The sequence below is a fragment of the Macrobrachium rosenbergii genome, chromosome 25 (assembly GCF_040412425.1).
Source record: "Macrobrachium rosenbergii isolate ZJJX-2024 chromosome 25, ASM4041242v1, whole genome shotgun sequence".
Taxonomy (NCBI): domain Eukaryota; kingdom Metazoa; phylum Arthropoda; class Malacostraca; order Decapoda; family Palaemonidae; genus Macrobrachium; species Macrobrachium rosenbergii.
Genome location: NC_089765.1, coordinates 9018351 through 9162529, shown reverse-complemented (window position 1 = coordinate 9162529; position 144179 = coordinate 9018351). Strand labels below are relative to the sequence as shown.

General features: G+C 39.1%; 2 protein-coding genes across 4 annotated transcripts in view; one reads left to right on the top strand and one right to left on the bottom strand.

Moving 5' to 3' along the window:
- The window catches only part of LOC136852294 (uncharacterized), a 120492-nt gene extending 110413 nt beyond the window's left edge, over positions 1-10079 (bottom strand). Inside the window, exon 1 of one of the 3 annotated variants that reach the window (XM_067126792.1) lies at positions 9900-10079. The gene's annotated coding sequence lies outside the window, so the exon portion shown is untranslated. The remainder of the gene's footprint in view (positions 1-9899) is intronic. The other 2 variants (XM_067126793.1, XM_067126795.1) reach the window with 2 other exon arrangements.
- Positions 10080-35674: 25595 nt separating this feature from the next.
- Positions 35675-95037, top strand: MED16 (mediator complex subunit 16). The gene is made up of 17 exons (XM_067126791.1): positions 35675-36087; positions 41120-41269; positions 45856-46051; positions 47317-47449; positions 48996-49109; positions 49820-49993; positions 53459-53574; positions 57315-57440; positions 57658-57816; positions 60376-60556; positions 65243-65447; positions 69193-69335; positions 70892-71079; positions 73963-74164; positions 82915-83024; positions 85228-85373; positions 92663-95037. Exons 1-17 carry the CDS (start codon positions 36026-36028, stop codon positions 92787-92789), a joined length of 2532 nt encoding a protein of 843 aa, XP_066982892.1. The 5' UTR covers positions 35675-36025; the 3' UTR covers positions 92790-95037.
- Positions 95038-144179: the final 49142 nt, after the last annotated feature.

Sequence of the window (144179 nt, the reverse complement as noted above, 5' to 3'; positions counted from 1 at the left end):
AATGTTTTAAGGAACCGTCAGAACAAGGACCATAACATATCGAAGTAAGGTACTAGTTGAAATCCTAAATATGGGAAATTATATTGGACGCTGTCTAGATTTTTCTGTGAATTCTTGTGATAAATTTTACTCTCTCTCTCTCTCTCTCTCTCTCTCTCTCTCTCTCTCTCTCTCTCTCTCTCTCTCTCTCACTTTAGCTGCCGTAAAATCTATAGGATGAACAGACACAGAAAAGCTAAAATTATATTACCTGTCGGTAATATAATTTTAGCCTTTCAGAATGAGATCAAACAAATCACCAAATTCATTTATCTCACTGATTTTACGGAAACACATCGTATATTGTGTTATATATATATATATATATATATATATATATATATATATATATATATATATATATATATATATATATATATATATATATACACACATATACATATATATATAATTACGTATAACTATATGAATTTTCGTCACCTGAACGCGCTTGAATTTTTCATATTCACAAAATGAAGCCCCAAATATCATGTGATATCCAGTTCGTTATACTTCTGGAGTAACTTACTTGGGACCCAAGGGAGGATTGTAATTCGTACCGGTAGGATTCGAACCGTGGCCTGGTTTAGAAAAAACGACGGACAGTGACTCTGACCACTCAGCCATCTAAACCAAACAGTGGTTTGAATCCCACTGATGACGAAGCACTCATCACTCATAATTTCCCCTGGGGTGTAAGCTACAGTAGCCTCAAGGCATAGTGAACTGGATTTGAAACGATATTTGTGGCTTAATTTTTGAGATATATATATATATATATGTGTGTGTGTGTATGTGTGTGTATGTGTATGTGTATGTCTGTGTGTGTTTTGTACGTGTCTTTGTGAAAAATAATCCCTTCTTACACAGACACAAACCTCTAAACTGAACATTTGCAGTTTGTCACCTCTACTATTGCAATACACTATTGTTAACATAATTCTCTCGCTGCCCAAACCCCCGCCTTCTTCCCCTATTCCTTAGATATCACCACGAGAGAGAGAGAGAGAGAGAGAGAGAGAGAGAGAGAGAGAGAGAGAGAGAGAGAGAGAGCCGTATCTGAGAAAATGACCGGATATCGAGCCAGTCGTGAGGACAAAAATAGCCGAGCCGTGTCTTTCGAAATGAAGTCCTCCAAAGGTCACTTTCTTTTACTTTCCCTCCCTTTCACATTGGCTGAATAAATAATAGATGCGCAGTAAATGGTCAGATTAAATGTTATTAAAGATGGTGTTGTCCAGTTGTGAACGTTATGGGATGTTATGATCGCGAATCTGTTTGGTTTTGAATTTTCTGTTCACTCACTAAATTCATAAAATCTCAATAGACGCAAACTCATTACACTTTCATTTTTTCCCCTCTAGAAGTCATCAAAAATAACACTACGTGGTTATAACATACGCGAATTACTGATAACATTAAATGACGATAATTTTGTAAGTCCCGGTAGCGTTTTCCCGAGATGTAACCGAGTACCGGGACCTTTCCCTGTAGAAAGCGGGATGCCTTATCTTAAAAACTAACTATAGAATTTTCTTGAAATTAATCTCATTATGTTCCCCACACCCAAATTACTTCGAAGGTTATGTATAACTTAACCTAACCCAACCTAACCTAACCTAGGGGCATGGCATAAAAACCGGGGCTGGGGCAATACTAGCATACATCTCAGGAACTAATCTAACCCAACTCAACCTAACCTAACCTAACCTAACCTAACCTAGGGGCATACATCTCGGGAATTTGCGCCCCAGACACGTTTAGAATCGAAGTCGTCTTCTCTAAATAGTAAATAGAAAAACAGGATGTCAGTTACCGATAGGTTATCTGTCTCCGGATGTACAATCTCGTTTCCACGCTGCCGAGCAGAACATACATCGGTTTCCAACGCAGTTAAAGTATTCAGATTTTGGGGCATTGTAATGAGTTTAATTTCTCCTCTTGAAAAATCTTGAAAGAAGAATACGAGGTATTACGTAAATTCAGTGTTTCTATTGTCTCTATCTCCTGTTAAGTGTGCTTCGTCGAGTGGAATGTCTGAGAGAATTTATCATCGTCTGAGAAATTAGGAAAATCATGGCATCTTTATTTAAAAATTATTTTTAGCGATGCCAGCACAGTTGTTTCAACGGACAACGCATGAAACTACGCGGGTAGAATAATTTCTCGTGGTTGCTGTCTGTAGTTTTGAATGGAGCAATAACAAAAAAAAAAATGAATGGAACAATAAAAAAAAAAAACAATAAAAAAAATGGTCTTAAAGTTGCAAGGAGGAAAAGGTGCGGAAGTTAAATATTCCCGTCTTTTAGTCATGTATTTCTTAAAAAGATTCTTCTGCGCTTTCATTTCTGTGTTTATTTGGTAAGCATCTGTTTATATAGTTATATGTAATACCTTATTATTTGCTTGGTTCTTTGCAGCGTTATCTTTTTTTTTTTCACACACCTAAAAGCATTCTACAATGGTAATTTGCTGGCCAGGCTACGGCCACTTTTCGTGTCTATGAAAGCATAGATTCTCTGTTGAAATAAATGATTAGGGTTTACCATAACTGACCTAATCAGCCATAACCTGAGATTTTTACTGACTTGCCATCACAATCTCATCGATGTCTTTTGCTTCGCTCTCTCATTTTGCCACCTTGAGTTGGATTCCATTATTCATGAGGCCAAACAACACAAAATCAGTCTCATTCCAAACAAGCAACTGGATGTTGCCATTAGCTCACACGAGGTCACCTCTCGACCGCTGACGGCGAACAGCGACGTTGTCGGGCTTCCTTCGGCTGTACATTATAACTTTTCCGACTAAAGAAGACCTCATAGGGAGCCGAAAGATATTATCGGCTTGTTTACCGGATCGCTGACCGACCGTTCGAGCCGACGACGTGCATACTATTGCTTTCGCGGAAAGCATCAGTCTTGTCGGAAGCGAGTGATGTCTCTTATCCGGGCCGAGTGGAGATATCAGTATACTCTTGCCCGGATTAATAAGTCTATGTTGTTGAATCATTTTGCAGTCAGATATCTGTCAGTGTTGCTCATCTTTCTGTACACACATGAACGCGGATACATACGCACATGCAAACACATTAATGTCCATGCTTTAATATTGAGCTGGTATGGGTAAAAAATTACAAAACAGAGGTCACCGCCATATTCGTAGGGTGGGTAGTGCCGTCATTGCACCTCACGCTGTGCGCTGTAGGCATTACTCAAGGTTCTTTGCAGCGTCGCTTCGGCCCCTAGCTGCAACCCCTTTCATTCATCTTACTGTACCTCCGTTCATAGTCTTTCTTCCATCTTACTTTCCACCCTCTTTTAACAATTGTTTCATGGTGCAACTGCGAGGTTTTCCTCCTGTTACACCCTTCAAGCCTTTTACTCTCAATTTTCCTTTCAGCGCTAAATGACCTCATATGTCCCAGCGCTTGGACTTTGGCCTAAATTGTGTATTCTCTTCAATTGTATGAACTCTCCGTGAAGAAAACCTCCACAACACTAGCCAGTCAACGCCTACACAATATACTCATCAGGGTCGCATCAAACCCCGCTACACAAACTGCGCCATTCGCCTCTGTGTCTGTCACGCAATCTCACGCCTCCTGCACATGAACGCCGCTCCTTCTAGTGCTGCTTTCACGTCATCCAACCAGGGCTTTCGAGGTCTTCCTCTCTTGCACCCTCAGAAGACTTCTCTTTCATTCACAGAAGACTTCTGAATTCAGTCTTCACAAACCTAACGCCAACCACTCTATTTAAATTACCAAAACATCTCTTAAACACCCTGGTTCATCCATCTGCTCTCTCTCTCTCTCTCTCTCTCTCTCTCTCTCTCTCTCTCTCTCTCTCTCTCTCTCTAGCAGCTTAAGTTTTGTGACTGTAAAAATTGTCAGGTGTTTGCGACAGATTATGTATCTAATAATAATTATGTATACATATATGTGTGCATGTGTGTGTGTGTGTGTGTTCGTGTAGGTGGGTGCATGTGTTAGTTTTACTTTCGAATTATCTGACGCCACGTGAGAGGCAAACGCTTTGGCGTTTCCAGATTTCGTAGAAATGGTGCGAACCATTTATTTTTTTGACTGACATTTTAGTAAAGGTTTTATTCTTTCCTTTGCCACCGAGCGATTGCATTGTTTTAACCTCTGACTCGCAATTTTTTTTCAGTGCAAATATTTTAAACCTCGACTGCCTTTTCCCCATTTATTCCAGTCAGTCAATTCGTTGATCGTTTCTGGTAGCTAGACATCCATTTTGTATGCCCTTGTTCCATCATCTACACTACGATTCCCTCCTCTCTCTCTCTCTCTCTCTCTCTCTCTCTCTCTCTCTCTCTCTCTCATTTAGGAAGTGCACCGGAGTCGTGATTACAGTCATTTGGTAAAGAATCTGTAGCCCCCTTTTTTACGACCTGTCTGCTTCCTGTAGGAATCTGTCTTGGTTGAAGCTTCAAAGAGCCTTTTCCCACCTCCCCCCGAGTTGAGTAGAATTCAGTTACATTCTCCATACAGTTGTGAGATTCTAAGATCATTGATTATGTTCTTAATTGTGTTTTTTTTTTCCTATTTAATAGTGCGGTCTGCTTCAAGATCAATTATCCAGAAAGAAAATCTGTTTTTATCTTGGTATTTGCTAATTATAACAAGTGAAATGTGCGCCGAAGTTTTACGGCACAATCGAGTTTTCTGTACATCGTATAATCAAGGCCACCGAAAATAGATCTATCTTTCGGTGGTCTCGGTATAATGCTGTATGAGCCGCGGCCCATGAAACTTTAACCACGGCCCGGTGGTGGCCTCGTCCTATATCGTTGCCAGATGCACGATTATGGCTAACTTTAACCTTAAATAAAATAAAAACTATTGAGGCTAGAGGGCTGGAATTTGGTATGTTTGATGATTGGAGGGAGGATGATCAACATACCAATTTGCAGCCCTCTAGCCTCAGTAGTTTTCAAGATCTGAGGGCGGACGGACAGACAAAGCCAGCACTGAAAACTAAAAAGTAAAGGTTTGGCAGTCTATTTTATTTCAATGTGTTTATTGCCATTTCTCGTCAGGAAACGCAGAGAAATAAAAACAAGGCATTTCCCAGCAATATTGTCCGAGTTTAGGGAGTTACTGAGAATCAAAGTATGACAAAGATTCATCGATTGAAAAAATTTATCTTATCGCAAGAAATTATAAAATTATACCCTAGAGCTCTAAATACAAAAGTCAACTAAAGTTAGTTGATTTACGAGGACCATATCTCGTTCAGATATAGTTACAGAGGTTTTGAAACTGTTTTGAAATCTGGAGTCTATAAACTCGAAACAGTGGTAAAATATTTGAATGACTGCGGCCTCCAAACCCACAATCCTCACCCCACCCCTACACGTCTAAAAAAAAAAAAAAAAAAAAAAAAAGCAGCTGGTCGGATTTTTAAAGTAAAAGCAGCAGTAGCGTATTGAATTCATGCCTGAGTCCAACTTTCAATTTTGACGTTTTGACGCAATGTGTGCATCCACAGTACATATCTTCCTCTGTCTACTTGCTTCCATAAACGATACCCGGCTCTGTCTGCTTCTTACTTCCATAAACGATACTCGGCTTTATCTGCTTCTTACTTCTATAAATGATACCCGGCTCTATCTGCTTCTTACTTCCATAAACGATACCCGGCTCTATCTGCTTCTTACTTCCATAAATGATACCCGGCTCTATCTGCTTCTTACTTCCATAAACGATACCCGGCTCTATCTGCTTCTTACTTCCATAAACGATACTCGGCTTTATCTGCTTCTTACTTCTATAAATGATACCCGGCTCTATCTGCTTCTTACTTCCATAAACGATACCTATCTGGCTCTTATCTGCTTCTTACTTCCATAAACGATACCGGGCTCTATCTGCTTCTACCTTCCATAAACGATACCCGGATCTATCTGCTTTTACTTCCATAAAAGATGCCGGCTCTATCTGCTTTTACTTCCATAAACGATACCCATCTTTATCTACTTCTTCCATAAACGATACCCGGCTCTATCTATGCTTCTTCTTACTTCCATAAACGATACCGGCTTTATCTGCTTCTTACTCTATAAATGACACCGCCTCTATCTGCTTCTTACTTCCATAAAAGATACCCGGCTCTATCTGCTTCTTACTTCCATAAACGATACCCGGCTTTATCTGCTTCTTACTTCCATAAACGATACCCTTACTTCCATAAATTATCTATCTACTTACTTCATAAACGATACCCGGCTCTATCTATTCTATCTTCCCATAAACGATACCCGGCTCTATCTTGCATCTTACTCATAAATGATCTTTATCTTACCATAAACGATACCTGGCTCTATCTTCTTACTTCCATAAACGATACCTGGCTCTATCTGCTTCTTACTTTATAAACGATACTCGGCTTTATCTGTTTTTACTTCCATAACGATACCCGCTCTCCCATTGATACATCGGCTCTTCCATAAACGATACCCATCTCTGCTTTTTTACTTCCATAAATGATACCCGGCTCTATCTGCTTCTTACTTCCATAAACGATACCCGGCTTTATCTGCTTACTTTACTTTTGACTCTCCATAAATGATACCCGGCTCTATCTATTCTTACTTCCATAAACGATAAACGATAAACCCGGCTTTATCTACTTCTTACTTCCATAAACGATGCCTTCTCTCTACTTCTTCCTTTTATCTGCTCTATCTCTCGCTTACTTCCATAAACGATACCCGGCTCTATAAACGATACCCATCTCTATCTACTTCTTACTTCCATAAACGATACCCGGCTCTATCTACTTCTTACTTCCATAAACGATACCCGGCTCTATCTACTTCTTACTTCCATAAACGATACCCGGCTCTATCTACTTCTTACTTCCATAAACAATACCCATCTTTATTTACATCTTGCTTCCATAAACGATACCCATCTCTTTCTACTTCTTCCTTCCATAAACGATACCTCATCTCTTATCTACTCTTTACTTCCATAAACGATACCCGGCTTCTTACTTCCATAAACGATACCCGGCTCTATCTACTTCTTACTTCCATAAACGATACCATCTCTGTTTACATCTTGCTTCCATAAACGATACCCATCTCTTTCTACTTCTTACTTCCATAAACGATACCCATCTCTATCTACATCTTACTCCATAAACGATACCCATCTCTATCTACATCTTACTCCATAAACGATACCCATCTCTATCTACATCTTACTCCATAAACGATACCCATCTCTATCTACATCTTACTCCATAAACGATACCCTGTTCTGTCTACTTCTTCCTTCCATAAACGATACCCATCTCTATCTACTTCTTACTTCCATAAACGATACCCATCTCTATCTACTTCTTACTTCCATAAACGATATCCATCTCTATCTACGTCTTTCTTCCTTAAAAACGATACTCGGCTCCTCCTAATAAACACAAAGAATGTTATGCTCAACATTTTAACGTTAACTGGGATGGCGAATGTTGCACAACTAAATGCGCGCACGCGCACACGCACACACACACACACACACACACACACATATATATATATATATATATATATATATATATATATATATATATATATATATATATATATATACGTACGTATAAGTATGCAGTATAAATGTATGTGCAGCATACATGTATTTATGCAGTCTTATACATTAATGCATACGAAAAAAAATATACAGGTCACTTACATTGTGAGTGTTTCATAGTACTTGTACCCTTGAGTTCTTACATAATCATTCACCTAAAACAGTTCTGTCTCACAGAAGAATCTTTGATGACAGTCTCTGGTCCTCCAGTGCACCAATATGTTCTCCTGCGTCTCAAAGAACGCCACGTATTCAAAGTGAATGTTACTGTAATGAGAAGCTAAAGAAGAACAATAGGAACATTAATATTTTAACTCTGAAGGAGTCAATTTTGGGTGATTTTCTTATTGTTGTTTTTATTTTTGTTCATAGAATTCTTAAGTTTATGATCATTATTCCGGTTAAAGGCTCAGCTCTCATTCTGGAGATGAAAAGGAAGTTGGTGAGAGAGAGAGAGAGAGAATTGGACACCTCTATAAGGGAAACGTTTCTTGTGATATTACTATGACAACACTTTTGCTATAGTCGTCTTTATCCTGTGTCTTTAGTGAATTAAGTAAAATGTTACCTTTCTGTAACTGGGAATCAATGAAAAAGTGCGAAGACAACAACATCTTCATTCTAGGAAAGACGAGACGTGGAGAACTCCCAAAGAAAACCCGACATCAGTCCTTCCATTCGGCAGAGAAGTCAGACGGAGAGAGAAAGAGAAGTTAAGAGGCCATTGTGGTTGTTACAATTACATACGGGTACAGAGATGTCTTTAGGGCGAAGGTCATTCCTTACCGTGACCCATTTATTCCTAACGTCACACGCAAGGTGAAAGACGAGAGAAGAAAAGAAGGAGGAGGAGATGAGGTCCGAAGATTCTCTCACGGAACAAAGTAACCAGCCGATAACGTATTCCATCTATTTCTATGAACTCTTAAAGAAAGGCTGTGTAAAGAGACCAAGAAATATATTCCGTTGTTTATTCTACAGCTGAAAGCCCGATCCATCATCGTTTAATCCTCTGAAGTCCCTCTATCTCTCTCTCTCTCTCTCTCTCTTCTACCTTACAGATACCGCCAACCTCTCTCCCTCCCTCGTGCTCCTCCTCCTCCTCCTCCTCCTCCTCCTCCCAGCCAGCACCCGAGCAATCGCATTATCACCCCGCCCCTTTTCGCCCACGGGGTCGGTTAATTCCAAGAAACAGAGAGGTGTTTAGTAGGTGGCCGACCCAGGGCGAGAGAGGAGAGAGGGAGAGAAGAGAGTATTGCTGGTGGGCAGAGCCGTAGGGGAGCCGTCCCGGGGGTGGGGGGGGGGCGGTGTTAGTGTGGTCGGGAAGGGGGATAGATAACCCAAGGAGAGTGGGGGTGGTGGAGGGGGGGAGTGTCATATCACGATGTGCTTCACCCAGTCCATCAACTTAATTAGAGGCCAGGTGGAATAAGCACTAACGGAAACATTTCATTCAGTGAGAATTATTATCGTCTCTCTCTTTCTCTCTCTCATTATATCTCTCTCCTCCGTCTCTCTTTGTCTCCCCTTCTTCACTGCATTTTTAAATTCAAAACCATATTGCTTTTAACTAACAATTATTCTTTCTTTTAGTCCCCCACTCGATGTAGTTGATATTCGTCTCAGAGAAAAGACAGATTTTCAATTCCTAGGCCTAAATGCTTTACACGAGTTATTTGTATACAGTATGGAGCGCTGGAACGTCACTACTTCGAATATATTTAAATTCATGTACAGCAAATAGCTACATTAGTTTGATTCATAAACGTAAAATAAATGTCTGATTTTCATTCATATTAAAACTCTAATTACGCTAAATAATTTCCAGTTAATAGTATTTTTATTTATTTCAAAAATAACTTCGCAATCAATCTAACATTACATCCATGAAAGAATTTGTTACAACTTCCACAATCAGCCTTTCAAAAAATAAAAAAAATTCATGTTGATCATCAATACAGCAATATTTTTTCTTTAATCGTACGTATCTGTATATTCATATATAAGAAAACCTATATAGTACATGATCAAAATATTTTCCTAAGTACTACTGTTTTCAAACAGTGAATAGGTTTTAATCATGAAAGTCACGTGAACAAACAGAAACCCGTCCTTTCCATGGCGTAATTTGACATAAATTCAGGTAAAGCAGTACCCCGTTTATACTTTCTGTGTAGGAGGTGAATCTGGTCGTCAAACCATTAAGTGGCAATCGTTTACAGAATTAAAAACGAGCACTTACTTTGTCGTAGCAATGTCGAGTTAGGGGAATCTACAGCTGAGATCTGCGGGGAAGGTCGCTAAGCACGTACAACACTACACCACTGTTTTAAGGCACCTCGCTGTCTGCTAGATTACAGGCGAATGTCGAGCGACAAGGAAATACGCTTGCGAGTGTTTCTGCGCAAGTCCCCCCTCAGTTGCCTGATGTACAACTTCATTTTCTATGGCTGGCGTTTTCTGTGCGTCGGACGTCGATGCTGCTGCTGCTGCTGCTGCTGCTGCTGCTGCTGCTGGGTTTGGAGACAGATAAGCTCTTCACGATATCGATGAGCGGGTTCAAGTTACTTTCCCGGAACCAGAAAATTGAGAGAAATATGCTCGTTTTGATTGAAGATACCATTCTCTCTCTCTCTCTCTCTCTCCCTCTCCCCCCCCCCACCTCTCTCTCTCTCTCTCGCACAACATTCAGAGTTCAGAAGAATATTCCTGAAAACATGTAGAATGCAGATCGGTGTTTAATTTTTGCTGTACATGCGTTTGTTTCCGGCGAGTCAAGATTCTTACAGGATGCAATCACTGAATGCTGGTGTTGTTTCCGCACTGATGACCATACGGTCGAAGGTTTTCTGAAAGAAAGAAACTCTGATGAAATGGTCTTATTTCTGGAGTGAGAGATTCCAGGAAAGCTCCAGGAATAAGATGATTTTATCAAAAGTCGTAAAGCGTCGACCGCAAGAGGTAATTCTTGCATAAAAAGTTTCATCATCCAATGATAATAACAGAGCGAGTGCGTCTGCATATTGGAGCTATCAGCCCATCCTTGCACACTTGTAAATATAACGATTGAAGATCGTTATCATCATACAGTGACCTTATCTAGCAAGATTTATGGATGCAATAAAACACAGAGGGTAAAGGGGGTGTGGTAGGGGGTTGGGGTTTGGGGCTTGTTTCCAAAGCAGGAGACAGAAAATATATAAAATGATAGAAATTACCGATAATAGAAGAAACTGTGTGCATTTACTGACTAAATTTTGTTTCTTCATTCATCCAGTTGAGTATGAATATGGTACTAGAGACGAACCAAGTCTCCAGCTTAGTTCAGTCAGCCTAATGCTTTGGGTAAATCTGATTTCTCAGTTGATGACAAGCTCTTAGTTTAGACCGATAGCTGAGAGCCGGGACCTTACAGTGAAGCATTCCAAATGACTACGATAAGAAAATTACATGATTTGCAGAGCTGCTGCTAAGACGTTTACTTTCCCCTTTGACAAAGAGAATAGAGAAAGAAACAGATCCTAAAATGGCCTATGGAAGTATTTAAAAAAGGAGGAGTCTAGGTTCCAGACACAACGTATCACAAAGAAAAATAATCAAGATAGGAACTACAGAATTCAACAGGAACCAAGGACAGATCATAATTAATATATATATATATATATATATATATATATATATATATATATATATATATATATATATATATATATATATATATATATATATATATATATATATATATATATATAGTGTGTGTGTGTGTGTAAAGTAAAACACTCCAAGGCTTAGGTCAAACGCGCAATACCTGTGGAATGTGAGTGCGTGTCATTAACGCTCTTGTGAATCGGAGGTGCTTTGAAAAGCGACCTGAAGGCAATTTTACTTCTTTAAGCCGTGTTTGACATGTTGGCAGTTCCTCGACGATGTGTCTTAACCCAGAGCCTTGCTGTTTACCTCCTCGCCAGTCATGCAACCTTACGAGGCCAACAACCAATCCGTTCTGAACGGCGTTGCAAGTCCTTAAAACTCGTCATTGCGAAAGCAGACGAGATGTTCAACGCTGTGTCCTCGTCCACGCAAGGTGTGAAGGATGAGAGAGCCAAAAGGTAAAAGAAAATATGTCTGCAAGCGCTATGGTCGTAAATGGCGATAAAAACTATACGGGTAGGTTGTCATTCAAGGAAGGGAAATCAGGATTACATAACACTCAAAAGGATAGGTTCTCATTCAAGGAAGTGAGATCAGGATTTACATAACACTCTCAAGGGTCGGTTCTCATTCAAGGAAGAGAAACCAGGATTACATAACACACTCAAGGGTAGGTTCTCATTCAAGGAAGTGAGATCAGGATTACATAGCGCTCTGAAGGGTAGGTTCTCATTTAAGGAAGGGAAATCAGGATTACATAACAATCAAGGGTAGGTTCTCATTCAAGGAAGTGAGATCAGGATTACATAACAATCAAGGGTAGGTTCTCATTCAAGGAAGTGAGATCAGGATTTACATAACACTCTCAAGGGAAGGTTATCATTCAAGGAAGTGAAATCAGGATTAGTCAAACCCTTATTTCGTATCGTCATCATGACCCTGAAATCATAATGGTCAATTCAAGGTCTTGACCTGGGGTCAAATTACTAGTTACACAAAATAGGATCAAACGCTACCTCTCTCTCTCTCTCTCTCTCTCTCTCTCTCTCTCTCTCTCTCTCTCCTCCCCTATTCCTTTGTAGAAAGTGACATTATTTGTAAGTGTATTCACTTCCGAAGTCAGAGCTAAGATTATGCTTAGAATGACTGATTTTGAATGCTGTTGAGTCCGCACAGATGAGAATCATGAGTTAATGGTCCGTCCCCAGAGGGTTAGATCTGGTCTACAGGTCAATTGCTTCATTTATGCATATATTTATTTACCTATACACATTTCTATGCATTCAGATCTGTTTTAATGTGTACGTGTAAAATGATGTGGTCGTAGCTTCAAAGAATGAATGTGTATATGTAAAATGATGTGGCCATAGCTTTGCAGAATGAATGATGTGGCTATAGCTTTGCAGATTGAATGTGTATATGTAAAATTATGTTGCCGTAGCTCTGTAGAATGATTATGCATATGTAAAGTGATGTGGCCATAGCCTGCAGAAGAATCAACCATTGCTCAAACGGTAGCTTTGCAGAATCAACATGGAAATGGAAATGTGCTGCAACTTTGCTGCTCTATAATGATAATCTTTTATAATGATCAGCTATGATAAAAACATTTGTTACCTTAAAAATGTTTAACGGGAAACTTATGACACAATAGAACAGATTAGGTGCTGGGAACAACTCCATCAGTATACTTAAGTATAGTACAGACTCTTGAAAGTTATAAATCCGCGGAATGGTTTGTGCAGAAAGACCAGTTAAGAAGAAGAGAAATTAAGCAATAAGCTAAATCATAATATAAATGAAACCAGTTCGATATTCAACAGCCAGATGAAGAGATTATTTTGTATCCTTGCGTAAAGTGACGAATCCCAAGTCCAGCAACAAAGTCAAAATGACTGACATAATTAAATGGTGTTGGTTGACAGTGGAATTGGAATATATAGAATATAAGCCAGAGGCCAAGCGCTGAGACCTATGAGGTCATTCAGTGCTGAAACGGAAACTGGCAGTAAAATGTTTCGAACGGTGTAGGAAAACCTCTCAGTTGCAATATAAAGCAATTGTGAGAGAGGGTGGAAAGACAGATGAGAGAAAGAGGATATGAACGGAGGTACAGTAAAAGGAATGAAAGGGGTTGCAGCTAGGGGCCGAAGGGACGCTGCAAAGAACCTTAAGTATAGCGTCTACAGCGCACCCTATACGGAGTTGGTTGCCAACGAAGCCTTTGATTTTAGGCGAGGGAAATCGGCGAACAAAAAATCGGAAGGACACTGAAGATTCGTCAAGAGAGAGATGGCAAAAAACGCCAGAGACAAAAACAGCCCTAAAATAGCTTCGGACAGCTCCAGAATATGAATTTACCGAAAACCTAATTCGGACGCCAAATTCACATGGCTTCCCGAAATCAAGGAGATTGCTTTGGCGGTTTATAATCAGCAGTCGTGAGATTTATAGAAGAAGACCCGGGAGTCCTCTTACCCTTCTGACGTCATTGGGTGAGAGACGGAAAAGGGAACTTGATGATTCCCGAGGAATGTCAGGTAATTTACATTTTAAGCCAAAGAAAACAGCCGTCTCGCTGAAGGAGTGCATGGACGAATAACGACAAAGCAGTAAGTGGATATCGCGGTAAATGATATATATATATATATATATATATATATATATATATATATATATATATATATATATATATATATATATATTAAACAGTGGTTTGTATCCGATATGTGGCATAGATAACACGTCTCCTGAACTTAGCTATATTCCTTGAGGTCATGACACTTGAAGTGCCAAAAAATATCAGTTTAGCCTGTTAACTCTCTCATCCCATTTCTCTCTCTGTTAAATCATCCTATTTAACGAAATGACGTTAACTCATCGCTTGTGCTTCGGTGAAACATTCCCCCGAAGAGACTAGGGAAAAATAAAGCTTAATTCTTCCCGCTTTCATTGTCGACAAAAATAGCAGCTGCCATTAAATAGTCTACTCTTCGGATAATTGGGCGCAGTTCAGGCATCTCGTCTATTGCAGCAGATGGTTATAAGTTTTTTTTGCACCTTTTTTTTCATAAAAGTCAAAGAAAACGTTACAATGGCTTTTGTTTTAAGATCTGCCATAATTATTTACTGTTGAAAACGGCGGTAGATTATTTTTACGAATATATATCAATCTTGGCCTTACAGATGCCAGTGTATTTCCTTACTAGAACACAGAAACACACAAAGTATACTTTATTTATATATATATATATAAATATATATATATATATATATATATATATATATATATATATATATATATATATATATATATATATATATATATATATATATATATATATATTGCGGTAAAGTGTGTGTGTGTGTGTGTGTTTTAGTAAAGACGTACACTGCCATCTGCAATAAACAAGGTTATGTATATATTCGTAAAAATGTGAATGTGTGTGCGCGCGCGCGTACGTGTGTACGATCTTTCATGTTCAGCGATTTCCAGACAGTGCCGAGTCTTTATTTTCAAACGTCCGGGACTAGTAACGAGGCCAACGTTTCTCAAGCCATGAAAGTGTGGATAAAGTTATAAGATGTACAATGAGGCTATTTATCCAAAATATTTATTAGAAACACGAAACTGTAATGGTAGAATGACTGCATATCTGATGTGGCTAACGAACTGAGAGTTAATACATTAAATGTTTAATACTGTAAGTCGTGGAAAGAGTTACCAAAGGCGACTGGACGAACTGAAAGTCCCCAAATAAAGCAGGCCTCCGAAGGACTTGCTTTGAAACAACTCTAATATTATTCTGAGAGGCTTCAAAGTCACTCGAAGCGCTGAAGGATTGAAGCACGAACTCAGCTTATAATAATATACGAATGAAGTGTTTAAAAAGAGACTCAAAGATTATCAACCAGCCTCCATGTCTATGACATACCGGTTTCTAAGGAGCGGAGTTCCCGTCGGCATAATATGACAGGCGAAAAAATTATTAATATTTAGACCGATTATCGATCAGCCGTATTGGATGAACGATCATTCTGATGAGGTTATCTTAGTAGTATTTCGTTGTACTAAGTCAGTCTTCCAAAGGACAAATGACGAAGGTTTTTCATTTATTCTCGGAGACCTCTTCTCCTGCGAACAAGCACTCTTGAGAGGACAAAATGGCCCTCTCCAATTAACACAGTGACCAGGACCCCTAACGTGAATGAACATCCCGAATTCTCAGAGGAGGGAGTTTTGTGAACAGCCTTTGGGAGAGAGTGAAAACAGAATTTTCTGAATATATATATATAATATATATAATTTATGTATGTATATTTATATATATATATGTATATTTGTATATTTATATGTAAATGAGATGATGTATGAATAAGAAAACGCACCTCCTTGTTTGCGCTAAAATGCGCTTAAGATTCCAACTGAGTTCTACAAACTCACTGACCGTCCATCCTCAGATCTTAAAAACTACTGAGGCGCGACCTATGATCTTTAACCACGGCCCGGTGGTGGCTTGTCCTATATCGTTGCCAGACGCACGATTATGGCTAACTTTAACCTTAAATAAAATAAAAACTATTGAGGCTAGAGGGCTGCAATTTGATACGTTTGATGACTGGAGGGTGGATGATCAAAATACCAATTTGCAGCCCTCTAGCCTCAGTAGGTTTTGTTTTATTTAAGGTTAAAGTTAGCCATAATCGTGCGTCTGGCAACGATATAGGACAAGCCGCCACCGGGCCGTGGTTAAAGATCATAGGTCGCGGCTCATACAGCATTATAACGAGACCACCGAAAGATGGTGCATTGTAGGCATTACTTAAGTTTTTCGCAGCGTGCCTTCGGCCCCTAGCTACAACCCCTTTCGTTCCTTTTACTGTGCCTCCTTTCATATTCTCTTTCTTCCATCTTACTTTCCACCCTCTCCTAACAATTGATTCATAGTGGATTTGCGAGATTTTCCTCCTGTTACACCTGTCAGATCTTTCTATTGTCAGTTTCCGTTTCACCGCTGAATGACCTCATAGGTCTCAGCGCGTGGCCTTTGGCCTAAATTCTATAATCGATTCAGTTCAGTTGAATTATCTATCACGCTCTTGTTTCTCGTCGACCGGAAAGTTCATAGTTGAAATTTCGCTGCGCCCTGAGTGATAATTATGTCGAATACAGATACGAATTTCCGGTTTCAACAACAGTAGTCCTTATTACTGGGCCAGATTTCATGTGAAAAGTGAAAAAAGGGATATTGGCCAAGATGATGATGAAAATTGAATTATATTGATATTTACACACTCCAAGTTTGAACCTGGGAGGAATATTTTATCGGCTTCAAAATCCGAATCACTCATAGGTCCCACTGCTTGTCGTTTGGTCTAAACTCCATATATCCTTAAATGTTAGGAACTCCCTTTCTGATAATGTGTCGACCTATATAAGAAAGGTTATATATGAAATATCTTGTCATTACAGTTAGGCTTGATATCAAGATGAATAGAATGACCTTATTTAGGTCATTTATCGAGAAGTGCAATATTCATAACAATGACGACTCATAAGATATTGAAAAGCTCCTTGACGTGTAAGTCTAAAATGGCCGATTTACATATTTTTACAGTGAGAGACGATAAAGCAAGGATGATTGAACAGTGAGGGAACTCATCGCCCTCTCTCTCTCTCTCTCTCTCTCTCTCTCTCTCTCTCTCTCTCTCTCTCTCCTTCTTCTTCTCCTTCTTCTTCTTCTTCTTCTTCTTCTTCTTCTTCTTCTCTTGAAGAAAACGATTAGACCTTTAGGGAAGGAAAGATATAGTACCTCGGCCCTGACATTTACGAGCGAAATTTTGGCGTTGGAGTGAAATGATTGTGACTTTAAGTGGGGACTGTTCTAATGAGAGAGAGAGAGAGAGAGAGAGAGAGAGAGAGAGAGAGAGAGAGAGAGAGGTGCCTAATAGGGAAGGGAGGGTTGGAGTGATACGCCTGAGAGCCGAACTCGATCAATTCAAGATTAAATCGTCGAAGTTCCCCGTAAGGGGGTAAGTGCCGTCAGTGCACCTCACATGGTGCACTGCAGGCATTACCAAAGGATCTTTGCAGCGTCCCTCCGGCCCCTAGCTGCAACTTGCATCTCATTTTTCACTGCGCCTCCATTCCTATTACTTTCTTCCATCTTTTTCTCCATCCTACAATTATTTCAAAGTGCAACTGCTTTGAGGTTTTCCCCTGTTACACTTTTCAAACCTTCCTACTCTCAATATTCCCTTCCAGCGTCCCTTCATAGGTCCCATAGCCTTGGCTAAACTCCATATTCCATTCAATTCCAAATCGTCGAAGTTTGCAGACGAAATGTTTGCTGCTGGAAATCTGTGTTGTGTTTTTGTGAGCGCTCTCACGGTGCCTGCACGATGAACGCAATATGAAGATCGTTGACCTGTGTTATTCAGGAGAGAATTTCACTAGTTATGATACATCTTTGATAGAAGGAATCCCTCTATAATAATTGATCTCTTTCTGTATTTTCCATCCATTTACTTCCTGTTCCAAATTCTTTGGAAGCTTGAATTTCTGGTCAGTGGCCCCTGAGGGCTTGTTCCATATGAATAGGGTTCGTCTTCTGAATAATAATAATAATAATAATAATAATAATAATAATAATAATAATAATAATAATAATCTACCCAAACAAAAATGTTTGTTATTGCATAGGCCAAGTGGACAAATAGCCTGATACCCTTATCCAGACAAGGTCTGATGAACGCTAGGAGATAGATCTTGCCCCGAAAGAAGCATTACGCCTTTACCTCCTCTTCCCAAGAGGTGGAAAATAGCAAGAAACTTCACTCAGGCAGAGAAATGGAAATCAGAACGACAATTGTAAACCAAACGCTTAGCGTAGGGTGTCAGAGAGTTCTTGCCTGAACCTTTTCACGCTTCGGCTCGAATCCTGCCACGGAAGGTGGAAGTCTCTCTGCTTATTTCCCCGCGCAGATAAGAGCTTGTAGTGATAAGCGTACCTGGAAAAGTACGAGGGAGTCGAGAAGTTCCAGTGTTGTGCAATGAAAGCTGTGGCGGAAACGCGATGAAAAATAGCCTCACACGAACTTGGAATGGAGGAAGAAGTGAAGCAGATATCAAAGAAATATTAGCTTCATTATTTGTAACAGAAGATTCAAAGAATACGAACAATTATTGATCATGGGAGGAACTTTAATGAAGATCAGTTTTGAGGTATATTATTATTAATGTCATCAGCAACCCTGTACGTAACGTGTATATAATATATATGTATATGTATATATATACATATATATTTCCATTTATACAGCGTGGGTGGCCTATTGTACATCAGGTAATTAGAGTAAGAGAATATAAGAGTTTAGAGTAAATCATGTGTCTTTATACTCCGTGGGTAGGTAGGGCCGTCAGTCCGCCTCACGTGGTGCACCGAAGGCAGTATTTGAGGGGTCTTTGAGGCGTCCCTTCCTTAGGCCCTTAGCTGCAACCTCTTTCATTCATTTTACTGTACCTCCGTTCATATTATTTCTTCCATCTTACTTTCCACCCTCTCTAGTAACAATTGTTTCATAGTGCAGCTGCGAGGCTTTTCTCCTGTTACACCTTTCAAACCTTCTTACTGTCAATTTCCCTTTCAGCGCTGAATGACCTCATAGGTCCCAACGCTTCACCTTTGGCCTAAATTCTGTTTCTATGAATCTTTATATTATACAAATGAGGAAAATTTTGATTTGATTAACTGAAGTTTAGTTTCCCTGACAGAATGTTTTTAGTAGACATTAAAGAAACAAGTGAAAACTGCGCCGAAGTTTCTTCGGCGCAATCGAGTTTTCTGTACAGCGTATAATCAAGGCCACCAAAAATGGATCTATCTTTCGATGGCCTCGGTATAATGCTGTATGAGCCGCGGCCTATGAAACTTTAACCACTGCCTGGTGGTGGCCTATCCTATATGTTGCCAGAAGCACTATTATGGCTAACTTTAACCTTGAATAAAATAAAAACCACTGAGGCTAGAGGGCTGCAATTTGGTATGCTTGATGATTGGAAGGTGGATGATCAACATACCAATTTGCAGCCCTCTAGCCTTAGTAGTTTCTAAGATATGAGGGCGGACAGAAAAAGTGCGGACGAACAGACAAATAGCCGTCTCAATATTTTCCTTTTACAGAAAACTGAAAAAAACTGGACGAGAATAATGTACAGGGAATGCGAGATGCACACTCACTCCGTGTTGTATCCCGAGTGACTGAGAAGCATCAGATCACAACAGTTTTATGATGGAAAACAGTAGCTCTGTAAGTTAAAAAAAAAATTCAGATGGACTAAAGGTGGTTCTAAACGATTAAGATCTTTGCGCGTAATTTTTGGCATTCCGCCAAAAGAAGTTCTCGTTTCAGAACTTCAAAGTCAGAACTTCGCAGTCAGAACTTCGCCCGCGTGGACGCAGCCTTACTTAGCGTTGATGCGAATATTGACTGATGATCGTTTGCGTCAAAAAAGTTGATCGTCTGTGCCATTTATTGCCAATTTTCAGAGGTGAATAAGTCGAACACCACTTAATGGCCAGCCACTTATAAGAGCTGATAGTCTGGTCAGTGGTCTGGTTAAACCATTTTAACCCTTTCGTTTATGACTTGTGACAATTACGTTTGTAGGCAGCGGCACTGACTCGAGCGGTAAGCCTAAAAATGTTTGTACCTTTGTTTGTTCAAAGACGCATATCTCCGACAGTTTTCAAGGAAGACTGCTAAGTTTTGTTTCATTTTGCAGCTGATCACATATTCTATAGGTAATCTCTCTTTTTATGACGTTTGGATACGTCATCAGTAAGCGGAGGCTTAAAATTTGGATGACGTTCATATACGTCATCGGCAAGCGAAAGGTTAATAACAGTAAGCTTCAGTCAGGACCCCCATGCAACAAAAAATGAAACATTTGTAGAGGTGCAGCTCGCTTCTCGCCGAACGAATATTCATAGTCATTTTCGAACACTATGATTACACTGTCAGAATACCAACCACGCCTGGGTAGACTCAGAGAATCGAATGTTTTATTTCCATGACGTCACTCTTGTACAAAAACAACAAGGTATTTAAACACACCTTTCCCCTGTCAAGCCCTATCATTCAATCTCCTGGTTTTTTCCCTCCCGATTTAATTCGTGCCTTGAAGTTCTCTGGACGTAGACACTCCCTGATTTCGAAATGCCACGAGACTTCATTCTTATTTACGTAACGGAGCGATTGGGTATATTGGAACGTGCCCCGTAGGGGAGGGGGGCGGGGATAGCGCCGTCAGTGCACCTGATGCTGTGCGCTGTAATGCATTACTTAAGGTTCTTGGCAGCGTACCTTCGGCCCCTAGCTGCAACCCCTTTCATTCCGTTTATAATTTTCTTCCATCTTACTTCCCACCCTCTGCTAACAATTGAGGTTTTCCTCCTGTTACACCTTTCAAACCTTTCTAGTGTCAATTTCCGTTTCAGTGCTGAATGATCTCATAGCTCCCAGCACTAGGCCTAAACCCTATTTTCTTTTCTGTACTGGAACGTCGGTTAGGAATGCGATTCTCCGTTCCTGTTGGAACTTGAATTTGCATTTTGCGGTGAAGTAACTGAACCCAGGTCGTGCATAATAATTATTCACTGCATAATAATCATTCACTGAAAGTCATGAAAACGTAAATTTTAAGCTTACAGGTGAAGAGCAAGCGCACATAGCTAAGAAAACAAAAGAAGCTCCAACCGCGTGGAACGCAGGACGTTGTGCAATTAAAACGTCGAAAGTTCAAGGCTTCAAGCGAAGGATTTGTATTTTATTCATTTATTTATATTTTTATCTATTTATTACTTTATAAATTTATCTTTTTTCTTTTCTAATTACCGATCTCTTCTTTCTGAATTTCCCGTTATCTTCTGTAACTACTTTCAAACGAACGCCGTTTTCTTTGGAAGCTTGAATAGAATTCTAGTCAGTAGCTCCTGTAGGCTTGTTGCGCATGAATAAGGGGCTATCTTCATAATAATAATAATAATAATAATAATAATAATAATAATAATAATAATAATAATAATAATAATAGTAATAATAATAATAATCCATAAAAATCTCATAATAGCATGAGTCACTAAAGTAGTGAAGAAATCCACAATGGTGCAAATGTAAATGTATATTAGAAATATATATGTAGCCTACAAACGAGAGCTTTCGAGGGGAATAGAGAAAGTTCTCGAAAGGTCTTGTTTGTGTATATATCTCTAATATATATTTACATTTACGCCACTGTGGATTTCTTCACCAGTAATAATGATGATAATAATAATAATAAGTATAATTTTCATCAAATGGTGTTTTGGTGGTTTGGGCTTGAATGGCGGCAAATTTACCGCCAAAATTTCCCGCCAGAATTCAAAGGCCTGAAGTTTTCGAGGAATCCAGTGACATCGGCAGCATAAATTAAGGTGCCCGCACTTGTAGCAACGACCAAAAATATTCAGTTAGTAAGTCTTAACGGTGGATGGTCCAATGATAAGTGATGACAAAATGTGTTGTCTTCGATGGTCAAGTTGCAAAACGCGCGAAGCTGAATGGTCACGTAAGAATGACCAGCCGAAGAAGTCATTGTTTCTATTACCAGATTGAGAGGGAATTGTCGTCGTCTCATTGTAAATGAAGGCATACTGTATTCTACATTTTAATTTTTTCTCTGGTTATACAAGTTTAACTGAACAAAACAAGAACCCAAATCCTTGTGCTCTACAAGAATCATATTAACGTGACTATTCCAATAATCGCCAGCAAATTGAGAGAGAGAGAGAAAGAGATCTGATACTCGGAATAACAGCCAAGGACAATAGACTGAAGAAAAAACACGGAGAAATTGATTCGAGATCTGACGATTACGGAGAGGAGGAACGGAGGGGACCGTAAGAAGAAGAAGAAGAAGAATATGCATTTGACCGATGAAAGGAGCCTCACACAGATGCTCGCGATAAGTGGGTGTTTGAGCTTCGACGAATTCCACGGCGTCCGCTGAGGCGACTTCAGCGAAAAATCTAATGTCCCTTCCGAGAATTGCTATGACTTGCTGCAGTTCGTCGGCAAATTGCAAGTTTTTATGCTGTTATGAATGCGCATGTGCATTGCGTATACTTGCACCCATAAACGCTGTTTGAACGCTCACGGGCACACACACACACTTACATAGATGCATACACACACAAATATGTGTGTAATATAAATAATTAAATAAATAATTCAATAATTAGATAATTAATAAATAAAACAAATAAATCAACAAATAAAAACTAACTGGTGGTCGCTATTAATCACCTGTGCTAATAACACCCGTTGGATGAAAGGAGACATTAGATGATTAGAGGCGGCAGTGTGCTCTGTGGCAGAGATATCAAATGAGTCCTTCATTTTGGCTGGTTTGAACCGCAATCAGCTTGTAATTTGATCTTCATTTGTTGCTCTCGTATTGTTGAAGAGGGTGCTAAACCCCCACGCGTCTCACGATGTACTCATGAACTTTCCCAGAAACATAACAGACTTGAGTATTCTCCTGTGCTTGACACAGACTCAGACATTCGGACTCATGGCAAGGGATCAAACAGATTCAGACGCAGCTCCGTGCTTCTCCATTCAGGTAGTGCTCGCATGTTACAACATAAACAGCCCAACCCAAGCTAGGTTCAATCCTAGACTGTTATTCGTAGCCCAACTCATGCGGAACACAACCTGGCTTGTGCTCAACAGTAGTCTGTGTTGTGGCCACAGAGCGTCAATCACTGGAGTGGCGATTTCCCTGCCGAGTGTGTGACCTTGAGTGGCCGTATTGAAAGGTCTCGGTCCAGCTCATTCTGGTATACTTTATTATTATTATTATTATTATTATTATTATTATTATTATTATTATTATTATTATCTTTTTTACTAATATTATTGTCTTATTATTATTACTATTAAATGATATTCTTACTACTACTACTACTACTACTACTGCTACTATATTATTATTATTATTATTATTATTATTATTATTATTATTATTATTATTATTATTATTATTATTATTATTACTTGACCCAATTCCACAGAGAAAAATTACCTTACAGAAAACGTTTGGCCGAAGCACTCCAACCATTGTGGTCTAGGCCTAAGCATCTGCTCTTGGGTCTAAGCAGTGTTTAGCATAAATGGTTCCCGTAAATTACAGGACTTTCTTTGCATACAGTCGGTAAACACTAACTAAACAGTAATGTACAATCGCTAAACACTAACATTCACAATACACTTACATTCACTAAGTACTCAAACTTACTATATACTCACACACAAAAACACTAAACACTCACTGAATACTCATCACTCACTATACACTAAACGCTCAGTTAACACTCATAAAACACTAAACACTCACTAAATACTCATTGTACCCCAAACACTCAGTAAACATTCACTAAGCACCCTCTGTACACTAAACATTCACTAAGTACTCACTGTACACTAAACACTCACTATACATTCACTAAGCACTCACTATACACTAAACACTCATTAAATCCCTAAACACTCATTAAACACTAAACAGTCAATGAACATTCACTAATGACTCATTAAACATTCACTAAATGCTTAAACACTAAACATTCAATAAACACTAATTTTCACAAGACATTCACTAAACGCTCACTAAACATTCACTGAATACTTACTAAACATTCTCTAAATACTAACATTCACAAAACATTCACTAAACCCTAAACACTCACTAAGCATTCACTGAATACTTACACACTAAACCTTCACTAAACACTAACATTTACAAGACATTCACTAAACATTCACTGAATACTTACACACTAAACATTCACTGAATACTTACGCACTAAACATTAACATTCACAAACCCCAAGCACTCACTAAACACAAATTGAACATTCACTATACCCTAAACACTCACTAAACATTTACTGAATGCTTGCGCACTAAACATTCACTAAACACTAACATTCACAAAACACTCACTAAACATTCACTGAATACTTACACAGTAAACATTCACTAACATTCACAAAACATTCACTAAACCCTAAACTAAATATTCACTAAACACTTATAAATATTCACTAAACACTTACTCATTAAACCCTAAACATTTGCTAAAAGCTTACTCATTAAACATTAACGATAAAAAAATTCACAATCGCACTAAGCCCCTGTTCAATTTGCTGGTCGCCAGACCTTTAAAGATGGCCACAAGGTGTTGCAGCGCCACCCTGGTGGAAGACCACCAAACTCCTTATTACTGGTATAGCGATGGGAACTCCAGGAATATAACCAACTGTGTCCCAAGTGGATCATGTCTGCATTATTCTTGTCATCCCCGGGGTGACAGTAGGGAATCTGGGAATTCTGAAGGTTTCTGGGAATTCCGGAAGCTCCTGGGGCTTCCGAAGGCTTCAAGACAATCTCCAGGCACTGAAGCCTTTGGAAATCCCCATTGGATTCTCCAGGAATGCTTCAGTATTCAAAGGATCCTGGAGTCGTGAAGGCATCTTCAAGAATACCCAGAAGTCTTCTCTTGTCGTCGGGAGATATCTATATACATCAGTAAAAGGGATTCCCATAAGATTATAGATGACTACTCATTACAGTAAAGAAACTACTTATGTGTCAGAAAAAGAACTCTAAGTAATGGTTAACGCGATGTTAAAATGATCTAAAACCTTCAGGATTATCCTTGAAGACATTTTGGAATCCTTCAGTCTCCAGCTCCTGGAAGAACGAGACAAACCATTCGTGCATTCACTGAACTCCAGAGTCTCCAGGAACAATCACCAAGATGCTTCAAATCGTCTGGAAGCCTTCAGAGAGAGCAAGTGGCATATCTGAAAACCTGGGTAAGAGAAAGCAAAGAGTATGGTGAGGGGAAGGGTCCGACCCAGAGGCTGCTTCCTCGGAGGAAGGGCAGGTATCCTGCCAGGCTGGGGAGCGTGGCCTGAGAGGGCCCAAGTCCCTCAAGGATGGCCCCAAAGCCCCAAGACTCGGCCAGTCTTTGAGGGCAGCCTTGAAGGAAAGGGCCTGACCCAGAGGCTGTTCCTCGGAAGGCAGGCATCCTGCCAGGCTGGGGAAGTGGGCCTGGAGAGAGCCCAAGAACTTCAAGGATAAGGCCCGAAAGCCCCCAAGACTCGCCAGTCTTTTGAGGGCACCCTTGAAGGGAAGGGTCTGACCCAGAGGCTGCTTCCTCCGAGGAATGCAGGTATCCTGCCAGGCTGTAGAAGTAGACTGAGAGGTCCCAAGAACTTTCAAGGATGAGGCCAAAAGCCTCAAGACTCGCCAGTCTTTTGAGGGCAGCCTTGAAGGGAAGGATCCGAACCAGAGGCTTGCTTCCTTGGAGGAAGGCAGACATCCTGCCAGGCTGGGGAAGCGTGCCTGGAGAGGACCCAAGAACTTCAAGGATGGGTCCCAAAAGCCCCCAAGGGTTGCAAGTCTCTTAAGGGCAGCCTTGAAGGGAAGGGTCCGACCCAGAGGCTGCTTCCTCGGAGGGAGGCAGGTATCCTGCCAGGCTGGGGAAGTGGGCCTGGAGAGGTCCCAAGAACTTCAAGGATGAGGCCCAAAAGCCCCCAAGACTCGCCAGTCTTTTGAGGGCAGCCTTGAAGGGAAGGATCCGAACCAGAGGCTTGCTTCCTTGGAGGAATGCAGGTATCCTGCCAGGCTGGGGAAGCGTGCCTGGAGAGGACCCAAGAACTTCAAGGATGGGTCCCAAAAGCCCCCAAGGGTTGCAAGTCTCTTAAGGGCAGCCTTGAAGGGAAGGGTCCGACCCAGAGGCTGCTTCCTCGGAGGGAGGCAGGTATCCTGCCAGGCTGAGGAAGTGGGCCTGGAGAGGGCCCAAGAACTTCAAGGATAAGGCCCAAAAGCCCCCAAGGCTAGCCAGTCTCTTGAGGGCAGCCTTGAAGAGAAGGGTCCGATCTAGAGTCACAGTTACTGACTGGGTGGACTAGTGGGCTGAATTTTTACTGGCCGTGTGTTGATGCTGTTGCGTCGTGTTCGGGGACGTTGCGGTCTTCTGGGCCCATTCGAAGGAGCTGGCTAGAGAATGGGTGTCCGGGGGACTTTCGTGGGCAACACCCATCCTCCAGCAGATCCCATCACAAGGACCTACAAGATGGCAGCGCCTCCGTAGCGACACGCAGCAGAGTCATTGGGAGGCCAGTCAGAATCCTCCAAGTCCTGCTTAACTTTGGTGGGGTTGTTCCTCGTGCCTTGTTTCTTCTTCGTCTGGAGTTCCTCCTCTTTTTCCTTCCACTTCCCAATTCGTCAGAGCAGTTCTTCATCTCTTGGGCCTCTTCTTGAACTAACCCAATTTTCCCCTTTTTCGTCATTGAGTTTTTCCTTCGACGAGAAAATTTGCGGTCCCTTCTCAGCCAAGTTCCGTTGGAGCGATTGAGTTCGATCGTCTGGCTTCTGGACCTTCGACTGGACGCCTAAATTATCCCTCTGGGCCCCTTTTCCAAGACTGTTGTCAAGAGCGCCATTTCTTGCTCGAGGAACATTTTAGTTCTTGGCGTGAGGCTCGCGGGCGTCCTTCCAGCTCTTTCCTCATCTTCTTTCTCTCCGTTTCGTGGGCCTTCACCTTTTCCTCGAAGCTCTTCAACGCAGGACCACTCTTTCCTTAAACCTTCTCTAAATCCTCATTCTTTTGGATATGAAATTCTTCCTTCCGGGTGGTGTCATCAATTTCAATCTGGCTGTTGCAGTTCCTGAGAGCAGACTTAATCGTATTGGCTTTTCCATGTAGATGGCTAGTTAGTCCTCCAAAAACATTTTTAACAAGATCTTGTCCAAAGTTTTGACCTCCCTTTATAAACAATAACACTGATCCAAAAAGATTCACAGGCAACAATTTGCACAAACTTTTCAAAGTACATTTATATATATATATATATATATATATATATATATATATATATATATATATATATATATATATATATTATATATATTATATGTATGTATATACATACACACACACACACACACACACACACATATATAGGTATATATATATATATATATATATATATATATATGTATATATATATGTATGTATATATTGCTATCAAAGTGCACCAGGAAGTCAGCATACATGTCATATCACACTTTATTATTTAGCACATCACATTAGCATCATCAAGGCTAAACTGAGCTAAAAAGACTGTTCTCTTTAGCTCAGGTTAGCCTTGATGATGCAGTGTGATATTGCTAAATAATAAAGTGTGATGTGATATACGTATACCTTTTCCTGGGTGCACCTTTGATAGCAATATATATATACATATACATACTGTATATATATTGGTATAGCTCGCATTGTGCTTACCCTAATGTTAAAGCCTAGTACATACTATACCTTACTATTATTATTATTATTATTATTATTATTATTATTATTATTATTATTATTATTATTATTATTATTATTATTATTACTTGACCCAATTTCAGAGAGAAAAATTACCTTACAAAAACAGGTTGGCCTAAACACTCCAGCCATTGTGGTCAAGGCCTAAGCATTTGCTCTTGGATGTGTCAGTGTTTAGCATCAATGGTTCCTGTAAATTACAGGACTTTCTTTGAATACTGTTTCTAAACACTAACTAAACAGTAATGTACAATCACTAAACAATAACATTCACAATACACTCACACTCATGGAACACTCTCACTTACTATACACTCACACTCACTAAACACACAAACTTACTATGCACTCACACTCATTAAACACTCACGCTTACTGTACACTCACACTTAGTAACACTAAACACTTACTGAATACTCAGCACTCATATACACTAAACGCTCACTAAACACTCATAAAACACTAAACACTCATTAAACACTCAGGGTACCCTAACACTCAGTAAACATTCATTAAACACTCACTTAATCCTAAACATTCATTAAACACTAAACACTCACTAAGTATTCACTAAGCAATCACTTATACACTAAACATTCACTAAGTACTCACTATACACTAAACACTCACTAAACCCTAAACCCCTAAACGCTCAACACTCATTAAACACTGAATACTCACTAAACCCTAAATGCTCATAAAGTCCCTAAACACTCATTAAACTAAACATTCAATGAACATTCATTAATCACTCATTAAACACTCACTAAACACTTACACACTAAACACTTACACACTAAACATTCACTAAACACTAATTTTTACAAGAGATTCACTGAACAGTCACTAAACATTCACTGAATACTTACACACTAAGCATTCACTAAACCCTAAACACTCACCAAACATTCACTGAACACTTACACACTAAACATTCACTGAACACTTACACACTAAACATTCACTGAACACTTAACAGTCACAAAACATTCACTAAACCCTAAACACTCAATAAACATTCACTGAATACTTACACTCTAAACATTCACTGAATACTTACACACTAAGCATTCACTAAACACTAACATTCACTAAACCATATGCACTCACTAAACACTCACTGAATGCTTACACACTAAACATTCACTAAACACTAACATTCACAAAACATTCACTAACCCCTTAACACTCACTAAACATTCACTGAATACTTACACACTAAACATTCATTGAATACTTACACACTAAACATTAATTAAACCCTAAACACTCACTAAGCATTCAATAAACACTAATTTTCACAAGACATCCATGAAACACACACTAAACATTCACTAAACCCTAAAAACACTAACCATTCACTGAGTGCTTACACACTAAACATTCATTGAACACTACCATTCTCAAAACATTCACTAACACTCACTAAATATTCACTGAATACTTACACTGGAAACATTCACTAAACACTTGCATGCACTAAACCTTCACCACATCCTAAACACTCACTAAACACTTGCACACTGAACATTCACTAAACCCTAAATACTCACTAAACTTTCACTGAATACCTACACACTGATCATTCACTAAACAATAACATTCACAAGACATTCACTAAACATTCACTGAATACTTACACACTAACATTCACTAAACCCTGTATTAAACATTCACTAAACCCCAATCTAAACATTCACTAAACCCTATATTAAACATTCACTAAACCCTAATCTAAACATTCACTAAACACTCAATCAATAAACCCTAAACATTCGCTGAGCACTTACTCATTAAACATTATCAATAAAGAAATTCACAATCGCACTAAGACAGTAGGGAATCTGGGAATTCCGAAGGTTTCTGGGAATTCCGGAGGATTCTGGGACTTCCGAAGGCTTCAAGACAATCTCCAGGCTCTGCAGCCTTTTGATTTCTTGCACAATACTAAAGAACAGAGTTTTATGGAGAAGAAATCAGAGATGAAATGCTTCGAAGATTTCTTTGGAGGAAGCCCACGTTTTTGGAGATGGATAAGCCTATGTTCTTGGAAATAAATTCCGAAGGCTTCTGGGGCTTCCGAAGGGTTCAAGACAATTTCCAGGCACTGAAGCCTTTGGAAACGTCCATTGATTCTCAGGAATGCTTCAGGAGCTGAAGACTGCTTCAAAAGGATCCTGAAGTCGTGAAGACGTCTTCAATAATACCCAGGAAGTCCTCTCTCGTCGCCGGGAGATATCTGTATATATCAGTAAGAGGGAATGCTATAAGATTATAGATGACGACTCGTTAAAGTAAAGAAACTACATATGTGTTAGAAAAAGAACTCTAAGTAGTGGTTAACGTGATGGTAAAATGATCTAAAACCTTCAGGATTTTCATCCTTCCAAAATGAACATTTGGAAATCCTTCAGTCTCGTAAACAGCTGCAGAACGAGAAACTGGAAGAATATCGAGGTTTTTCGGAGAAATGCCTTTTTGATTCACGCATATCTGCAAAGTTTGAACTCCAAAGATTCTCCAGGTGTGGTAAAAATAAATAAATATTAACAATCTAATACAGATACAGTATATTATAATAATTCAAACCGTCTGGAAACCTTCAGAGAGGAGCAATCATCTGAAAGTCCTGTTTGAAAAGTTACAGGAGTTGGTGATTGCACAGAAAGCGGAGAACAAGAGATGGTTCCTGCATTAGTTGAGGGGAAGGTCCGAGCTTTGGTCCCCAGAGGCTGAACTGCCCTCGGATGAAGGTACAGGTATCACTGCCAGGCTGGGGTAAGTTCTGTGGGCCTTGAAAGAATTGAAGAGTCAGCAGGAAATCTATTTTCCTCGTCATCATTAAGTTGCTTGTAATCAGAAGGATGGGGCCCCAAAAAGCCCACAATAGCTTTATCACCAGTTTTTTGGCCTTTTGAGAATAAACGTCAAACAGCTTTGTAAAAACAAGGAGCCGGGTCCAGCCAGTCTGGTGTGACCACGGCATAGATGGGCAGGGGATGCGCAGGTATCCGCTGCCGCAGCAGGCTGGGGGCATACGGCCGGCCAGAGCCCGAGCGGGCCTGGAGTAAATGAGGCCTTGAAGCAAGAATCCTTCAGTCTCCAGCCCTGGAAGATGAGGCATGCCCAAAAGTCCCCAAGGCTTCAAACCGTCTGGAAGCCTTGAGAGCAAGGCATATTTGAAAAGTTTGAAGGGAAGGGTCAAACCCAGAGGCTGCTTCCTCAGAGGAAGGCAGGTATCCTGCCAGGCTGGGAAAGCGGGCCTGAGAGCCAAGCCCCCTCAAATATGGCCCCAAAGCCTCCAAGGCTAGCCAGTCTTTTGAGGGCAACTTTGAAAGGAGGGGTCCAACCCAGAGGCTGCTTCCTCGGAGGAAGGCAGGTATCCTGCCAGGTTGGGAAGCGGGCCTGGGAGAGGCCCAAGAACTTCTTGATGGGAGCCCAAAAGTCCCAGAGTGAAAGGCTCAGGCGGGGGTCGGGCCTTTGGAGGGCAGCCTTGGAAGGAAGGGTCAACCCAGAGGCTCCGGGAGGAAGGCTTCCTGCCAGGCTGGGGAGGGGAAGGGCCCAAGCAGGTGAGGCCCAAATCCTGCCAGGCTGCCTCTTGAAGGGAAGCGGGTCAAACCGGGCCTGAGGAACTGGGCAACCCCCTGCCAGGCTGGGAAGTGGGCCTGGGGCCCTCAAAAGCCCCAAGCCTCCTAGCCAGTCTTTGAGGCAACTTTGAAGGGAGGGGTCCAACCCAGAGGCTGCTTCACATCGGAGAAGGCAGGTATCCTGGCCAGGTTGGGGAAGCGGGCCTGGAGAGGGCCCAAGAACTTCAAGGATAAGGCCCAAAAAGCCCCAAGGCTAGCCAGTCTCTTGAGGGCATCCTTGAAGGGAAGGGTCCGACCCAGAGGCTGCTTCCTCGGTGAAGGCAGGTATCCTGCCAGGTTGGGGAAGTGGGCTGAGAGGGCCCAAGAAACTCAAGGATAAGGCCCAAAGGCCCTGGGGCGGCTAGCCAGTCTCTTGAGGGCAGCCTTGAAGGGAAGGGGGTCCGGACCCAGAGTCACAGTTACTGACTGGGTGACTAGTGGCTGGAATTTTACTGGCCGTTTGTTGATGCTGTTGAGTCGTGTTCTGGGGCGTTGCGGTCGTCTGGGCCCATTTGAAGGGGCTGGCTAGAGAATGGGTGTTGGGGGGGGGGACTTCCGTGGGCAACACCCATCCTCCAGCAGATCCCATCGAAAGGACCTAGAAGATGGTAGCGCCTCCGGAGCGACACACAGCAGATTCAAAGGGAGGCCAGTCAGAATCCTCCAAGTCCTGCTTAACTTTGGTGGGGTTGTTCCTCGTGCCTTGTTTCTTCTTCGTCTGGAGTTCCTCCTCTTTTTCCTTCCACTTCCCAATTCGGCAGAGCTGTTCTTTATTTCTTGGGCCTCGTCTCGAACGAACCCAATTTTCCCTATTTCGTCGTTGAGGTTTTTCTTCGACGAGACAATTTGCGGTCCCTTTCCAGCCAGGTCCCGTTGGAGCGATTGAGTTCGATCGTCCGGCTTCTGGACCTTCGATTAGACACCTAAATTATCCCTCTGGTCCTCTTTTCCAAGACTGTTGTCAAGACTGCCATTTCTTGCTCGAAGAATATGAACTTCTTGGCGTGAGGCTCGCGGGCGTCCTTCCAGCTCTTTCCTCAACTTCTTTCTCTTCGCTTCGTGGGCCTTCACCTTTTCCTCGAAGCTCTTCAACGCAGGACCACTCTTTCCTTAACTCCTCTAAATCTCATTCTTTTGGATATGAAATTCTTCCTTTCTGAATGGTGTCATCAATTTCAATCTGGCTGATGCAGTTCCTGAGAGCAGACTTAGTCGTCTTGGCCTTTCCATGTAGATGGCTAGTGAGTCCTCCAAAAATATTTTTAACAGTTTCCTGTCCAAAGTTTTGAACTCCCGTTATAAACAATAACACTGATCCAAAAAGATTCATAACCAACAATTGTGCACAAACATTTTTCAATACTGGAAACATGGTACATTTCCTTCTACTTCAAATCATAAAATTTTGTTTACAGGTGATTCTAACGGAAACTGGAATAAAAAAAAAAAGAGAAAAAGGCAAGTTTCCAAAATATGTTTTTAGAAAAGTGTTGAAGTCTTCAGTTCAGGTGAAATGAGATCCCAGAGGAGAAGAATTTGTCTCTTGTACATGCTTCTAGAAATGGACTCGGAATCTAGACTAAAAATATTGATCAGACCTAAAATTACTTAATTAATGGTGTCTCTTATTAAATCTACTTTATAAACCATTGAATAAAATCGTAGAATGATTACTCAGGTTTCTTGAGCAAGGAAAGGACCTGGTTTTGACACATATTTAGTTCACAGGGTTTAGAATAGCAATGCCCATTTATGCTTAACTACTCTACAGAGGATATATGTAGGCCTATGGCTCTTGTCGTCTGGTCCTACAGCACAGTGGTTTGTAACTTTTTTTTTTTTTTACTTCATGGCCCCTTTTGGAATCTAGTTTCTCTGGGGCCCCTCAACCCTAAACATTATTAGTGGAGAAAACACTACAATTTTTTAATAACCTTCAGGGAAATACCAGTGTCTATTGAATGCAGATTTATTTTCTAATAAAAAAAATGTAATTGAACAACAGAGATAAACAAAATTATTAAACTGAAAACCAGGAGGCAAAAGGGTAGAATTTTTGTGACCCTCAAGTCCCAAAATTTTTCTGTGGCCCGTCCCCCCCCCTTTTGAAATTTTTCTGTGTCCCCAGGTCGGGAACCAATGATATAGCGGTGCCCAGCCACTGTTGTTGCTTTCCCAGGTCCGTCAGAATGAGTACACAACTGCCTCTAGTTGATAGGTGGGCTTAGATTGGAGAAGTGACACATGGGAAAATTTGATCCTTTCCTTCCATTTGTGTTCTCTCTGACTGCATACCTCTGAACATCCCCTCTTTGACAAGTGAGAGAGTGAAAGTGAGTGTTGAATATTATTGTTCACCATGGGATATTGATACTGGTTCCTTTGACCTGAATTTCTTGTTCGTCTGCGCAAATAGACTTATGTTACCTGAGTTTTGTCTAGAGCATGGTTTGGCTAAGTGAACCCCACACTGGTACAGAGCCGTATTAGCTTCTCACATCAGATAACACACTGTATAAGAGATTATTATTATTATTATTATTATTATTATTATTATTATTATTATTATTATTATTATTATTATTCAAAAGATAAACCCTGGTTCATATGGAACAGGCCTACAGGGGCCACAGACCTGAAATTCAAGCTTTCAAAGAATATGGTGTTCACTTGAAAGAAGTTATAGCAGATAACCGAAAATACAGAAATATGAGATCGCATCTTTGCTTGGACGTTTGAGGCTCCAATTGCGCAACAACCTCAGGAAGACGGTTCCACAGTCTAACAGTGCGAGGAATTTAAGACCGCAGGAACTAGAAAGTTCGAAAGCGTGGCAGGAAGGCAACTTTCCCAGCTCGAAGTACTTGGCTGGGAATGGGAAGCTGGTATTTCTGAGAGATGACAGATCATCTTATCAGTCTCTTGCCTTGACAAAGACTGTTTGGGATGTGACAGAGATTTTTAATCATAGATTCCAATCCTCTTCGAACAATTCCAGTCTTGCGACGAATCTTCCACCTTAGGAGTAAGTCTCCACATCAAATATGTTAAACTATAGATCAAATTCATTAATTTAAAAATCAGTCCTTGTAAAAATCATGCATTTTAACTAACTACAGATATAAAATCATTTAAACTAATTCTGGTGAGTCTGAAAGACAGGAAAATCAATACGGATTCTTACATTATTGATGTTGTGCTATTAATGTGCTGTCTTGGCAAAAAAAAAAAAAAACTGATGGGCATTCTTTTGCTCTGCAATTCAAGATCTTAAAGTCGTTCAGCTTTATAGACAAAAAAAAAAAAAAAGAAAGACTGAACCAAAAATGAACAGAAAAGTGAATGCATATTATCAAAGTCAAAAAGAAAATATAAAAAGCTTTACTTTAAGCAGTAAAGAGAAAGGTAACTTTAGGAGTGGTAACTGATGAACACCTGAATTTGGCAGACCATATATTAAATGTAGTCACATTAACAGAACACTTGCGCCTAGGAAATGTATCCTTCTTAAAGAAATACTTAAATATGTCTACATTGAAAATATTTGTACATAATCACGTAATCCCAAAACTAGACTACTATAAAAGTCTGAAGTGTTCTACCAAATTAATTATTAAAGAATTTACTGGGTTCAGTGAACTTAGCAGCTAATAGTGCAGTGAATGAATCCCGACGGAACAGAGACGCATCCAGCCTTAATAAGCTACATTGGTTACCTATTAAAGACAAGAATTAAATATGAAATTTGTTTTTCGACTTCTGTTCTAGTAAATAAAAAAACCCAGATATGTAAAGGAATCATACAGAAATACATCACCGAAAGCATAAATATATACACTTGTATATATCACATATGGGTTGTAGTTCTGTATCAACTGACTGAGTCAGCCTAGTACCATAGATTAATAGAAAAAATCAAATTGAACGATGTCTTTTGAAAAATCCTGTTTTGAAAAGAGCACCGTCGTCGACAGGAGGAGTACAATAACTCCTGCAATCGATTATATAATGCTGTAATAATGGAATACCTCTATGGTGCAAAATTTTACTAGTACGTCCTTTCGTTGCTAGTCTCCGAAGAACTTCCTCTTCTTGCCTTTTTCTTCTTGTCTTATATCTACTGTAGTTTAGCTCTCTAGCGTTTTTATGTTACTTTAATGTATTTCCACAATAATACTGCATATTCTTCTTACTCTCCTAAACCCCCTCCCACACACTTATACCTCTAATTTCTTATTTTTGTAACCAGAACGTCCTTAGAGGCAAAGCGTGAACTCTTCAGCGCCGTTGCAAAGAAAAGCTTCAGCAGCGAAAAGTGACAGAACTGTAAACAAACATCTGGTCGTCTTCTTTTATGTTTCGTAAATACAAGAAGGAAAGATACCTTTATTCCGTAGAAACATCGCTTACACACTCACATATGATTACTGTAACGTAATGCTGATGCCGTGTAATTGATTACGAGACGATTCATCACGGAAAACCTTCGAATTTAGGACATAACAACAGTCAAATTCGATGTCGATGGAAGACGCCGCACGGCGGTAGGTTGAACGACTGAGTGGACGGGCTCGACGACGACCAGTGCGATTCGCTGCGAACTTTTTCCACGGATGTTTCGCGCAGCACTTCGGCCCTGTGATTAATATGGATCACATCTATACGGTTGGCGAAAAGCGGAGCTTAGATGAGGGGCAGTCACTGTCGTCGTAAGTAGCAAAGCGTGTGATCTGGGCGTAGGTAGTGTCCTGTCCTGTCTTGGGCTGCGTCAGGATACGCCACCTAAGGCCAGCTCTGACGTCAAGGCGAAGCTGAAAATATGCATATATATATATAATATATATTTTATTTTTGTATGTAATTTCGATAAGATAGGGTATTGGGTTGGGCGCGGGGTAGGGTGGAACTAAGGGGGTTGCCCCGCATCGGGTATAACCTCGGAAATTGACTCTTCTTATAGTAGGCAATTTTGGCTGTTCTTTTTCGTCAGTCGACTGTAATTAACCCGTAATTAACCTCAGAACTGATGTTTTTGGTAAAACTTTTGGTAATTACGCGCCTGGTTTTACCTTTTCAACTGGTTTTTTCGACGCTTTTAGGGGTTCTGACACTGGCGGTGCATTTGTTTGTTATCGGCCAAATGGAATGTCCCTTTGCCGTGTTTAGTACTCGCCCGGGGGCCGGGGGCCGGTACCCATACATTAACAAGTTATTGAACTTGCCGGACGGGATATGAACCGTTCCAAACAGACGTAGCCGTGCTCTGTCTTGTGAAGGTCGCGTATGGAAACCCATTGTTGGATGGACTTCAGGGGTTAATTACAGGTTAATTACAGCCGACCCCTCAAAAAATAACGTTAAATTGTAAATAAGCAACAAAATACTATAAGAAACTGCCATTTCCCACTAAATACCCGCGGTGTATCTATTACTTAGATCTACCATTATTTTTTGTCACTCGACTGTAATTAACCTCAGAACTGATGTTTTTTGGTAAAACTTTTAGTTGCGCAGCTTGATTCCCGCCAGTTGTCGACTGGGACAGGTTATCTCCTTTTTGGGGGGGTCCAGTGGGGGCAAAGCCCCCCAGGCCAGGTTAGAGCTTATTGCCCAAAGTTAGGTTAGGTAGGTAAGGTGTGGTTAGGCAGGACCTGGCATTATAGGAAAAAGTTATGTCTATTTATGTATGAGGAACCTGTCCCGGTCGACGACTGGCGGGAATCAGTCGCGCAACTAAAGTACAGTTTTGCCGTTTCCTTCACCTGGGAGGTCCTGGGAGGCTCCGCCCCCTGGCTAAGTAACACGGCCTACTAGGTTAGGTTAGGGTACGTTATTTTAGTATAGTTCCTTTTATAATAGGGTTCCTTAGCCAATCCCTTCTTGAACAATGGCTCCCTAATGACTTGCAGATGCGTGGAACCATTCCATAACAACAACATGGCAGTCCAGTTTCCCCCCCCCAAAACCCCGCATTCCCAAAGGGTCCCCAACTATGTTGAGTAGATTTGTGGTTAATAATAATTGACTGACAATAAACAACACCACCTCCTTCATCAGAAACGCGAAAAGTATAGGAAAAATCAGTTTCCAAGGTCATAGTCTGTAGGAATTACCCTGTAGTTTTACCGGGCGTAGCCTAACCTGGAGCGGATGCAGAATAGGGAGACAGGGTCAGCCGTGAGAAATTTGGCGTGAAAATGGGTCAAGCCCGACCTTTCTTTGAATGCTGTAAACTGCCCTAACCTGACCTTACCTTCCTCAACTTCCTAACCTGACTTAGGGCACTTTACCCTGACCTGTTCGGGTGGGGGGGCGAAGAATCCCTAAATAACCTAACCTTTGATAGAGCATTGTGCCCTAACCTAACCAGAAATTACTTTCCTAACCCAACTGTGGACACTATACCCTGACCTGGTGGGGGAAAGGGTGGGCTTCACCACCCCAAAGTAACACTGAATATCAGACACAGATCGGCAAGACTAAATTTAGGAGGCGAAATTACTGACACCTAACCCTATCCCCTATTCTACATAGCCTACTACCCCCTGACCTGACTGGAGTTAATTTTAGGCCAAAATTTAGACAGCTGCCTCTATTGAAAGTTATCTAAGGTCAAGCTAGCTTAGTCTAGGTATTGTTAAACCTAGTTTGTTAGCCTAAGCCTAGAATAGGCTAGCCTACACACAGCTTAAGTTTAGGCTATGTTTTGGGGGCAAGTTTAGAACGACTGGAACATGTTCCATAGGCGAAAACAAATCAAACCTTTCCTAGAATGCCATGTCCCGACATGGCCGGGGGAGCTCTAGACCCCCACAAATAACGCTAAACATCGGAAAGGCCCGATCCCATCATTCTGCAAACTACCCATGGTTTGTTTGTAGGCTACATAAAACCCTGGAGAACCTTGCAGCTGGCAGCTTCTAGTCTGAGATAGTGAAATAGCTTACCATTAAGTTACAAGACATCTTATTTAGCCTCAGGTAGGCTAATCTGAGCTATGTTGATAATGCTGTGCTCTTTCGATTCCTGAGCCCAATAGCGTACACAAACCATATATGTTTCTCATTAGCTATCTTGTGTTTTTAAGCATCTCTCATTATTTTTGTATATGCAGACCACCAACTTTGTTTTCCTGTCGCCTGTAGCCTGTATCCAACAGTTATGAGGGACCCCAGAGGGAAACTGGGATTTTCGGATGGAGAAAAATCAGAAGCCAGCATGTGTGTCAACAGTAACAATTGCCAAAAAATTTGTAAAGCATATAAATATAACATGGATAGTTACTGGAATGCATCCTACCCTAACATAGGGGTGCTGGGCAGTCCTAGGTCACAAATTGAAGTGAAATATACAGAAATTCATCTCGACAGAACCTTGCACCATAGACTGTAAATAGGAAAGGGGTGTAACCACTTGTCTCCCTCTCAGCATTTCACACAGCATATTCCTTACCATGGGGATTGGAGGTACACATCTAAAAGTCAGATTTCCTTGTATCCCATTCCAAATCTTGGTAAATTGACTCTCAGTCAGTGTTTACTTCTTGGAGGAGTGCCATTTATGAGTAGAAGGGGTTACTTTATTTCCTGACGGTGGTAAAGATGCCATCAAAACCCATCAGTACATGACTGACTCTGATACTAGCTCCCTTCAGACTTATGCTAACCCGTCTAGGGCAGTATTTGGTTTTCCAAAGTGCTAAGTCTCTTATATAAATAATGGTGTGTATTCTTATAAGAAACCCTTATTTTGAAAATAAACCATATTTTTTCAAGATAAACAAACTTTAAATCTTTCATCATTATGCTGTCTGTAACCACCCACACATTTAGTCAAAGTGAAAGTGATACTGAGTAGCTACGTGAGTGGGGTGGTACCTGTGTGGGAAATATGTATAATCTATGTCTGTAGACTAGGAGATCCTTGGTAAAAGTACGCTAAGAAACTTGTTTTAGTAAATTTGCATTTGGTTGACTAACCCACCTGGCCAACTTTATTTGGTAAAATAATTTATATTAATTTTGTTTATGTACGGGTCTTATGTTAGTGGTATTTTTTTTGCAAGTGTGTAAGGGTAATGTTTCCTTGCAAAGTGTAAGGGTAATGTTTCTTTTCAGAGTGCAAGTGTAATGTTGCCTGTCAAATTGTAAGTGTAATGTTTTCTTTTTGGCAACTTGCCCAGCACTGTGGCTTTTGTGCTGTAGTAGCCCCAGGACAGGCTGTAAATAGCTAGAGGTGCCTGAATTTGGAAATATTTTGCCATTTAGGACATATATACCACTAGCAGATTATATCTTAACACACCATGCTGTCAAGGATATTTTTTTTTTGGCATAGTGTAACTGAGTGGAGACTTGGGGTGGATTTGTGAACATTTGCAGTGCTATATAGTTTCAGAACCGAAGGTTCTGGCCCTGGGTGTTAGTGTATTTTTTTCCTTGTGGGAATGATGTATATAATTTGTTTGTGGTTAAGGCTAATCATAATTTTACATGAGACTTTTAAGTAATAAGTGTACAATGATTGTATCTATCCTTCTTCCAACTTATGTGTCTAACTACGTTAATTGAGCATTGGTGACATTACCCCTTGGTCATGTAAATGCTTGTACGCTTGTAACTATGTACCATATTGATAAGCTTCAATAACTGAACCAGTGTTCTCTGAATTGTAATCCTCTAGAATTGACTTCCAGTTTGTATATCTAGTCAAAATTTTATTTTTATTAAAAAGCTGCAATATCTGAAAGTTTTCAAAAAGAGAGTGACTATAGATTATTATTGTAAACTTCTTGGGGAAGATTAAAAATTTTAGATGATGAATCACCTTGGGTGAATTTTATTTTGTTAAGAATTAGTACAGATAAACTTTAAAGAGTTACACTAGAATTATCATGGGTTGTCGTGTGGACAATGTTGGTGTTTCTGTGACCTATTTGCATAGTTGTCATTTTTTAGTGTGGGAAGCTTACATAGCTTTTTCATTATTATTTTCTCAAGAGATTCTGTGATTCCTTCCACTGAATTAGGAAAGGAACTACAGTACTGCATTTGGTGAAGCTTAAAAATTTTATATCTGAGCTGCTGTTTCCAGCATTACTGTATTTGAATAAATAACTTATGAGGAAGTTTATACTTGTTCATATGTTTCTAAAAGGAGAGTCCACTTACTCCACTGAATACTGTAACAGGTTACTCATGTGAAGCTGTCAGTTAGTTGATTTGTGGTTTGTTTTCATTCTTCCCCTTTAATCTCGGCTTACAGAGCTGTCCAGCTCCTTTAACGTTGCTTCCGTGTAACCTTTACCTCTCATCTAGGAATATATGTTCTGGGCAAGCCATATGAGAGCCTGGGAATGTGATTCAGAGGTCTCATTGTACTACCATTTCTACTCTACTAATAATAATGTGAAGTGGCTTTCACCCAGCGCCTATTCAGATAGCAAGTGTCTTGCTGACAGGATGGAGTGATGCAGTGGCTGCCATTCCTGCACTTACTGACTCTGGCAAAGCTGACAGGATATTGGTGGGTGTTATCTGTCCACTGATGTTGGGAACATTTACTTCTGATGTCTGCATTAGCATTTGTGGAATGTTGGTTTGTATTTTACACATAGGCTAACAAGTTTTCTTTAAACATTAAATTTTTGTTTACTAGTGTGCTACCATGCTGCTAGCTAGTGAACTTTCTTTGAAAATGAATCATCATATTGTTATTTAATGCACTGATTGATTTTTACAGATTGTATGATGATGGAGGAATTTGCACTATATCACCGAAGAGTGTGGTGGCTTTCACACGGATGACATCAAAACAAGACATGTACAGACATAGGGTTGCTGTATGCACTGTATGCGTAGTCGACTTGAATTGTCCATACGAACCTCATGCGTAAGTTCATATTCTTACTTTTAGTTTTATATTTGTTCTTGCATTAAAAACCCGTCACTTTACAACTGCCTTGTGGTGCATCGATTTACTTTCCAGACACTCATAAAGAAAGGTGAAGAAGCTGGCTTACACAACATGGATTCAGGCTCCTGAGCTCCCCTCTATCGGCAGAAAATTATTACTGTATATCAAGCGAGTCCTTTGGTCTGAACAGACCTGTTAACGATGCACCTCAAAACTTGACTAGCTCTTGCTTTAAAAGAATGATCAGCATAGATGTCCAGGGTGTGAATTGGTTTGTGCTTGGTTCATGTCCTCTGTATCTGTTGACCCTCATTCTTACTGTTCCTGCAGAGGTCAGGAGTGGACACCATCTCTAAAACTGCCTGAAGGAAGAAGAATGTATCAAAGAAGAAGAAGAAGTCAAAGAAAGTAATGATGGTGTCTTCTGTTCCTTGTTCTATGCTCGCTCTAGTCCCAGCTGCTCTTGCTGGGATAGTGTTCATCTGTTTTCCCTTGCTTGGGGTGACGAGGTACATGCAAACTGGATGATGATTGACAGACACTCTTCTTGGCTGGTACTGTTGCTGGTGTGATGTCAGTTCCTGCTACCCCTCCAGCTTCCTCTTCTGTCTTTGCTTCGGTGTCTGCTGTATCGACTCCAAGATCTCATGAGACGAAGGAGCTACTGAAGGCATTGTGGCCTTTTCTTGGCACTCCAGGGGAGCCTTTCCTTGTGCTCTTTTGTTGGAAGTGACAATGATTCCAGCACCTTTTTTGAAGGGGCAGGTGATCATGGGCAGTGTAAGTTTATCATTGCATGAGTTCGCTTGTGACTCATTTCTGTTGCATGGGTCTGCTCATGCTCAGTCTCCAGTGTACAACCTAGGTCTCTCCCAGCCACTTGCATGTTCTTCTGTGGAGAGGAGGACCAACTCCGACTCTTATCGTGTAGGTGTTTCTTCGGGAAATACGTAGGGAAGAGTTTGCATTTTCCCTGACTGTAGGCAGTCACAGTTCTCTGGGACCATCTTGGTTCAGGATGTGCTTGCAATCAGTTGTTCAGGCTCTTTCAAGAAATAAAAAAATGCTGCACAAGTGAGCATGAAGCAGAGGAAGGTCAATGATTTCTTTGTAGCCATATGCATCCTGAGCATGCTCTAGGGTCACATCAAGTTCAGAGAACTACCGAGAATCAATTTTGACAGTGGAGAGAAATAGACAATTTCCCTCTTCTATTGCTGCTGTGGTGAGTACAAGGAAAGAGTCTTTCCTAAAGGTGTGTCTTATAAGGAGCAAGCTGTTGCAGGAGCAAAGAGGGGTATAGAAAGTCCAACCATAAAGGGGGAATAAGGCATGAAGTTCTGACAAAAGGTCTGACGTAAGGTAAATCCGGAACTAAAGAATCTCTATCAACATTCGACAGTAATTTGTCAGTCTTCAGAACTTCTAGTAATTAGTGAAGGGTTTCAGTTGATGCTAGCTTATGTCATATTTTCGAACCAAGAATGAATTTCTTACTAACATACAATTTTGTGACAAGAACAAGTTCTCTAGTGCCAGGCATTAAGTACATGTAGTGTCAGATTCGGTGCCATTTGGAAAATTAGTCCATGTGTGGCGCTTACCCAAACTGTCATCAAACATCAGATGATGGTGAGTGGCCATAGACATATCAGTTAAAATAATTAAGGGTGTGTCTTGATTGGCGACATGATACTTAGATATGTATGATAAGACCAGTAGACCTTTGAAGATGGTATGGACTGTTATGTGTGCCTTGCATGTATCTAATAAAAGATAAGGGAATAGTTTTCAGATTTTCAAAATTTGCTGGAGGAAAATTTGTCTGAGAACTTCTCTAACATGGGCCAGTAGTCAGTAAGCCAACAAGGGTGTCTGAGTGCTTAACGTATGGCTCTGGTGTGCACAATAGTTACACACTGTTTTTATTCAAAGGTTTAACAGAAGCACAAATATTTTGGCAAATGATGCTATGTACACCTAGACTAAACAGTGTGATCATATTTCCATGTAGATTACAGTACAGCATTTAGCCAAAATTGATAGCACCATTGGTGCTATACAACATAATAAAGTTGTCCAAAGGTGCTGTCATAGTTGGCACTGATCATAATGTAAAAACCATTCCTTCATTTCTTAACTCTTTGGCAAGGTTACCAAATTTGGGAGCAGGAAAGGAGGCATCCACATGCTCAGTGACAAGAGCGTTCATGAAACTTTTTGTTTCCTGCCTTGCATGGACACATTGCCACATTGTATCAGTATGAAATTCTCTTTATCTGAAAAGATGGCCAGCAGATTTGCACCCACTTTGTTGCAAGTAATCACAACTCTGCAACTATATGAGGTGCATGAGTGTTTGTGACCCACTTGCTGAGAAAGTGCCAGAGCCCATGTGCACATCAGGTATCTCTGATATAGAAGCCTTATCTAGAGATGGTTCTTTGACTATACATAGACCCAAAGTGATTCTGACCGGACAGAAGGCTCCAGGGACGTTCTTGAGGGAGATGTTCGTCATAGCCAGCCAGCAGGAATGGGTGGTGAGTGTAACAAATACATTCCTCAAGAATGTCTCAAATGACCAAGAAAATCTAGCAGGACTAGAAGGGTGGTAGCTTCTCTGGGATGGGCTTCTATCCTTGACATCCAAATGGTGACCTGTTTCTTGCTAACATTGTCCTTAAGAAGAGGGATGCTGTTATGAGGAATCTGTCCAAATTGCTCTTGTCTTTAGGCTGCTAGAGGCTGATGACAGGTGAAATTATGGACCATAATCTCTTTTCTACCAGGCTTGAAAGGAAGATTACTGAGAGGTTAGATAACATCAGTACTTTAGCTGCCATGAGGTTACTTGCTGGCTCAACTCCCTGTTGCTCATATCTGTCAGCTAGTAACAGGAACTGTGGGGACTTTTATAGGTCTCGTGCCACCTTTTATTCCAAGTGCAGACAGTTGTATAAGTTGCCTATAATCCCAGCCAGAAGGCCATACAGTAATACTCCTCCTTCCAGTCATATGACCCCAAGAACTCCATGCTTGTCTCTTTGCTTTGTTTGAGGTGAGTCAGAGATCTCCCCAGAAATCTCTTAGTTGCCATGGGAAATGAAACTCCTGTTCACCCACATTCAGATCTGCTTATGATGGGAGCTTGCCTTCAGGAATACTGGGACCACTGTGTAGAAATATGAGTAGCTGACTGAAAGCATTGGTTCTTCAGCAAGAGTGTCTGATAACCTTTTTAAATACCTATACATACCATAGTTGGGGCCATTGAGATAATGGAGCGTTGAGCCTGAGTTTTCTCAAAACTTGTAAAAAAAAAAAAAGGCCATATTTCTTTGTTTTATGAACAGAGTATATTAATTATGAATATACAGTAGCAGAAGTCAAGTATATTTTGACTGTTTATAAAAATACAGTAGCAGAATGTTTTGAATGTTTATTATCATAACAATGATTTGTGGCAATGAATAAATACCTTATTTGACCCATCAGTGATCTTAGAATGTTTGCTGGATTATAGGTAGGAGAAGAGCAAAGGTAAAACTACAAGTAATAAGCAGAAAACATTGTAGCTGGGGTTACAGAGACACTGCAAAGAACCTTGCTTTTTTTTGTATCAAGCACAAATATCATAATGAGAAAATAGCTTAAGGAAAATTAATATAAGAGGCCAAACTTTAACTAATGATCAGTTTAGGGTAGATTTGTTACTGTATTTTCAGGTAGATATTTCAAGTATCAATGCTAAAACACAAGAGACTCGAGGTAAAATGATGCCTAGGTATTATGTCGGAAGAGTTAGCAATAAACATTGTGAAATTTCAGTAAAATACAGTTTCATATGACCTCGTCAAAGAAAACGTGAGAGAATGAAGAGAAAGGATACATGTAATGGGTCCCCTAGTAAAGGAGACTTAAAAACTCTTTCATCTCTGTACTTTTATATTTATTTTGTCATTACTGTGCGGGTTTACTAAACCATCCCAGTGTGCTATGCATTCTACACTGTAATTGGTACCATAGATGTTGTGAAATAGATGATAATTAAGGCAGTTTGGAAATAACTGTAATTGGAAACTTGCTCATAGCTTTATATTGGCTGAAGTAGTACTGTAATTGCATTTTTCATAGCAAGAATGCTTGTTTGTTTGTTATTGTGTATTCATTTAAATTTTGCTTTAATTTCCTTCAGTGTTTAATGCCCTAGTCTTTTGTGATAATTATATAACATTTTACGTGCGGGCATTTTGTGATTTACATTGACAACAAATTGACAATAAAAAAACCAGAGTTCTGGAGTAGAAATAGTATAAAAGTAATTTTTGTTGAAAGAATAGTTGCTCTTGTTTGTCCAGTAGTTTTATTACAGTGTACAGGAGTATTCAAGTTTCTGAGACACTTATTCCCTGTCTAGGTTAACAAGTTATATTGTCACATTTTTGTACAGGAATATTCAAGTTTCTGAGACACTTATTCCCTGTCTAGGTTAACAAGTTATATTGTCACATTTTTTGCTGAGAATAATTGGGTGACTTATTAGAAATAACCTTTTTCAGGATACTGGAGACACAGAATAAAGTGACTGCACTTAAATTCAGTTGCGATGGTTCCTTACTGCTAGTAGTGCAAGGAATGGGTTGTGTTGAGCTCTTTGAAAAGGGCGCTGGAATGGACAAGTGGTCGTCAGTACATAAGTGTGACTGGGATGGAGAAGATATTCTTCATATAGATTTTTTCCATGGAGGAATTAGGGTATGTACGCTGCTTCATTTTGTAGACAAACTGTTAAAAGACTTCACAAAGTCATTCCAAAGTTTTATGTGACAAAACTTTATAGCTTTTTGTTTTATTTAAGTGGATCATAAAATATTTTTGCTTATGATAGATTTAAAGTTGAAGATTGAATTTGTTGTCAGGCATAGCTTCCATTGTACAGAAAGGATCGGTGAATTTAACATAGCTCAAAGAAAACAGGCTTTAGGAAACTAAGTCATACTTATGAAGAGCACAGTTCAAATATGTGCAAATTCATTGCAATTAAGAACAAAAATATATGAAATTGTATGAAATGCATTAAAAACTGTATTGTAAAGCAATTTTCAGTGTCATTGACAAGTAAAATGTAGTCCAGAGTTCTCACCTTACAGTTGCTGCTACTAATATTCAAAATTACTGAGCTTAATGCAATGTTGTGAGTGCTGTAATTTACACTGATTCTGGATGAAAGTGGCAGCCATAGGATTTCTATCGTGAAAACAGTGAAACCACCAGATTCACCGGGATGCGACCGCATCCTCCCCGCGAATGGCTAAAATCCATGCGAATACTTAAAACCCTCTAAAGACACTTAGAACTGCCTATTTTGATAGTTTAAACACAAGAAAAACCCTCTAAAAATGCACAGAAAGTGCATTTAGTCATGAAAATATGAAAATACAGTAATCAGTGAATATTTCTCAGTGAAAAATACCGTGAATGGGCGAATTTTTCGTGAACAATGGGTAGATACGTTCCACAGAGAAATCCACAAATACGTGAGTCCGCGAATCGCGAGAATGCAAATACGGGGGTTTACTGTATATACAGTACTGTACTTCATAGGACATTATTAAATAATTTCAAAGGTTTTTTGGAAATTATGTTACAACGATCCCAACTAGGTGTCAGGTCTTGAATTGTCAGACACAATTAACAGTTTCAGTTTATTTATGTTCGGGCCAATGACCAAACGGCGATGATATTAAAAACAAAATACAAAACATTGAAAAATATGTCCAGGAACTCCAATGGGTGAGGGGAGTATCCTTCAAGGTAAATGTGGATGAACTCCAGACTTCTTAACTCAGGGAAAAAAACAAAAACTCGGTTTTGGAACTTCCAGACAACAGTAACATCGCTGCATGGTCACTGGTCTTCAAACTGCTGTACCGTGATTTTGGGAAACTGGCAATTCCTTCTTTTTACTCTGACATAGGGATTAAGCTGAGAATAAGACATAATTTTTTGTTTCTTCACAGGCTTGCCTCACATCAAGTGACCTGAAAGTTAATTCGCCATACACTGAAAAGTTTGGTGCACAGGCACACAAACCAACTTTGATGGACCATGGGCAGTTTGCACATATAGGATTTTTTGCTGTGACAGCTTCAGGTAAAGCATATCTCTTCTTCTCTTACATACACGAAAACAGATTTTTTGCACTTGAACGATTATTGCTTTGATAGTTGACTGATGCTATCATCAGTACAAATTAACTTTATGTAAATTTAGGTACATTACTGTTCTGAAGAAGGATATACAAGGAAATTTTAGGTATTAATTACTGTTCTAAAAGAAGGATATGTATCGAAACATTTTGAAATACATTAGGTCCTTCTGCTCTCTCAGCCAAGTAGCCTAGTGGTAGAGGATTGGACATGAAATGCAACGGTTGTATAATTTACTCTTATGCCTCTAAGGCAAATAAGAATTTTGGTGCTTAGTTATGTTTTAATTGGAGGTCATTTGCTATAGAAAGTATAGATTTTAAAATTCACACATATATATACACATTAGTGCATTATGCTTTATACTAGTTATGTGTTATGCATCCCTTGCCAAGCTAGCAGAAGGCTCCTTAAAATCATAGATGCTTTGTTGCTTTTTTATGCTTAGTGTGACAGGGAAACTCTTGACTCTGTTTCTGTAGTTAATTATAACCTCACACATCCCCGTAGTAGTTCCCATTTTGGGGTACTCCTTTTGCCTTCTTGCTCAAAAGGATTGAATCCAAGTCAGTTTGTTTTATCAGTGATGCTACATTTGCTCTATCTCTTGATCCCCTCTGTCTCTTTCACTAGATGACTGATCACAGTGTGTGCAACAGGTACTGTTTCGGCTACTGTTCTGTTGGGAGCTTAATATGAGAAATTCTGTTTCTGTATGGCATCCTTGTAAGGCCCTGTCCACACTAGCGGGCACTGCCCTACGGCAAACACTGTTTGAACTGCCCTGACGTTCCACTATACTGACCGACCAGTATGGAGCCAGGGCGTGCGATTGTCTGCAGCACTGCTTCAGAAGCCAGAGAAAATATAAACAGCTGGATTGTCTGCCGAGAGAAAATGTGCCACTGGGCATGCCCGCTAGTGTGGACAGGGCCTAACATGCGTCGACTCATCCACATTGCTCAGGAGATTGATAGCCCGTAGTATATGGTTCAGTAGCTGTTTCTCAACTTTCTTCAAAGCTTTGATGTTCTTTCTTGTAGCCTTTCCAACTCTGAGAGGGTGGTTTATCGCTTCATTCACGAAGTAGCCGAACCGTTTGTCTTTTCATTCTGTCTTGTTTTTCTTTGGTGTGGGTTAGAATATGGAATTATGATACCTGTCCAATTGATCTGTGGTCTTAAAAAAAAAGGGGGGGGTAAAATTAGACAAATCAACAATGAGTGTGATTATCAGAGAGGGGTAGAAACAGGAAGACGAAGCGTAAGAAATACAGAGCAAAGGGCAGACAGAGTTAAGTCACTGATAACAACTGATGAAAGATTTTCTGGTGTTGATAATTTTGGTGAGTAGAATTATTAAACTGCAAAGAAAACGAGTAAATATTTTCCATATACTGTTTGTAAAACTATCAGACTATAGGTATTGAATATTTATTGAGTTTATGAGAATTGTACCATGGAATCATATTACAAAAAATTTTCTTTCAGGATTATTGCTCCTGTGCGCATTGACTCACGAAGGAACACTCTTTACGGAAAAGAAGGTTGTCCTTGGCCAGACACGTGATAACTTCACCGTAGCCTCAGCTGCTCTTGCACCAAGTAAGTTATTGCTTTAAGTTTCTGTAGTATTTATTGCTTAGTGACTGTACAAATCAACAGTCATGTTCATTTCTCCTAGTTTTAGGAACATATATTTTTAGCAGTGGTAGCCATTTCAAGTCAGGAGAAATTTAATGGTGATTTTAGACAGCAATAGTTATCACCAGTTAAAGGTGTGAAAGTTTTTGTGTCCAGTTTGCTTAATCTTTTCCTTAGTTAGAGGAAGGATTGCTTGTTTTTCAGTGCCATATTGTATACTATCAGTGTTCGTTTCCATACGTGAATGACTGCTTCTTTTAGAGCAAGTTCAGTTGCTATATAATTATTTTGACCAAAATGTCTGTGGAGAACCCACTGGCATTCAGCAGCTCAAAACTAATTGTGACTGGGTATACATTAGCACAGTAATAGGTTTGTAGTGAAAAAACAATTTTTTCATAAACACTTCGCTCATAAAAAGCTCCTCCTTCCCCATCCACATGAATATCTTGCAGCCAGCAATCCTGGCTTATAAAAAGTGACCATTCTGTGGACCCAAGATGCACTTCTGTTACTACTACTGTTCTTCTGTTTGTTATACAAAGACTTCAGCATCTTTTGTAGACTAAAAATGTGGGCATCAAGTATGTATATATACGAAAAATTATTCTACTTTTCTGCAGTTAATTTTCATAATACTATACCTCCTTGACTGAATTTTTTAAAAACAGGTGGTCACATACACATAGCAACATGGAAACCAGAGGTGATCAAGTGCTGGCGTGCAGAACTCAAGTTACCAGATCCGGACTATGGGGGAGGAAAGAGAGACATAAAAGTGAACATCCAGGCAGCACAGTCTTTTTGCCCGTTTCGATCAGGCACTGCGTGGCACAACAGTCAAAGTAATTATACTTTATTCCGTTTATATCACTTTATGTACAAATTTATAATTGCTGTGAAAGTTTTTTTGTATACTTTATTATGTATTTTATGCTCTGAGTATGCCTTTATTGGTTAGATTACTGTGTAGCCAAGTTTCTCCGTAAGAGTTTGGTGGTATTTAAATTACCAAGGGTCACTTTGGGGCAGGAAGAGACGAACACTTCATACTTTTCATTTTTACTCTCAAATATATACATCACAAACATTCATATACATGCACCTCAAAGTAATGTAACACTCAACCTAACTGATAGCCTAATGGTGAAACTTCAAAAGTCTGCAAATTAGGGAGCAAGTGCTGTTGCATATAAGAATGCTGTCTTTTAAAAAATAAACATCATTTTCATTTAGCATTCACTTGATTTTCTAAAAAAAAAAAAATACACATTAGAGAACTGATAACTGCACTAAATTTCTTTATGTCAAAGCATTCTTCTAACATCAAGGCCAGTTATGCTATTGTGATTTTAATGGGGCATCATCACAGCACGAAGCATATTGTAAGCACATCACTGACACCTCAGATGTACGTGCTGAGGAGTGGCAGAAGAGAAAGTACTCTTACACAGCTGCACTGTGGTTCTAACACTGTTCCTCATCCACTTTGAAGGCATTCAACATTTCTTGCCTACACTAGAAGACGTCTACTCTCACATGGCATCAAATTCAACTCCAGGAGGTGATGACATCACCGTCAAATTGCTGATTATCAAGTTTCTACTCGTCATGCAAGTTGAATAAATTATTCCTGGAACAGAAGACAGAATTAGTGGAAAATGGTAATGAGAGGCAAAACACAAACAAAAAAATGAAAACTATCAAAATCTTCCTTTCTAAATTTGCCTCACATAAGTTCTACAGCTATTTCTGACATTCACCCCACACATTCCAATAGCCTTGCACAACACCCATTCATGCTTTAGTGCAAGTCCTCTTTGATAAGTTAACAGACCCTCTTACGCTCTTTCTATAAGATTCCATTTATTCAAGTCCATTTGATCTTCCAGTCTATGTTTGAGGCAGCATTCATGGAAAAATATTTTGTATTTTCTCATTTACTCTTATACTCTCTCAGTCGACATATCCACAGAAGTCATGGTCCCTGAAATTCATTAATTGTTGAGTAATCTCTCCATTTATGTAAAGGAGTATGACGTTCTCCCACTTCTTTTACACCTCAGTCCTCAAGCTCATGTTATAGCAAGTAAATCAACCTATTTGATCAAACTGTCTTTACAGCATATGGTTCAACAAACTTCTTTCGCCAAACTGCTATTATCCCAGGGTATCAGAATATGACAGTGCAAGAGTTTCCATCTAAATAGTTCACTGAGGTATCCAGAAGACCTCAAGTCATAATACGAGGCAAACATTTAAATACTGAATCATCCAGTCAGTCTGTATAGCTCAGGCTGTACGCATAGTTCTACCAATGCACTTCCAGCCATGTATTCTACACATTTCTTCTTCAGTAACCTGCATACCTTTCACACAGCAAAATGACCAAATCTAAGTTTGTAAATCACTTCAGACACTCAAACGGCCAGTGTCGGTGTTCTGGAATTTTCATGCTTTTCCTCACACCCCTTTCATTAACTTTTCGTCATGTGATTATCAAGGATACATGTTCCTTGTTGACTTTGATTGTAATTTACAAACTTCTAAAAATAATATTGGAACAAATTATTTTAGATAAATTCAATTCTAGTAGGATCTGGGATTTTTACTTCCAATTCCCTAAACACAGCAGTTATAGCCCCCATTAACCCTTTAATGAAGCCCTATTTTTACAAAAAATCGTGAGTTAGCTCCGAAGCGGAAAAAGTTTTCAAAAATCACAGCACGCTTAGTTTTTAAGATTTAGAGTTCATTTTTTGCCTCATTTTTTTGTCATTGCCTGAAGTTTAATATGCAGCCATCAGAAATGAAAAAATATTATCGATTGAAAAAAAACTCAAGTATATAATTGTATACAAATCAGTAAACAAAAACGGTAATGGTTGTTCAATGATTTTGGTATATAACAAATTTTTAAAACGATCAAAGCAACACAGAGAAAATATTATCACAAGATGCATAAATTCAACACATGGGACGTAAAAAATTTTTTTTTCAAAAAAGTCACCATAAATCGAAATATTGTGCTAGAGACTTCGTTTGTTGAAAATGAAGCTAATTGATTGAATATTACTAGGTTTTATACATGTTCCGATTGAGTTAAAGTTTGAACTTTGATTTATATGAAAATATTTCAAAACTGATAAATTACAACCATGAGTTATTTTTTGTTGTATTGTAAATGAAAAATTTTCATATATAAAAACTTATGTAACGACTAATATAAATGGTGCAAATATTACGACAACTAGATGAAAGAATTGAGATGTTCAGCCGAAAGTTTAAGACGAAGGAAAATGTTTTTTTAAAAATTCACCATTCGAAATATTGTGCTAGAGACTTCAATTTATTGCAAAATGAAGGTAAACGATTGTCGAAAAGTAGATTTTTAGCTTACAATTTTTACCACTAGTCAAATTGACCAAAGGTTAAATTTTGGCAGCTATCGTGATTTATATGAAAATATTTCAAAACTGATAAAAGCTACAACCATGAGTTATTTTCTGTTGTATTGTACATGAAACATTTTCATGTATACTTTTTATGTAACGGCTGCAAAATTACGACAAAATGACGAAAAGAATTTCTGAAATTTTGGCGAAAAGCCATAAGAAAAAATGTTTTTTCAAAAATTCACTTATCTAGAGACTTCCAATTTGTTGCAAATATACATGATTTTTTAGAATGTAAGAGTTTTAGTTACAATTGCATTTTTTACCATTTCCGTTCCCGAAGGTTGAAATTTTTTATTTTGCTTCCATCATTCAACAGACAATTTTAGTGTCTTTCCAACAGGCGTTTGCTGGTTTTCTGTCGTAATTGTTTTTAAAATACCATATGTTCTGTCCATATTTTTTGCCTTATTCATCTCTTAGTGCACCTCCTATCTGTCCATCGCGTTGGCACCTCCCAACCCTGTATTGTGCTTTCCATGATGGACCATTTGTAGCATCTTTTCTAGTTTCCAGCCACAGTTCTTTCTGCTTTCTTACTCTCCATCAATCTTTGTATCTTTTCATTGGGCTATCCATCTTTTGTTGCCTCTTCACATTCCAGTTTTGACTCCTCAATTTAGAATACATTAAATATATGCCGGACCAGCCGTATGAGTGTAGAGTATCTGACTATGTGGTTATCAGATTTTAAAGAAAGGAAAATAATAACCTCACCTTTGGTTTAGGGAACTCTATCTACTCATTTAGAAACCAAATGGTTCACTGCTATGTGAGAGTTAAGAATTTCAAATTAATGATCTTTTACCTTATATACCTATGTAACATGAGGCTATTGACTGATTCCATTTTCAGAGAATGAAGGATTGGTAAGAGTGTCCTGCCTACGATACACTGAGTATGAGGACCCCAACAGTTTGTTAGTTGGGTTGACGGTTGAGAAACCTGCGGAAGGGCCAGCACCTCAACAGGTAATATTTTAATATACACTGCTTTATTGCATGAGGTAGTAAAGCATAGCAGTACAAGTGTTTTGTTTCTGGTCAGTTTCACATTATCATATAAAATGCCCATATGCTTCTCCCTTTAGGCATCCAGATCCTTGACCCATTGCTGCAGTTGGATGGCAGCTGACAAGCAATGTTCAGATACTTTGAGACATTAGACATCAAAGTCATGGAAGCTTTGCACCTCAGCTGTTGACCCAATAAATTGTAGTCAGGTCTTTTTTTCAATTATTTCATTCTTTATTCGTCTATAAAAACAGACATTTATGATGATGACCCAAAAATTATTTGGATTATGGAAAATTCTGTTCATGAAACTGACGGGGGAGTGGAGGTGGATGGCATGTCTCTCCACCTGTGAAACTAGAGTACTTGATATGGTTGAGCAGGGGAAAACATTCTGTCAGATGTTACTCTCAGTTCTTGGTCTGATCTCAGTGGACTGATGGTAAGGTGTATTACTTTAGTGGGTCTCTCAGGGCAGCTGCCTCGTTAGAAACAGCAATGTTGATTTTCCATCTTGTAGGAAAAATATTTATAACTATCAGTAATTTGGTAGCAAAACATAATATCTAGAATAAAAAAAAAAAGTTAATGAAATCCAGTTTAAAAGAATCCAGCAAAACATATCAGAGATAATGCATTGGACTTACCTCTCGAAACTGTTAGAATTTAGCACACCTAAAATGCAAAAATATAGGAAAAGCTATGTAGAAGACACTAGTTTTAGTAACTTTCTCCTCTGACTCAAAAACAAGAACGGCTTGAATGGGAATATTTATGAGCATATTGTAATTTGATTGTAATCCAAGAACACCCAGTGATAGACTAAAAATCCTTTCATAATTTGGGTGCATTGAGCTGTGCCCAGCACAGGTAATACCAGGGCCAGAGGATTTTATAGGCTCATGTGTAACTTTTGTTCAGCATATGGTATTGTATATTATGTTGTAGAAGTGTTCAAATGCTCAAATCTTCAGCATGATAGTTCCTTGTCTTTCACTCTGGTTTGTCTTTTGGGACAGTTGTGCCTCATGTGAAGTCTTGCAGTAAATACATTTTTTCTTTTCAGTACACTGGTAATGCCAATTTGTTTAGTCAAAACTGGTCCCGGTTTGGCATCTTTGTTAACCGAAAATCGTATGATAATGTCGAAAATCGTCAAAAAGTCCATATTTGCATGGAGTAAACCATTATTATTGAGTTTTTCTTCAAATTATGATTATTCTAGCTGGTCAGATAGTAGAAACTGATGTTACCAGGATTTTAAACTGCCTGTACAGTCCATATTTTATCAGATAATCTTGAGGCGGCTGGGAGTAGAAGTAGATTTTTAAATCAGAAAACCCACCCACTTGCTCATTTGGGCAGTGTGTTTTTCTTCAGCCAGTTTACTGTGTAGATATATTGGGAGGGCTCTCCACCAAGGCTGCTGTTGAATCTGTTTTGTTGAGTATTTCTGTGTTTGAGTGGTTCATGATTGGGGCTTTTTTTTAATCAAATATTCTTATTGTGATTGTGTTTGATGCCTGATGGTTCTTCCTCTGCATGGAAGAATGACCAGCATAGGTGTTCTGATTGTGATTGAGTTTTGGCGCATTTCATGTCTGTGTTTGCCATTGACCCATATTCATTGTGTCTGTTGTGCAGGGCCAGGAATGTTTGCCATTTCTGTTTTGAACTATGTGTGTGTGTCTTGGTCCCCCTTTCAGTGAGAGAAATGGTTTGAAGATGAAGAAGACTCCATCAGTGTCTTCTTAGGGTAGTGCCCAGCAAATATCACCTCTTCCCTGTATTGTACCCACCCCAGTTCCTGCTACTCCTGCTGGGGTTAGCAGTAGGGTGTGAGTGAACGAGATGATGACCAAGCAGTTTAAGGTGCTGTGACCTGGGAGCCTGCCTTCCCTCCTGCCGCCACCCCCACCTCAACCTCGGATAGGTAAACTCCGACACACCCTTCCTTGTTCACCTTTTGGAAACATTTGGCTTCAGCTAAAAGTTTCTGACACAGGTTGGTGTTTATGGACCCCATCACTTTGTAGATAATCTCCAGTCTAATAAACTGACCTTTGTGTAAGTAGTTAAGGGCTTCTGCTTAGCCCTTTCTCAAGTCTTCCAACTTAGGGACATGGACCTCTGCCTCAGTGGACATCTCATTGCTTTTGAGCAGGTTTGAATAGTCTTGCCTGGTGTATGAAGTCAGACCTCTGGAGTAGGGTGTAACATTAGTATTGGCAAAGAGAGTTGGTGAATTGCAAGTTCTCCTGCATAGTGTGGCACTTTGAGGGGTGGTGATTCCTTTCATTTGTGTTTGTTCCTGCGTTTGTGACAAAAACTCACAACCCCTAAGTTCCTGCTGGAAAATACAAGTCTTTCTCAATCTTTTCCTTTTATGACTTTGTAGGTAGTGATTGAGATAAGGTGCTGTAGTGTCCAATGGGAGTTTTATAGTATTGTCTGTTCAGGCCTAGCAGCTTGGACCTGAGTGGTGACAGCAGCTCTTTAGTACCAACAGGCACAAAAAAGAATATTCAGACATGGTTTATTTTTGGCTTAGGAAAGTCATTTAATGGTTAGAAAGTCATATGGGGAGGGAGCCAACTCCATACCCTGGGTGATACCCTGGGTGAAAACTAATGAAATCAAAGGAATTCCCTCATCATTGCTATTTAGGGAGGACTTCTCAGTGTCTTTCTACTTAAGGTACGTCATCCACAGGTCATTAGGTACATTGTCCTTAGGACCTATGTTGGCTGTTGAACACATCTAGCTACCTAAACTCAATTTGGGTAGGGTAGCATGTTGCCTAAGGCTTACAGTGGTGAATGGTTGGATGAATGAAGGATGACAGTTACTCCTTCCTCCCAGCAACTAGCAGCTGTATCCTTGATGGTTCGGTCAGATGCAGGCGAGTTATTCAGCTTCCAATCTCCGGCTTTCATTAGCCCCTCTTTTAACAAGGAAGTACTGGTTGGTAGAACACAGATATTTTGGTTCTCAGTGTTAGGCTACCTTCCAAGTTGAGCATCCGTTCTTATCCAGGAAACCTAAGTTCTCCTTTTTGTAGAGTGAGGTTGCAACAAACCAAACTCTGGCACAGGGCCCTGTCATCTTTGACATCACATGTGCCAGGATGTATAGGAGGGTACAGACATCATCCCTCCCATGTTCACTTCTGTGACTGGGTAACTGACATTTTTGGGTGAGAGAGCAACATCAGTCATGATTTCAAGGCAAATCCTCCTGCCAAAGGAGTGAATCTCCTTATTAAAAATGAAGGTTTGTATGCTTGGAGGAATAAATTGCTAATTTGAATTTTTTCTAGATATACAAACCTAAAGTCTTTTAACACAATCACACACTAACCAACCCTTGAATAGCCCAGTTACCCAAGAAAAAAAGTGATACTACTTGACTGAGTTGGTGGCTTCCCCCATACCCTTAGTGATTGCTGCCAGTAAACTACCTTGTTACCAGCTTTGAAAACCAGACCAACTCTCTTCGAGGGCATTCTATAGAGAAAATTTCAGGTTTGTATACCTAAGAAAATACAAATGATCTTAAATGAATTTTTTGATGCTCACACAAAAGTTGAGGATTTTCCTTTTTCCCAGTTTCCTGCTTGGATTGGTTTCACCGATCTTGTTTTTCCAAGAAAGAAATTCTTCCAGACAGTGACTAAAAGAAATTAATTTTTCTTATAGGGAGCAAATACAAGTAGTTCAACTTCAGTGGTTCATCTGGTTCAAAGATACCAGCTTCAAGATCAAAGTCGTCCTCTTCTCAAGTTATTCATGCCCAAGCCTGATGCCCCAGGGATCACTACTAAGGTAGGTATTATTTAAGCACTTTGCTAATGTTTTTTGAAATAACATTTTTCTTGAAGAAAATGTACACTTTCTTGGTTAAAGCTCGCAGGATGTGGCATTACAGAGACCTTTAATTAGTTAATAGTGAATAGGAGACTGCAACTGATAGTGAAAGTAATTTGGGAAATACTGTAGAAATGCCTTTCCATACTCTGACCAGTTTTTGTGTGTTTTTCAGGAGTGGATGTGTGTGGGAGAATGGATATCAAGCAGTAGTGTGGTGACTCTGGGTACTACTCTTCGTCATCTCATTCCAGGCTCCCAGTTACCATTCGTTGTTACTGCAGCAACAAGTGATGGTTATATATATGCAATTAACAGAGATACAATGCAGCAGGTACAGATAATACTGTATATTTTTCATTGTTCAACTATTTTTATTGTTTAGGGATGCTGAATTTTTTTTTATTCCATCTTGAGAGATAAAAGAAGTAGAATTTACTTTTATTTTGTTTACCGTTTGTTAGGATTGCATCATACTTTTTTCTCTACATTAGTGTCCCTAATTAGATGTCTTTTTTGGGGGGGATTACCTCAAGGTGGATCTCTATCCATATAAAGTACAGACTTCTAATGTGACTTCTACTGCTGTGACAGTGTGTTTGTTAGCCAAGAATGATGTTATATTTAGACTAAAGCACCTCCTTACATCATAAAATATTTTATGACTATCTCAGCAGTTGTGTGATGTAGATGCATGGTTGTTGTTTCCATTTGTTTGACCTCAAATCCATTATGTTTGCATAGTCCATTAGAGTATTGAGTGCGACTCCTAGACACTTCATCCACCATAGCATCAGCAGCTCAGGTTGGATGGTATTTGTGCGTAAGTCTCCAGCATCCTGTGGTACTGTAATTAATCGTTTTGTGTGTTTCTGCTTTTTACTTAACACTAAGAAATACTTCTGCTTCTTTGGAAGTGTACAGTTAGTTATAAATGATTTGTTTTTGAACTCCTTTTAGGGTCCAACTTTAATTAATTCTTTATAAAGGGTATCTTCTGTTGCAGGATATCAGCATTATTGGTACTAATGATTTTTTTAATTGATTTGTGAAATGCTTCTGACCAATGTTCTTCTTTGGATTAGTGGTGGTTTGCTAGCTTCTGGTCATTGTTCTTCTCTGGATCAGTGGTAGTTTGTTAGTTTCTGTATTTTATTTTTGCTGTCTGGCTCGAAGCTTTTTGTTTGTTTTTTTGATATTGTACTGCTGCTTGTCCTCAAGGAGTTACCTTTTGGTCACATTGGGACTCTTAAAAGACAGACAAACAAATGTCAAGAATTTTCTCATAGTTGGTCTAAAGCCAGAATAGTGCCATTGTTGGTACAGAAATGGAAAATAAAGGGACTCAAGGCAGAAAGGCCCCTCATGCTGCCATACCACAACGACCTGGAAGATCATGATTCACCCTTCTTTCTCAGATGTGGCAATGGTGAAACGGGCTGGCCAAGCCCTGTCGTTTCACTTTTGTCTGTCTGTAAGTGAATATCACATTTTTCTCAGCAAGTTTTTATCTGAGCAGGACTCTTTCATGGTTATCTGTTGAGGAAAGTTAAGTACAGGTCAAGAACATGTTGAAATATAGGGCAGGGCAGCCTTTCCCATTATGAACTGGCACTTGGTCCCTCTCTGTCTTTTTTACCTGACTTTGTTGCCAAGACACAGACAACTGCAGCTGAGGATAATTCCTTCTCAGATTTGCTCTACCATTTCCCTCAACCCCAGGTCAAGAATGAAGAAGACCTTCATCCCTTTAGAGCCACACAAATTTATATTCTCAAGGCTAAGGATTTTAGGTCAGGCAGATTTCATTTGTGTAAGTCAGGCACATTTCATTTGTTTAAGTCAGGCACACTCCATTTGTTTTTATCTCCTTAGAATAATAACCATGGCGTAAAGAATTCGATTCTGCATTGACTCATTAGAGTGGTCTTACGGGCTTGCACGGATGCTTTGGAAGATCAGGCTGCTTTTTAGAGGATCAGCACCCTGAAAAAGTTTCATTTTAATTTTTTCTCAGTTTAAGAAGATACAAAGCATTTTATGGCACACAACTTCTCTTAGCCATCATTTATATGTTTATATATATATATACAGTACATAGAATTGAACATGTCACAGAGTGATAGTTTGACCTCTTAGTATGTTACATGTAAGAAGAGAGAGAGGATACCAGGTGTCATAAATGAAATTGATAGTTGCTGAATGAATTATTGCACACAGTCACACTCTATCGCCAATTTTTTTATAAACTTTTCTGACTCGGTACTGTTTTTAAAATCTGTCTATTCAAATATTTGTTGGCTGATTCTGATGTCTCTTCTTCCCACTGACAGCAGCATAGCCCCCCCCTTCCTTATGAGTAGCTATTTAGGCTAAGGAAAAGTCATGTATTTGTGGTAGAAAGATTAAAATGTTTAATAAAACCAAATTAATATTTTCGGTGCAGACCCATTACTTTTACCAGGAGATCCACTTTCTGACCTCAGTTCTTTCACCGCTTATTTTGACAACCCAGTGAGAGAGCCTAAATGATGGACAAGGAGGCATTCTGTAAGACCACCTGTGTGCCACTTAACAGTGTCTAGCTAGCTGATCATCTGTTGAATTTAGGGTGCATGGAGATTTGCACAGCTGTATAAAAGGCTAAGTAAAAGTAATGGGTTTTTACTGCAAAAATTAATTTTGCTGTAGTAAGAAATTAAATTTTGGTTATAAATAATTTTTACAGGCTGTTGATATTGTAGTCATCAGTTTGCAGTTATTGTTAAGGTGGGCTGCTCCATTTGTGTGCCAGTCTCTGGTAAGTGTTCCAATTTTAGGCTTTGTAAATCTCAGGTTTTGGAAACAATATGGCAGTTAGTTTTGCTGACTAAAGATATTTTGCTCCTTACAGATAAGCAGCCACAACATACAAAATACCCGTGGATCTGGAGATGAGCCTCCCATAAGTAAGCGTGCATCAGTAGATCGTCGTGTAGTTTCACTTTCCCATTCATGGAATGGCTTTTCTCTTCTGGCAATGGATTCTCTGGGAAGCCTTCATTTTCTCACTCTAGTGAGGCCTTTAGATGTTGGTAAGTCTAATATTTGATGGAAATACAATGATATAGTGTGTTTAGTGTCAACTCCATGTGATAAAAGCTATACTTAATCACTCAAATTATATGTGCCCATGTAATTTTTTTTGTTCTATGTAGACTAAACTATGCTTTTCTGACCTAGTCAATTGCTTATGAAGATCAGCTCTCTCTTGTTGGGGGTTTTCCAACAGGGAGATGGATAGCCAATCTTTTTACCGCTTTTGAGATCTGTAATGGGTTGGCCTGTAGTCCTCAGATGTCTCGGAGGCAGATGGGGGGCACCATGCTGAGAAACATTCGATGTTGGGGAGCTGGAAGGTAAACTCCCTAGAACTCTTGGTAGTTTAGAATGGTCTTATGCAAGTCTTGATTCTTACACAAGACGACAAGGGGGGACAGTTCAAGAGAGTTGTTCAGACCAGCAAAGAAACTTCCTTATCCTTTGGACAGAGTCCAACAACATCATTTCACTACCTTGTTTTGTCCCAGGAAAACCTTTGTTATTGGAGACCAACTCAGCAGAAAAAGGCAAGGCCTCCAGTCACATAGTCTCCTCTTCCTCAGGTTTGCCCAAAACACTTCCCAACCCGTTTACTGCCCTCCATGCCAGGATCCTGAGGCATGGCCAGTTGATGCCTTCCTTCAAGAATGATCAGTTCTGGTCCCTTATGCTTTTCCTCTGCTTGCAGTGTGAGGAAATATCAACAAGTTGTAAGCTTTGCATATCACAATGATGATTTTCATAGCTATCTTTCCTTCCTGACGATAGATATTCTTCGTCATCTTAAGTTTAGAAAAAGATCTTTTCAGACAGTCTTATTCGAGAAGATTCTGTCAAACCTCCACATGCTTCATCTACCTGCATGGAGATTGTCAATTGTCTGTTATGAGCTAAAGGCATTTCTAGATTGGCCAAGGAAGCAATCCTTAAATCAAGAAGGCCCTCCACTGCTAGACTTGTGTATCAATAACAGTGGTTAGTTTTTTTTTTTTTTATCTTGGTGCTTGTACAGAGTGATATCCAGCACCTGTTCCACTAGAGGTCCTGTTTGAAGTTCTACCAGTATCTCAGGTATGCTAAGCAGTTTCTGTCACAGCGATCAAGGACACCACTTTACTTTACTTTCAGTAATGCATTGTGCTGATTGGAATATTGCTCACAATTTGAAGTTTGAAGAGGTTGTCAATCTTTTGTGACGGAAATTTCATAATTTCATCTTCCTATCATGATTTACAATGAAATTTAGACGTAGTCTTTCAGATTTTACCTTAACCTCAGGTGAGCCTTTTGATGAGATGTCACTTAAGAACTTTGAAGACACTTTTCTTTTAACAGTGTCACTTAAGAACTTTGAAGGCACTTTTCTTTTAACTCTTGCTGCGGCATAGTCTGTTGTGAGTTTCAAGCCCTCTCTTGTTTTGTGGGCTTTGTTCTTTTCTTTCGTTGCTTAGAGAAAAGAGATGGAAGTGAAAGTCCTTCCCAGTTTTGTGCCAGTGCCTAATTTCACTGCTTTGATAGGCATTGTAGAAGTGGCTATCCTTATGTCCAGTGGGACCTGTGATGAGTTTTTATTAGTGAGCTTCAAGCCCTTTGTTGCTCTTGGGCTTTGTTCTAGTGACAACCACTCTCTTTTCTCTCTTTGCTTAGAGAAAAGATATAGAAGTGAATGAAAGCTTTTCTAGCCTAACCTGTCCAGAAATGCTATAGTTATGCAATCCACCTACCTGTTCATGTTGTTCTTCTTTTATAATATAATCCAGTGTATGACTACAAAAACCACAAAACAGACTTACAACCCAAAATTAACAACCTAACCATCAGAGAGGTCTTTCTACTGCACCACACACTTTTCAACACTCCTGCCTGCATTTGTTTACATTTTGCTCCCCCCCGCCATTTGTTGTCCTATGACGTCACTTCCTAGGATGTCACAACAAGAACAGATACTTTTAAACATAAAGAATGCTTTGCTATAAAAACATCTTATAAAATTAAACATGTGCTTTTTATACACTTTATAATGGCAATACCATTTTACTAATGCAGAAAATAAAAGTTAAAATAATGATTAACCTTGTAAAACTAACATATAATCACTCAGTGAAAGCCCTTCCCAGAATTGTGACAGTGCCTTATTCAACTGCTTAGGTAGGCTATGAAGAAAGGGCTGTCTTATATCCAGTTAGAACTATTAAGGGTTTACCTGGACAGACATAAACCTTCAAGAGGAGGAGGAGTTAAAATTTTCTGTGGTGTTAGAGGGCAAAACACTCTTATGTCCAAGATAGCTAAAGTCAGTGTGCACACAGTTGATTCCTGAGCTTTTATCTTTTTTAGAAATAATCTTCATGGCTTCAGTACCATAAACATGTTTTTATTTCCTTTAATCCCATTTTCTAGTAAAGGCTTTCATGCAGCTCAGGGGAGATGTAACTGTTTTTGCCTCATTATTTGCGAAATGTTTAATTTTAGGCAGATGGTTTACATAGACAGTTTGTTAGGGCGCACCAGAAGCCTACTCAGTCTTCTCCTTTTGTCTATCGGTGTTGCTTCTCCTCTTCTTCTATTAGCCTACCAGATAGCCTAGGTTAATTCCTCTCTCTCTTCTTCTGCTCCACCTTCCTTTGCTCTCTATGTGATTCAGGAAAAAAGTATAAGTAATTGAGATATAGTATTTTATCATAGTCATGTATATATAAGAGAGAGAAGGTGTCGGAGCCTTGGCATCTGTCTGTAGCCTGCCCTCTGGACTGCCCTGCGTCAGTTGGTCTTCCCCTCTGACAGGGAACCAAGGCATGTCTCGGGACCAAGGTCTGTGTTCTTCGCTACCTCTCTCAACCATCTCCCCATGTGAGTTGTTTGACTCTCGTGTTTGCTAGTTCACGTGTCGCCCGTTTAGTGACAGGGATACAGTCATATTATGTTTGCCTCAGTAGGTCTGAGTCGCATGTCAGTCCAGTTTTTGTTTGTTCTCCCAATATCGTACCCGGGTGGATGGTATCCCCCCTCTTCCTCAGTTTTCCCCTGTATTGTCTCGTATTTGTCTTTGTGTAACAATTGTTCCTTTTTGTAATAGCGGCTTCTTATCTAGAGTGCATTAGCTGGGTGTTAGAACAGCCCTTGCTTCTCGGTACAGTAACCGTCTCTTTAGTGTTGTGCAGATGACACAGTCTGTCGTTAGGATTATGTGGCGACATCATGCAAGAAGCCTCTAACTTCCCCATCCTTGCAGACGACACCCACTGTCATCAAGGTTACGTGGTGATGTCATACAAGTTTCCTCTACCTCTCCAACCTAAAACCCATTCACTCCATCTGGTGCTGTCTCCTGGCATTCCATGACGTCATTGCTGACGTTCCGGCATTGTTACCTCTTCCGCCTCAGTTCCTCAGTTTAGACTTCAGGAGTTTCAACCATGTTTTTGGTTGATTCCCCTTTAGTATTTAAGCGGTGCATATCTCACGTGGTTCTGTTTTCACTTCCTTTTGCCGAAGATGAATCCGTTAACCAGCACTCTTAGTTTACTTCTACCTTGGCTCCCATTAAAATGAATAAGAAGTTAACATGGATTAGGTAAGGTGCATTATCGCGGTAGTAGAGCCTTTGGCATTGGGTGAACAGTCAAAAGAGTTTGCTAGGAAACTGTTTAGTGTTTAATAGCAAGGCTCCTAACTCGAACAGTGTTGTGTACTTGCAACTGTGTTTGCACATGAGGTATAAAGCCCTTAGTCCTTTCATTGTGGCAGGGACACTTCCTGGTGAACCAAATATGATAGTAACCTTGCTTTCTATCTTATCGTTAGTTGTTATGAAATCCCGTTTTTTTAATTTTGGGACATGAAGGTAAACATTGGTGTATAGGAGCATATCTTCATCTCTGAAGGTGGTAGCATCTTTAGTTTTGGACTGTTGGTGATGGGCTTTCGACTTGGGCACAGGAGTCACTAGTGTTCTATGAGATGGTCTTTTTTTCCCCCTGTAAGAATCATCTGACAAGTCTCGCTACGAGGGCCTTACACCCTGTTGTGGTTCCAACGCCTGGTTTCAGTACTTGCCAGTAAGGCTCACACAACAGGCAGGAATGCTGAGAAGCTTTTTCTCCCCGTTAAAAAGCTTTTAGTTCGCTTGGCTGAACATTGTTTCTCAGGCTGCACTAACCCACCATCCTTATTCAATGTGGTAATCAGCTAACTTTAACAATAGGTAAGATTCATTCCAAATAATGATAATTTTCATGATAAAATACCAGCTGGTGGGAACAGGTGACTGCAGAGACAGTCATAATGGGTTAACCAAGCGCAATTTGATTTTTTTTAAATACCGATTGCACCTGATGGAGCGAAGAGGTAAGCTAACTTTAACAGTAGGTAAGTATCCAAATAATTCATTTTATCATGAAAATTATCATTTTGTGGCTAGCCACATAACGAAGTCTCCATTCTTTTATAAGTCAGAATATGCAAAAAAATGTTGCTTATTTCAATATTTGCAGTATTGTGTAATATTGCATTGCTATATATTGAGGTATTAGTTATGAATTTATCGCTAATAAAAACAATGGAGTGGTGGGTGTATCAATTAGGAGCTGATCAATAGTTTTTGCTAAATACAAAGTATGCCATTTACAGTGACAGTTGTTCTTCTAACCATGTCAGTAATGGTTATATATTCTTTCCAGGTCCTCAGTGGGCAGTCACTTTAATCTTACTGCTTGAATTTGCTCTGGTTAGTGGTTATGATTGGTGGGATTTGTTAATCCTGTGTCCCACATCGTCTGTTCAAACACTCAGTGACAAACTTACAGAGACTTTCATGCAGCATTCCGTTCCCTTGGTACAGCATCTGTATACACGGTTTTTAGTTATGAAAACATCTATGTTAAGGTAAGTAGAATGTGCATAATTAATACTTGACAGTGTGTCTAGGAATCACATGAAAATATTTATTGTTTTCACTTCTCTTGAGATGGGGAAATAAGTTGTATTAATATAAAGGGAATAGGATAAAACTTTCTGTCGGCTTACTGGACTTGAGGGTTTTGTTAAGTTCTATGTGATGCCAGTATGATAACATGGTAGACTACAATAAATTATGATTATTGTTGTAGTCAAGCATAGTACAGTATATATATAATTTGTACTGATGTTTTTACTGGCGATATGTACAATGATGTGAATTCTGAATTAGGTACAGTTATTATTCATGTACTAGTGAGATGCCACGCACTGCGCTGCACGGGGCAGGAGGGCAGTCTTTGAAAAAGTCTTAAGCTCCTAAAGCATTCCTGGAGAAATGCACATTGGATTATAATGTCTTCTTAAATTCTTAAAGACTCCAGGATCATGTGAAGCTGTCTTCAGCTCTTGTCAGATCCATTTCCCCCTCAAGAAATCTTCGAAGCCTTTTGTCCCCAGGAAGGACAAAATCCCATTCCTTCTTCAGTAGATAATCCAAAGGCTTCAGAACCTGGAGATTGTCTCGAAGCCTTCAGAAACCCCAAAGGCCGCCTGAATTCATCTCCAAGAATGTGGACTTATTCATCCCCAAAAACATGGGCTTCCCCCAAAGAAATCTTCGAAGCCTTTCACCTCCATAAAACTTTGTTCTTTAGTATTGTGCAAGAAATCCAAAGGCTACAAAGCCTGTAGATTGTCTTAAAGCCTTCGGAAGCCCTAGAAGCCTCCGGAATTCCCAGAAGCCTTCAACATTCCCAGATTCCCTACTGTCACCCCGGGGAGGACAAGATCCGCTTGTAAAATTATTATTCTAGACGGTGCTGTCAACTATATTCTAAATTTACCTTTTGTGTTTTTATGACTCCTCCTACAGATGCTGAACTCTCTCTTTATTTACATGAGATGTGGTTTTTTCTGTTGCTGTCTGATAGATCCTTTTAGTTTTGGGAGAGAGATCATCAACCTCAAACCTTTCTGTCAGATATTTCTTGAAGTGAGCTTTCCATGGCGCACTGTAGATGATACTAGGGATACTTTGCATTGTCCAACATTTCTTTCTGCCCAGCACTCTTCATCTTTTCCTTTCATTGCTTCTCCCTAATCTTCCATGTGGTTCAGGTCTCTTATGTAAGGCATTTTCCATGATTTGTGGGCCTGTATGACTTCTATATGTGATTTTTTAACTAACTGCTCCTTTCCCTTTTCCATGACATTTTTAGAGATCTTAACGTCCGAATTTGTAAAATAAACTTCTCATATGTCTATTACTTAGATTAACATTAGCCTTATCCATGCATCATAAATTTTCTGCTGTTTACTAAATAGTTACTCTTATGCCAGTAATCTAGTAATCTTTTTCCACTTCATCCAGGCTGTTGTTTGTCTATTCTTACTGCCCTTTCAATATAATCAAGTGTCCTTTAGTTAACTGTAATTTTCCAAGACATGTTCTCCCACAACATAGTTCTCTTTCTTCCTCTTCTTCAGAGATTCCCACTGAGTGGTGCACACCTTACAAGGGGACAGTCTGAATAAAACTGGGAGCAATTTGAAAATTATCTGTTAAGAATAAACTTTTCCAAACCCATTAATATCAGTGACCAGGTAGTTCTGTTAACACAAAAAACCATTTGTTCACTTGAAATTTTACATGTTTTGTGAAATATACCAGGGTTGGTGCATGTTTTGTGATATTGCCAGTGTCAGTATCTTTTATGTTATACCAAGTTTCTTTCTCTTATGAACTGTTTAAATATGGTGAATTTATTTTTGTTAATTTCCCGAGTGCTGTTCATCCATCAGTTAGTTGGTAAAGACATCTTATTAAGACTAAAATGTATATCACATATAAGGCACTGACTTTATGTAGTACATATTGTTTGATGACCGCATCCAAGATGTATAAGGACCAGGGGAAACATGTTTATGACATAAGAGCATCAACAGCAGGTTTCCATCCCCTTACAGTTCTTTTTACAATCAATAATAATCAACTAATTCTTGCTCTGGTGAAAGATGAAACTCCCTCTGATTCCAGAATCAGATGCATCTTATTGCTAAATGGATTCTGAAAGTCTGGAAAAATTAAAACTAATGTTGGTAGCACAGCCCATGTTAAAATATCAAAGGCTTTTTGCTAGTTCTCCCTCTCCCACAAATTTTGAGTCTTTTCTGAGAAGATATGTTAGAGGAGTGGCGGTGACAGTACTGATAAACAAATTATCTATGGTAACCAGTGATGCCTAAAAATTTCTAGACATTTTTAACTGTCTTGGGTGTAGTCAGCTTTGAGATAGGTGTGAATTTTTCACATACAACTTTGAGGCCACCCTTCGAAATGACAGCAAAGATACAGTATATGAATTCACCCTTGTAGAACTTGCATTTGGAAAGTTTGATCCATAGATTAAGGTCTAGGAATCTCTTCAGCACTGATGTTCTTCTATAGAATCAGAAGAAATGACTAAATCATCCATGTGAGCTAAGAGTATCTTACCCAATGTATCACCGAACACAGTGTTAATCATTACAGTGAAGGTACACTAATAGGCAAGCAAACCAGCTCCAAATGTTTGTGGTTAAAACTATATTATTTTTGTGAATCTTTCTTAATATTCATCAGCCTATAAGTTTCAAGCCGCAAGCTTGTTCAGTGGTTGAGAAAACGAACAAGAAGGTAGAAAGGATGTTTTAGTCTGTCTCGTCTTCCTGTTTACCTTCCCCCTGGTAGTTAAGGATAGAGTGACAGTTTTTTATGTTTCAGTTAGTTTCTTTCTGGGGTGGTGTTTACATCACTTGCAGTACACTCTGGCTGTTTGCAAATGCACATTATTTTTTGTGTTCTGTGCTGTCTCTCTGCTAAAAATCCCCTCTTTGTGAGGCTTGGAATAATAAGATTTTTCTCCCGATTTAGCTGTAGACCATTTCAGTGTGTTAGTACCGATTCACTAACAATGCAAAATATTTACCCCAGTATTTAGCATACTGCTTTTAACATTTTTTTTTTTTTGCGTATGTAGTATTGTATTTCATTATTTCTTCAGTATCCCATAGATATGGTATCACTCAGTGTGTGCCCATTGTTGAACACTTTATATAATACTAAAGGTCTCCTACTGCATCTCACACTATGCTTTCTCACATTACAATATTATTTAATGTCGTTTCCAGCCTTAAGGTCCTACTGTTACTGTGTGAGTAGTCTGATCACCATCTTGCAAGTCCAAGTAATTGGTTTTAACTTTGTGAAAATTTCAGCTTTAAGTCATGTAAACCCTCACCTCATCTCACCTCACCGCGTTGTTCAAGAAGGTTCCTACCTTTATACGAATAATATTTGTTAAGGGTTAAGTATGTTAACAAATAGTATTCGTACAAAGGTAATGGTATAGCTCACGGTAATGGCCGCATAAACTGCTTTTGCATTGACGTAAGAAATGATGTGCAGCAGAAAGTTCTTCTCTGACATCCTTTCCTCGTATGGTCCAAGTAGAGTTCTGATGCAGTATTTCAATTGTTTTCCTCTGAACAGCTCATGAAACTAAAATCATTCATGACCAGTAGGTTATGTAATTTTTTTGATTTTCAGTGTGTACTGCGCATAAAATTATGTAAATTACTCGCAGCTGTTTAAACGCATCTTTTATGTATTGCCTTTATCCATTGTCGACAGGTTGATGGGAAGTCAGCAGCAGAGGGCTATAGAAGCTCGACTTCAAGCACAGTTAACAGCTATTCAGCAGTTGTTTAGGTCTCTGCGCCCAGTTACCTGTGATGTTGCTACTGCAGACAAAAACATTAGTGCATCATTACAAGGTAATTTCAAACCGTAGCATACAATTACTTGAAAAGTTTGCAGAGAGGTGAATTTTTTCATTCTCTGCTGATGTTTAATTTTATAGTGTCTTTTAGCAAGCAACAAGGAAATGAATGTTGTCAAAGGATTTTATGGTAATTGACTCTTATGTACTTCACAATGTTATATCTGTATCTGCTATAATTCTTGTGCATTTCAGCTGTCATACATTTGTTAGACTTTGTTTGTTTATGCCTAGAGTTTAATAAAAAATCTGCAGATGCTGATAAAAGACAAAATCATAGCATCAAGATAAAGCAATTTAGAAAGGAAATTTCAATGTTGCTCTTTGGTAGGCTAGGCTTCAACATTTATTTAAAGTTTTCTCTGCATCTGCCCCTACCTTCACTCCAGATCTTATGCCATGATTCCACCTTTTTCTCAATTAGTTTTTCAGTACCCTCTGCCTCTGTAACGCCCAGTAATCAGTTGTGTTGGTGAATAAATTATAAAGAAGACAGTTTGTCATTGATATGTAACATGCACAGATTTGTTCACCCAACAAATTTTATTGGAAGAAAAGTCAGTTAGCCTTGGTCAGTTTTTAATGTACATTGCCTCAGACTTCTCTTTCAGAGTCAGCGGTCAGTTCATTCTTACATGTGTTTCAAGCTTTACCAGATCAGAGTCCTATTTCCAGACTTGTAGGGTTGGAGTTGATTAATTATTTTTAAACTAGGATTGATATGGACCAAAAAAAGTTGAACCAATTGATCACCGGGTGGGAAGAGACCAAGTCAGATGGTTGAGCAGTAAAATGTGGAAAGCCATGAAGCTTTTGGTCTGAAGGATACAGCATTAACCTTGGGCACTACTCAAGGGGGACGTCATGCAAGGCATACTGCTGGCAGCAATGCCCATATGGTAATGGACAGTAAACGAAAGAAAGAAGTTATATACTACGAAGGTTGAAATACTCGAGCCTTGTACGTAGCTTGTGTTCACAACTCCTTATTGTGAACCTTGATCATTGTATTTCACATATCAGTTAGGCAACTGTTGCCCCATGCTTTTCATCTTAAACACTGATTCATGGAATTCATTTTGTGCCTATGTTGGGGACTTCCTATACTCCGTATTGTAATATTGTAATGAATGTGTTCCTTTACGTAGCATTATATTGCTTTAGCACATGATGTCTCCCTAGAGGGGTACTGCTTCTAGTGTGCCTTGCATGACACATGTAGATGATATTAAATGTTCTTTGCAAATGTCCCTTTGGCCCCCAGCGACATATTTTTCTGCCATTACTTTTCGTCCATTACCTTTGTTCTCTCCTTACCCAGGTGTCCCATTTCTTGAACATCACTTTGCTCATAATTTTCACCTCTCATCTAACTACATATCTTTCAGACATGTTCTTTGAGATTATAGAAAGGGACTCAATGTCTCAAACTGATTTGAGACATTGGGTATATAATCAAGTGTAGACTGTACCTTTTTGAACAACAAGTATCAGTTAAGTGATCTGTATTATTTTATAATTGAAACTTAATTAAAATTACATATTTTTCAGCTTACTTAGAAAGCCGACCATCTCTGGATATTTTAGATATTGATAAGTCTTTAGACAATATACTGACTTCAATCAACATCAAAGACTGTCAGATTGACCCTGGGATGCTTCAGAACCTCCAGCCATTGATTCAGTTCTCAGTTGATCTGGCATTGTTTATTCTCTTCATGCTGGCCCAGAACTCCAAGGTAAGTGCAGGAGGTTTCTAAAATATAGCAATCCATATGGAAGGGAACGTTACCTTTTTGGTAATAGTATAGGCATAAAATAGTTTAAATGTAAGGTGCACTTGAAATGGATTTTATGGTCCATAACATGGCACAGACTTTTGTGCAGTACAATATGCTATTTGTAAATGTAACCTTGAGGATTTTGCCCGCAAGTGGTAAAACTAAGGACACATCAGTTTGAAATTGCATGATTATTCAAACCTGCTAGAAAATTGTATAATATAAAATTGTATTCCATGTAGTGAAGCTAAACTTTTACTTGACTTCAGTGGACTGGCAGGATCCTTATGACAATCAACAAACCTGTTACTGTACTTTCTTCACATGATCCCTTTCAGTGTAACTGGTTATTTGAAAAATGAAGTTAGTCTTGAAAAAAGAAGTACACTACTTGTTACCATCTTTTGGAAAATATGTTTCATGTGCAGCTGAATGGTTGAATGAATGTACTTACAATCTTAATTTGGTAAAGAGAAAGAACTTTTCTTCCTTTTTCACACCTAGGTCCCTTGAACTGTCGTTGGTCAAGTTTCTTTTCATAAGGAAAGAAAAAAAAAAAAAGACCAGGTTATGCAAACACACTAACAAAGAGTACACAGTGAAAAAAGAACCAGTGTCAAATGGAAAGAAACAAGAGTAGCTACTCATTCATTTCAACAACTATACACACACAGAGAGAGAGAGAGAGAGAGAGAGAGAGAGAGAGAGAGAGAGAGAGAGGAAACACATCACACTGTTTGATGGCTGAAGAAAAAGTGGCTTGTGCTGGTAGGTGAGAGGGTTATTCCCCACTCATCCCCCTTTACCAATAGTTACTACCTTATTACCAAGTTCGTTGACCATCCCAGTTCGTGCAGGAGGATATCTCCTATTGGAAGAGGTCCTTCATGTGAAAGATCAGCTGGGAGTATACATGCTGGGCACTTTCCTGGAACCCGCACCATCTTTCACCCCACAGCTAGCCTTGAAACTACATTCATGTAACATTCAGTTGTACAATTAAAAGGCTAAAAATGCAAATTACTTGGAAAAATTAGGTATTTTCCCATGGGAAACCAAGTCAGTTTGTCATCTGTCACTCTTACCAGACTTTGCTAATACCTGGACTTTTTTTTCATCAGCGCTAAGTTCTCCCAAATTTCGTCCTCCTTTATTATATACTTTTTGGATAAGTAGTTTACAGTCTTGATTGTATAATCACTGTCAGTATTTTGCAGTGGCTGTATTTCAGATGAGGTTCCCAACTCCATCTTTTTCCATACTACATTCTTTTGGACAAAGACTCTCCTCTGTTTTTGCATATATTTCATAAAGGATGAGTGCTGTGTTCTTGTGCAGCTGTTGCTCTTGAAAAACCATGCAGTATGTGGACTTTTCAACTCAGGTTATTGAATAGACCAACGTAGTCGAGTTAATTTTACAAATCATGTTTGTGTCTCAAAGACACTTCCTTGTGTATATCTGGTAGAAGTGGATTTTATTAAATCAATTTCAAGGGTTTTTCGTGCACATCCTACTGGTCTCTATCAGCCCATCAGCGTTTTTTGACAGCATATTGCACTTCATTGCATTTAGGGCAAAGCTTAATTTAAAAAAAAATTTTAATACACCCTTCTCCCTGCTCTGCTGTTTCTTGCAGCTAATGAATCACACGGTATAAACTGAATACAATTGCTACTAAAAAAGGTCCTGAAGGTCAGCCAGCTTGTAGTGTGGACTGCATTTTTTTTTTTTTTTTTCTTAGTGACTGCAGTCTCAGGATGATTTTGTGATTGTGAAATGGGCTAGTTATAAGGAACGAATTTGTAAGAAAAGCTCTTTGTTTTTAAGAATTTTTATGAAAAACTCTTTTTAAGAATTTTTATGAAAAACCTTTGTTTTTACGAAACTACATACATAAAAGTAAAGTGAATGTAGCTTGTTCCAAAACTGAACTACATTTGCTGATGAATATCTTGATATCTTCTTTACATTTCGTTTCATGGAGGAAGAAAAATGCAGTATTTTATTTCTTGGAGGAAGAAAAATGTAGTATATTTATATTAAAGCACTTCTATACTCTCAGACAAAGTTGTGAGTGATCATTTAAGAAGTGGTAAAAGGAAATTTCAGTTGTCTTCAGAATAACATACATTCCACAGTGCAAATAAGCAGAATTGGGTGAACCTTTATGTTTTGATACATTGTAAATATTCCAGATATTTTCTAACCATATTCATTTATATAATTTTTGCTCTTTTTGTAGCAGTTTGTACAGTTTTAATTTATGAAAAGCCTAACAATTTGCATGTCCATTTTATAAATGAAATATAAGAATATCTAACAAGGTCAGCAGACAAATAGTGTGCACAGTTGGCTATGATCTTTGTCTTCCAAAATGAAGAGAACATGCACATGCCAATAAATTAACCATGAGGAGGAGTGCAATCAACCATACTTAGTTTTTTACCTGTTGATAAAAGTATGTTGTTTAGCTTGGTGTGAATAGGAAGTATTTATTAGTATTAGTTTTATATGTGTTCTCCGTAATATTCCAGGTTTGGCAAAATAATTTGCATTTAGAGTGAAAATGAAAGCTTGTACTGTGACTTCATTTCAGCCAGGGTCAGAAGGCAGTTCATGAGAGGAAATTTCTCGAGGGACTTCATGATACGTGTTTTTAACTTTCAGTTTATCAATTATTATTATGTATATAAAAATTTCAGTTCCCATGTGAATTGTAAGATTTTCTTTATTTAAAGTCAGATTCTTCAGGCTATCCCAGTAAGATAGTATTTTTTCAGTGGTGTTTTGCTAATTAGTGATTTTTATATTTGATTACACTGGCATTTCTCTTTACAGTTTGAGTTAGCTAGAGATCCGAAAATTGTACAGAGCCTTCGAGAATTGTTATTTGTTGCCCGGCTTTGGAATCGACAGAATAAACTTGTTCAACCTCAGTTGTTTCACAAGACTCAGTCTGTTGATGTCTGGGCACAGATCTATAAACTCCTTACTCGGATTGCACAGATTCTCCCCGCCGAACCAGATTCTAGTTTGATTGGTAAGTTCAACAACATTTGGACAGACATGCGAGTTGTAGTATTTCAGGCTTACCTCAAGACTTCATCATTATTGACTGATCATTTTATTTTTTCAGGAAAACTTTGTATAAATGTTTTCATTATCTTGTTCACTTCATTCCTCATATAGTTACCTACATTACATACAGTACATTACCTTTAGATATCATGTGTGTGATGATATTAGCTCCTTGATTGTGGATACAGTATGTAGTTTGAGTAGGCCAGGTTACTGTGGTGAAATTCTTGAGTGACATTTTGCTGGCTGATTTCATAATTTTTGGTCATTTTGTGATAAATGTAGAGATTTTAGTAAGCTTTGTCATGACTAATTTTTATTTCTTTAGGTTTTAAGGAATTTTTTTTTAAGTTTGTGCTTGCTGTATATTTTAAGACTTTCATATTCTGGTCAGAGGTAGCCTAGTACCTAGGGTACCCTAGGAACTTTTTTTTGTACTTTGATCACATTCTCTACCTCCACCCTTTTGAATGTATTGATGCAAATTATCGTGTTGTAACTGGACTAATTTTAAAACTAGTTTTTTGAAGTTATGGCTCCATCACCACACAGTGATTTATAGGTGCTGTTTCATCCTTTTTTGAAGAACCAGTATAACAGTATGTAAAGAACCAGTATAACAGCATATAAACTCAATGATGAAATGCACCTGCCCACTATGCTGGTACATTTGGCTAAGCTACCCTTTGTATTTTCTTTGGCAACCACTTTTTATAATAAGCTCTTTGAACACCAATGCCAACTCCACTCAGCTGTGGAACTGTACGTACACCATGTACACTTACTGTAAGAACAGATGCAATATGATTGCACAGTACAGTACCTGCTTAAGCCATGCTCCAAGAGCTCCAGAAACCTTATGACTCTCTCTCTCTCTCTCTCTCTCCCCTTTGCTGTGCCTGAGTCCAATCATAAAGGTATAATTTGTGCCACAATAGCACCAGAAACCGATTAAGCAGCTTGGCAACTCTGTTTGCATAAAAATAAAGTTATATATTTTGTATTACTTGTCCGCTTTTTGTTATATATATATTATGTTTGGAGAGGAATAATTTGTAAGTTTGGGGTAGGCAAAGTTTCACTTTTTTTATGAAAATCATCATGCTATCACATGAAAAATTATTTTTTCATCATTCACTCAGAAAGATATATAAAGGCATTATATAATCTCGAGTAAATGGGTAGTATTTAAAATAATGACTGGATTCAAATGCACACAGTATAAAGTTTATTGGGGAATGTGGTTAATCAAATAGCACCAGTTTTGTTAATTCTTTATTTAGATTGATAAGAAAGCATGATAAGTTACATGGTTTTTGTCTTATTATTTTACAGCTTTTGCATACCCATTTATTTGATAAAAGACACTACGAAATCATTAAAGAATTCTTGTATGAACTGTTATCAGTTTCTTATATCTTATTGCTGTTTGAACTTGAAGAAACAGTCCTGATTCTTCAAGTTAAAATCATGTGTTAAAAGAATAACATAATATTTCAAAATCAAATATTATTTCTGCAATGAGCATTTTAATCACTTTTAACATCATACAACCATTCATTATGTGTTTGTAATAGGTAGATTTTAGTTCTGTAAATAACAAGTTGCATCATATGCTCTGACTTCAATTTTTGGAACTTGGGCAATGTCTTCAGTTCCAAAGGTAATCAAACTGTTTACTAGAACAACTCAACTCAGGTTAAAATTTACAATAATAAAACAATAGATAATGAATTTTACCTTTTCTGTGAGATGATTTAGATATCATTTCTAGATTATTTTACATTAGAAATAACATGTACAACTGTACGCTGTACTTTGTTTCTGTTTGAAAAATACAATTCCTAGAATAAGAAATTAAGATACAGTATGATACATATAAAATAATGCCAGTATATTATATGGCAAGGTAAGCTTTATATATACATTAACAAAAGGTTATGGTGGCAGAATAATTTCACAGTAGTTTTTTGTAGCTTGCTTATACAAACAGGATCAAACCTTTTTATAATATATGCAGTATTAATATAACATTTTGAATAGTACGTAAGTATTAGTCAAACCATTTGGAAGTGAAAAGGTACATTTTAAATTTCATGCTCTAAACACTGGAATAACATATATATTGTTTCCTAGTATCTTAAACAATTAAATGATCATTGTACTTAGCTCTAGGTAATAGCAAAGTTGAGAGGGATAATGATATAATGCACTGGAAATTGCTTGTCATAGGCTCACAACACCAGTGAAAGTAAAGCAGGTAGCCAGCATTAAATGCTGTTAGCATAAGCACAATAATGATGAAACATTAGTGAAAATTTTGCCAAGTGTCAGCTTAGGAAATAATTAGTAATAATGTGATAGCTGAGAAATCTTTAACTTCTGTAAGTAGAGAAGTTATATCCAAATTAACATTACAATAAATTTAAAATGTAGGTTTTTTTTTTTTGTTAAATATCCTAAAATCTGTTTGAAAATGAGACACAAATTAGAGAAATTCACTTAGATTTTTATACTGTATTGACCATTATGAAACATCTGTGGACATCTGAATTGTGCTCTTAATGCAGATTTCAAAATTTATTAATTTTTTATTGAAGTATTTATAGTACAGTTAATATTATACAGCGCCTCCAATTGCAAAATGCAGCCAATTTTGTATCATCAATATCAGGCACTGAGAAATTATTGTTTAGTCATGGATTACAATTTATTTTATTAGTGTATTGTAATTATAGCTACAGTACTATAAGTACTTAGAACTCTTTTATTACACTGGTAGAAAATTATAGAATCTTAGAATTCTTTTATTACATTGGTAGAAAATGATGAAATCTTTTATGTTTAAACTCTGTATCAAATTTTTTTTTCTTTTAACAAGTCTGTGTAATCAACATCACCACACTGCTTTAATCAGTAAGCGCTTCTTATTTTCTGGAGAATATGTTCATCTACACCACTGGCCTCAAGAATGGCTGCTATTTCAATGAATCTTTGTTGGATATATATTTTTTGTTCTTCTGGTGTGAGTTGAAGAATAACTTTCTGTGGAAGAGGTTCTTTGGTCCCTTGTATTTGTTTCCCAGATGCATTGCTGTGTGTTGAAGAGGAAGAATCGTTTCTCATGCGTGAGGATTTCCAACCAGCATTTCGATACTGAATTGAACCTGCTCGACAGAATTTGCTCTCTACAAAGGAGTTTTGATTTTCTCCAATAATTAGTATCGACTCCGTAGTTTCATCATTCACAAGTTGGTCTGGCCTTGAGATACTAAATCTCCGTGTGTGGTCTACTGAGCTTCGCCTGCTGTCACTAGAATTACTCTTGAAGCTTGAGACAGATGTCCTTCGGTCTCTGTAGTCATCCATCATAGATCTTGGTAAAATCAGTTTTAACAAAATATGAAATCTATGACCTTCTATTCTTTTTGTAAATCTTCCTCCTTTTTGTTTCCACTTTCTTCAGGAGTCTCCTCTTGCAACCCTGATTGCTCTAGTACACTGTCAAAATTGGATGCAGAATCTATCCTCACTAACGTTAAGTAATTATCAAAAGACTTTAGAGGAGGGAGGCTTTCAAAGGTGTCTTGTTTTGTAAGTTGTCTCTTTAAGGGAGTTTTATTTTGAAGCTTCTCAATGTCACCTTGAAGATCTTCTTCCAAATTTGTCAAGATAGATTGCACTTCATCATCAATCACATTTCCATCATTTTCATCTGTAGGGCTTATGTCACCTAGATTATAGTCAAACTTGTCAATATAATAACCATCCTCATCCACTGAACTCATAAGACGAGTGCGACTCAGAGTTCCGTAACTTTGCGGACGAACTTTCTGAATGCAACCACTTTCATGTGGGGAATTAGAATCTAGGTTCCCAGCTAAGTTCAAATTCTGTGAGCTTGAAGGTGCAGCACTTTTTATAACAGGTGAAGAATGTCTCTTTGCAGCATCAGATGTGGCCGTGCCATTAACATTGGTTTGATCACCCTTACCACCAAATTTATGGTCAGTTAATTGACGAAATTCATTTCCAGTAGTATCAACCAAATTACTCTCCAGGTTTTCACTTCCAATCACATAACCACGGGCTTGCTTTGCTAAGATGAATGCAATAATTATAGCAACCAGGAGAAACACAAATAAGCCACATGCAAATACCAGTCCTACCACAAAGAGTTGGTTGTTTTGTGGCCTCACCTGCTCTGTCTCCTTGGTGATGTTTGAGGAGCCAATCCTTATCACTATTACCTCACCACTGTTCGCATTAGGCATTACAACAAATGTAATAAGGAGCACACAGGCTATTATGACGACCGGAACAATCACAGCTAGAGTTGTAATTATGATATTACGTTTAGCTGCCATGCTGAACCAATATTTTTGAGATGAAATGAAGTTATATACTTAATAAATAGCTGTTCCACTTTCTTGTTTCTTACTCTGAAGGATGTGAGCTATAATCTTGCCACTTGAATAGACTATTCAGTTTTTAGACATCAGGCTTTGAGAGTCTGCTCATACTTTGAACACTTTGTGTGTTTTATATATGTACTTAATCAAAATAATACTGTATTTTGATACCTTAGACAAAAAAGATAAAGTAATAAAGTTTATCTGTAGTGTATTATGTCATGCATAATAAATATCTGGTGAGCTGTAGCATCTGTTTACTCAGGGGATGTAGAAGCTGATAAGGGCATCCTGTGTTGTCTAATGGCACGTACTGTAACACCCTTTCTACTGCCAAATTGGAGTAACACTAAGAAATTCTAAGTAGATGGTAATTTGAAAATTTAGATTTTCTCCGTATACATTAATTAGATTGTAGCAAGAAGAGAAGCGTATTTGGGGCTGTAAGGAAAAACAGTAACAGTAATATATCTACCAAGATTAAAAAGTAATGTAAGTAAAGTATAATTTAGTTTCATTTAGGCAGATAACACATGTAGTTGGTTATGTTAAAAGATTGTTTAGTCAGACCTCTCTAACTAAAAATCTTAACTCCTCCAGGAGTGGTTTGAAATGTTTGTTCATATAAAATAGAGCAGTAAACAGATATTAATAATTTGTAACCTGGCAAAACTTTTATTGTAAAATGTATCGTGAAAATGATCATTTATGTATTCCATTTATTTTTGTGTGCCTTTTAATGTTATTCATTAAAACTGCGATTGAAGTTCAATTCATAAAACCAAGATCCATTGCACTGTAACTTCTTTAAACAAGTATAATGGTATTGTTTCTAAGTATTTTGATCAGTCAATGAACTACTTTTCTAGACTTTTGTAGGGTTGACTTGCAGGATTCATTCTGAAAGGGTGGAGAGAGATCAGAAGAATAAATGGAAAGTAACTGGCAGAACGCAGTGCTGCTGGCCATTAAAGGGAATACTGTACCAAAAATATTTGTCATTAGTACTGCCTACAGTACTTCACAAGGCAGATTCCAGTCAGTGTCCTAAATAATAATTCAGAAGTTGGATGTGAAAGTTATGTAAATACATTGAAGATTCAGCAGTAAGGTATTACTTCACAATATGTTCAGCATAACCATTATAATCCAACTCTCATGTAGTCTGTTTTATGTATCAGTATAAATTGTTAATATGCTATTTTAGTTTGGTCATTAGAATGACTGAATTCTGAATGGGAAATAACAGGCATTATAGTTTATGGTGTCATTATTATGTTCTTTTTTAACCACTACTTAAATACTTTTTTATATTCTCTTGTTTTTTTCTTTTTAATATGTAAAACAGATGCTACTTTGGAAACTGTAACTAGATTATGGGCATTTGAAGTTTAACCTTTCAGTTAAGTGTTGTTATCACTCCGCATCCTGACCGTTTCGAGTGATCAACTCTTATCACGCTCTTGGGCAGGATGTGGCTCCGCCAGCTAGTATATTTCTGTGAAGGGAATATTCCATCTTCGCTTTGCTTGCTGGAAGTGACACAAGTTTTCTTTAACCTGCAGTATAATTCAAACCTTAAGCATTTCTTAGTTTCAGTGCAAGTAGTGGTACTGTGTTAAGCTGAAAGCGTCTAGATAAATTGATGCTAGCGTACTAAAATCACATCTCCACTTTGAAGCTGTGTATGAGTGCAAGTGATACTTCAAAATGAGTAAGCCCCTAGTAAACAAGAAAAAGTGGACTCAGAATGAATTTCGACTTCTTATTGTCTTGCTTCTCACAGTCTTATATCCAGTTGTCATATCGAGTTTTTTTGCCATATTCTACTTTTTGATAATGCCTTCTATTAGCTTGCGTATAAGCCCTCACCTTTATTGGCTGACAGCATCGTTACTTTGGTTGCTCCTATGTTTAGCAATTCTGCCATGTTTTGGAAGTAAAGAAGCAAAGAGAGAGCCTGTGGGAATGGATGTTCAAGAAGGACCAATGTATGCCACTAAACCCCATGCAGTCCAACCTTTTGTTAAGATAGAAGTTGACGAGTCCAAGCGGGTTAGTGTTTTAACACACAAATCCAAGGGATCTAGTGAAAGCATTGAGAAGGGTATTTGTGAAGAAAAGGCAGAGAGAGAGGCCCTTGAGAAGCCCCAGGAAGAATTTAGAAAATCATCTTCATTCTTAGAAGAGGGGAAACTTACTCAGTCTGGTGAATTTTTGAATGAATGCATGGGTTCATTAGAGCCAGACAAGCCACAGGAAGAGGAAGCTGAATGTGAAGTTCATATTGAACGGGAATACAAAGAATTGAAACTGAATCTAAGTGCACAGAAAAACGATGCCGAGGAAATGATCCAAAGTAATGAATCTACAGATTCTGATGATGCACCACCAAACGAAATACATAGTATTGAAGAGGAAATACTGGCAGAAGGTACAACGGAACAAAAGGAATATGTAGATGATGCAGAAGGCCTTGACCCTGATGTTAAACAGAATGAGTCTGATCCCCTTGTGTTACAGGAAGGAGATATTTATGAAAGTGAAATCCTCAAAGATGAAGAAGTGTCAGAAATTCAGGATGAAAGCCCAGTCAAAGCCAGAAAGCCTCGTCCGACTGTTGATACTTCTAGAGCAAGTGGATACTATGAGTGTAGCATGCCCACACCAAAATCAGCTAGCGACCGACCAGAGAGTAACATGGTCTTTTTGTTTGTCAATCCTGAAACAGCAGCCACTGAGGATGATATTATTGTTAATCATCAAGGGGAAGTGCAGAAACAGGAAGAATAAGCAAACCTTACAATTTGAGTGTACAGTTTAACTAGTGTCAACGTAGAAGGTTAAGGACATTTTAACATAACTTGGTGGCTATGACTAGTAGTTTAATATAATCCTGGAAAAAAAAAATAAGTGCTAGCCCTATTGTGTAGTTGCTTTATATGTATAAAGCTAAGATAAATAAGTTAATTGCAGTTCCTCTGGTATTTGCATCATGTAAGTTCAGTATGTTTTTACATTTCAGAAATATTACAGCAATAGTACATTATTATACTTAGAAACCTAACAAGGTCATTTATTATACTTAAGAATCCTAACAAGGTCATTTATTATTAAAGCTCCATCTTTTGGCTATTTACAAAATTTATGAGCAAGGCATTTCTTAGGTTGTAGATATTTAATCCAGCCATGTGAGGTTATTGACGTACCTTAGTTATTTGGTAAGACTATTTATAGGGACACTTAGTCATTATTAATCTTCAATAGTCTGAATCTCTTGAACTGTATGCACTTTGAAAGCATTAAGTTTTCAACTTATAATTCATTCGTTGCAAAGATAGTTGGGTTCTTGTCATGCACGATCTTTGAGAATTACATTTATCTATCTTTATTCTCCATGATTTGTATCCCTTTTTTGTTCAAGCAAGCTGTATGAGAATTTAGAAATGTGATTCAGTGTCGTTATTAAATAACTTGATAGTAATAATAGCATTTACTCTGGAATATTTGGAAATTGCTACTTTCATCTCATCTGTAGCTTCAGTAAACACTTCCCTGGAGGATGCCTCTTCAGCATAGGAAGACAGATTGTGGCTAATGGCATACTTGTATTCCTTTCATAAAAAATTTCGATAATGAGACAGCTGCTTTTTAGGAGTTGAGAACAGAACCTTTTTTATGGGCAATTTCCAGTACTGTTGTAGGTCACGTTGGGTCTGTGCTGTGTAGGCTTGAAAAACAAACCCGAAATGCATTGTATTCAGACATACATCTCGTTAACACATTTGGGAATCCTCTTTTTTTTTACCTCTAAAATTCTATAGATTTTAATGGCAGAAGTAAGCTTTGGAACTGATGTTAATGAAAAACTGAGTGTAGTGATTTTAATCAGAAAATTTGCTTTTTGGATGATTGAGAGTGAGGGCTCAGTACTTTTATTTATACATCTTCATATAAACAAAGAACAGATGAGAAACACAAGTATGTGCACTTCCCTCATTGATCTTAAGGAATTTTCTGCCCTGTCTGAACTATAAGCAGACAAGTTTTATGTTAATTTACAAAGCTACTGTAATGCTCTCTTATGAATATTACCTGTTATTTACCTTGCTTAATCCTTATTTTTATCATTCATTTTCATTACCAAATCACTTAATTACCAGGGAAGTACTTTACCACCAGGAGAAAGTTTTGATTAGCACTTTCTCTTTAGGCAAAACAGATTTATTAAATCTTCATTGTTTAATTTGTGTGTATTTGCAAATGCTGTCGTAATTGTTGATTATTATGTTCTTTGCAGATGAATGTTTGCTACTTGAGACCCAGGTTGTCTGTAGAGAGTTGCCTTTAAACATCCCACATCGAGGTGTCCTTGCAGACATGGCTTCATCTAAACCATTTCCTTTACAAGTAAATATATTGTGTGTTTATTTTGTACAGTAGTGATCCAAAAAATGTCCAGAGTTTAAGCATTAGCAGAAATCTTGAAAGACAAGACAGTTGTCAGTTTCAAGAAAAATGCTAGGGCTACATAACTGTGATCTTGCCATGCCTACGAAAAACAGGCAGAAAAGCATGGTGGACATGGCAAGAGCACGATAACCTAGACCTAGCATGTTTCTCAAGATGAAAATGTCGTGTCCCATCCAAGTCCTTCAATTTATTTATCAGTGTGTTTCATTTAAATCAGTGTTGTATATAATGCTAAGGCTGTTTCTTAGATATAATTTGTATTTATACAAAAGGCCAGCACAGCATAGGCCTACTTTTTAGACATTTATGCTAAACTGTACCTATTTATTCCATTTTGCTATCAAATATCAGGAAGAATTGTTATGAAAAATACGGGCATTAGTTAGCACGCCAACGAAAAGAGCCAAAGAAGTGTTTAATTGCAGATATAACTTCAAAACAGGCATTCAAAGTAGTATATCACTGCTAGCAAGAGTGCCACCTGCATTCTGAAAGGCCCCAAACCAAGGGAACTATCATTCTTCTGCCATAAGATATAGGTGTCTGTTCATTTTCCCCCTCCATAAAATTTCATATACTGTAATATTTATCAATTCTGTGTTCAAAGTAGAATTTAGTATTTAGAAAAGGTCAATAATTATGGGTTTCTTTTAAGATGCAATATGTTCCAATTTGCACTAAAATGTTAGCAAATACATAAAGTTCTGCTGGAAAACTGTGTATCCAAAAGACATTTCAAGGTGACAACTTATGCAACTATGTCATTAAATTTTGGAGTTTTGAACATATTTTTTCATAGCGTCTCCACTCAACAGCATTCTCTGTCTCTCAACTCATCAGCTTTATTAACAGACGTAACACATGTTTGAGGGAAAGAGATTTAGGTTATTAAATTAGCTTTCATCCCGATCACCAAATACTTGTAATGAAATATAACGATATTATTCGGACATGTTCCATTCAACCAATCATTGTCAGGTAATGAAATATAACGATATTCGGACATGTTCCATTCAACCAATCATTGTCAGGTTACCGCCCACTTGTAAGTGCACTTTCACCAGAATAAATAAAATCAAGTACAGGCAGGCTGCTGCTGCGAACAGCACATTTGTTTTGTGGTATCAGGTTTAATACTACTCAGGTTGCTAGGAGTTTTATCTTGGCTACAGCTCAAATGTGGACTAGTTTTCCTAGTGCAGTTGTGGAATCTCCTAATCTCCAAATGCTTAAGTGAGGAGCAAATTCATTCCTTTTTTCTGCCGATGTCCTGTTGGACTCGTCGGTCTTTTGTTCCCTCATTTGACATACTTAGGTGATATTTTCTATAACTTGTCTCTTTGCAGGCTGATTTCCCTTTGGAGCTCTCTTATAGTCTGTTGACTCTATCCATAAGGGTTTTGGCTGAGGGTTTAAAGGAAGAAAAGAAAAAGATAAAAGACTTCACGGCTGGAGATGGAAAGAGTATTTCCCACATTTTACTGACAGGAGTGGTGAGAGTTGCAAAATTCAAATAAAAATGAGTGAAGAGTAAGAAACACAGAATGCAGCTGGCTTAGCCTCAAAAATACACAAAACCGTATCTAATTCTAGTATATATGATGTATTCAGAAAACCTAAAGTCAGCAGCACTGTACTGATTGAATGTACTTGCCTGTTTTTCATACATAATCAGTTAGCTCTTACTGACACTAGTAAAAACACAAAGGAATAAACCTTGCACTAGCTGAAGCAAAAGTATTGTTCTCTTTTCAGACAAACAAGAATAGTATTCTTTTATCTTCAGTTTCTCATTACTATCCACAATGAAGGGGTCTTTCTGTATCTTGAATAGGGACCGAGTTGTCTTGAATTTTGTTGGCCATGTTGGAGGGCTATTTAGAAGTAAGAGGTTTGTGGTGAAAAAGTAAGAGGAGAATTATTTATAAAACATGAAAAATTCTCTAGATTTTCCATGCTTTTGCTGCTTATGACTGCGTAATACCCAATTTGATATAAACTGTTGTCTTCTGTTTTTTGCATTGATCCTGATGGTTTTTATGTACTCTTGTATCCAGGCATTAATTTTTTGCTTTGAGGTATCAGAAGCTGGATGTATTTTATCAGGACCAAAGTATTAATACTTTTCCATCAATTTCAGTATGAATTTGGGCAAGGAGAAACCAATGTGATGAATAACAACTCACAATCTCACATTCTTGAAGGAGCTCTACCACCAATCCAGCATCTGGATCCTCTCCATTACCACTATTTGGCACCTCAGGAACCAAAATTGAATTGTACAAGGTGAGTTAACCTTGTAAATTTATATTATGCCAACTTCCCTCCATCCCATGAATGAAGTTCACTCATCTTTTTCAAGAGAGCTGGAGGTGAATGGCCTCCTTAAATCTCCATTTTATGTTGAAACGTGATTTTTTTTACACAATCCATCACTCTTATTAGATTCCCTGTATTTATATCCGTTCCTACAGAAATACAAACCATCTTTCATATTATATATATATCTTAGTCTTGGGCAGGCAGGTATGGGTTCCTGTACCTACCCATTTAGACAAGGCTCTCTCTTATGTAATCCTGAGGGCCATAGGATTACACAAGAGGGGTTTGTTTGTCCTGCTTGCTTGACAGGTACTTAGTCTTGGGACCAACCACTCGCACGTTTGAGCCAGCGCTCCTCTTGTATCTAGGGAGAGGACACAGTGCAAGGTGTTCACACAGGCTGCACTTGCAGAACAAGGTGGGTTCTTTCTCCAGTTACCCTCACAGGAATGATAGTGGAAACGAATGCTATTTGCTTTCTAGGTATGTGCATGCTCGTAGGAGTGTTTATGGCATTGAGAAGTCTTCCTCCTGTGTCTCTTCAGAGAACCTGTGCATGGACAGTCACACAGTTACACGTGGGCGAGTGCTTGATCCTAGGACTGTTCACATACCCGAGGTGTTGAGGATAACCCAGTCCTGTCGACATCTGTTCTACAAACCAGCTAACCCTCCCTTTTGTGCTTCCCTGTAGTGCATTTGATTTGAATATCCTATCGTATTTGACAGGTGTGGACTCAGTCTTATGATCAGGTATGCTCCAGTGGTGGACATGTTCAGGTACATCTTTTCTGGGATACGTCAGTTTGGATTAGGTAGCAGTGCATGTACTTTCCAGTGTGTGGGCAACCATCGACAACAGGAGCTGAAGTCAACGAGTAGAGGGAGAGTTGGTAATCTTGAGCTTCTCTGCATATGTACATCAACTCTTTTTCGTAGCCTTCTGGGCAGGTGGTTGGGTGCAACTGACCTCCGTTGTTCAGTACTTTGAGTACTTTGTATCCTTGATCCAAAATTCTGTTCATATGCAGTCGCGTTACATCAGTCGAGACACAATATCACTTCCTAATACTATTGTGGGTAGCTTTTTATTATTAACCTATGCTTCTAAGAAGTTTGTAGTGGTCATACTCTCTGTCAGTGTATAAGCAGGTCTTCCGACTCACTCAGAATAAGTATAGCATTTCAAACTGTCAGTGTTATCTTATAGCCTAAACAATTCAAAACATGTTGACCTAATCGTAGCCTAAGTCTTATACTTCAACACCCAGGTTACTTCATTCTTATGATAGTTCAAATTGTGACTATATCAATACATTGCGTTGTTTATATGAACTAAACAAGTGATATTAACTTACTGTTGGTGCATTCAGTGTTCCTAGCTCGATGTACAGTAGTCAGATTGGCGTGGGCACAATCTCTCTCTATTTCATGACCCTCATCCAAAGCACACCTCAAGAAATTCTCCTTACATTTAGATATGCATATCTCCTAAAGGAAGTTTTCCTTAAATGTACTTTAAAATGAATAAGAATACTTAGGTGGATTTGCAGGCACCGACAATTATGGATGCATTCTTGAGTCCTCATTAGCTCAAACCGCACTGTATCAAAGCCGTGAAGAGACTGACTTCATGGCCGTCTTTGACCGACACCAAACCTTTGACTAACCACCGGACAGACAACCGTTACCAGTAGTTAAGCACTATTACACGTATACTTACAATTAAATACACGAAATAGCCACAACGCTTTTCATTACTAAATACAAACACAACATAATATCCTTCTTCTACAGAATACGCATTTCCCCTTTATGTAAATTTAAAGTGAATACATAAAACTATACCACAACTTGCGGAAAAGTATACAATATCTCTTGTCGAAGTTTCGACAACAGGTTTTGTAGTGCACACTCAGGACAGCTGTGCTACAATTCCTTGTGATTTTACATTCACAAGAGACATTCTAGTCTGTTGGCTAGGACTTGCGTGTTTTTGCACGCACACATGTTGCTGCAGTAGGGTCTGAAGTCTTGGATTTTCTTCCATGATTTTGAGAGGTGACACAGTATACTGTATATATTTACCATGTTTGTTATTGCAAGAAAATCTGTGAGTTGGCGAACCATGATTTCAGGAGGTTACATCTTTGTAATAGTTGTTATCAATCAGTATTGACTTTGTTGTTGCTATACATTTGCTCCCAAAGAGAATTCAGAGCTGTTGATGTGTTTTTTTTTTGTGTGGGTAATGCAACTCTTGATTTAGGGAATTTGTAATTGCCTCCTCTCAGTACCCCTGCAGTAATGTTGGTACATAAATTGACAGTTCTTGGTGAGGCTAATGATCTTGAGGAATGAACCACCACTGTCCTGTCATGAACCTTACTGAGTGAAGTTCTTGTAAGGCCTCTCAGGAGGCAAAAGCAGTTCTGACTGTTGTGGTTGCATTTTAAAATGTTGAGGTGTTTTGGTCAGGTCAACTTTCTGATTTTCCAGTAATCAAGCGGACAACTTCCTTACTACCATGTAGAAGGCCTTTGTGTATCGATCACAGCTTCTTCCACAGTAGAATGATTATCATAACCTTTTGGTTCTTATTGAAAGGGAAATAAGACTCGTACTAGGGGCAGGAAGGCAGTGTAGTCTCCCTTATTCCTCCCCATCTTTGCAATAGAATACTTTCATTCTTTGTTTCTTTAATTAGGATTGTACCATGTTACTTCGTTCAGAGGTGTTAGGGAGTCGTTAGTGGAGAGGGGACAGGAGTCCCAAGTTCTCTTTTCCACCAACAAATTATTGCAGCAGCAAAGTGTTTTATAACAATACCCTGGGTGTGGCTAGACCTTCTGGTTTCTGGGTTGGTAAGTAGAATCTTCCTTAATCCCCGACCAGTATTTCAGCCCACTTTTTCCTTTAGGAAGGGAAGGGAGTCTTTCCCTGTCCTTCCATGCTCCTCCAGCTTTGGCTAAGTAGGAGGGTAGGGAAAAGGATGGGGGTGCGGGGATAGTTACTATGTGTAACATAACCATTTTTTGGCTGCCATATTTGGGAATTGCTCGTCTTTTCTTGACAACAGTCTACTTCAGACCTCTGGGACAGACTCCTTAGTTGTTTAAACTGACCACCAACTTCTCTTGCTCAGATTCCTATCCATCTTACTCTCCCCTTTGGATTTTCCATGATCTGGCTTTGCTGGCAGGGTTAAAAGAGATTGAGAAACACTCTATTAGTTGTTAGGGTCCAGTCTCTGGAGTATTTCACAGTTGTCTCTCATAAGTAAGAGTTGACTGGGATTGGAGTCAGGTCCACCTTCTGTGGAGTATGTGCTGCATACTCTGTTTAGATGGACTGGCATGAGCTTTGCTGTTGACCATGTAAGGTATGACTTTGTACTTAGTTTTGAGAGCAATTTCCTCATCTTGTCTGTGACAGGGCCATCATTTTTGAAGCTCTTCCGAACTAAAGATAGCTCTGTAGGTTGTTGCTAGGTTCCCACCTGAATGTCATATATGACTTGCACAGGGTATATTTGTACAGGGTATACCCTGAGTGTTGCTTGGTAAATGGGATTTCTCCTGGGCTTATAGAGTTTGGATCTCGTGTCCAATTAGTAGACAGTTACCTGGGTATGTATGCTTGTAAGCATGGCAGACTCAGAGAGGTTTAGCACCTAGGCTATTCCTGTCGTGGCAAGAACACTTATATTGTCTTTGGCCGGGTGTGTCTTCAGCTACCTGTCATCTCACAGGAGCTCTTAAAATTTAGATGGGGGTTTTTTTTTTTCCTTCTTTGTTGGTGCTGAGGCTTCACTTTGAACTCCATCTCTACGGTACTCTGTCTCTACCACCCTGCTCCTCTGGTGCAAATCACAGCAGTACTATGTGGTGTTGGAACTAGGGTTAGAACCAATAATTACCGATAGTGGAAACTGGCAAGTGTTTAGCATTACCGAAACAATCTGTCTGGAGCTATGCGCTCTGTCTGTCAAGGTGCACAAGTGGTCAGCAATCCTGGGCCTGGAACTGACTCCCAGGTACATCTCGAGCAAGAATAATAGTCATTGCTTATCAGCTCAGCGGGAACAAAGTGGTCGTTAAATCAGGAAGTGGCAAGCGGACTGTTGGAACTTTGGAAGGGCCTGGTGATCTACCTCTTGGCCATAGCCCATAATTCATAGCTTCCCCTGTATTGCTCCCCAGTCCCCAACCAGAGAGTGTTGAAGAACGATGCCTTCCAGCACCTGTGGGGCAATCTGGATATCTATCTATGCTTTCCCTATATTCAATCAGATGAGAAAGATCCTCAGCAGACTTCGAGTCCAAGTGCCTTCAGTTGATGCTGGTGACTCCTTGCTGATAGGCATCCCGAGGGAGTTTCCACAGATTCCCACCCTTCTAGTGCAAAAGCACAACGGAAGGTATCATCAGGCAGTGTCCGCCCTATGCCTTCATGGATAGAGGTTATCCAGCATCTCCTTAGAAAGAAGAGCTTTCGAAGGGGGCTGCTGCAGCCATTGCAGATAACCTCAGACCCCCCTCCACCTAGGTGCATCAGGGAAAGTGGCCTGAATTCTGTGGTTGTTGCCATCAGAGGGGTCATGATTCCCTTAGGCCTCTCTGTCAAGGAAGTAGTGGACTTTGTCTAGTTTTGCCAGGAGAAAGTCCTCTTGGTGACAGTGGACAAGGGCAACAAGGCAGTCCTCGTCCAGGTGTTCAAGCCATGGGGCATTGACTTGTCCAGCATCATTAAAGGTTTCAAGAAGAATGCTCCAAGGGAGGTTAGACCCCCAGAGTGGGACATTACGAAGGTCCTAAGCCAGCTTGTGCTGCCCCCTTTACGAGTTCCTGTGGAAGTTGTCGAGCAGGGACCGTACCTTGAATATGATTTTCCTCTTGGCCCTTTGCCTCAGCCAAAAGGGTTGGAGCACTACAAAGGTCCTAAGCCAGCGTACGCTTTCCCTCCTATGAGCCCCCGTAGAAGTTGTCTAATGATGGTAGACAACTCCCAGGAGTTGGACAAGTCAATATCCCTTAGTTTGAATACTTGGGTGAGGGCTACCCTGTTGCCCTTGACCAATGTCATTGAGAGGTCCTCCTGACATAGGAAGTCCACCATGTTCTTCACAGAGGTCTTGAGGGAATCATGACCCCTCTGATGGCACCAACCACAGAATTCAGTCCACTTTCCCTGATGCACCTAGGTGGAGGAGAGTCTGAGGTTATCTGCAGTGGCTGCAGCAGCCCCCTTCAAAAAGCCCTGCTTTCTAAGGAGCTGCTGGATAACCTTTATCTATGGATCCCCGATGATACCTTCCGTTATGCTTCTCAATCCCTTCCTTGAAAGTCTTTATTGGGGATGACAAGGACAAAATGTCATTTTCTCGAGCCAGGGTCCCGAGGCCAGTACCTGTACATGAAGAGAAGAGTCCCCCACAGACCTGCAGGTAGAAAGCTGTCTGTCAGTACAGCAAGGAATAAGGTGGTTTCCAAGAACACCATCTCCTTCTGGAGTTAAGTCTCAGTAGTCAGGACTTACAAATTCTGAGGATAGTGGGGAGGCACCCCTCAGCAGGGTCAAGTCTCACGACATCAGAGGTGTAGGCCCCTCAGTCACCTACAAGGACAACCACTCCATCCTGCAGGTCCTTCAGGTCTGAAGGTGGGGTGTGGCAGTGACAGTCCGCATTCACTATCCTTCTATCTCAGGGACCTGCCACACAAGTCCCCAGACACATTCACCCTGCGGCCAATAGTGGCAGTCCAGCAGGTGATATAGGAAAGTTGAGCCCTGAGAAGGGGCTTCGCACAAGAAATGGACAGAGTCACCAGAAGGAGCATTGTAAGGATGTGGTGAGTAGGGGGTGGGATAGGGTTAAGTGTAAGCAATGACCTGAGACAGTGAAGATACTTTTCTGGGCAACTCTAGAACCATCAGGGCACGACCACCTGCTATAGTGGGAAAAGGGGCTCCATTTATGAAAGTGTAGGCTCTAGTTAGTTAGTGACAGCCAAGCCATGCACTGCACAAGAAACTCCATTTATGAAGCTATGGTTCATATTTTTTGAGAATGCTGCACTCTTCCCACTGAACTGAATGTATGATGAATGGATCATTAACTCTGTGCACCTGTTCTGTGGTGGAGGTCTTCATCGTATATGTACAGGTGACTGCAGTGTCTACATTTAAGGCATCAAGGTAGCCTTTTATCATATGGCGGAACATCAGTCTGTTGAAGTATAAAATCCAGTATCTTCTGAAGGTCTTTTCCTGTGGAAAATCCTAGTCTCCAAAGTGAGTTTTGGTCTTTGGTAGGGTGGTATCATTTTTGATTTCTTAGTATGTACTTTGTGCACATGACTTTTCCTCTACAATGGAGAAATCATCCATCAGTGCCTCAGAAGGACCAGGCTGTTGCCTGTGTTTTTAGGAATTTTCGTGTTGATGCATCAGCAAAGGATTAAAGTCTCCAGTCTCTTAGGATCCTACTAACTAATGCATGTCATCAATGAGTTTTCTGGAGATGTTTCAATAGTTGAGGCTGGCCAAGGAAGAAATGACTGAGAGCATGAAGTCTTCATGGATGCAGGTACAAGGGTTGTCAGTCAACCACATTGAGATATTCATCTTTCTCTCCCAAGAAAGATGTATAGAAGAAGCTTCCAGGATCTGGGTAGCTGTTTCAGCTGTAATGTTGATTGATCTATTTGCTGTGTGTTATCCAACAAAAAATTTACTTCAAGGGTGTGACTACTCACAGTAACTAATGAAAATACTTTGATGCTAGCCTTCACCACCCATCCACAGGTGCTCTGATAGTTCCATTGTGCTTTTTCAAAGGCTAAGACTCTTCCAGAGCTCCACTTCCAATCAAAATATTCAGCCTCAGTATGATTGATGGGTTTGCTATAAACCAATGAAGTATATATACAAATTTTTATAACCATATTTTTCCCATAAGTCCACCTATCGCTGCCTGCCCCCCTTCTCCTCATTCTCTTTTACCACTTCTATTCTATGCTATAGCATAAGCTGGGTAGTCTCTGCCAACTAATGCTTGGACATTCAGTCTTAGCATTCCTCATACTATCACCTGGAGGACTTTAGCAAGGGCATAGCTGGGTAAATGGTTATCACGACTTTGGCTCAGTATGATTGATGGGTTTGTATGGAAAATGTTTTGCTACATAAATCAATTATCAACTGAAGCTGATGTTTATTTATAATCTGATTGTTATGCATCATCATTTCAGGTGTTGCAGTGTAAGAGCTAGTTGGTGGGGGGATGTTGATGCTGTATGGGATCAGCATTGGGCTTCAAATTGCCTTTGTTCTGGACATTGGGCTCGTACTCCTGTCAATCCCTCAAAAGCTGCCTGAATACCAGAATTTTCCTTCCAGTGGTGCACCACTTTATTTATATTTTGCAAGATGTAGCTGTTGCCAAAAGTATACAACAAAGCACTTTGATGTTACAGTATTTATTTAAGTTGCTTCATTGTTGACTGACATTTGTTTATCAAAATATTTCATGGTTCAGCTTCTTGTGGGTATTGAAATTCTGACTGATTTATAAAGCTTTTTATATGATACTTTACATTAAATTAGAATTAGGGATACTGCGTTTATATTTTTATATCATTTACTGGTTCTTAGGAACCCTTCAGGCTTTTTTTTATATATTAAAACAGTTTTATTTTACCAAAAAACCTGTATTTTGTTCAGTATTTGTACTGTGCATATGATGAAAAACACAAAGTCTTTCGACTTACTGTTGTAATGCATAACTTATTTAATTTGTTGCATAAATGCTATATAGGTCATGTGTTATGGTTTTTTCATATTTCAGCTTTAAATGGCAATCAGGTTCTAAACTTATGGCTAAATCATTGCTTTTATCATTTACAAATACAGTGGTACCTCAGTACTTGGTGTTAGTCCTTTCAGAAGGCTGTCCAAATGCATATTGTCTGAGCACTCAACAAATTTTTCCTTTTAAGGAATAATGCCTATTGGATGAAACAAACCCATTAATGAGAATTCATACAAAACTTGCAGAAAACAGATATAAGAAATAAATGAAAATTTATTCTCACACTACCTGTACTTTTTTAGAGTTGTTGGCATATATAGGAAGGTGGAGAGATGTTAGTGTTTGGAAGGGGAATCCCCTTCCATACAAAAGGCCAACAACTGGGTTCGCTCTCTTTTCTGTCTGTCTCTCTCTACTGCTTTCTTTTTGAGACTGGACTGGTTTTATGATACTTATTTTTGCCTGTGATCTGAAATGTTCTTGAAGTGAGGAATAGCATTGTCACTCAGCTGATTGATAACACTGTTTACTACAGCTTTGTCAGGGTGATATTTTTCAAGCAACTTGGCACTTCCCCAGTGTGCACAAGTTTCCTTCATTAATGAACTGGGGACATCGTCCCTTCCCTCCTCTCTGAAGACAGTTCCTCAGCTACTGTCTGTTGCTGCTCCCTCTGAAGGTCATCACTGACCTCCAAGCCCATGGACTTGCCCAGAGAAGCAATCTGCTCCATAACAGGCCCAACCTCAAAGCCTTCAAAGTTCTATTCTGCTAGAGCATCTGGCATAAATTCCTCCAGGCAGAGTCCATGGTCCTGTAAGAGATATCCCCCTAGGCTTTGTCTCATGAGGCTTGATATATAATGGACAATGTTTAAATTGGTTATTTTGGAACTCTAAGGGTCAAGTCTGTATTAGAAGTCACTTTAAAGCACCTCTGGAATAATGCTTCAGTGTAGAGTTTCCTAGGATTAAAGATGACTTGTTTGTCAGTGAACCAGATGAGAGAGTCAGTTGGGGGGCGAGAATTTCACTGTTATGAAGTTAAACTCCTGCAGCAACTCACCCCCCAAAGCCTGGAGGCAACTCACCCTCCAAGCCTGGAGGATAAGCAGGGGCACTGCCCAGCACATGAAGGGCCTTGAGAGGCTGTTGTTTGTCCTCGAGATATTTCTTGACACTAAGGTCACACTTCTTTCACCCAAGCTTCACTGTTAGCCCCCCTTCACATCACATTTAATTTATTTTTCCTAATATTTTCTTAAAAAACTTCGGGTTTTCTGAGTGGTAGACAAAGGCCTCAGTTTTAATTCCCCATTTGCATTTCCACAGAGCAAAAGCGTGTATGTCCTTCAATGGCTTATGTCCTGGCAGTGACTTCTCCTCTTGAGTGAAGTAGGTTCTGTTTGGCATTTTCTTCTAAAAAAAGGCCTGTCTCATTGCAATAGAACACTTGTTGGAGAACAAAACCTTTACCCTCTACATAATCCTTGAACTCCTTAACATACTTCTAAGCATTTTTGTCAGAACTGGCAGCCTCCTCATGCAACTTCTCTTAATATCTCAAATCCACCCACGGCTGGTTCAGAACACTTGAGTAAGACCTGTGTCAGCACTCAGTCAGTCTGAGTATACTGAGGTACAACTGTATTTGATTCTAGTAGGTTTAATTAGTTGACTGCAGCTAAGGTTGCTTGAAACTAAATATTGTACATAAATAGAAGAGTTGATAGTTAAGATATTTAATTGTAAGGTATACCTAGCTTATATTTCATGTACCTGTACACTCAAATTGTCAATAAATTTGGCCTAATTTTTTCATTTTTAATTTACATTGCTATTCTGGCTCAACAAACAATAAAACCTTCATACTTTCATTACAAAGCATAATATTTGTATATGAGCAGGTAGAAATGATTTAATTACAAGCCCATTACTGTACTCTTATTTTGAAGAGAGCTAATTCATGTATTTGCATGAATTCTGTGCATTACAGTCCTCAGTAAAAGAAAAAAAAGTTGAATTACAATACAGTATCTCCTTCAAAAGTTGATGATCTGATTTTGTAGTACATGGACTGAATATCACTTACATTATAAAAGGAAAGAGAAAAATGTTTGGAAACATTTCATGATGGGTTTTTGGGCAAAAGCCATGAACAGAAAGAGTCAATACTGAACAACTTTGATGTTTGTAATGAATTTCTATGAAGAATGCCAATTGACAGTTTTGCCAATCCACATCCAATTATGCAGAGAATACACTGCCATACAAGCCAAACAACTCTGTAGCACAGTGGAGAAAATATCTAAGCACCACAAACAAACCTCCTCTATGATTCAGTTCCTTGCCCCTGCGTGAAGCAGAAAGGAAACTGATAGTTTGTGCCAAACCTGAGGTTTATCATGTGGAATTTGTGAAACTGTGCCATCGCTAAAGTCAAACAAAGAAGAGGCTGACACCTGAATCCTTTTAACTTACATTCAGGTCATGCTGTGACCTTCTCCTTCTATACAGTTGTTATTTTCAGATAAACATCTTTTTGTCATTAGCTCTCAATGAAGACATTCCTGCCTCAATTCATTTGAAAAATATAACTCTGGCTTGAGTGAAATATATGGGGTATAGAGAATTGCTCAAGATTATGGGTGAATCTGTGAGGCAGTTATTGGAATGCACATTCAGCTCACAAAAATATTCTATAATCTTGGGAAAGAATTAACTGCATCCCAAGTCCTGATTGACAAACAAGGCATTGACCTGTTGGCTATACATATCAAACATATGGGGATACAAACAGTGTGCCTTTCATATATGGAGTATCCCTGGACCAGCTGTGATCTTGATAACAAGGATGGTAACCCAGGAGGAAAGGGGGAACTATGCCATGCCAACCAGTGTTTCCTCAGCAGTCGAATGATTAACAGGTGCCGTACTATGCCTTGTTCTTTGTTAGCCTGTGGTTTGGAAAAGTACTCTCTTTTCCTTTGTTATTTTGTATTTTGACTTGTCAAGGTCTGTGCTAAGTTTTTTGTGTATTGAGTTTTGCTGGGTTACTCTTATAGAGGACACGTAGGATCAACACTACTGTGAGGCTCGTGGTCAGCCCTGTAGTTGACTCATGTCTCCTTATGGTAGACCCTCACTATGTATGCACACCATGCAGAGGAAGGGAATGCACTCTCGATTCTTTTCGTTAAATTCTTTTCGTTAAGACTGTAAGTCATGGTCCTCTCAGTAAAAGCATTATGCTGAGAGGTGGAGAAAGCCTATGAAGAGGTCCCTAGCTACTTCCCTTGACAGGGGCCTACCCTAGTAGCGATGCCAATTCCTAGAATATTCCAGGCACCTGTCCCTATCCCCCTCCCCTATCACTTCCATCTGGGCAACAAGACAAGACTCATTTCCTCTATCAAAGATATCCATGCCTCCCAAGATCATGAAGAGGCTAATCAGTCAGCTTCCTTAAGTCAATTAAGAAAAGCTTGGCCTTCCCTCAATATTGGTAGTAACTCCTCACTCTCGTCCCTTTTGGATTCCTTGGTCAGAAGAGAAGGTGAACAACAAGTATTGTTTGTCATCCCCACATTTACTGGGTCCCCTCAAACTACTGGATGTCCCCCCCTCCCAGGTGAGAATGTGGAGGTACTAACATCTCCCCCTTCTTCATTTGTGCATGGATTGTCTCGGGAGAGGGGGAAGGAAATCCCACTCTCCCCCCCCACACCCAGCCCTGTCTCCCTCTCCCTCCTACTCCTCTTCATGTTAACGGTGCACTAACAAGAGATCAAAGTCTTACAAAGTTTTCCTCACCCTTCTTATCAATGTTCATCACATAGAGGCACAGCAGGGTTCATAGGTCATCTTTGGGTGACCAGCATCTGCGAGAGAGGCCCAGTGTTTCCTCCCACTTGCTCTTAGTTGTGAACAATCTCTGGTATCTTGGCAAAACAGATATGTACCTCTTCATCCCATCATTCCTGGTTCTAGTTCCCTACCAGGGAGGCACTGAAGATGCTATCACTCCCTGGACTGCTCCCATTCTCCCTACACACAAAGCCATAGGAACCGCTGGAGTCCTCATATTAGTCATCGGCAGACTCCCTCAAGAGTGACTGGTCTCCAACTCCCCTGTTGAGATGTTTGACTTCCTAGCACCTAACCAAGAGGGTTCACTTTGGGTCCTGGTGCAGGTTTTTGGTCCTCAGGCTTTTACAGTTGCCTCTCCTTGGTGTAGAAGGCAACACGTGGATGGAGACTGATCATACACTTAACACTTAAGAGCTATATCAAACTGTTCATGGTGGAGACAGCCCATTCAGTGTAAGATTCAGTCAGAGAGGTAAATTTTATGATCTCGATCAACATTTAGGATGTGTACATTCATATTCCAATACACTAAAGCTTGAGAAATTTCTCCACTTCATCTGCAATGGGAGGGTGTTTCCGGTGAAAGGCACCTTCCTTCGGTCTAGTGATGGCATCTCAGGTGTTCACAAGTCTTCGCTCTGGACTTTGACCGAGAACATTTGAAGGGCATCTGCGTGTTAAGGTACCTGGATTACTGGTTGATACTCCTTGTAGAGCAACTCTTCGCGGCAAAGACTCCTGCTCTCTTGCAGCTCCAGGGATAGTGATCAATTGGTGGAGCTCCGATCTCATGCAGAGGAAACAGATCAAACGCTCAATGATAATTCTCGACCCCATGGCAGTAAAAGCCTTTGCAGCAGCTTCCTCAGTAGACAACTTCAAGGAGGTTGCTGCCCACTTCCTAGCAGAGCACACAACCAGGTCAACAATGGCAAGTGACCCTGGGTCATCTCTCATCCCTCAGTTAGAGCCATCTTCAATCTCCAATGGTAGTTAAAACATCAGATGCTCCTGTTCTCAGACACCTCCAGGATGGGTTGGGGTGCACACCTAAGCAGAGAGTTTTTTTCAAGGACATGGATGCCAGACCTTCAGGAGATGCAAGCAATCTGGTTGGCACTACACCCAATGGTAGCAGAAAGGCTAATCAGTCTGTTTGTCACTGCAGGCCTGGAAATGACCTTGGTAGCCCCTTGGTGACTTCACACTAAGGGGTAAGCAAACCTTATGTCGCTGCTGGTAGATATGCCAAGAGCTTCCCCACTGGCTTATTCACCTCTGCCAACTGCAAATTCACAGGTTCCATCTGGCAGTTTATTCTCTGCAATTTCATGGCCGGAGGTTATCCAGCATCTGCAAGAGAAGCTTTTCTCATAGAGCAGCCAGAGAAACATCAGGATATCTCCACTGGTCCTCTGCAAATGTGTACTAGGGAAAATGGGCCATCTTCTGTAATTGCTGTTGTAGAAGGGGTTGCTCTCCAGTTGGTACCTCTCTTCAGTGAATGGCAGACTTCCCTGTCTTTCTTTGGCAGGACAAGGGCCTTTCAGAGTCTGCCTTTAAAGGCTGCCAGGCAGCTCTTTCACAGATCCTCTTTCTGCAATGGGTAGATCTTTCCACCTCAGTGGAGTTATCTATGTTGATCAGGAATTTTAAGCAGTCTTGTCTCTCAAGATTAGTGCATCCTTCACAGTGGGATGTCACCCATGCACTGCATAGCCTTAGATTTGCCCTGTACAAGCCCTTGCATCAGCAGAGAGTTGGGGAATTACCCTGCTTATTTTATCTCATTTGGCCAAATGTAGGGGTGGGGATCTCTCTCATTTTCTTTTGTGTTGGAGTTTGTGGCTGAGATGCAGAATGTGTAGAATCCAGACATGAGATCTGAGAATTTCTTGGTTTTCTTTCTCTGGGATTTTGTTGGTGATGATCTGGATGAGATGCTGATGTGCCTGGCCAGAGCTCGTAAGTGTTGTGTGAAGAGAAGTAAATCCCCAGACCTTGGTGTAAGAATCTTTTTAAACACTGGCCATTTCAGAATAGCATAGAATATAGAATTTGGGCCAAGGGCCAAGCACTGTGACCTACTGAGGTCATTCAGTGCTGAAAAGGAAATTGACAGTAAGGTTTGAAAGTTGTAACAGGAGGAAAACCTCACAGTTGCTCTATGAATCAAATGTTAGCAGAGGGTAGAAAGTAGGAAGGAAGAAATTATGAATGGAGGTAAAGTTAAAGGAATGAAAAGGGTTGCAGCTAGGGGCTGAAGGAATGCTGCAAAGAACTGTAAGTAATGCCTACAGGGCATTGCATGAGGTGCAGTGGTGGCGCTACCCCCATACAGGGCTGGCCATTTTAAGAAGGAACTGTTAAGGAATGCCATGTAATGACCTTGCCAAGCCAGAAGGAAATGGTATTCCTTGACAGTTCCTTCCTTAGGCAGCCAGTATTTACAAAGACTCCTACGCTCTGCAAGTACCAAATGAGATATAATAAGTAGGGTAATTCCCCAACTCTAGTAATGCAAGGACCAGAAGGAACACTAACTTTAGAACCTTATCTGAAGACTGCGATAAGGGATTGTAAGGGGTAACTCTAAGGCTCTGCAATACAAGGGTCACATCCCACTGTGAAGGATGCACTTCCCTTGAGGGACAAGACTGTTTAAAGTTCCTGACAACACCCACAACTCCAGTGAAGTGGAAAGATCTACCCCTTGCAGACAGAGCATCTGTGAAAGAGCTGCTCAGCAGCCTTTAAAGGCAGAAAGTGAAAGGCCCTTGTCCTGCTGAAGAAAAACAAGAAAGTCTGCCATCCAGTGAAGAGAAGAACTGACGGGAGAGCAACCCCTTCCACGACACCAATCACAGAAGATGGCCTACTTTCCCTGGTAAACATTTGTGGAGGACTGGTGGAGATATCCTGACATGGACTCCCCTCTTTTGGAGTGCTCTTTGCTAGTTTTTCAGTGGGCATGACAATATTCCAAAAAGAAGACTGCACGACAGTTATCAAATATAGAAGTTGCCAAAGGTACGATAACATGAGTAGTGTACCAGGAACAGTGGCTTCATCAGTTGGAGTGTCTTATCATATCGCAAAAAATTAAATCAGTCCCTGTAGGGAGGCACTGCCATCACTGTGCCCCACACTGTGCACTGTAGGCATATCTTAAGGTTCTTTGCAAAGTCCCTTTGGCCCCTAACTGCAACCCCTTTCATTCCTTTGACTGTACCTCAATATTTCTACTCTCAATTTCCCTTTCAGCTCTGAATGACCTCATAGTTCCCAGCGCTTGGCCTTTGGCCTAAATTCTATATTTTATTCCATACATTTCAAATCCAAGTCGGCAGGGATCGTTGACAAGTCAGTGTCACGAGATCCATAGGTATTTGGATCATTAGGTAAAGAAACAATATTGTTAACACACAACCCCAATCTAGTATAGTTTCCGATACTTTTCTGACAATTTTCTTTATTTCATCCACGTTTTCTTTTCATTAGTTTGAAGGGGGCACCTCGGATCTCTCTCTCTCTCTCTCTCTCTCTCTCTCTCTCTCTCTCTCTCTCTCTCTCTCTCTCTCTCTCTCTCTCTCACCTACCTCGGGACTCAATGCTCTAATGACAGTGAGAATGGGATATGGCTGTCATGAAACCATCAAATCGTATTGCCCTAAACCTATATAGTAACAGGTATCACACAACACAGATAATTAACTTCATACAATGCATTTCCTACAGTTTCAATTATTCCAGCTTAATGGAAAACGAGTTTGGGTAAATCATAAATCGTGAATCTGTCAAAAAATGGGGCAGGGAATAATTTACTGCCTAGCTGGACCTCGCAAATACTAATCAGTAGCGTAACTAACTCTCAACAATGTATTCTCATTCACTTCGTGTCAGATAAGATAAATATCTAAGAATTTTACTTAATAAGTAATTCATGATTTTGAGAGAGAGACTAATACTATACAGATTGTCAAAAGAGTCGAAATTGCTGCTCTTTGTTCATACCATTATAGTCTATATTCTTTAATGGACACCACAAATATTATGGGAAAAAATTAATAAGATAGAAGTGATTATGAAACATACGTAGACGGCGGACGGAAAATATGCTACTATACTGCATAAGCATTTGGGGATGGAGTCCATGATAGATATTACAATTCGGTATCACAGCATCAGCAGGGAGGTCTGCCGTTATAGAAGGACAAGAAATACAGCAGTAAGCTGTGGGATGGCGTTGTTAGATAAATAGTCAGGGGAAAATATACGATTGTTCGAAGTGCAACTGCAATTCAAAGAGATGATCACTACTTTTTTCCACAAGTGTTATAACAGTGTAGATTTGACCATTAACACGGAATACACCGTATAATAAAACAAAATAAATAAATGGGATATAAAATTTATGCCGAACTATACTAGGACCTATGAGTTATTCAGAGTTGAATGGAGTCCATTGAGAATAAAAAGGTTTTCGGTATAACAGGAGCATCAGCATGGAACAGTTGCTTGGAGACGATGGAAATAACGATGAAAGAAAGATAATACGAGCTGGAGGTACACTAAAAGGAATGACAGGGGTTGCAGCTAGGGGCCAAAGGGACGCTGCAGAGAACCCAAAGTAATGCCTACAGTGCACAGCATAAGGTGCACTGAAGGCACTATTTACCTACGGGGACCGTACAATAAAAGATAAAATCTCAGAATGCGTCTGCATTATGAAGCTTACGATGAACTGAGTTTGCGGTTCTCGCAGAGTGCCGTCGATGGAGTGGAACCATAAGAAAATAAACAAAACAGTAACAGTCATGGTAAAGTATGATAATCAAAACCAAACTGAAGGGTGTGGATGGTAGAACGCTGATTTTTTTTTTTTTTTCTTTTAACGTGGTTGTTTTCCCATTTGTATGGGGTAAGTGCGATGCCTTCTTTTTGAAGGACTTTCATTTGGCTTTTGGGGTAGACTGTAGTCTCGATTGGCTGCCCTGCCTGTCATCGCTTAGACACCAGTAGCGTATGTACATGTATTGTACCAACCACCAGCGCCCTTCGAATTACTCATCGGTAAATACGAGGAAATCGTATACGTTGTAAAAAAAAAAAACTCATACTTTAGGTAAGTAAGTGCAAGGAGGAAATTGCCCTTAGAATTAAGGATGTTTTTAGAGCTAAGATGTATGCAGAGGATGCACCCATATACTGACGAAGTGTCATAAAGATCTGCATACGGAGGAGAGAAGAGAGGTAGGTAAATGTACACTGTGCAGTTGAGGAAGGGTTCGATGCAGTACAATGAAAATCTTTATAGTGCAGATGTATAAAACACAATCAAAAGATGGAAAAATGTAGACACCAGCTGTTACAAATGGAACACTGAGATACAGAGGTGAGAGTGTGATTGAGAGTGATTAAGTGGCTGACCAGGTTGCGTATAAAAAGAAAAAATAGCTTTTAAAAAAGGAAAATTTATTATGTTAAATTTCAGATTCGACATTGAACGTACAGTGTGTAATTACTTCTGACAAGGGTACTGAAGTATACACCACCTGCATACTTCAAAACCATCCTAAATACAAAAATTACTCATTTTTGATAAAATACACATAGCTGAATACGCTTTATCTTTTTATTAATGACCTACAGTACTATACAATCACTTCTACTATGCCCAATAAATTTCTTTCCATGCCTTTATCTTAGTACATCAGCCATTCAAAAATTTTTAAAACACCCTGAGAGAGAGAGAGAGAGAGAGAGAGAGAGAGAGAGAGAGAGAGAGAGAGAGAGAGAGAGAGAGAGAGAGAGAGAGAGAGAGAGAGAAACTATCGCTGAAAGCTTGTTTGTTACAGTCGTCTAATTTCTGATTGGTTATTTTGTATTAATATTCTAACAACACGGCTCTAACGAACATCCACGCACACAGCAGCATTGTTTTCAAAACAACTGGGACAGGATTTCTACCGAATATCCTTCGTATCCTTGTTATGGCAGTCACTAGGATTTCACATTAAAAATCATCATCCTTCCAGCCTACTACTTCTCTCTTCGCTCCTTGTTTCAAGGATCTCCCCCACCCCCCCTCCTACATAACCTTTAAATCAGACCCCCCACGAAAGCGCCATCTCAAGGGTCCGTCGTAAATCTGGCGGTGGGTCAGAGGTTAAATAAGATGTCATGACGTCACAAGAAAGCCCACACCACAGTTTCAACCCCCTACTGTTTGCGGCGGAGGGAGGGAGGGAGTTGGTGGGGGGGGGGGGGCGGTGCAACAACGAGAGGGGAGTATGAAAGGGGAGATATGGATAATTGGTGAATGTAAAGAAGGGAGAATAGAGAACGAGACTCGATAAAGCAGGCGAGAGAATTAAACACCTCTTGGATTCATCTCGATGTGTGATGATTAAGGATAGAGAGCGAGAGAGAGAGAGGGTTTTATGTAAAAAAAACATGATAATATTACCCAGGTGTCTTTGCTACTAACAATCGAGCCTGAGGCAAAGCAGCTATGATAGTGCGAGAGAAGGAACGTGCAATGGGTTTAAAGAAACTGATAATCAACATCTCTTTTTCAGGTTTCTAATTCGAAGTAAGCAAATCTAAAGTTAAAATTTTGGTAGTGTCTCTTTTGAATATACAAGAACTTTCTGAATAACGAAGCTCAATTCAACGCCTCCAATTTAAGTGGAAGTGACCTAATATATATAAATGTGTGTGTGTGTGTAACTGAATCACGAGAATATGGAACTTGATGAACATAATAAAGATAAAAAAATATATATATATATATAAAATATATATATATATATATATATATAATATATATATATATATATATATATATATATATATATATATATATATATATATATATATATATATATATATATATATATACACTCAGAAGTAATATATTTTATATATGTTGTGTGATAATAAGTCCACCGTCCCGTGATCGAACCAGCGACGGACGAGGAATCAGGTGTGAAACTAACCAGTCTCTGGTTGATGTGTCACTGTAGTCCTGATTCCTCGTCCGTTGCAGTGGGACTTATTATTCGGTAAATATATATGAAAATATATTACTTCGAGGCAGTAAGAATTGAATATTAAAGACGTTTAGCTTTCTGATTATATATGAATCACGGTTTTTGGATAAGATTCAACTGGGAGAATATGAACAATTTCTGACGTCCGTAGCAGGGTAGCAGGGTACGAACCCGCATCCAGAGTATCAAAATGAGACCCACGTTACCCTCTTTAACTTTGTATATATAGTAAATTATATATATATATATATATATATATATATATATATATATATATATATATATATATATATATATATATATATACTCTTTCATATATATATATACTGTACATATACATTTAAATGTATATATATAATATAGTATATATATATATATTTGGCTGCTAGCCCTAGTCAGATGTAGCCCCAGTTGAAATTCTTCCCTTTACATTAGACTTTAAATCCTTACAGTATCTGATGCACTTGCATACAGTAAGAGTTGAAAATCAACTAAAAATTGAGCTCTATAATTTTCAAGTACAGGTTTACTCATTACTAATACTGTTATTTTCCTTCATTCACATCGATATATACCTTCGAGAATTGTATATTTTACTAATTACAGAACTGGTACATCAGTTTTGTGTAATTTTCTTTGGCCCCCCCAAAAAATATCTTGGTCCCACCTGGGCCCCCTCCCTAACTGCTCCCAGGTTCACTGTTCACTGCTTTAATGTGTTACCGTGTTGCCTTCAAATCCAATTTACTGTTTTCGTATCTCTTGAAACTTACATCTAGTGCTACCAGAAGTGCTATTCAGTTGTTTGAAAAGCATTTCCGTGGAAAGGCATAACGGCGAATATGCCACATGTTTGAATTACTGTTCTTCCAGGTGGATCTCAAAAGCATCACGGATAAAATAATGTGGGGTTCTTTTCAGGAAAAGGTATATTTATGGCTATATGAGAATATTTCAAGCATTTTAATCTTCAATTAGCTTAATCCTTTACTGGTAACTCACCACCATCTTTGGAATTAGTTTAAGCTACTCGTTTCGCAAAGCATCAGTTTTGTTCACCGAAAAGCCTGCATCAGACCGCTTTCATTCTTTAATGTAAAGCTATAAAGCTGTACAAATCTTGCTTTCTGGTGATATTCGCAAGTTTAAAAGAAACTGCAACCATTCCTTGCTTCTTGTTTCTAAGCTTTCAATTATTTTAGACTTACATTTCATGTTTATTATATTATTTCTTCCTACGCTTGTTTCCCGGTTAATGACCTTTTGATTAGAAAGGATTTCATCTAGTTAATCAAATTAACTGGAATCGATTTAACTCCAAGTTTTAGCGCCTGAACATTTGAGCCAATTCTCATAGCCTTAGAAAACAGTATTCCAACTACTTCAGTTTTTACCCTTTTGGGCAACAAAATTCCTTGACTGGATTCTTGTGTCTATCGTAGCATCTTTATTAGCATCTTCGTCTTGCAATTCGAATCCGGAGCTTCCCTGAGAGAACGTTAAAAAGAAACAAAGTAAGTCGAAGTTTCTTGGCGCATTCGAATTTCTGTAGCGTATAATCAAGGCCACCGAAAATGAATCTATCTTTCGGTGGTCTCAGTCACTCAGATGCTGAACCGCGACGCGGAAACTTTAACCACGGCCGGTGGTGGCCTATCGTATATCGTTGCCAAACACGATTATGGCTAACAGCTTATATGAAATAAAATCTACTGAGGCTAGAGGGCTGTAATCTGTTATGTGTGATGACTGGAAGGTAGCTGATCAACATAATTTGCAGCCCTCTAGCCTCAGTAGTTTTTAAGATCTGGGGGCGGACAGAATAAGGTGCGGACGGACAGACAAAGCCGGTACAATAGTTTTCTTTTACAGAAAACAAAAAAGAGAGAACGTTAAAACGATCCGTGGACTTGGGTATCCCAGTTAGCAAATCACGTTACATTGTCTTTCAATACTTTCAGGCAAAGGTCCCGGCCCAAATGCAATTAACACAGAAATCTCCCAACTAAACCACTTTCTTGTGCCACTCCTGAATGAAAAGACCAAGGAAAGGAAAAACTGGGCATTTTCCTAACCAGCACCGACGTTCCATGTCAACGGTCCACAAATTTCAGGAACAACGTACCAGATAAAAGGCTAAAAAGAAAAAAAAAAAAAGTAGACAGGTAATAAGGAATGTTTCATCCAGGCGCCGTTCGCAACATGAACTGCGACATTGCAACGAGTTGTTGACACTCTTGTCCGAGACACACTGCGACCTAAGTCAGAAGGGAGGACACAGGGTGGGGGAGTGGGATGACGAAGCAAAGCAATCAGAGAGGAATGGAGAAAGTAAGGGACGACGGCATTAGGAACTTACCTGGGTGATTCCGAGGCGAAAACTAATAGAAGCTATTCTTCTTCTTGATGGGTTTAATGGAATTAGGTTAGCGTAGACGATAGCAGGAATGCAAAAAACGAAGAGATGAGCATTTTAATATAAAAAAAATGGGCACGATAGTAGACAAACTGAGATACGTTAAGAAAAACGACAATGTCAGGACAGGCAGATACATACAACCCAGACCTTACTTTTTAAAACTGTTTAAGTTGAGGTTAACTGTTCATTAAGCCTCTGCATGACAGTCGAGTAATCGACTGGGAACGCGAATCACTTTTGTTTACTTTGGCAATGACGAGGATGAAGCCACGATACGTAAATGCGTTAAAATTGACTGACTGGTTTATCGTCATGAACAGGTTCTCAGGCCATCAACGTCGAACAGAGAGAGAGAGAGAATTACACGTACAATGGTTTGTCTCTAGGAGCGATTACCTCATCGAGGCCCTCTCCTACGTGGTGTCCGATATAATTTGTAACAGCTTTTGGTTTTTTAAATTTCAAAACTAATGCCTCATATACACTTATACACATAGCTTTTACTTCAACATCCAACTGGTCTGCTTATCACCGTGAAATTGTATTTTTAACCCAGTATTTCAACAATAATTGCTTCCCAACCAAACTGATCTACAAAATCATCAACCAAGTCCTTGACAAGAAATTTTCCCCTCCCATTCTTACTTACAATGTTCCTAAACTTCTCATGTCTACCAGCTTTCCATATTTACCCAATACCCACAATTTTCAGAACCAGGTTATTAAGCTCATCCGCAAACATATTGGAGCACTCAACCTGAAAGCAATTCTAAAATCATAAAACTATTGGCTTATTGTTTTCTGTGAAAGATCGGCTCTGTCCCTTGATGACGTCGGCCGTAATATGTAAGTGCCCCGGCTGTAATTCGGGTAATCATGTGGGTTCGACCAGAAGCTTAGTCAAGTTGAGAGCAGATTCCCATATAGGAACAAGTCTGGCTGCAGAGTGTCCAGCCCGGAATTGTCTAACATCAGAAACCATGCTTGCAACTGTAAAACACCTGTTAAGTATGATTATTTCAAAATTAGAGGTCAGACGAAAGAAACCCCAGAATTGCTTATACATACCTGAAAGCCTTAACATAAAATTGAGAGTCCCTCCTCCTAATCACCCAACTCCGACTGTTCCACTGCTTATTGGCTAGTTTGGTTATCTATACTTTCGGTTCTCTGGTCTGTAGGCTTATATGAATTTTAGTGAATTTTAGTTATTTACTCTTGCTCTGAAAGGTAGGTGTTTGCCCCGCAAGCGTGCCTGTGATTTTACTTATTGTCTTTTTTTTATTTTTATAGTTTTAATGCCATATCTTAATTCCATATTTTTATGTATCATCTTTCAGTGTAATTTAGTGAACATATTGTCGTGTGTTTGCTGTTTTGAAAGCACTCTACTGTTCGATAATGAAACGTAGGAATAAACTAATATACTTGGAATCTTCTTGTGTTCCTTTACCCACTCTTTTTATCGTGAAGTTTTTCCTGCTCCTCGCTTGTGTGTGTGTGTGCGTGTGTATAAACAAATAAAATAAATAAATAAATACAATAGGAACGTGATGAATACTGGCCTTTACTTAGCTAAGTAAAGAACAGCAAGTCGAAATTAGCACTTACTCCGTCGTTTCACTTTCCTTATGACATTACCTTTATATATATATATATATATATATATATATATATATATATATATATATATATATATATATATATTATATACAAACATATAGTACATATATATAATATATATTTCACAAACATTTCAAATATAGTTTTTCCTGTGTACTGGAGGTGAGGTAAAAACTTCCTGTTCTCCCGCTCGATTTCCCTAACTACTCCAGAGCGTGACATTTAATGGTTAATCGTGTGCATAAAGACCAATTACGGAGGTTAGTGATGAAGAGTTTTCACATCATTATCCTCAGTGACCATAAAGTCAACATCACAGGATATTGAGCGATTTCGTCTCCTCACCTACGGATTTCTTGCATAATATCGTGACAGTGGACCAGTCTCGTAATTTCATCAGATTATAATTACCTCACGCCCTCCTCTCGCAAATTATTATGTCTACGTAAGAACCTGAGACGCAGATAATAGAAATTAAGTAGAAACGATTTCTCAAGTATAAGCAGCTTTGGAAAAATTCCGGATCTTCTAAGACTTAACTGATTGCATTATAGAATATTAATCGTGCTCAGTAACACCACGAATGTACTTTCAATCAGGCACAGGTAAAACGGCTTTGGAAAAATCCGGATCTTCTAACAAATACCTAAATACGGTATACGGCATATTAACCTTATTAATACGCCACAAATGGATTTCCAATCAAGCACAGGTTAAAAATATGTAAATTAAGTCATGCATTTATCAATTTCCCCCGAACTCCTAATGTCACAGTTATGAACACAACCTGTCGTCTCGTCTTGTTAACCCTTCTTTTGCATGGTATTCATCGTTGGACGATTGCAGTGGAAGTTTGCACTCACGCCGGAATATACCTCACATGGATGCCATTTGATACTGAAAAAGGCCTTGTACAAAAGGAGACTCCCTTACGAAATACGCTCCTTGATAACAGAAGTACCGAAATGTGTAGACCGGTCATCAAAACTGTTGGACTAATTTTTACCGGTATACATAGGGTATCAAAGCTGTTGGACTATTTTTCAGGGCTACACATACGGTATTAAAGCTGTTGGACTAATTTTTAGGGGCATACATAAAGTTTAGGGATATACATAGGGATGTCTTACTGTTTACAACAATGAGGTTTTCGCAGATACCCTGGGGTCATTGATAATCGCAGATACCCTGGGGTCACTGATAATCGCAGATACCCTGGGGTCACTGATAATCGCAGATACCCTGGGGTCATTGGTAATCGCAGATACCCTAGGGTCATTGATAATTGCAGATACCCTGGGGTCATTGATAATTGCAGATACCCTAGGGTCATTGATAATTGCAGATACGCTGGGGTCACTGATAATCGTAGATACCCTGGGGTCACTGATAATCGCAGATACCCTAGGGTCATTGATAATCGCAGATACGCTGGGGTCACTGATAATCGCAGATACCCTAGGGTCACTGATAATCGCAGATACCCTTGGGTCATTGATAATTGCAGATACCCTAGGGTCACTGATAATCACAGATACCCTGGGGTCATTGATAATCGCAGATACCCTATGGTCATTGATAATCGCAGATACCCTGGGGTCACTGATAATCGCAGATACCCTAGGGTCATTGATAATCGCAGATACCCTAGGGTCATTGATAATCGCAGATACCCTAGGGTCATTGATAATCGCAGATACCCGAGGGTCATTGATAATCGCAGGTACCCTAGGGTCATTGATAATCGCAGATACCCTAGGGTCATTGATAATCTCAGATACCCTAGGGTTATTGATAATCGCAGATACCCTGGGGTCATTGATAATCACAACCATTTGATTTTTTTCGTCTGTTACAAAACCTGTCGCAAAACACAAAAGAGACAATATATAAACTGCTTCTATATTGCCGTGTGAAGGAGCTTCAGTCTAGTGTAAAATTACCTAGTGACGAGAAAAAATACATGGTCGTATTCTATTCGATGCCCAGTCAGGGTGGACAAATGGTTATTGTACTCTGAAGTGAATCAAAACATCTTTCGGATGTTCCAGTGGCGAAAAAATAAACACTTAATCTCATGTTACATTTTGCAGAAGAAACCACGAATGCAGCAAAACATGTAACAAAAACAGCGACAGTTAGTTTGCAAACGGAAGTCACTCCCCCCAAAAAATGCTGACTCTGGCTCTGCAAAAGATTCAGATTCAAATTCTACGAATGAGCTTTAACCAACGCTCACTACTTACGTAAAATTCTACTGAAATCTATCAGTATCTTTTAATATATCTTGCGGAGAGTCACCCATGGTCAATACGTATCTTTTTTAACGGAGGCAAGTGAAATTAGAGGCACCAATAAAACATAACTTGACTTCTTGTTGATCACCCTACCATAGTACTACTCTTGATGGCTTCAGCAAAGAAACCAGTGACCACGATATTCCTGATATAGGGTAACTTGGAATGTTGAGAAATCTATGATACTAAGGTAGATTTCGCAAATAAATTTACTTTTTCAGTATCTTCAACTCACAGAATAGGGCCTGAATACAGTATAACCCGCACGTTACAGTGAAGGTGGCTTCTGTCATGCTGCCATTTTCTAAATATTTTCAATGAATTAAAACAACTGAAATACCCTTTGGAGCAAGACGATTCTGCACAGACGATACATCGCTCCAAAATGTTTCGAAATGTGGGTTGTTTGTACATATTAATTACTAAATTGAATTGAATTTAAGATTTAGGCCATAGGCCAAAAAATAGGGCTTATGAGGTCATTCAGAGTAGAAAGGGAAATTGAGAGTAAAGGTTTGAAAGGTGTGTGAGCTGGGGGGTGGGGGAGGACCTCGCAGTTGCACTATGAAACAATTGTTAGAGAGGGTAATGTAAGATGGAAGAAAGAACATGAACGGAAGTACAGTAGAAGGAGCGAAAGGGGCTGCAGCTAGGGGCTATTGGGACTCTGCAAAGAACCTTAAGTAATGCCTACAGTGCACCGTATAAGGTGCACTGAAAGCTCGTAAAATAATTATTGAGTGGCGGAGGTAGGTTATCTTTGGTAAATATCTCAGAGATGAATTTCGTACAGAAGAGATTACGAGCCACACAACTTCTTCTTCTTCTTTTAACGTGCTTTTTCCCATTTTTGTATGGGGTAAGCACGATGCCTTCTTTTGAAGGACTTTTGATTTGCAGCTAGACCTGTGGCTCGATCGGGACTCTGCAAACCCCGGTAGCGTATGTTTCATGTATCATACCCGACCCAACGCCCTTTCTTCCCAGCAGGTGTTATTGCTGGTAAAGCAGAGTTCGAGACGTGTGAAATATGTTTTTAGAAGGTGTTGTAGTGGCTTTGTTTTGTGTGTGTATTTAGTCTGTTCCATTTCTTTGATTAAATAATCCCGGGATGTCTACACGGATAGATGATCAGTTCGGATTTGAACCCGCGCCACAGACCTCTACGAAGAAGCTGCTGCTTAACCGACTGAGCCATCGAGGCTCCATTACGAGCCACACAACAGAGGGACGAAATGGAGGAAATATATACTGTACGCTCTGCCCAACAGTAGCATTCTGCCGTAAAATAGAAAACTGCTGCATCTGCAAAATTTCGAGCATGAAATATGCCACCTATTGGGGTCGTGAAACACTAATACACATGTTACTGTAGTTTCAGAAAGATTCTTCAAAGCTTTATTGAGGAAGGTACCATTTGCAGTATCTGCAAAATCAGTAGTAAGGCAAGGGAAAACTGCAGTACCTACCATTTTTCTCAGTTTTATATTTTTGCAGATAATGCAATCTTCCATTTAAGGACAGCATTTGTTTTAATAGGTCAGATGTCAGTGGTAGTACAAGGTAGGAAGGGAATGCATTTGCTTGCTCAAAATTATAATGCGATGATGCTCAACAGTTAAGTTTGAAAAGAACCTGCATTAAATGTGATGGTAAGGACCTGATGATGAAGAAGAATAGCCAAACCTTATCCATTCTTAATCCATACATGATTCTCCCACACCGCTTTGGAAGACATTCTAACTTTCTGTGGAATTGATGAATACTATTTTTTCTCTTGAGGAATATCATTCTCAACTGACCAAGTCACGCCAGGATACAGACAAAGCTCTTTACTGTATCAAGTTTTCACTGAAGTCTTTCTCAACTTACGCAGGTAAGTAAATCACAACTGTATTAACAAGATATAAAAATTTATAAAATGAAGATCGTAGTTATAATAATGCCGCATGAAGAAGGGAAATGACTGCTAAAAACTTATGTTACCTCATACTCAAAAAAAGAAAGAAAGAAAAAGATAAAGAACCTTCACATGCTGCTCAGGATCGCGTGATATGTCACGGCTTATCAAAATGCTACGAGCAACCTACTGGAATGATCCCTCAGCCTTTAACCCCCGCCATGGAAGCTTATTTTTAAAAGTGTTTGTTTGTTCTTCGACAAATAAACCCAAACATACCAATGAAGATAAGACATGATCCATTTCATGTTAACAAATTCCACAAAGACTATTCATTCTTCTATATTTTATGCAAAGAGTTTTGTAACCTCGACGTATGGATTCAACTTGCTGAGGCTGGGTCTATAAATTTTTTTTTATCATAGACGTCATCACTAAACCCTGGATTTGACGTGCCTTTGCAAGAAAGCCACATGCACATGGTAACAAAACTTAAATTCGTCCCTCAACTTAACACACACTCTCTCTCTCTCTCTCTCTCTCTCTCTCTCTCTCTCTCTCTCTCTCTCTCTCTCTCTCCAACCCAAACACATGTGGTAACTCAGCTGACAGGTCTGATTAACGTAGGCAATTTCTTTGGCTACCAATCATCGACGCTTCTCCAGTAGGTTCGGCCTTTAACAAAAGGCCTACACACTCATTAAAAATTCCGCTCGGCTTTCTTTCAAAACGGCGTGCTAAAGGATGCGGTGCTTGGAGAGTTATACCATTGTCACACTCGAGTCTGGAGAATTATGGCTGTCGAATTCACGTGTAGAGGGACACGGCTCATTATAGAGAAATATGGAAGTAAAGCTAATCGTAGCTAAGTAATTTTTACACTGGTCATCTGTTTATATTTTGGTAAATAAAGAAAAAGTGGAATATGCACAAAAATGTCTCTCCGAAGCATGTTGCTCTATAAAAACCCATATAAACGCCAACATCGGTTATGAGTAAATAAATTTTTCCTCTGTAATACTTTCATCCTCCAACTTACTATCAAGAAAGTTGGTAAGCAAGGGAACAACACACCGGCTATCCAAAATACAGAATTCATATCTGTCCAAAAAATGGTTTTAATCAAACGTTACTTAAAATCAACTCCTAATCATTGTAACACATCATAAAAATATCTTACATTGTTACACGAATACCTTACGCAAGTGCACTTTTTATCTTGATACAATGAGTCATACCTAAGAGTTTCAGGAGAACTTTCGCTCTTTTTCTGTATAAGAAAACCACTGTTCCATCTTTGTCTGTTCGTCCGCACTTTACTCAGTCCGCAGTTTTTTTCTGTCCGCCCTCAGATCTCAAAAACTACTGAGACTAGAGGGCTGCAAATTTGTATGTTGATCATCCACCCTCCAATCATCAAACATACCAAATTACAGCCTCTAGCCTCAGTAGTTTTTATTTTATTTAAGGTTATAAAGTTAGCCATAATCGTGCTCTGGCAACGATATAGGATAGGCTACCACAGGGCCGTGGTTCAAGTTATATGGGACGTGGCCCAGACAGCATTATACAGAGATCGCGGGAAGATAGATCTATTTTCGGTGGCCTTGATTATACTCTGTAACGGCTGTACAGAAAACTCGATTGCGCCGAAGAAACTTTGGCGCATTTTTTACTTGTTTTCCTCATCATCACTTAACGCGATTTGCAAAAGTACGTAATATCCTTTACCATGTTTATAAAAATACAGTCTTAATTTCTGTGTGGTTTAGCTTTATCTACAGAACGCTTTAGAGAAAGAATTACTTAAGTTTGACACACGTTTACTCCTGGAACTGTGGAGTCTTGACAAGCCACCACTTGAGTACATAAGATAAGTTTCGATTTTGAATATCTCCAGAACTTTCAACCATGATTTTCTGCTATTTCATAAACATGTTCGTTCTACTAATATTCATTGCGCTCATTACAAACAAATGTATTTAAGTTGTATTTGGGACCATACCTACAGAATAGTTACTTAAGCGATACATGAAATTGTTCTTCTTCTTCTTGAAGTTGTTCAATAGATTTTATGTCTGTCTCCGTGAAACTATAAGATTCCGCATTCACCAATAAAAAAAAGATTATATAAAGCTACGTTTCTACACGCTACGGTATTCCGTTCTCACGCCCTTATTCACCCCCTCACCCCCGAAAAATGGGTTTTTGCATTTCCTAAAACATCAATCCTTGTAGAATTTCTTCCTCGCGTACAGAACAGAGCCATACAAGGAAAAGTGGTCCATCTGAAGTCCCGTTCTGCTGTGTTTTGCTGACATGTATCTCAACAAGTAAGGTCCCCCCCTCTGGGTTTTATTGAGTACTGGGGGTGTCCACCCGGGAGCACCCAGCGGGGACCCCGATCTTCCACGGGCCAAAGGAGTGTCCCGCGTGAGTCTCCAGGGTGGTCTGGTCCTCCTGGACTTTCTCAAGAGCGGCCTGGGGCATTTGGAATGCCACCGGCGGCGGTTCCTTAGAGGCTTGATGGCTTCTGCTGTTGCTGTTTTGTTGTTGTGCTCGGCAGAAAATGACCGAGTCCCCTTTCGTGACCTCTCGCGTTGATTTTTTTTTTTATCTCCGTTAAAACAACATTGAGTTCAAAAGACGCTTGGATGCTGGTCCTTAATTTCTAGTCTTGTTACTGCATCATTTTTTCCTAAGCGGAATAAAACAGAGATTAAAAAAAAGTGTTTTTTAACATTTTCTTGTCACGTTCTGCCTTTGGACCTAACGACTGCTTGTTACTCTTCTTGAACCCGGAAAATGAAACCGCAGATGAATGTTATAGAAACATCAGTCATTTCTCAGAAGTATCGAAAGCGCGATCATGTCAACATATTCGAATTAAACCGTTGAAGTTCTTTAGTATTGGACACTTAATTAACCATGACGGCACAATTCTCTTAAATGGAACCTATAATTTTAATTAAAAAACTATACTCCAAAGTTACCGTAGATTTCATAACTGAAATTTTTTTTTTTTAGTGTTATGAAAATATATATATATATATATATATATATATATATATATATATATATATATATATATATATATATATATATATATATATATATATATATATATACTTAATTTTAATAGGACTTTCCATTGACTTTTAAAACCTGTCATAAAGGCAATGAAAAGTTTATATAATCTCAATCCAATCGAGGATCCCTCTCCCCCCCCCAAAAAAAAAGACCCGTAGGAGGATAGTGCCTTCAGTGCACCTCACGTGGTGCACTGTAAGCATTACTTAAGGTTCTTTGAAAGCGTCCCTTCGGCCCCTAGCTGCAACCTCTTTCATCCCTTTTACTGTACCTCCGTTCATATTCTATTTCTTCCATCAGTTTTTCCACCCTCTCCTAACAATTGTTACACCTTTCAAATTTTCTTACTGTCATTTTCCCACTCAGCCCTGAATGACCTCATAGGTCCCAGAGCTTGGCTTTTGGTCTAAATTCTATATTCCATCGAATTTCAAATAAAAAAAACTAAAAAAAAATTCTCTCGCCAAGCTCAAGCAATTGCTTTTAAATGCCTCGTTTTTACTATGTGACTGAGCAAGCACTAGACGCACTGCACGATTCTCCAGTAATATTAAACATTTCATTCCCAGGTTTCTTATGCTTTCTGTGATACCTTGTCTGAATCCCTAAACCACAAGAGCAATATTCCATCTAATATTTAGCGCAGGGGAGAACTGAAAATGTAAGTCTTATTCTAAACATGTGTCCTTTGCTCTTCTTAAATATTCATTGCAGACGCAACATGAGTATCAATACCTTATCAATGCTTTTCGCACGATTCATCATTATTAGCATGATCACAGTTACCACGATAATTGAAGCAATGTTGTAGGTAAGTTGAGGTTTTGTGTACATATTATTACAAGGGCTCCCTCCATTTGCGTATGCATGCAGTACTTGTAAACGGCTCCTTACTGAAGTCAAGTTGTTGGTACAGTCAAACATAAATGTCGTGAAAGAGTAGGTTGCAGACGTTGCCACATTTCCACAGTTTCATTCATTAAATCCCACTAAAAGTTAGAAAGCAGTGAAACGTGGCACCACGTCGCTGTCACATCTTAATATAAGGTCTGAAAATTGAGTTGTAGGGCACCACGTCGCTGTCACATCTTAATATAAGGTCTGAAAATTGAGTTGTAGGGCACCACGTCGTTGTCACATCTTAATATAAGGTCTGAAAATTGAGTTGTAGGGCACTACGTCGTTGTCACATCTTAATATAAGGTCTGAAAATTGAGTTAGTATGGCACCTACGTCGTTTGTCACACCTTAATATAAGGTCTAAATGGAGTTAGGGCACTACGTCGTTGTCACATCTTAATATAAGGCCCGGAAAAGTCGTTGAGGAAATTAAGTTGCAATCAGAAGGTCTGAAATTGAGTCTGTAGGGCAACAACCGTTGTCACACTTAATAAATAAAAGACTTCCCACATCGTTGTCACATCTTAATATAAGGTCTGAAAATTGAGTGTATTACGTCGTTGTCACAGATAATATAAGGCCCGAAAATTGGAGTTGTAGGAGTCACATCTTAATATAAATCAAATTGAGTTGTAGGGCATATCGTTGTCACATCTTGATCAAGGTCTGAAAATTGAGTTGTCCACCGTTGTCACATCTTAATATAAGGTCTGAAAATTAAGTTGTAGGGCACTACGTCGTTGGGTTTGATCTAAGGTCTGAAAAATCACTACTGAATATAATCCTAGGGCACCACAAGTCGTTGTAATCTTGATTCTGGAGTTGTACCCATGCCGTTGTCAGATCTTAATATAAGGTCTGGAAAATTGCCCCTAGCCACATCTTCTGGAAATTGAGTTGTAGGGCAACGTCGTTGCTCACATCTTAATATAAGGTCTGAAAAAATGTAGGGCACTACGTCGTTGTCACATCTAAATAGGTCTGAAAATTCGCGTTATGGGCACTATGTCGTTGTCAATCTTAACATAAGGTCTGAAAATTGAGTTGTGCACTACGTCTCACATCTAATATAAGGCCCGGAAAATTGAGTTTATAACCACGTCGTGTTGAAATGAAATAAGGTCTGTAAAAATGCAACGTCAGTTTTTTCTGAAATTGTTCAGTACGTCGTTGTACATCTAATATATCATTGAGTTGTAGGGCACACGTCGTTGTCACATCTAATATAGGTCTGGAAAATGAGTTGTAGGGTACGTCTTGGCATAATGCGAAAATTAGTTGTGAGCGTCGTTGCCCACTTAATATAAGGTCTTTGAGTTGTAGGGCCACTAGTCGTTGTCACATCTTAATATAAGGTCTGTTGCTCAGAACTATTGCTCGCATACCATGGCTAAATTAAACCTAAGGTTTTTACATAAAATAATAATATTCTAAACTGAGGTAGAGAGGTTGCAATCAATGCACCTGTATGTTTGAATACTGGATGGGTTTGATCTCACGACATCATACCAATTTCTTGCCAAAAGGTAATTATGATTCTGGATACCCATGTTTTAGGGGAGGTCTAAGGCCTTGTGAATCTTTCCGTAAAGTACGCAAAGAAATGATTAAAATAGGAAAGCGTTCTGGGATGGAAATTTCTACTTGAAGTGACATCACCAAATGCAAGGTTTTCTTCCAGAAGTGAAACGAAAGAAAATAGAGAGAGGAACAAATCCGGTTTTAGACGAGCCAGCAAAGTTAAGAACCATTGACCACTGAGCTGGTTAACAGAGGCTGGCCCAGGATTAAATCTAAGAACCAACTGGTTACCTAGCAAGACCTACAGCGAATTTCTGACGAGAAAATGAATTTCATCACCAGAAATAAATTCTAATTCTCATTGGCGGTTCGAGGAGACCAGTGATGGTGACGGCCAGTTGATTTCAAGACTGCAGTGACTGACACAAGCCAGATTTAAGAGTCTTGAAGAATTTCGCGATCTTCTGGTTTAACTGAACTGAACAGAATACAGAATTTAGGCCGAAGGCCAAGCACTGGGACCTATGAGGTCATTCAGCGCTGAAACGGAAATTGACAGTAAAAAGGTTTGAAAGGTGTAACGAGTAAAACCTCGCAGTTGCACTGTGAATCAGTTGTTTGGAGACGGTAGAAATGTGGAAGAAAGAGAATATGAAAGGAAGTACAGTAAAAGGAACGAAAGGATTGCAGCTTAGGGCCGAAGGCACGCTGCACAGAACTCCAGTGGTAATGCCTACAGCGCACCGCATGAGGTGCACTGACGGCGCTAGCGCTACCAGCCCTGAAACGGGTACATCTCAGTGTTATGATTCTTCCTATGCCATAACACCTGAGGAGAAAGGAAATATCTATAGTTTTCGAGTGATACATCAGTTATTTTCTAGTGAAAATTTCAGTGCTAAAAATCAGATTCTTCTAGAGATATACGTTCTAATGAAGATACCATTTACAAATAAAAGTCTTATGAGGAGAGAGAGAGAGAGAGAATCTATACAACAAGTTTCAATAAAACAAACAGAGAATCATTTAGAACAACAAAAGTTGCAATCAGTTATTTTGAGAGAGAGAGCGAAAAGAGAGAGAGAGAGAGAGAAAGAGAGAGAGAGACCTGAGAGTGAGAGAGTCATAATTAGAACAAAAAACGTTCAATAAGGAATTTACCGAGAGAGAGAGAGGAGAGAGAGAGAGAGAGAGAGAGAGAGAGAGAGAAGAGAGAGAGAACCATTTACAACAAAACGTTCAATAAGGAATTTTAATGAGAGAGAGAGAGAGAGAGAATCATAATTACAACAAAACCTTCAATAAGGAATTTAATAAGAGAGAGAGAGAGAGAGAGAGAGAGAGAGAGAGAGAGAGAGAGAGAGAGAGAGAATCCGTCGACAAGTGCAATACACAATCGTGACAACGTCATGAACAGACTGACAGCCAAGAGAACCGCTCCAGGCCTCACAAGAGGTAACTATCTAACTAACTAACTAACGACGTAACTACCACAGGGGTAATTGCTGGGGAGCAGCACTCTCGACGTTTAGTTACTCGGTTCAATTTCGGGTCAACGGTCGCGGGCATCATGACAGGAGGTGAAGCCTCATCACTGGAGAGCCAGAGATGCCCATTACCTAGTAAGCACGCATGCGCACGAAGAGGACTTGGGTGCGCAGATACAGACACAAACACACACATACACACAACCAGGCCAGACAGAAAACAGCAGGTGTGCATCACCGCTGAGTAACGGAAGAACTTGTTTTTCCTTATCTAAATTCTGCATGGCTACTTTTTTTTTTTTCACTTGGCCTAATCAAACAAAAGGTGAACATGAACCAATCTACACTTTGTTAAGTGTTTAGAATTCCAAGAACGAACTTTCGTTACATAAAAAATGGATTGTAATATTCATGTTTATATTTCCAGTGTGTTATAATTAAAAGGTAGAAATCCGTTAATTAAGCTTTGGAAGACATCACTCTCCGAAGTTTTTAACCTATACAAAAGTATTCCACAACGAAAGAAGTCTTCACCTCTTTATTAATTAAACAATTTTATTTATTAATGTCAGACTATTATCAGTCTATAGAACCATATGTCTTATCAACGAGAGACTGACAGAATGCAACACAAGGCATCACAAAGTATGCTCCATTCTGAAGCCGTGTGACGGGCGAGAGTGCTCTCGAACAGGGGAATTAAAATCTCTCTCTATTCATCTCCTATTTAAAATTATTACTTCAATTTCTTTCATATTTTATTGAATTCATTCCAACTTGCTATCCAACCTCTAGAACTTATTTCCAATACTGATATCGAGTACCATTTTGTGTAAACGACGCGCGTTTCCAGATTTACTATATAAACTATTAGGAGAAGGTATTAGCTATAGTCCAGAAGACAGTCATTACATAGAGAGATTGATGATGCCACGTTCAAATGGTCTTCACCCTAGCTGGCGGGTTTAACTTAAATCTGTGCCTCCCGATTTGTTTGGGTACTACTCTGTATGGGTAGGGTATGGAGTGGACCACTGGTTACGTAGACTCTCACCGTGCCAGTCATAGAGAAGGTGAAAAACTACTATCCATTTCAGGGACCATGAGTCATCGTTTTTCTCAAACATCTTTCAAACTAATTATTTGATCGAAATGGTACTTTGGCACAGTGTACAAGACACCTCCCGCTAATTTTTGTTAATATAGTGCATTGTCAAATGGTTTTAGTTAAGGCGTTTTACTCTTGACTTTTTTTAAGGCAGTCGTCATGAGTTCAGCAGGACTAATTTCTAATCATCGAACGTCCGCTATCCTCATAGACAGGAAAATAAGGGGCGGAGATGGAGAGACCAGAAAAGTGAATTGAGGGAGGGCGAGGAGGGGAAGGGGAGGGAGGGACATAGGATGAGTAAGTCAAGGTCGTTCAGCAATGCACTTTTCTTCTTCTTTCTTTTGCTTTATCCCACTTTTGTTGGGTGCACGATGCCTTCATTCTTTTGATTTGGCACCATGCCTGCCCGACATCGTCGGTACGTATGTTTCATGTATCATACCCGACCCAACGCCTTTCTTCCCAGCAGCGAGAAGTTATTGCGCGTATGGCGAGACGAGACCATTGTAGTGGCTTTGTTTCGTGTGGTGTGCGTATTTAGTCTGTAACATCCATTTGCTTTTTTAGCAAATCACCAATAATCCCAATGTCTACACGGATAGCAAAGTGTCGCCCTCTCTCTGGACCAGTGTCGTGGTTTTGAACCCGCGCCACAGACCTCACGGTCCGGAAGCTGCTGCTGTAACTGTCACTGAGGCTCTTACCATTTCAAATGCACTATATCAAAAATTAGCGGAGGTGTCTTGTACACTGTGTCAAGGTACCATTTCGATCAGATAATTATTTAAAAGATATTTGAGAAAAACGATGACTCGCGGTCCCTGGAATGTTTAGCAGTGATACTTTCTTAATGTACCCAAGCAGTTATCCTTTCATATTCTTATAGATCCGTCCAAAAAACTTATTTCCTTTTCCTGAATCCGTTGGCTCACCCAGGCTGGGTACTGTCGACAACCCAGGAACATTCTGCAGGTGACATTACCACTGGGCAAGATCCAGACACTGATATAGACTGTTACTGACTTCCACAAATAAGAATCACTGCAATTGGATGGCAGAGAGATAAAATTACTGGTGGTTTAAATGATACTATCATGTATCCCAAAGTCATTCGACCATAGAGCTTCAGTTAACATCAAGAAAGTCGTATGACTTAGTGCAAAGAATTAAGCTTCAAGTTACATCTAATCATAAGATCTTTGAAGTCTACATTACTTTCTTACACGGTGTTGTAAACTTTACATCACTGATTTCCGTAATGTTTCGATGAGGAACATGATTTCATCCCACCACAAGAAATGCTCCAGCCTTCACAGGGAACATTGCTTCATACAAAGAAGGATGGTCTCACTTCATAAGATCCTATGAACTTCCTTAAAGACTGGAAAATCCTGCTTCAGAAAATTTAAGCCCTGTGGCAAGAACATTCTAGTCAAGGCAGGTAATGATACACAGGTCTAACTTCACGCCCTCTCCAAGAGGATCTATTGAAGCAGTTACCCTCATAGAGCCTTCGACAGAAAAAAGAAGTATTCAATTATAACTTCAGTTACATCCCAAATGAAGAAATTCTTGTTAAGTGCTAAACAAAAGCCGATGTGGGTTAATAAAAGTCCTGAATCAACATCAGCATCGGTATTAAAACCTGACAAAACCTTCACTTGCTTCCAATGAAACTCTGTAGACTACTCAGAGTGTAATGAAGGAAGATCCCTTATGTCATCCATGCAACTCTAAGAAATATATAACAAACTTTTAATTTAGCCCAAGGACTATGTCTAAGCTTGGTTCTCTTATTGCATATGAATTTTTCTATATGCCCGGATCTCCAGCAGCACCAGACTGAGTTAGGACAGGAGAATAAAAACCATATTTAAATGGAATATAGTTCAGGTGAGTTACTCCCTGCTATCTTGAGGGACACCATAAACACTCAAGTATCTACCGCAGAGCTGACAGCATTAGCCGAGGCTTTTTAACTCGTTCTGAATATTATGGGAAACTGCTCTGTCATCTACTGTGAATAAGGGGGCTTTTGAATCGATGAGATTCTTGAATAATTTTCACCAATTAGTCAAAAATCTGTTCATTTATGATGGGTTCCCTCTCCTGTGGGAATTCTTAGTAACGGGGTAGCAGACGGGGGAGCAAAAGTAGCCAACAAAAAGATTCTTACGCTTTTAAAGTTTCCTTTGAACCTACTACGAACAAGTCATTCAGTAGGCGGAAGTGGCAAGTGGCCAAGAGAGGTGGCTGTCCCCATTCCTTGACAATTTAAGAAATAAAGGTGGTTCTGGGATACTATTTAACCCTTGGAATGAAAGTTTTAACAGCAGCCAAAAAGCTGAAGTTGTTTTAACCCTCCTGAGGATCGAGCTTACACCACCTCACCCGAAGGCAGATTTTATTATGGTAGTGGAGTACCAGGGAGTACTCAGTGTGACAGGTGACCGCTGGTCGATCGCATTCTGGTGGGCTGCTCCCGACTTACGAACACCCGACTTACGAACAGCATGAGAACTATGGTCGTCACTTGAAATGAGATTTTGGGTTAACTGTTTTTACTTGAGCCCCTGCGCCCTTTTGAAAAGAATCTTAAATCTTACATAAACATTTAAATAATTCACTTCTAATTAATTTTGTAGATTTATAAATGTTTATGAAGGGTAGGCAATTTTTAAACATTACTAAGTGCTTCTCCGAGTGATTGTTTGATAACTTTTACTTGATAATAAAAATTCACTCATCAATGCAAACGCAACCTCTCAAAGGTTGCAGAGCTCGAATGTTGCAGAGGAGCAACATAGGTTGAGGTGTTATATTCAATACTTGCACAGCCGTTAATCTAGACAACTGGGAAGACTAGCACTGACTTGAATTTTGACCAGTATTCTGGCCATTACATTTGTGTATCAGAGGCAAATAACAAGACCATTTAAAAAACATTTCTTGCATATATGTCAACTCCAAAACTATCAGGGTCCTCAGCCTACCCCTAAATAGTACCAGCGTCCATAACATAAGTTTAACATAAACCCACTTCCCGTAACTGTAATCTTAAATACAGTCATTTACACCGTAGGGTCCCCAAGAGTCTCGTCCAAGGAAACTGATGAGACTTTTTCCTATATGATCATTTCTTAGAACACTCCTACGCCACAAAAACTGCGCCAATCACATTAACGCTTTTCAAGCCTAATCATTAATTGGTGGTTGACTTTTCACCAAATCTTTCCGTGCTTGTGCAACGAATCCTGAAACATTTTTGCCTTCTATACTCTAAAGCTTAAATACAAAATTAAGGTAACAGAGAGAGAGAGAGAGAGAGAGAGAGAGAGAGAGAGAGAGAGAGAGAGAGAGAGAGAGAGAGAGAATTATAATTACAACAAATACATTCCAAATATATATATATATATATATATATATATATATATATATATATATATATATATATATATATATATATATATATATATATATATATATATATATATATATAAGGAGAGAGAGAGAGAGAGAGAGAGAGAGAGAGAGAGAGAGAGAGAGAGAGAGAGAGAGAGAAATTCTGGTGACTCAAATTCTTAGCTTGTAATAAACTTCACGAATGAGATCATTACCCGTCTTTAACTGCTCCCTATGAAATACTATATAAGACTGAACGACCAATTTCCTTATTTCATAGTAAGAAAGGCATTCCATTGCTTTAGTGTTGCCAAAATAAATTTACATTTGAGGGCAAAAAAAAAAAAAAACACTTTTACAACGATTTGACAAAAATGACATAACTATTTTTTATTATGAATTGTAAAAAAAAATATTGACAAATATGAATACGTCTGAACTTCACGTGAAGTTCAAGGAATGAATCCCTTTCCTTCTTCTTAGGAAAGGAATGAACGCAAAATAATAATAATAATAATAATAATAATAATAATAATAATAATAATAATAATAATAATAATAATAATAGACGCCCTAAGCTGACAAAGCACAGCTCATTAATAATCAATAAACGCTACATCAAAAAAACAAGGATGTCAGGCACATCTCCAGAATACTGATAAGTTTTTTCTCCAAAACCCACAACTGCGATTCCTATTACATCAGAGAGAGAGAGAGAGAGAGAGAGAGAGAGAGAGAGAGAGAGAGAGAGAGAGAGAGAGGGAGGCTGGCTATAAACCAATGCTCTTTTCACCTACGTCTGGGAAGAACACCACCTCCATTTCTCCATGTAAATACCTCAGCGTTGGGAATGATGTTCCTAAGGTCGATAAATCATTCCACCTCGGCGTTCAATCCGTGACTTACAGCAAAAGTGGAAATCATTAAGGCGTCCCCAGCGTGACCTGAGACGGGCGGGCCTCGAGCTGTGTCAGGGGAGGTCAGAAGAGCCCAGCGCCCTTCTCGTGTTTACAGCAAGGTGTGGCCTAGGGCCAATTAATGCCCCACCACCACCACCAGTCTCAGCGGCCAATAATAAAGCGAATACCCGCCTTATACACTATCTTGGAGACGCTGTTAATAACTAAGCTTCTATACCTAACCAAGTATTAATAACCAAAGTACCGAATTCCATCTTGTTAGGAAATATCTAACAACCAAGCGATGATTATTGAACATTCATAACTCAAGTTAACATTCCTACACATCTCATTAACAGAAATACTTGACAGCTCTTGATTTAATGTTATACAGTCACAGGCTCTCTCTCTCTCTCTCTCTCTCTCTCTCTCTCTCTCCTTCCAAAAGCACACACGCCATAAAGTGCAAAAGCGAACCCCTCATTCATTATGCTAAATAGTGTAACTAACCAGTATTGGTGGACTTCTCCTGACACCTATGCGGAACACACTGCAGATGCCATACCAGGAAGTTTTATTACCCAAATATATATAATATATATATATATATATATATATATATATGGGACCAAATATATATATATAATATATATATATATATATATATATATATATATATATATATATATATATATATATATATATATATATATATATATATATTATGTGTACATGTACACATATACTTATATATATTATATATACCGTGTAGGTTATGAAACACTCATTTTAATAATGGAGAGTTTAGTTGTTCCTTCACAACATTCTCACAGGCTAGGAAAGCTGGGTGAGGGGGATAATAAGAACAATGATAAAATCTTTTGGAGTTTTTCCACTATCATATAAAGCCTGACTGAAAGGGTAAAACAAAACACAGAAACGTCATCGGACTCAAAATAAAATTCCTTTTAGCCATTTCAAAACTAATGTTTGTCCCATGAAAAATATTGAAGGAAATCAAGCAATTCCTAAATAAATGATCATCTTAATGACAGTCGCAAAAAATTATATATAATATATGAATATATATATATATTATATATAATTTTAAATAATTATGGCTAACTTTAACCTTAAACAGAAAGACAAAGCCGGCGCAATAGTTTTCTTTAATAGAAAACTAAAATAACGATGTTGGATAAGAGTCCGCGAATATGTAATTAAAATATGTCAGCATGAGTCACGTCAATGAAGTGAATGGGAAACAGGATTAATTACCCAATGACTATTTCACTGGCAAGGAAATAACTTAATAGGCTGCCAATATCAAAGGGAATGCACAAAATGGGAATGTCAACTGCAGAAGTGCTCAAAGTTATTGTGCAGAGAACGTCATGCGGTGCACTGTAGGCATTACTTAAGGTTCTTTGCAGCATGCCTTCGGCCCCTAGCTGCAACCCCTTTTGTTTCTTTTACTGTACCTCCTTTCATATTCTCTTTCTTCCATCTTACTTTCCACCCTCTCCTAACAACTGATTCATAGTGCAACGGCGAGGTTTTCCTCCTGTTACACCTCTCAAACCTTTTACTGCCAATTTCCTTTTCAGCGCTGAATAACCTCATAGGTGCCAGTGCTTGGCCTTTGGCCAAAATTCTATATTCAGTTCAATTCAAAGAGATTGTGGAAGCAGAATGACACTGTAAAAATTATAAATGTCTATGGGCACGAACGCTAAAAACAATGCAAATATTGAAATTAATCATAAGCCAAATACTTTACATTTTGATTCTGCATTGATAATGTGATTATCATAAAAAGTAGGTACGAACTGTTAAAAAAAAATTAACTATGAGTGAGAAAACAGAACCGGGCTATTAGTTTACTTTAGTAAACTAATATCGAGATCCTGATTTGGATAAAAAATAAAAGGCCTCATCATTGCTGACTCTCACCGGTGTATTATAAACCAAATCAATGGGAATGGCTTCAAGTTCGTAGGCGATATGGTTTAACGTGCTGCTGGTGGGGTGTATATGAAGAATGAAATATTCGGAACCCTTTTGTTCAGGGGTTTCTGTATTCCGGAAATTAATGGCGTCTTTCAATATGAGGTCTTTTGGTTTTATGGGAAACGGGTATATTAGTATATTATAAATGCTGCCATGTAAGTAAGTACACACACACACACACGTATAATGCACATACATGCATACAATAAAATAAAACTGCATATGTATATGTATATATATATACAGTCGGCCTAAGAAACAGGAGATCAGCGCCTGCCCTATGAGCCTACAGAGGCCCAGAAGGACTTTAACTTGACTAAAATATATCTATATATACATATACATACACACACATACATATATATACATGAATACATACACACGAACAAACTCCTCATATTTTTAATACCACTCAAAAAAAAAAAAAAAAAAAAACGCCATTTACCACGAAGCAAAAAGGTCCAAATATTGAGCCAGGAGACTCCTGGGAGGAAGCAGCTGTCAGGCCGATGGATAAGCATAACGTATCGAGCGGGAGACCCCTTAATTATACCACACATTGGGCATCAGAAGAATTGAAGTGGGCATCCGCTCCGAGAGAAACCGATAAGAGAGAGGGAGCTCGTGTAATTTGTCTCCAAGGATGATTTATGGCTCGACGCCGGGTCCCATTCCAGCAGACATGGCGTGTGTGTGTGTGTGTGTGTGTGTGTGTGTGTGTGTGTGTGTACGATGCCTCGCATTCATCACACATCTAAATAATATTCATAAATGATGAGTAGTGATGGACATTACTTTGGTGGAACGTCCGTCGGTCTCTCTCTCTCTCTCTCTCTCTCTCTCTCTCTCTCTCTCTGGCGTCAAGAGAAGACAATTATGCCAAGCATATTGAAGTTGTGTACAACTAGAAATGGTATTCTATGATCACCTGCCATTCTATAACTATTTTTGTTTTTACTGTTCAAATGTGTTCTGTATTATATATACATATATATTATATATAATATATATACATACATATATATATATATACATACATATATATATATATATATATATATATATATATATATATATATACTCATAAATACTTAATATATACACAGTACATAAAATGTCTTGGGTCAGTTAGCTTATCATTAAGTACTGCTGCAGTCACAGCAAGAGGGAACAAGCAGGTGAATTTGTATATTACTACTCAAAGAAGTGTCAACGGCTTGTATTACTAATGAACCATGCCTTAGGGAAGGGGGGAGCTCAAGTGGAGGGTTGTGAACCCTTTGGTGGGTTATCATTTCGTAAATGACGGATAAGTGTCTTTATTGCCGACAGCAAGTACACCTTTTAGTCCTATAGGATGCCAGGAAATATTGTTTTTGTGAAGTCACCCAATTGCTTTGGGGCATGTAAGTTATGGCACTGTACTTTGTATTCATGGTACAAAGCACTGAGACCATGAACTCTACCTTACTGTCCTAGTTCTTGAACCTTTCTGAACAGTCATCAAAGTATGTCAAGACCAGTGGATAGAAGTGGTAAGGAAAAGATGTACAGAGGCTGATTTGATTTTGTTTAGAGGGAGAAAGCTCCAACCTACGGGATTTTGTGAGATAGAATCAAAAGGGCAGTTTGTTCAGGACTGGGAAGGACATGAAGTGATTGTGTCTGAGGTGAACGAGAGACGCAGGACAAAGGAAGCAGTTAACTGCCCCCTGCGAACTCAGAATGGGTGAAGGCCTAGTCTTAGTCCAAAGACTTTATGTAGCTGAAATTGCGTGTGACGGGGGGAAAAAGTATTTGAAATGGTTCAGGAATAAATAAAAAAAAAAGTAAAAAATGCACCGAAGTTTCTTCGGCGCAACCGAGTTTTCTATACAGCATATAATGCCGCATGAGCCGCGGCCCATGGGACTTTCAGTCACGGCCCGGTGGTGGCATGTCCTATAACGTTGCCAGACGAACGATCATGGCTAACTTTAACCTTAATAAAATAAAAACTACTTAGGCTAGAGGGCTGGACAGTTTCGTCATATAAAATAAACAAAAAATCTATCGAATGGAATGTGGTTGAAAGCACTAACATGGGTATTACAAACCAGAATTTGATATGATGGAAATTCATAAAAAAATATTCAATTCAGCACATTGAATAAGAGAAAATACACATATATTTTATGACTCCAAATACATCTGAATCATCTCCTGTTCACTGTGTTGAATTGAAAATAGTGTTTCAATACACCAATATACTTTATGAAAGAGTAGGTGCTGAGGAAAGTAAACGATAAAATCGACATTCAGAGGATTATGACAACGAATGGAGACAGGAAAAACTGCAAACCGATATCGACAGTCACTAGTATGTATATTCAATCTTTAATTACACCCTACTCTCTGAGAATGTAGTGGGAATTACCAGGACAAAGAGGGGAATGAGGAAAAATAACTTCACTGAATGATTTCTGGATGAACTAAAAATTAATAGCTCATGAAATATTATGACTCTTTAAGTGTTGGAAATCAAAGACTTCTTCCTCTGTTAAGAACTCCTTTTGATTATCTACGAATTTTCAAGGGGCTAATCAGTAAGGTCTATGATTTTCAAGGGCTAACCAGTAAGGTCTATGATTTTCAAGGGCTAACCAGTAAGGTCTATGATTTTCAAGGGGCTAACCAGTAAGGTCTATGATTTTCAAGGGCTAACCAGTAAGGTCTATGATTTTCAAGGGGATAACCGATAACCTATAAGGTCTATGATTTTCAAGGGCCAACCAATAAGGTCTATGATTTTCATGGGCTAACTAACAAGGTCTATGATTTTCAAGGGGCTAACCAATAAAGGTCTATGATTTTCAAGGGCTAACCAGTAAGGTCTATGATTTTCAAGGGGATAACCTATAAGGTCTATGATTTTCAAGGGGCTAACCAATAAGTCTATGATTTTCAAGGGCTAACCAGTAAGGTCTATGATTTTCAAGGGGATAACCTATAAGGTCTATGATTTTCAAGGGGCTAACCAATAAGTCTATGATTTTCAAGGGCTAACCAGTAAGGTCTATGATTTTTTCAAAGGGGATATAACCTATAAGGTCTATGATTTTCAAGGGCAACTAATAAGGTCTATGATTTTCAAGGGGCTAACCAATAAGGTCTATGATTTTCAAGGGCTAACCAATAAGGTCTATGATTTTCAAGGGATTTTCAAGGGGGGCTAACCAACTAACAAGGTCTATGATTTTCAATGGGCGCTAACCAATAAGGTCTATGATTTTCAAGGGGTTAACCAATAAGGTCTATGATTTTCAATGGGCTAACCAATAAGGTCTATGATTGTCAAGGGGCTAACCAATAAGTCTATGATTTTCAAGAGGCTAAATAATAAGGTCTATGATTTTCAAGGGGCTAACCAATAAGGTCTATGATTCTCAAGGGGCTAACCAATAAGGTCTATGATTTTCAAGGGGCTAACCAATAAGGTCTATGATTTTCAAGGGGCTAACCAATAAGGTCTATGATTTTCAAGAGGCTAACCAATAAGGTCTATGATTTTCAAGGGGCTAACCAATAAGGTCTATGATTTTCAAGGGGCTAACTAATAAGTCTATGATTTTCAAGGGGATAACCAATAAGGTCTATGATTTTCAAGTGGCTAACCAATAAGGTCTATGATTTTCAAGAGGATAACCAATAAGTCTATGATTTTCAAGGGGATAACCAATAAGGTCTATGATTTTCAAAGGGCTAACCAATAAGGTCTGTGATTTTCAAGGGGCTAACCAATAAGGTCTATGATTTTCAAGGGGCTAACCAATAAGGTCTATGATTTTCAAGAGGCTAACCAATAAGGTCTATATCAAGGCTAACCAATGATTTTCAAGGGGCTAACCAATAAGATAACCTATATGATTTTCAAGGGGCTAACCAACCAATAAGGTCTATGATTCTCAAGGGGTTAACCAATAAGGTCTATGATTTTCTCAAGGGGTTAACCAGCCAAGGTCTATGATTTTCAAGAGGCTAACCAATAAGGTCTATGATTTTCAAGTACTAACCAATAAGGTCTATGATTTTCAAGGGCTAAACTAATAAGGTCTATGATTTTCAAGGCCAACCAATAAGGTCTATGATTTTCCAAGGGCTAACCAATAAGGTCTGTGATTTTCAAGGGGCTAACCAATAAGGTCTATGATTCTTGAGAGCACTTAAATACCAAAGCAATTACCAAAAATAGTTACCAGAAGTATACAACCTGACAAGTTCAAGGACTCACTGGCTGGGGATACGAATATGAGCACTTATAAATAATGAAAATTCCTAATGGAATAGAATATAGAACCTAGGCCAGAGCCCAAACACTGAGACCTATGAGGTCATTCAGTGCCGAGACGGAAATTGACCGTATAAGGGTTTGAAAGGGGTAACAGGAGTAAAACCTGGCAGTTGCACTACGAAATGATTATTAGGAGAAGGTGGAAAGTAAGATGGAAGGAAGACAATATGAGCGGAGGTACAGTAAAAGGAATGAAAGGGGGTTCCAATTAGGGGCCGAAGGGAAGCTGCAAGGAACATTCCTAATATTCAAAAAAGGTGATTCGAGAAGAAAATGCAATTCAAACTTGTACGTTTGACAGAAATTTTAGGTATTCGGAGATGAATAAGGAAGAGACTACGCCAATAAAACGAAAAGGGACGAATATTCACATTCGCGCGCAATTTGGAAGACGGTATTTTTTTTTTATCTTTTATTATTTACAGAACTAAAGAGACTCCTTTTCTGCAGAAGCTACGACACTGACGAGAAAACACTAAACCTTATTTTGAAGACGTACCAGGGTCCGCCAGAGGTGGGGAACCATCCCTGCGGAGGCCTGTACAATGTACATAAAACCAAACAAAGTGAACGAGTGAAAGATCATCACTTCATAGTTTCAAGTCCATTCTAGTTTCAGGTTCATTCCGGTGCATCGAGACACTGGGTAACCTCCTTCGGGAGGAACGCAGAGGTGAAAATGAAGAACGACACGGGCGTTCCTTATTCAGATGGTAATGGGGCCGGGGCGGGTAGGGGGCATGGGCCATAGTATGCTTAACAACCTCCCCCGCCCCCGCCTCAACGGCCCTCTTCCCAACTCCTCAATTATCCATCAAACGTGAAGGCTAACGTGAACCGACATCGCCGAGAGCTCAAGGGTGGCCAACGCAGCCCGGCGAGCCACTTCTTCATCCATTATGCAGAGCGGGCGTGGGGGCGGGTTGGGGGCGAGGCGCCCCTTGGCCCACCCCATCACGCTTTTAAACTCCCCCCAACAACAAAACAAACGACCTCATCAGGAGACAGACAAACGTAAACAAACAGACCGCGGTCGTGACTCATTTGCCGGTCGAGCCTTGTCGGGTCGACATGGCGGGATACTTCGACGCGGTAGTGGGCTGATTGGGCGGCGTTTGATGGACGACCGCACGCCCATGTTCGCCCGCCACGTGGCCGGTGTCCGAAGGACCCGCGAATGACTAATAATATGCCGGGATCCTTATTTTCCGTCTCGCTTACAGACGGGCGCCGCGGACACGCGATGCCGGGAGGCGGGCGGGGCGGGCTGCTCTGCTGAAATATGCCCCTTATATCAACCTTGTATGCACCCTTGTACCTTCAAGAGGTTGCTCGTAGTGTCCAACACGATCGTACCTCGCATTACAGACGTGAGGGGTTTAAATGCATTCACAAGGATTCAATGACCGCATATTGATTGATGGTGAACAAGTACACTTTGTTCTTGCCCACAACATTCGACCAAAACTGTTTACACGACGTTGTACTTGATCATATTCATGTAAATAGTCCTATACATACATACATACATATACACCATATATATACATATATATATAGAATATATATCTATATATACATATATATATACACACATACATATACATATATTAAAAGCACATCCCAGGGCAAAGGCGTGCCTATTAAGCGGTAAGGAGGAAATTCTCTCTTGATGTATGATGAAAAGGAAAACGAGAATCGTCAAATGGCTGGGTTATGGAGTTTGCCACTTCATACCTTACACTGTTAAGAAAAATAAAACACAGTAAATATACGTGGATGTGGTATAGGCAAGAAAAAATGATTACCGATTCGTCAGGTCGAGAAATCTGAATGCTATGGCACTCTGTAACAAGTGTTAAAGGGCAAGGTACGCAAGAATGAAAAGGACGAGTGTGATTTTGTTTAGGGAGGCTGAAAGTGTAGTTCTGGGAGTGAGTAAGGCAAAAGAAATATTTGTGACAGCAAGTGTAATGGTCCAGGAATGGAAGAGAATGGGTGAAAGGTAGTATTCTTGAGAGCGTGAATGTCTCTCTGGCTGTGCTAGGTGATTTAAATGCCAAGGTTGGTGACAGGAGTAGTTGGCACTGTCATTAGTTGTGCTAGGTGATTTAAATGCCAAGGTTGGTGACAGGAGTAGTTGGCACTGTCATTAGTTATGAAAGTTGTGAAGTTCCTGAGGTAGAGGGGACAGGAGTGTCTTTTGCGATAGTGTTTGGAAAGGGCCTTGATTGGTGGAAATACTTGGTTTCCAAAGGAAAATATTCGCAAGCATAATTAAAGAAAAGATGAGGCGAGGAGACCCATCTGACACATACTGTGTTGGTACAGAGTAAATAGAGGAACTCGTTGATGGATGTACAGTCGTAGTAAATGGGATGGTTAGAGCAAAAGTTAGTTGGAGAGGAAAATATTACAATATGACTGCCATCATAAATAAGACATATAAGTTTAGAAGACTTAGACTGCATTTAAGAAGAGACTCAAATCACCAAAAGCAGTTTACACGGAGCCTGCAAAATTCCCGCACAGGATCAAGGAGTCAGCGGAGAACGACTGCAGTCACAGGGACGTAGAATAGCAGCCAGCAACCCCGCCCAACAAAAGCAGCAAGCAGCACGCTGGGGTACTGAGGTGTTTACTGATGAGAGAGAGAGAGAGAGAGAGAGAGAGAGAGAGAGAGAGAGAGAGAGAGAGAGAGAGAGAGAGGCGATATTGCACTGGTTCAACTGCTCGGACGATGACTGCCAATTGTGACAGCTCTCTAACCCTGAGCAGTTTTGAACAAGATACATACTGTAGCTCTACTGCCCTTTGCATCTGACGATTAAATACACACACAAAAACTGAACAAAAAATACAAATAAAAGAAAAGTATATCACAAAAGGAAGGAGGTATCTGGAGGCTTTGCACTGGAATCATTTCTTTCGTTATTTGAGATATTTTCCATGCCTAAGTTTTGTGACAGCAAAAATGTCAAAATATTTGGCTGTTTCCTTCATTCGGTTGATCACACAAAGTACAATATAAGACGAAGTTCGATTCTTGTTCGAGAAAGTCATCATCTAGATAACATTAATAAACAGGAATGTGAGAATTACTCGTATTTCGGTATAAAATTTCTATCCGTTTCAGGGAGCGCGAGTCATCGTTTTTCTCAAATATCTTTCTAACTGATCATTTGATCGAAATGGTACTTTGACACAGTGTACAAGACACCTCCCGCTAATTTTTGGTAATATAGTGCAATGTCAAAGGGTGTTAGTTAAGGCGTTTACTCTTGACTTTTAAAGACAAAGTCGCATGAGTCAGCAGGACTATTCTACGCAATCGAACGTCCGCTGTCCCCCACAGACAGAAAGTGGGGGGCGGAGATGGGAGGCCAGGAAAAAATGGGTTGCGGGAGGGATGAGGGGGGGAGGGAGAGGGAGGGACGGGATGGGGATAAAGGACGTTCGAATGCATAGTTTGGCGATGCTTGGCAACACCATTTAAGTCAAGAGTAAACGCCTTAACTGAAACCATTTGACAATGCACTATATTACCAACAATTAGAGGAAGGTGTCTTGTACACTGTGTCAAAGTACAATCTCGATCAAATAATTAGTTTGAAAGATATTTGATAAAAACGATGACTTGTAGTCCCTGAAATGGATAGTACTAGCATTGTATACAAGTCATAGCATCAGGTGAAATTGGATGATGGATAAAAAAAAGCTTGTTAGCCGGTAAACGATGATAGAAACTAAATAAATAGAGGAACGAAGCACTGTTAACACTAAAAAGTGGTTAATAAATGATTACCACGTCAACGTATTCACCTAATATGAAAAACTCGAGATTAAGAACAGAAATATAGTACAGATATATTTGAACTTTAAGATGGATAAAAAAAAAAGTTAGGCGGAGAACGATGACATGAGCTGGAAATAGAGGAACAAAGCACTGGGAAATCACACTGAAAAGTAGATACTAAATGAAATCAAGCTAAACAGTAGATACTAAATGACTGTCACGTATTTGTATTCAACCACTTTGCAAAACTCATGATCGAAGACAGAAATATAGTACAAACATATACACAGATCTGAACTGAAACTTCAATAAGACGAACAAGGCTGGTTTATTGCTTTCACGAAAGTGTTCTTCTTGTATTAAACAAAACTGCTAACTTGGCTGCAGAGGCTTTCAGCTTTCTCTGTCCTGCAGGACATTTACCAATTTACAAACCCTTACTGATGGCGCAGCATACATAATATTTACACTAATATATATACGAGTATATATACGAGTATGCATATATATGTACACACATACACACGTTTGTGTGCTTATAATTAGTGTATGGGTCTTTTCTCCTTGGGAGGTTGGCTCCATAAAGTGTTACCCTTCTGAATGAACAGGAATTCTGGGACCCACTGACAGCTAAATAACTATCAGTCGAGGGTTATGATGTATACAAATACCCACACACACACACACACACACACATATATATATACATATATCTATATATATGTACATATATATATATATATATATATATTATATATGCATGTGTATATATATATTTATATATAATATATATATAAAATAATAGCGCTGCTAGCTGATAATATTAAATTTATGCTGAATAATATTACCATTAGGTACTATCAAATATGAAACCCTTGAAGACCCATAATACCTCAACATTCACTTTAGGTTATAATCAACATTTTTAGCCATTAAAGCCTTCAACTTCTAATAGATTTTACATTTCAAATTCATCCAGATTTATCAAAGAATTTTTTATTTAATTAATTTTAACCAATACGTCATAATGGCTAGTCCAAATGCCACTGACATGTTTACAAGTATCCTATTAAAAGATTCAACTGACATTCTCAATATTTGTGAAAACTACACATTTGCAGTTAAACGTGAAGGTTTGTTATGTAATCAGACACACGAGGTAAATCTTCGATCTTTATATGCAGACTGTTTAAAGGGCTATTATGAAAAGGAATGGTTATCGGAATGCCCTATTGCTTATACCCCGTAGAAGTGCACTGTAGGCATTAAGGTTCATTGCAGCGTGCCTTCCTTAGGCCGCTAGCTGCAACACCCTTTCGTTCCTTATATTGTACCTCCTTTCATATTCTCTTTCTTCCATCTTACTTTCCTTCTTCTCCTAACTATTGATTCATAGTGCAACTGCTTTGAGGTTTTCCTCCTGTTACGCCTTTCAAACCCTTTACTGTCAATTTCCGTTCCAGCGCTGAATGACCTCGTAGGTCCCAGTGCTTGGCCTTTGGACTAAATTCCTATCGCTTATATACCTATGTTATATAGTAGTTACATGGTTGACACTTCCACTGTATTTCAAGAACCTTGATGTGTGGAATTATTTTTATGATTATTTTCATTCTTGTCACTTTAATATCATCTTGACTCGTGAAACGAAGCAGGATAGAGCTGTCAGTTTTGGATGTCCAGAAATACAGAAATATATTTAATTTTTTACTTTCAACCATAATCACCATGTGTTAATTAGTGGTTTTAGGAGATACTGGCCACCCTCTGATATCCTACAATTACGGGTGGACTACAGTGGGAAAGTAGGGTTTTTTGGGTGGGGAAAACAAAAGTTTGTGAAATACAAATTTAACATAACCAAACCTAGGGTGCTGGGTCCTTACCAACACTGAGGGCTTTACCCAAGAACCCCCACCCACCTACCCAACTCAGGACACTGTAAATCAAAGTTATTTAACAAGGTTGCGACCCAACCAAACCACATCTAACCTTATCTAGGAAGCCAGGTCCTTATTTGGCTGGAATGGGGGGGGGGTTAACACCCCTTGAAACCTACCCATCACCCCGCCATTAAGATAACCTCTGTCACCAGGTTCTTACTTACACAGTGTGTGTTGTCACTTTAAACAAACAAAAAATCTAACCTGCCGAATTAATCCACAGAAAGAGTTAACACTTAAAAAAATCAAATCTGCCAAATAAATCCAGTGGAAAAAAAAAGTTACTTGTCTACACCAAAAGAACCAAGACCAGTTGTTAAAGCTTTTTTTTTTTTTTTTGTCAAGCAATACCCGAATTCCAAAATCCCACTTCAGTGGTAACACCTAAAACAAGAGAACCAATTGAGTTTCAGTATTGATAACTTATCCTCGTTTCCAAATGAAGATGAACAACCGACGTTACAAATACGCGGGCCATCCTTACCCACAATGCACTGGGACCAAAAAAAAATAATGTCATCTTGAGCACCATTACGAGAAAGTCAAAACTAAACCACCAAGAAAAGGTCCAAATAGGCGACAACATTGCCCGGTAAATATCTCGGTATAACAATAAATTCGATCAGTCTTTGTATGAATTTCTTATGATATTAAGACCCCTTAAAAAAACTCCAATATGAGAACTGGTATTAAAGTAAAAAAATACCGAATTAAAGGCACTTTTGAAATCTCTGTTCACAGGAAACGTACACAAGCAGTTTTGGGATTGAATTATTGAAGTGTTCACAGGGGTTACATATATTTGATTCAGTATGCGCTCCGATAAACAGAGATTACAAAATATGTTCTGTTTTCAAATGTCTCATCAACTCATGGCTTTCCTCCAAAACAATTTTACTGGCAAATTCTTCATCCGTTCTTCGACTTAGACAAAGTTGTGAATTTTTTTTTTTTTTTTAGAATCAGTTATTTCGTCCCAGATTTATATCAATGTAAAGTGCGTCAAATTACCTTACCTTAATCACCGTAGATAAATGGTCCGAACTCCGAAGAAAGTAGCAATAAGTGCTTCAACATAGTTTTCCTCAAATTAGGTCCGCTCGTTTTATAACCTCTTCCTTTTGACAGTTCTCGTTGGCTCAGATCAGGACCCACTAAGCAGACACAGAATTCCGGAACTCGGACTCTTCTCAGTTAGAACAAGATTTCCACTCTCTCAATCCCCATTTTCAGCCACACGAGAACACAGTTTAGCGGAAGACCTTCCTTTCACTAACCGGGATTTGACAGTACTGTACTGTCTTTCTGTTCAGAGACCCTGGTCCTCCTAATTTCCGAGTCACAGAGAAGCAAACACCGGCGAGTGTAACTAGCAACTGAATTAGTTCCTCCTCAAGTGCTCGACAGTTAACGGCAATTTTTACTTTATATTTGTTTTCTTTTCAGTTCTGAATACATTTTCGTTTGTATCTTCTATTTTGTGAGTTATTATCTTTTTATTATATCCAATCTGTTAAGTTTTAGTAAGACAATTAATTTTATATATCAACGATTTTTATTGTTTTTGTCATGAATTTCAGCCTATTGATGAGGTCTTGTACATCGAACGCTTGAGCAATAAAATGTTTTACGTACCCCTGGCAATATTATTCATCGTCGATATTATATATATGTATATATATATATATATATATATATATATATATATATATATATGTGTGTGTGTGTGTGTGTGTGTGTGTGTGTGTGTGTATACATTATGCGGTACGAATGCATTCACGCAACTTCCCCAGAAACCTTTATAAGACCCAAGGAGGATTAAGGCTATGCTTTCATGCAACGAGATAGAGAAACGCTCTCTCTCTCTCTCTCCCCGACGCAATTTAACATAAAGAAACAAAAGGTGGTCATGTGAGGAGAAATGTTCCTCAGGCCGTATCAGTTATGAGGCGTTGGGTAAGGTAATCTTACACAAGCACAGGTCGAAGGTGAGACTCATCTGTCATGCCGCGGACCACAGCAGAAATATCCCCGACTTTCCTCCTCCTCCTCCTCTCCTCCTCCTCCCTCCCTCCTCCTCCTCCTCCTCCTCCTCCTCCTCCTCCTCCTCCTCCTCCTCCTCCTCTTAGGCTGCTGCTGCTGTGGCGGCGGTGCCTTCACTCCATTTATTCTCTCATATCCAGCTACGCTGACTCTCGAACTGACTCCTGGGTCAAGGGTCATTCATACTAAAAGCACTTTTGTTTTCCGCGATACCCCTTTTGTGTATTTCGATCTGTTCTGATTTCACGAGTGTGTGTGAGAGAGAGAGAGAGAGAGAGAGAGAGAGAGAGAGAGAGAGAGAGAGAGAGAGAGAGAGAGAGAGAGAGCCTCACTGTCGAGACATATATACTTGCCAATGTAAAGTGTACACATGCCTACATGAATATTGCACAAAAATTACCAAATTCTCTCTCTCTCTCTCTCTTACAGACCATTCAATTCCAAAATATTCAAAACTAATTAGCCATGAATATAGATATAGATGCATATTTTTACTGCAACAGAAAACGTCACATTTTTCGCTTCTTATCAGTATGAGTCACAGTTTTACCTGGGGATAATAACATTAAGACATGTCACCTAAATGATCGACTAACTATTTTGTTCGTTAATATCAGGATTAAAAAAAATTCAAGAGATTCCTTCCACCTTTGGAAAATGCAAAGTGCATGTACATATATATAAATAAATACACACACACACACACACACACACACATATATATATATATATATATATATATATATATATATATATATATATATATATATATATATATAATCAACACACAATCACGTGTGGAACAGAAATAAATTTCTGACTCACATCAGGAGCGAATCCAGGTCTTTCAGGTGAAAGACGAGACCGCTGCCAACCAGGCCACACAAGGATAATTCGAATGAAATGCTGTCAATTGGATCACTGCTGAGTTGGGAAGTCGGGGAAAACACGCTGGTATGCAAGCAGTTAGCCTTGCCCAGCTAAAGCCTTAGGTATTGTGGTACTCAGGTTCCAACTTCTTTTATGACTTGTGGCTTGGTTGGCAGCGGTCTCGTCTTTCAGGTGAAAGACCTGGGTTCGATCCTGATGTGAGCCAGAAATTTATATATATATATATATATATATATATATATATATATATATATACATACATATATACATATAAATACACACACATATATATAATATATATATAAGTTATTAATTTACACGTGACTTCTATATACTCTAAAACGTTAAGTCCTATCGATACCAACTTGCCTTGGAAAATACTAACACTCAAAGAGAATTTATATAATTACATATAAGTGCATCTGCCTCCGCCATGATTTCAACCTACAGTAAGCCTTTTGCGACTGATACAGAGATATACAGTCACTTACCCATTCAGTCTTCGAGACATAAAGTTAATTTCAACTCTCTCGTACGTATTCCTATCGAATAAAGGTTATGGAATTTAAATTTCCTCTTGGGGGACCCCTAGACCCACTATTTTTTAAGGTATTCATGACCCCATTCACGAAAATTAGAAAATGACCCCCATACGGTGCTATGTTTCTTATCCTACCAGTTTTCATGTATTTAAATCAGGTTTGTGCGTGCGTAAGTCTAAATACGGCGGGGATTTAAAATGCCAATTGACTCAAAGTGACACCTAGCAAAAGATGGATGATCGGAAAAATTTTTTTTTTTAGATTTTTTCATAGATTTTTTTTTTTAAACTTTTGTTCGAGAGAATATTGACAATCCTGGGACAAAATTCAGAAGGCCTGTGAAGGATCTTCATGAATATTGTATTGTTTATGTCTTTTGCACAGGGATCCATCTAATTGAGGTTCCTAAAATAAAATTTTATTTTTTTTTGGCAACGATTCACTCAAGAAGTAAAATGAATACTAATGCATTTTAAAAGATACATGAAAATATATACGTGGAAGTTCAGGAATATCAACAGCATAACTACACAAGGAACCCTAAATAATAAAAATAATAACCTGTGGCTAAATTCACTAAAAGTTATATGAAACTGCGTTATTTCCCCTAAATAATAAAAATAATAACCTGTGGCTAAATTCACTAAAAGTTATATGAAACATTTCCGGAACTAAACTAGCCACAATATTGGAAGAATTGCAAAACGCTGTGAGATAGACCTTGTAGCTAATCCCCTTTGCTTATTTATACTCGTATATGTTTGCGAGTCCAGCTGGCAAGAACGACATAAGTAACATTAATGGGAAAACCTTTCCTCTACAGAAGACATTGATGACTACTACTATGGGTCAATCCAATCAACTATGAATAATACACCAGGGTCAATACTCTATTAAGCCCGTGATACATCAGGCAGGAATGTTAAGTACATATCAGCTGTGATTATAATACTCTTTGTTAATTTTTACTCTCGTTCAAAACGTCAGTTATATCTACGTCTGTCACACGTACTCAGATAATATAAATGACGAAAAATACATCAATTTTGGTATGAGAGTACGAATATACTGGCTCTCATAACACTAAAAGATGAAGTGTTCAAATTCTGTAACGTTGAAAGAAAAAACAAAAAGTTTTGAGCACATCAGTATATAAAATTGTTACCAATCGTTATGGTATGATTTCCGTACTCCCTTAAGACTTGTCAAAAGAATCATGAATCTTGGTTGTTTGCAAAGAGAGCAACTCCTTTCCATTAAAGAATGATCTGGTCTGCCACGATAGTTCATAGCAATCTTGAATCCTGATCGAATGAGAATATGTAACTAAGAGAAAAACACACTTATGTTCAAGAGAATAAATCTTTCACAGGCCAAACTAAACCTATGGCAATCTATTGTAATATTTTAATAGAACAGAATGTATAATTTAGGCCACAGGCCAAGAGCTGGGACCTACGAGGCCATTCAGCGCTGAAAGGGAAATTGACAGTAAGAAGGTTTGAAAGGTTGCACTAAGAAAGAACTGTTAGAGAGGGTGGAAAGTCAGATGGAAGAAAGAGAATATGAACGGAGGTACGGTAAAAGGAATGAAAGAGGTTGCAGTAATATTTTATATAATCTGTACTTAATATTCAGCCTTTGTAACTTACGTGAAATACAACCATGTCCTTTAATGTTTGACGCAGAAACTCTTACCGGGCAACACAGTTCCTTTACAGACAAAAATACTGCCTCGCGAAGCTTCGTCAGTTTAATAATATATGAAAAAGTTTTGCTAAGAACACACAAATGGAATGACCAAACTGACCACGAAACATTATCACTAACAAACACTCGCATATTACAGCAACTCTCGATATCAGGTACACACGCGAATTTCTAAATACCCGGATACAGCAAATGAATCTAGCCATATAAGGCACAAAGTAATCAGTAAATACCCGATGCCAAAACCGATGAAATTATATTTTACGAAAACCTGCGAGCGAAAGTAATGCGAGGTATTTTGCAAGCGGAGGTGATCATGCGAAAATGTACATCGTAGTACGTACACTCCTTTTCAACGTCTAATCGTTCTCTCGCTTCGAAATATAATGAAATTCTGATATTCAGGATCTCGAATTTGGGAGGGGTGCCCGCGTTGTTTACACAGAACGAGGTTGAGAGGTTACAGCCCCAATAAATAATAATTGTTCCGCGGACGGAGTCCACTGAGGAACACTTTCCCTCCAAGTGTTCTCGAAGAAAGGGGCGCAACGCATGAGACTATGACCGATAAAACGGTTTGGTTTTTTATAAGTCATTCATAATTTACTATCCACTTCAGGGAGCGCGAGTCATCGTTTTTCTCAAATATCTTTCAAACTAATTATTTGATCGAAATGGTACTTTGACACAGTGTACAAGACACCTCCCGCTAATTTTTGGTAATATAGTATATTGTCAAATGGTATTAGTTGAGGCGTTTACTCTTGACTTAAATGGTGTTGCCAAGCGTCGCCAAACTTATGCATTCGAACGTCCTTTATCCCCCATCCCGTCCCTCCTCTCCTTCCTCCTCATCCCTCCCTCAATCCACTTTCCTGGCTCCCCCCATCTCCGCCCCCACTTTCCTGTCTATGGGGATAGCGGACGTTCGATTGCGTAGAATAGTCCTGCTGACTCATGCGACTTTGCCTTTAAAAATCAAGAGTAAACGCCTTAACTAAAACCATTTGACAATGCACTATATTACCAAAAATTAGCGGGAGGTGTCTTGTACACTGTGTCAAAGTACCATTTCGATCAGATAATTGGTTTGAAAGATATTTGAGAAAAACGATGACTCGTGGTATATGAATTGGATAATAGTCTTGATAAAATGCAGTTTTGGGAATTAATGACGTGCATTGTCAATGGTACATATAACTCTTATAATTCAAGTGCTAAATACATCATGGATGAATCGATGGGTTCTTAAGTGAATGGTATACCGATTTTTTTTTTTTACATTTAATTACTTTGACTACCACATAAGCGCTTTTGAAATGAATATCAACACTGACAAGTGTCCACTGAATGATAATATCTAAGATACAAGAGTTACTATGGGTATTTCTCTCTCTCTCTCTCTCTCTCTCTCTCTCTCTCTCTCTCTCTCTCTCTCTCTCTCTCTCGTTGGCTATCGAATGAAACCCTTTCAAATGAATATCAGTACTGACATGTGTCCACTGAATGATATCCAAGATACTAGAGTTACTATGGGCATTTTCAGCGGATATCTCTCTCTCTCTCTCTCTCTCTCTCTCTCTCTCTCTCTCTCTCTCTCTCTCTCGTGACAAAGATGAAGGAAAACTAATTTCATGTTGACCAATTTCACTTTATACTGGTTAACACAAATGCAATATAGAGTTAGGTGTAATGACCCTCAGTAATCAACGATATTTAACTGCGCGCTCCGCGAAAACTAGACATTCCTACCGTAAATGTAAGCATTCCTCCTTGTTTACATTTACGGGAATTCTGTCAATCAAAACTTGTAAACAAAACCTTATGCTGTTGGGGAAACAGGTTTTTAATCCATTTCCTTTTCAGATTTAGAGGATTTTGTTGAATTCCTTACAAACACACACACATATATTTACTTATTTATTTGCAAATATAATTATACATACTGTATACTGTATATGTGTGTGTGTGTGAACATGTAAGTCTGGAACCTCTGCATAAGCAGTGTTCGCTGCTAGAACTTTTTTTTTCTTTTATGGGAAACTGTGGCATCATTACTGATGACGATTTCTATATAAGTTTACAGAGGCTACAGTGACACTGTACAGCGTGAATACTC

What these genes read in the sequence shown, in the direction of transcription:
- MED16 (XM_067126791.1), top strand. Translation starts at nt 36,026, where the DNA reads ATGGATCACATCTATACGGTTGGCGAAAAGCGGAGCTTAGATGAGGGG. An exon ending in ATGAAAACATCTATGTTAAG is followed by an intron (nt 65,448 to 69,192) that starts GTAAGTAGAATG and finishes CATTGTCGACAG; the next exon opens with GTTGATGGGAAGTCAGCAGC. An exon ending in TGCTGGCCCAGAACTCCAAG is followed by an intron (nt 71,080 to 73,962) that starts GTAAGTGCAGGA and finishes TTCTCTTTACAG; the next exon opens with TTTGAGTTAGCTAGAGATCC.